Consider the following 144,179-nt stretch of genomic DNA (forward strand, 5'->3'; position numbering starts at 1 on the left):
TGAACAAAAACCTAACAAAATACTCATGTTCGACAATCATTTCCTTGAACACAAGTCTCTGACAATATATCCTTGTTTGACAATTATGCCCTTGAACATACTTGCCAAAATATCTTCGCTCGGCAAAAATGCCCTTGAACACAAACATGTGTTACATGCTGTTACTTAGATATAAAGAACAAATTAAAAACTTATATTACGCACAGTTAATCCGTCCATATTTATTTTAACAGCATATGTATCGATAGATAACTTACATTAATATACGCACATACATTAAAAACGACATACGTACACTACACAACGAATGTATATTTACAACGCATAATCTTAAACAAAACACATTGATATAGAGAAAAATACAAATAAAATAATAAGTTGAATTTCGTTTATCCGTTTGTTAAATTCCACTTAACAACGCCAGGAAGAGCCTAGTTTCTTCATTAAAAATGAACATAGCACCATACAATGTTTTCAATTGTTACTAAAATTGTAGCAGGTATAGCACTTACAGTACATTACAAAGTAATTGTGGCTATTACATCGTTTCAATCAAATAACCATTTCTTCACTTCACTTTATACAGGATGTTCATAAATCAGTTTTATTTTTTTCAATCTGCAAAGGAGGAAGCACTGAAATTCGTTTTATGTTTTTGACAAAACTGAAATATATATTAACATTAAAGCAACTAGAGCCCTGCACGATAATTATAAATTCTAGAATAAATTTTGTTAAGTTTGTAGATATGGACATTTGCATAGGTACAGAGTGTTAATAAAATAATATTCTCAAGAGTAATACTCAGGAAATTCTCCTATGCCTTTCATCGTTTCAATCAAATAACCATTTCTTCACTTCACTTTATACAGGCTGTTCATAGATCAGTTTTATTTTTTTCAATCTGCAAAGGAGGAAGCACTGAAATTAGTTTTATATTTTTGACAAAACTGAAATATATATTAACATTAAAGCAACTAAATCCATGCACGGTACATACACATATGATTGTACTTGGCTCAACCACCTTCTACCATCGTAGTTCCTAATCTTATTTGGAACCATATCAGCACCACTCATCCTCATCTTCGCGATTAGCCAAAAGTGACAGAAGAGCCAAGTAAAATAAACCAAGTTAATCAACCAGTAAGAATCACTATGTGCCTCCACTGAGTATCGAACCCATATCCTTTTATTATAAGGCGACGACGAAATGTACCTTACTAACATGCATTTTAAAATACAAATCAGACGTGGAATTACTCAGAGGAGGGCTCAATAATTTCGTGGGGGCGGGGGAGGTTGCGAGTGATATTGGGAAGAGGACACTTCCTTATCTCCCAAATGGAAACCTGTAACCCGCACAAAATCCGGCAGTAACGCCACCTACCCTCATAAAGTTAGAAGTAAATATGTTTTGATGAAAATGTACCACCCTATTATTAACTTGAGGAACTGGCGGATACCTATCCATTAGTTTCAAATGCTTCTCATAAAAAAGCAACAGCAACTTTTGTTCGTGATTGTACATCGTGATACTTAGCGTGCCGGTAGTAATTTACATTGCGAATGTCGTAACGTGAATACGCAAGAATACATCGATTTCCATTATCGCACAAGACTCTAGACACACTGTTGATGTATTACGTAATAGTCGTGACATTATCCACTCCACCATACTTTACTTGTCAATTATTGAATGTCATACTGTATACATGAAAATATCATACTCAAATTAAAATTATATGTTCACAAACTTGTTCTAAAAATAAGTTCATATTCGCATCAACAACATTAGCGAAACGAAAACAAATGTCAATTGTTTATCGAATCGTTCTCTCTTAGGTTTAATAGAGATAATAGATCAAAATAGAGATATATTGTAGGCTCATGCTTGAGAAGTAGATGATAAAATGTATAAACTGAAATAGTTCTGCAAAACAAATACATGTTACAGAGCTACATGATGCACTGTATTTGAAAACATTGTCCAAACGAAAAAAAAAGTTCATACAAAAATTGTTTTCAATTAAGAAACTTGATCAAGCAAAGCGTCACTCGAATCACACTAATTAAAACTTTTAGATGTGTATCCGTCCTAAGATGTCATCTGTCTACTCGAACCATGTATTTTTATGCGGATAAGTTGTTACGTAGCTAATTTTTTGTGAAATTTATAATCAATTTCGAAAATGTTACTAACTCTCTTACAGGGTGTCCAGTAAAATATCGACCAACTTGCACAGAGTGCGAGTCTTAACAGGATTTTTCTCGATTAGACATTTCAATATCTCAAAATATGTAATTTTGTATCCTGCTACACAGACTCAGGGTTGCCAGGGATATTACTATTTTCTGACTGTTGCTCCCTGCCCCCCTACAAAAATCAGGTTTCTTACTTTTGTCAACCTCATGGGGCCTAGGGAGCAAAGTAATAACGAGTAATATTTATATTTCTTAAGTAACAGTTACTTAGAAAATAACCCTGGATGCTATTTCTATGAGATGGAAAACTTTTCAAGTCTGTCTTCGCCAAAAATTAAGCCCCAAGTTACACCTACGAATATGGAAAGGAAAAATAAATATAATATACTAATAGCAGTGTACTGATGTGATATAAAACGGAAAACCAATGTATCAGTTTATGGTCCAAACTCTGCCAGGAAGAAAATGCTTCAAAGCAAGCAGATTTTTTCCTTCACAGTTAAATGTGCCATTCGACATTCCGTATATCAAGATACATACATCGCTGCCGACCTCGTGACCTTCCATTCACGTGATAACGTTCCTTCAAATATTCAAAGCGTCCTCTTTTGACCAGAACAGCTGATTGGAGGCTTCCGCTGTGACAAAGGGAATGCGGAATGGACAGCGGAACGAAATTGGAACTTGTGTCCGCGCGGGTAGAGTCCAGCGCAGATAATTCTGCCGTGCGATGCGCGAAACAACTAAAGAAGCAGTGTTGCTAATGGAGCAGATAGAAAAATCGCTGCAGTGCGCCGATGCACAGCTGTTACGTACAACAATAAAATTAGAGAATTCAGGTCTATCTAACGTTGAGTTTTAAACGTCATGCATTATACCAGGACTAGGATTAATATGTACTAACAAGTGGCTTTGTATGTAGCTACATACATATGGACTAAAAATTCGCAAAATATGAACTAACACATAAGTAAAATTACCAAAAATGCTGCAAAGAAGACATCTTCATACGATTCCTTATTTGAGTGATTTCAAACAAAATAAAAAAATATATATATTATTTTTCATTGCATTAATGCACTGGTGGCGTTCTAACTTTTCACTCCCAAAACCCGTATACAATGGTATGGAACTGCAACGGCAGATAATAACATGCCAACGTGTTAAAGCGCTACAATTGCACCATAACACTCCTCCTGAAGCAGTATTATTATTTCCTCTCTGAGATCGGCGACAGTCGGTTGCCTTTGTTGTACATTTACAAAGGATGCCGGCTTCCACAACAGTAACAAGTACATATACTGCCACTAGACGATAAGCTGCGCGGCTTTTTCTTTTGTTATGAACCAGGGCCGGCGCTAGTCATTTTGCCTCCCTGGGAGGTGGCGGCAGATGCCGCTCTATTTCGACCCCCCCCCCCCGGTCATTACGCAGCAACGGAAAATTGAAAATCAATATATTCCTAACTAAAACATCAAAATATAAAATAAATAATGAGACTTCTTATGCTTTTTCAATACTATTCAGCGCAAAAGAATATCTCGCTCGATCACAGTTTTGAATAGGCTTATTTTTTTCTTCTCTTCAAATTTTGCCGCTCTGGGCGATGGGACGGTTCGCCCTCCCCTTCCACCGGCCCTGCTATGAACTTGGTCACCCATCAAAGCATGGCAATTTTAACACAGAAAACAATATGTATCGCATTAAGCAGCAAAAATGACAGCCTCCTCTATGCAATTTCTACAAGAACACGTGCCGGAGCCAGAGTTGAAATGATGTTGGAGCCACATAATTTATTTATTTTGAATAATTCCAAAATTATCAAATATGAACAATTTGTTGCTGCTGTTCGCTGCTCTCTTGCCAAAATGCTTTATTGGTATGCTAACACCATGACTGGCTTCCTCCTTCATGAACTCGTGCACGTTGCTTAGAATTTCCCGAGCTTGGCTCTGCAAGGTTTTTGATTTCAACTTCGACAGAACTGGAGGCATTATGGAATTTAACGTTCATTAGCAAACACACACTTTTACATACACACACGCAATACACGCACACAACGTCAAACCGGTCAAATACTTAGTATAAAACAAAAATATGGTGCTTCCAATCCAACAAAACTCACCGCCACTTTACCTGCCTTTTCCCCTTCCGTGACAGAAATAGTGCTTCATTATTACAGTTGGCAACACTAGTTACTAGCTAGCCAATGAACATGCACTGCATAAAAGAAGCAAGCACTACGCCGTGCTATATTGCCACATTAGCGTCCCTACCGAACGGTGGGAACCGCGAGCTGGAGCGCTATTCAATTGTTTTCAATGATGTTTGCGCGAGTGTGTCCAGGAATGGAATGACAATGTGGCAACAATAGCGAAGGTTTTCGAGCAGGGTAGAACACATGATGCTAAGAGAGAGGGAGACGAAACGAAAATTCGTTTCTACGCAACGGCAAATTTACGTGTGTGGCACTCTAATGTTTCATTCACGATAATTCTGCAAGCGTTTGCCTACTCTCTGCATTCAATGCGAGTTGGCACCGCTTGGCAACACCGACAAGCACAGTTTGGGACAATTGTCGTGGGGTAGCTGTTTGGTTTGAAATTTCCTGTAGCAATCCCCGCTTGCTAGGAAAGTTCCTGTAGGAATTCCTGCTTGGCTGGAAAATTCCTGTAGCATTTCCTGCTGAGTAGGATAATTCCTGTAGCAATTCCCGATTGATTGATTGAGTTGGGGTTTTAAAGTCTACTTTATTCACAGTAAAGCTAAATGAAACTGGACCTACAGTTTGAAATTGGATCCGAACCACTATGTGTCTCCACCGGGTTACATAGGGTTGCCAGACGTCCCGTATATACGTGATTGTCCCCTTTTTTAAAGAAATGTCAAGGTATCCCGGAAAATGTTCTCTAGTTGTCCCGTATTTAGCTGAAGAAATAACGAATTCAAATTTCAAAATCATTTTATACAACAAGAAATTAATAACAATTTATAACTAACTGTTCAGTGGACCAAAGAACGAAATCAGCTGGACTTAACAACAGTGGAAAGCATATTGCAAGTTCTAGTGAATGAGAACAAGTCATGTTCTAAGTTTTATAGTAAGGCATTGAACAATAAGGTCTTCTTAAAGGACGCCAAGAGTTCACTCAAATATTAATATATTTTGTGAAAATGTAAAAATTAAGGATTAACAATGCTTTAAACAGCAATTGATTTTGTAATGTTTAAAAATGTTTTAAAAAATAAATTTAACTATATCCATGTCTTTATAATCTGTATGTCCCGTTTTTTATTTTAGAAATCTGGCAACTCTAACCGGATAGCAATTCCTTCTTGGCAGGAAAATTCCTGTAGCAATTTCTGCTGGATAGGAAAATTCGTGTAGAAATTTATGTAGTTTGTATTTCTGTTATTTAGTGTCGCTTTTCTGCCACTTTTGGCAAATCACTACGATGAGGATAAGTGACTACTAGATGAAATTGATTAACGGACACTCGCAAACCACCCAATTGACGTTCTCTCTCACCGAAAAAGCTGTAGCAATTCCCATTTCTCCGTTTCCCGGCCTGGTCATTGGTGTTCTTTGGTGGTATCCCTTCATCAACTTCATCATCTCATCACTCATCCTCATCTTCGCGATTAGCTGTACGTGGCAGAAAGGCGAAGTAAAGTAAAGCAAATCAATCAATCAATTCCCGTTTGCCACTATAGTCCCCAACCGTCGGTATCATAGAATCAATATATCGGTAAATTTGTTTCTGCACCCGTTATCTTCATAAATAACCGTGACCTAGTAACACAATTCTGAAATTTTGTTATTATCCCTATAAATATAGGACGAAAAATCATACACATTCATTTTTTTATACAGTGCACATGCTATTTGGACTTTCTCGTGGATAAATCTTTAGCCTGCTCGGAATGGTTGCGGGTTCAATTCGCAAGGTGTTCACCAAGCATCGTGATGGAACTCAGGAAGCTACTTTACTTTTAAGAAAGTTGCGGACTCCGGCCTCGAAAGCCAGAAAACAGCGGCAATGGGACTCGGAGCGCTGGCCACGCGACACCCAATGAAAAGCAGACAGACCTTGGCCCTTAAAGAGCTGTTGCGCCACGGAGTTAAGTCTTTATAATATTATGGATATGAATAACAAGTGTTTACAATTTTTTATCCAATCAGTACACTATTGACTTCGGTATTGGTACATTTCACTTCGTCAGCATTCATTCGTTTATAAATATTGCAAATAATATTTTTAGCAACTTTATAACATCAATTAGCATACACTATAAAATTAACTTCTAATCAGTACAAGTTTTGTAAACATATGTTTGTGTCATAGCGATGTGCAGTCGCGGACACTTCTGGGCTTTAACAACCATATTTACTATCAGGAAAGATTGTAATGCATACATCATTCAAAATTATAGATCTCTGTTATGTATGTAGGCAGAGGTTAATTTGTCCATAATGTAAACTCATATTGGTTCTTCAAGATCTTCAAACTTCCATTTTTCATATAAAAAAACTTTTTAAATGCATTTTGATACTCACTTATATTACAATTCACATTATCCACACTTACATTACAAAACAGAATTGACAAACACAACTGATCATATTTAAAATAAGTTATAAGAAGTGAAACCGAATTAATGCAAAACTAAATAGATAGACTGTGAGATTCAACGTCGTGATTTAAATAAAATATTCTGAATTCAAACATCTGTCAACTCGAAACTTAACACAAATTTCGTTTGATGAACATTATTCGATATGGTTCATGGATAATAAAGCAATGCTTGTGTGAGCATTATCTTTGAATATCCATTTCAATCCTGGCTATAGTATGTATGCGTGCAACATGATACATTTCCAGTCAGATCTGAACCTCAAACATTGATTTTGAAACAAAAAAATGTGACCGAAATTGTAGTTTGCAATACACCGATACTCTATTTAGATACCTTAAAGGAAAATATTCAAAGATATACTTTAAGAAAATTAGAGCACAACGCTGTGGATGAAGGGAAGAGATTGGAAATGCTATCGGAGATTTCTGAAGATAAAATGGACATGCAGAGCAACGAATGACCATGTCCTGACACGCTTGTGGATATCGATTGTCCCAAGAAGATGCAGATAAGATATGTCCTTATCCAGAAAATATTACTGAAATTAATGGCGTGCTCAAGAGGGATTTAGTAGGGCTCATAACAACCTCCTTTGGCCCAGTAAAAAAAAAAGTCAAAGGCAGGAAAACATTGCAAAATGAGAACTGACTACTTAAAAAGTATGTGAAAAGAAAGTCCAGGGTACGCCTTTGACTGAAAATAATAACTGAAGAAAGAATAAAACAAAATGTCATGGGCAGGCACAGGATGGATGTGAATTGCGAAAGCTACAGGGAAATGAAGACATGAGCGGAATACAGGAGAAGACATAAAAATGCAGCATAGTATAGGAGACTCCAAAATAAACCAGCGCTCGAAGTAGAAATTTCTAGCTCGGAGTGGGAAGGGAGCGATAGTCACGTAAATTATCCTGACTGGAATCCTATCTTAACTATGAGATGTGTCCCTCTCCCACGTCGCACACTTCTACCACTGACATGAACCAGTACTACAACTTGTAAATATCAATGCAAGGAAACGAAGACAGAAGACCAGAATAAGGAAAATATGAAGTGAGCAGTAAAACAATTGGCCAAAAAGCCTTTCGTCTTTTGGTAAAGACAATAAAAGAACTCGAAGAAACTTACATGATGGTTCAGTATTTTTTTAGAAATAAAAATGAGATTAATAGATAATAAGTAAGCGAATCACGACTTTCCAAAAGTAGTCCAACAGGATGAGGTATGTTTAAGTAGACCAAGAGGAAAGATTGACTGTCACAATGGTAATTCTTACATAGAATACATTTTCATAAAGGCTCTCGAGATTCGATTACAACTTGTTTCAATCATGCAAAATAAGAATTAGAAATATGTTTACGATTTTGTATGGATTCACTTTACTGGAATGAATTAAGAGTGCATATATTTTAGGATGTAATTCCCAGTTAATCTTCTTTGCGAATCTTCCATTCTGATAAAAGTAGAATAACTTTCCATAATTTTTGATAATATTAATCTAGAAATTTTCTAGAATTGATTCTAGACTAATATATAATAGAGACATCAAGACTTATCATGAAGAATTGGGAAATGACGGCTTAATTTGAAAGACATGCGGCTAGGATTCGACTGTTCTGGTATTTTTCCAGGAGGTCACTCCATCGACCCCCGACGACCTTCCAGAGGCTCCAGTTTTCGAGGAACCTTCTTCTGGTAGCCATAGTTGGAGGGATCTGGGAAGAACTTTAGTTTCTCGGGAGAGGTCACCATTTCGAGATGCCTCTGCCTGTCCATCAGCTTGGAGAGGACTTTCATCCCTGTGGATCTCTGGATGTCCTCGTACGTGAGGGATCTACTCACGCCGCTCCCGTTCGTATCCTCCGGAAGTCCTGGAAGCTCCAGCATCTGAGGGGTCAGAGTGTCCTCTTTGTCCAGGGACTCGATGCTTATTTGGCGCATGCGTCTTTGGATCCTAGCGGACCGAGGTCTCTGTTCGAAAGCTGGCGAGTCACAGTCGCTATTGTGACCTGCCATGACCCGCACATTTCGACGTCATGCACTTTCTTTTCACATCACCACACACACACACTCCGCGTTTAAAATATCTTGGCGAAATGTCTCACTTTTAAACGATAGCGTTTAGTTCATACAAAGTTTACACTCTTTTAATCCAAAATGAATTGTAGCCACTATTAGTTGTTCAGTATGAGCACTTAGAGGCACGTTCCTCTTGTGCAAATCACTCTCTTCTATCACCAGTTTTAGTGGCAAATCAGCCGGGCCGGACTGAGGTCTCTAAAAAAGGCAGCGGAGTTTCAGATCAAGAACATTACCATTAGTTGCACTGGGGAAAATTAGGCTGAGTTATAAATGCGGGCATCGCAGATTAAAGGAAAACTATTGAAGAGTCAATTTTATACAGTATTTTTTCCCAGCTACACGACACTTTTGAAACTAGCGGGGTAGGAAGCTGGCGAGCGAACCTGCTTCGTGGACCGTGCGACTTTTGAAACATCCTGTCGAAATTTACATCCTGCACAATAACACGTCAAAACTCGCCCTAAGTCTCCCACTTTTCTTGAAATCTTGTAGGTTGGCGAGAAATCTGCACACCGTCACAGTACAACAAAAGCACCATTGTAAACCCTTCTTCACACACACTGACCAGCCTTGCAGCCTAGTGGATCGTACACAACGAAGAAGCAACAGGATCTGTTTAAAAGTTTCGCAACAGAATTCCCGGGCGATAAGTGCTTCGCAGGTGCTGACGCGCTCCTGTTTTCCCGCGTCTTTCCATTGTGTTCGGCTCGTTTCGAAGTTAACTGCCAACTGGCGATGTTGCACGGTTGGCCGTTCGCTCTGCTTCTGCGCGTTCTCCCAATTTAACCCGGACTGGAGTTCGGGCGTGTGTTCGACGTCTCGTACAGTCACGCAAAGCCCATCAGCTGCATGGTTTCCTTTCGCACGGTCTCGTATCTTTCTCAATCCATCTTTATTTCTACTTTTAGTACCCTTTTATTCTATCTTTCTCAGTAAAGGAGAAATGGGAGTTGTAGGGAAGAATATTTGTAGCTCATGTGATGTCATATTTTCTAATCAAACGCCTGAAATTGTCTGCCAAGTCGAAAGGCTGAAGACCAAGAAATATACGGGAACTGATTGATTGATTTGGTGTTTTAAGTCCACTTTATGCGCAGTAAGGCTAATCGGGACTGGACCTACAGTTTAAAGTGGAATCCGAACCACTTGTGCCTCCACCGGGTATCGAACCCGGGACCCCTTGATTACAAGTCAATGAAGCTACCACTGCGCCATGGGGGAGGCCCTATACGGGAACTGGTATTTATCGAAAGATGCTGGAATCCCCCCCCTTTTTTTCTGGTTACATACTTCTTTTCTCCTTTAGGTTTAGGCAAGGCACCTACAAACTTGGCATCGGTGGACAAGAAAGCTATTTTTGTGTACGTAGCTAGTTACAGAATATGTTTCCTATCTCTGTTACAAAAAGTACAAGGAAGTAGCTATGTAGTTTCATTCGATTGCTCTATTTGTAGACCAGGCCCGTAGCCAGGAATTCTTTGTAGGGGGGGGCGAAGTCAATCCTAGAGGGGGCAATTTTTAAATATACGGTGTCGCATTGGCAGATATAGCAGGGTACACAGAGGCAGTTGCCCCCTCCCCCAAAAGAGATAAGTAACAGAAAAGGGATGATATCTTGAAACTCCAGAGAACAAAAAGAACTTCGAGCAACATCAAATAGCAATATTTCGATAATGACCTTTCCAGATTGCCAAAGAATATAAAGTTTAACATAAATAGGCTAATAGGGACTGTATCTACTTGATATTTACAGGTCGATAATCTTAATGGACGATTAATATGTACCAACAGCTTTGGGCCACTCTGCAGAACTGATTAAGGGAGCCCTTTATAAATCATGCTTCATAATGATTCCCTCTAGTTTACAGCATGCAAGATTTTTACGCACAAAGGAATCTAACGAGAATCCAACAACACCATTGTGTTGTGTTATGGAAGAAAAATTGAATTAATTAAATAATAATGGTTAGATATTATCTACACTTTGATGAATTGTGTAAAAATTTGTAATACACTTTTTTTGTACTTGCTAAAACATTAAAACATGGGTCCCTTGGACTCTATTTCCTTCAAAGGGGAGACTCTTGAATCACTACAGACAATGTTTGCCTACTGGTTATGTTAACCATTTTGCAAAATATTGTGTAAATTATAGGTGAAATTACACCTGACAAACAAATAGGAATCCCTTGATTGATCAATGACTTCATTGATTTCATATGAAGTTTCATAGAAATAAATTGTTTTAATAGGCCGCAAGTAATTTCACGGGGCGCCATGGCATTCTCTTTAACATTTTTCTTTCATATAGATCGTTTGGCTCCCATGGCCGACTCCCGCCGCCCCATATGGCTCTGAACTTGGACTATAAAAATAGAATGCATTGCGAGCGGAGCGAGCAAAAAAAATTTACGAAATGTACTTTTACTTGTATAAAATCTGTAATCGAGGAGGGTGGCAATTGCCCCTCTGTGTCCTTGCAAGTGCCCTTGGCCGTCTCGAAGAAAATGCAAAGAACACGTGAAAACTAATTCCATCACGAGTATCCAATTGTCCTGCTATTCTTAGATTCTCCTAGTCTTGTTTTTTACTTCAATGTTTGCTTCCCCTAGAATGGACTTCCATCCAAGTTCAGGGGAGACAATGCCCCCAGCCCCCCTGTGGTTGCGGCACTGTTTATGAGTGTGTCTTCATCAATTTCACGTCATCACTCATTGTTGCGATTAGCTAGAAGTGGCAGAACAGCAACGCTAAGTGACAAAAAAATCAAATATCCATTCTCTCTCTACCACATAAATCATTATTACCAATAGGTAGACTTGGGAAAGAAGACTACCGTACTCAAAATGTCACAACTGTTCTAGATACTGAAAATTTCTAAATCATTTCCCGAAGTCTGAATCTGGAAGGGAATCCCCCCCCCAATCCTGATACGACATTATACGGAATCCTATACACTCTAATAAATCACAAAATTAATAAATGTCTTTCTTATGATGCTAGAGTAACACATGATATAATTGTAAAGATTAGAGAGAATTCCAGGTAGGAATGTGTTCCGTATTTTTCACAGGGGGGGCAAAGCAGGCTCTCAGAGGGGGCAGTTGCCCCCCTGCCCCCCTCTAGCTACGGGCCTGTTGTAGACGCTTGTTTTTGCAATTTGTTTCGAAAGTTACAAAGAGCTCTCTTACATATTTACATATTCTACAATAATTTGCGATGTGAGAAGTAACTAATAGTTGACAAAATTGGTTTCTTAAATATGTATACGTTGTGTGCTTTTTTGAGTTTATAAATTTAAAACAAATTTTAATTTGAACAACTTATTCAACATTATTTTAAGGACATATGTTGAAACAAAATAAATATCTAGCAGAATTCTTAAAATTGGTTGGATACTCGATTATTATTAATATTACATATTCTTTGATACTACATATTTAGCTACATATCCTTTTTTTTGATAATGCATATTTAGGTACATATTTTATCAATTATTCTTGCATATTTATGTGCATATTTTGTGCTTTCATATTACATACAAGTCCTTGGTCTAGTGATCACGGAATCACTTCCTGTCTCTTTGCCATGATTACGAGTGCCACAGTGCACTTTTATTCACGAAGCAGACGACTATGCCTTCTGCCTCGCTCCTGCCCTCGCAGATCACTCTGCAGACTCATAAGCACTCTTTCGCAAATACAGCGGGTTCACCGGGAGTCAATGCACCCCAAGGTGCCGGACGAAGAACCAAACTTCCGCAACCTGCAACTTCTTAAATATAAACCAATTTAACTTAAATTTGTGTGTATATCATGATCATCATCCTTTGCCGTTTCCTGCCTCTGGCTGGGTCGGCATAGATGTCAAGCCTCTCCATTTGTCCTGGTCTTCCACCGCACCTCTTTCCAATGTTGTCCTCTTCTAACACTCTCCGCTGTCTGCTCTTTCCACCGACATCTTGGTCTCGTCCTTGGCCTTATTCCCACTCCTTGTGCATTGTAAGCTCTTACTGGTAGTCTTTCTGCATCCATCCTCTTCATGTGTCCGAACCATCTCATCTGTGCCTGATCTATCCTGGCCTGTCGGATCTCCTCGTTCCTTATTCTATCCCTTCTAGTCTTCCCCAATATAATCCTTAAAAATGTCATCTCCACTGGCTGCATCTTTCTTTTGTCTCTCTCTGTCATTGTCCAAGTCTCTGCTTCATACATAATTATTGGCACATACGCATAGGCGCCGACTCCATGGGGCTTGGGGGGGCTCGAGCCCCCCAATGTTAACGATGTGATGGCAGAGCCCCCAAATAATTTTGCTTAAGAGGATCTAATGTATTATTTTGCTTCTCTTGTAAAGTTTACTCTGAATTGTGCCACATGAACTTAACTTTAAATACACATTTGAAATGTTCTAGACCATCAACTTTATGGGCTGAGACCGCTAAACTAACTTTTGAGGGGCTATGACCGGAGACAGCAAAAATCATGACTTATTACTATGAGTATTGTTAACATGTTTACTAAAAAGAGTTTCAAAATAACGAGTTGATATGACAGTTATACCAGTAGTATGTTGTTTAGTGAATTCTGAACAATTTGCAGTCGTAAATACGGCTTTCAGGCAATGTTGATATGTACGATACCCGAGACCTACGGATCAAAGCGAGTTGAGTCGACCACCCAACACGCTCGGCTACCGAGGCCGGCAAAAACTCTTAGGTTGGCCTCTTAATTTAAATACATAGCCTAGTTTTCAATAAAATATTTAATTGTTATCTAAAAATTAAATGACCAGACAAAAAAGACATAAAAAGACTTTGAAACATTTTCTAAACGTTTTTCATGTTACATTTATTTTGCATGAGGAATATAATAGCTGCATAAAAACTGATATACGAAGACGAAATTTTCATTTTTAAAAAGGGGAGGGAGTGAGTCATTCATTCATTTATTTCAGTAATCAGAGCCCCCCCAATAATTTTGACAAGTCGGCGCTGCTGGCACATAGTATGTGTTATATATTACCTTCTTGCATTTCATAGGTACATCCCTGTTTCATATTAATCTTTGAAGGCTTTGATATAGTCCACCACCCATTTGTCCTCATCTATTCTTTGACACGCACCCACTGACTTATGTGTAACTAGTCTTAAGTTCGCTAAAATCTCTCAATCAGACTTCTCAGCATTTTTTGTAAGGCAAGGAACAAACACAACTTAAGTTACACAAACTCCCTTGCGTGCAGGAAAACAATTTATGTTACTTTCACAAAATAGCACACTTTCAACGCATTTCAACATTTGAGGACTTAAAGTGGTAAACGTTGTAAGTTCCAAAAGCGAAAGTGTTGGGAAATCGCATCGTTCCGCACATCAGCCCGTAAGAACGTTCACACTAGTGACCTCTTTACACGGCCTTTGAACTACTTAAGAGGGCTACCAGCCACATTTCACGTTTACCACATTATAAAGCATGGTACATTTCACAGTTTAACGTGGAAAACGTGTTTGAATTATTTTGGCACTTACAGCGTTTACCACTTTCAGTCTTCATTTCCTTCCTCTATTCAAAGAAAACCAATACTCTTGAACACAATATTAAGTTTAATCAATATTAATCACATTAAACAATGAAAAATTAATTAACTTGTAACTTACGAATTGTTACTTTCATTTCAATCTTTTCCCATAACATTCTCTCTTATTCCATTTTTTTCTATCTCCCATATAATTATAATTCCTTATTCCATCTTACTTAGAGGTTCACATTTCTTGCTCGCAGTTTTGTCGTTTTCTCTAATACATTGTAAATCAAAAGAGAGAGAAGTTATAACAACTAAGAACTTCAGACAGTTGCTGTTAACCAGTTTTGTCTTAAATGCATGAACAATTGTTTGGAGGAAAACGAGCACGGCGCATATATATATATATATATATATATACTAGGGGCGTTCAATATATAAGTTTCCCTGTGCTATAAAATATTGTATAAAGCAATGTCATTAAAAAGAAGCACATGGTTGACAAAGCGCCATCTTTCGTCTACAAGGAACAACAATCGATTCGTTATCAGACGTGAAGGCGCATGCGCTCAAGGGCGAAAAGTAAATGCTTGTTCGGAAAACGCGGGCTCGCGTCATAAGGAGTTCAGAAGCTAAGGGCGTTCTGCTTATGGACTTTTTGGAACGAGGAAGAACAATTAATGCTGACCGTTACTGTCAAACATTGGATAAACTGAAAAATGCAATTCGACATAAGCGACCAGGTCTCCTGCCAGTTGGTGTCAATCTTCTTGACGATAACGCTCGCCCCCACTCAGCAGTGCAAACACAACACAAAATTGAAGAATTGGGGTGGGAACGGCTGCCCCACCCTCCATACAGCCCCGATTTAGCGCCCAGTGATTTCCATCTTTTTCCGGTGTTATAGCCTGAATTGCAAGGTTTCCGCTTCGAAACAGATGAAGAAGTGAAGCGGAATGTGAGAATAGTGCTCAATAGCCAGAGCCCTCATTTTCTTGCAAAGGGTATGGACAAATTAGTGCAACGGTGGTACAAATGCCTGAATCTCTATGGGTATTATGTGGAGAAGTGAGGAAGGATCCTCCTACACATGTATGTATAGTTTTCTAATGTATCTTAGTACCAGTTTCATAGATCGGAGACACATTAAAATCGGATATTTTGTGTTTCGCATGGTTCGTACTTAGCAATTGTGTATTGCGGAATACAGTTCAAGGTGCCATTATTCATTTTTACACGAAAACAAACTCGATTTTTCACATTCTGAGTGCTTTTTTTTATTCCTTTCTTCGCTTCCGGAACACACAATATGGCAGGCACATCTTGACTCAAGTTGTGGGTATGCAGTGTTTCAACATTCTTCACCGAAAAATACCTACTATCGTGTTCGTCAACGGTGGAAATTATACATTATGCACGGGTAGCTGACGGATAGCCCCACGAACCATACACGGATAGCCCCACGAACTATTTCCGATAAGGTTAGGTTAGGTTTGGTTACGTTAGGCAAGCATAGTCAAAAAAAGGGGGGTTGAAACACTGACAGGGGCTTACGTCATCAAACGTACGCAGCATCCGGTTGTCGTAGAGCAAGCAAATTAAAGCAATGGCAATTGTGCGTTGGTGAGATATTTCTCTTGAATAATACACGATTTCCCCGGTCAAATAGATTCCACAATGAAAGAAAATACCGCGACGAACGTTGTAAACCTTGGAGAAACTCATTTTCGTAAGTAGTTTCTTGTGTAAAATTGAAGAAATGTGTCTCCGATGTGTGAAACTGCTACCATATATATATAATACATTTTTCTATCTCTCATATATACTCCCTTATTCCATTTTACTTAGAGGTTCACATAAAGGTTTGACGTTAACCACAATTTCAACAGAACTGCGTCATACTATTGAAATTGTTCGATCACAGGCAAGGCTGTTACATCTTCCACTTCTCTCAATTATGCTTCCTAGATATTTGAAGCTCTCCACTACCCTCAACTCTTCCGTGTCCATCTTTATTCTCGGTTCATTTCTGGCTCTGTTTCCTATTGTTATTAGCACATCGCTCTTTTCTGCACTAAATTTCTTCCCTGCTACCTTGGGGAATTGATCAAATGATGCATTTCAGCCAAATTGATCCAATTGTTTCAACATTGTGGTCTTTGTGAAATCACATTTTTGAAAAATAAATTGGAGAGAGGGATATTTTAAAAATGACCTATGCATTTTTACGAATATGACTGACACGTTCTTATTATTGTCATTATAAAAAAGAGTTTGTGATCATATCCGAAAATGATGGGTACACTTTTGTGGAATAAATGTCTAGCACGACAGAACATAACCACCTGTAACTATTAGCAGCCAAAACTCAAACTCTTGCAGACTTCAAGATTAGCGGTACAACTCCATAGTTCCTATTTTCACCGTCAGGCTCCGCCACTTTAAAAAATGACGTATCCCAAAGAGAGCGGCCATTTTGTGTGGTTGAATACACGGGCTGAATTCATTCAGCAGCGGCCACATTTCACTGGATATTGACGAAAAAGAACTGGAGAATTGCAGGAACTTCTGAGATATGTTTTAGAGCTAGACCGATATCACCTCGAACCGATAGCGATGCTGTTATCAATTCCCACCGATACAGATAGATGATATTTGAAAGTTTTATAATTAAAAGTTGTTCAAAATATTGGTTAATATTAGTTTGTAATATTTCCATTCCAATTATAGATGTCAATTTGCCAGACGTTTTGTTTCAAAACATACAAGGATTACTTCAGAATATTAAAAATAGTTATGTAATCACAAATTCACTTTCTTTACACAAAACTGGTACAAAATTAAAATAAACTTTGAATTTTGAAAAATTTCCAGGATAATTAAAATCCGCGAAAGTGTCGTGTGACATTTTTACGTACATCACGAAAGATCAAAACGCCGAAAAAGTATCCGCGGGTATCGGTAAATATATTCTAGATACCGATACCGCTGGTATCGGCTGATACCGATAAGTCGGCATCGGTATAGACTCAGGCCTAATTTTATAAGTTCATTCTATGCACAGATAGGCTAATCGTTACTGGACCTACAGCTTAAAATAAGATCGGAAACACCCTGTGCCTGCACCGGGTATGAAACTTGGGACCCCTTGATTACAAGGCATGTTAGAGAGACCCTGGAATTGGCTGCATTCCAGACTGCACTTTCTGGCTCGAGAGGCTCACACTTGGTACTAGTTACAACCGTATAGGCATAAAAAATTAAATACGTATAAATATTTACGGACACCCTGTATATTAGGTATACGTACTACTTAAGAAGACTAGAAATGAGCAAAACTTAAAGTTATGAAATGCCACTCACTCCTCTCTACAAATTCATAGAAATTAAGTGCACTTTCAAGTTACATGCTTTTGAAGCGGGACTATCCAATCGATAGGAAGACCACGTGGCTCTGTATACAGAGTCTGTCACGCAAAATGATACGTGTGAGTGTACACAGAAACACATACACGCCTCGCAAGATCGAATTAACCAGCTTTTTTCACTTCCTGCACATGAGTTCACGCCAGTTCATCAATGCGGAAGGGAAAATTTAGAATCGATTGTGAGCCACTTTTCAAAATCCAATAAAGTACAAGAGGCGGCCTCGATTTTCTCCTGTGACAACCAATTCATTTCGCCGCGGAGAGATTTTACACACACACACACACACACCCATACATACATACACACAATATATATATATATATATATATATATATATATATATATATATATATATATGTGTGTGTGTGTGTGTGTGTGTGTGTGTGTGTTTATTGTCCGTGAATACTAATTCGATATTAATAATATTTATTATGCATTATACCAACCTTATTTTTATTCGTTCTATCATTCTTAATATTTCTTTGAATTGGTGTTTGATTGATGATGATGTTGATAATAATAATTATTCACGTTGGAGTTTTTTTATCGTGACTTCATTATTTCAAAAATGAAATGAAAATTAGATGAAAACGGGAAAATTCGCACCTTGGAAAAGGAAAATATGCTCTCATGTTGTGGCAACATTGGTGGTGGTAGACGAGACGGAGACAGGTTGTCTCACTCACGAGACGAGATTGTGTACCAAGTCTCGTCTCGGCACTGCTCCACCATGAAGAGAAAACCCCCTGGCCCTGGCACAGATTTTACAATCCTAAGCGAACGTGGGTGATGTAATAAGCTGATTGCAATGCAATTCTGCCCCTGCGTTGCCAAAATGTGGGGCATTCTTTAACACCTTTATTCAGCACCAATTGTTTGTATCACCATGAATGAAGCCGACCTCCGTGACGTATTGGTTAGCACAGCGCGCTGCGACCCTAAGGGTCCAGGGTTCGAATCCCGATTTGGGTACATTCATCAATTTCATCTACTATTCCTCATCTTCGCGATTAGCGTGAAGGGATAAACTGTACATAGGGTAAGCAGACACATAATATTTAATGTTGGATTTTTGGACCAAGAAACAAGGGAGGAAAGTTATAAATATGTGACCACGAGGGCACTCTGACGCCAGCGACTTTTCGCTGACCGAGAGCAGTGGCGTACCCAGGATTTTCGAAAGAAGGGGGGTACGTATACTTTTTTGAGTACTCATCCCTCATCTTACCTGTCTTTGACGTACTTTTCTTTTAGAAATGCTGGACCAAAGGGGGGACTATATCCCCCACCCCTTGGGCACGCCACTGACCGAGAGAAGTAAACAAAAGTGACTGCAACTTTAGTACGCCAGTTGGCTTTTAATAAAACCTCATGTGCGGTACTTCACGACAAGTTGTAAATCTTTCTACTTAGCACCGTAAACAATCGTTTTCTGCGTGTGTAGCTAAACAGTTAACGGTTTACACACACTGAAACCTATCCAAGATCCCAAACGTTTTGTGTGAACACATCAAAGGTCACGTGCGGCATTTCCCTTTTCTGTGCCTCCAGATTACAACAATGATAAGAGCCTCGTATCTAGTTAAGCACGAAAAAGTATCAGGTTAAGTTGTTATGGCAACAAAGAACTGCAAACAAATTGCCACGTTGCCATGGTGATGTTCATTGACTCTAATCGTTACTGCATGTTCTTTACAGAGCGGAAGAAAAACAGCCCCTTACCATTTCTTAAAAAAACAGTCCTCGTCACTGTTGCCAATTTAGCTCTCTTGGAGCCAGAGCTGGGCCTAGTGCTTTTAGTATTAAATTGTCAATAAAAAGTGTTTTTCCAAGCCAAATTCCTTTTCCCTCCTCTGCACAACGATCGTGTTTTGTTTACGTCCGCAAATTTACACCAGTTTGTTTTCTGAATCCTTCGGTGAGCATGAGTCATCAGTAGGGGAAGGATTTTAAGGTGAAAAATTATGGTCGGGGAAGGGAAAAGAAGGTTTCACAAAGGTGAAAAAAAAAGTTGCCTTTATTCAATGCTATCTCTTTCCTGCGCCTTCTGTATACAGGGTGTCCCAGAAATAGGTGGCATAACTTCAGGAGCGTGTTCCTTACATGTAAACAATGAAAAAAGTTTATAAGAACATAGGTCCGGAAATATTTGGTTTCCGAGTTATAGGCTGTCATAACATGTGAGCACTGGAATTTGTCTATCTTCCACAGGTGGTTTCCTATAACACAACCAGCTATTTGATGAGTGGTACATGCTGAGCTAGTCCTTGTTGAGACCATGTACACCAATCAGGAACGAGCAGATATGCACTTCATGTATGGTTTGGCAGATGGCAATGCTGTAGAGGCCCGTCGTTTGTACGACGAAAAGTACCCACATCGAAGATGCCCAGGAAAGTTAGGAGTTGCAGCACATTGCTGCAAAAAACTATTGGCGGAACACGAAACGCGCAGGGTAATCTGCTGGTGATAATGCCTGTACACGTTGCAGATGGTAGGGATACAACTGTTGTTCTCGCAATACTCTCCAGATAGTGGAACGAGGAATATCCACTTGCATTGCTAACCTTCGTTTGCTGATTTCAGGAGTTGCAGTCACAATATCCAGAATCTCCTCTTCTTGCACAGGAGTCGTAAATCGAGGTCGTCCTCTTTCAACAACACGAGGTGCAAATTGCCAAATTCACACAAGCGGTGATGGATACTCACAAATGTTTATCTATCTGGGTATCTTCGTGGTACAAACGACGGGCCTCTACAGCATTGCCATCTGCCAAACCATACATGAAGTTCATATCTGCTCGATCCTGATTGGTGTACATGGTCTCCACAAGGCCCATTCAGCATGTACCACTCATCAAATAGCTGGTTGTGTTACAGGAAACCACCTGTGGAAGATAGTCAAATTCCAGTGAGGATATGTTATGATAGCCTATAGCTCGGAAACCAAACATTTCCGGACCTATGTTCATATCGTAACAATCCCTAACCGCGTAGAGAACTGTGGATCTGCCGAATAAGTTGTGTTTGTGTTTTCTCTCGCGGGTTTTGCTATTGGGGCGGGGCTGCAATGATTATATTACACTATTTTGTAGCTCTCGGTCTGCTCTACAAAATGAGACTATATGATTTTATGTAGCTGCTCAAGAACAGTGAAAATCATTTATTTTCCTGTCCAAAATTTTAATAAAACATGAAAGAAAGGGAAGGGAATGGTTACTGAAGCATCAGAGATGGGGTAAAAGGAGGGATAAATGTGCTAATCACACAAAAAAAGTGACAGTCCTCGTCAGTGTTGCCAATTTAGCTCTTTTGGAGCTAGATCTGGCCCTTTTTGCACACTCGTTTGGCTCCAAAATTCATTTTTACTTGATTTCATGTCTTAAAATGCATATCTCGCACGATCAGTATGAATACAGCTATATTTTTGGAAAGGTGTTGAACCTTAAAATCCGTTCTCTAGTCATCAGTGATGAATTCAGGAGGTGGCCCGGGGGAAAATCCCTCAGCAACCACATTTATTTTGGCTTTCATTTACGTGAACGTATCTTTTCTGTTTTTTTCGGTCCTCTTATTATTAAAAGTCAAAATAATGAAAAACTTTATATTATTGGTCCGTTTAGAAAACTGCTAAATTAAGAAATAGGATGAATCAGAATACGTTTTAGTTTTGTGAGAACGTATCAACTTCTGAGATGGACGAGGAACCCACAATAATTTCATCCACAGATGTGGTGTAGAAAGCGTAGTCGCCTAAGTTTACTGTAAATGTAAATTATGCTATATTATTATTATTTTAATGATTCTTATATCTCATCCTTAAAATAATAGTTAACAAACGTAATTCCATATCACAGGTATTGTTTTGTTGGTATTATAATTTGATGCCTATGACACCCCCCCCCCTTCGTAATAGTGGCGGCGATTGGGTTCAAGGTTCCAAAACGGGGGGGCAAGGACAGTTTAATTTCCATTGGTAGATAATCTTTAGCATAGTTCTGGGGCAAAAGTGGCAAAAAGTGGAGGGGGCAATTGCCCTCTCCTCACGATCGCCGCCACTGCCCCGTGATGTCCCCCCGGAGGAAAGTGGCTGGATTCAACAATGTGAGTCATTGTTGTAAAAACTGCAGTTGTTTACCATAACGTTAATGAAGCATGTGCGTCACACACACTTAATCATGTGTTATTTATTTAGTCTTCTTTTAACATGGAGCGACGTAAAAAATAAGAAAATGCATATGCAATGTGTTTACAATAAATTGTGTACATATTCAAATTTTCTTTAATACACATACATAACATATCATTTAAATGCATTACATAATCAATTCAAGCATCCCCTCCCGTCCCCCTGGCGCCGCCCCTGCCTTTGAAGCAGATGACGTAAATTATCATCCCTTTAAGGGCACGAAGGACGGTTTCCACGTCGTCACGAGAACCCTAAACTGCTCCTCCTCCACCGACCTTTTCCCGCTGCAAGCTGGGGAAAGAGAGATCTGTGCACTGGATGGTTGTAGGAGGGGTAGAAATCTTATCATTAGGCTTACGTGAGTATTGTTTTACTTGTTCTCTTGGGAATAACAAACTTCCGATGGTGTAGAAAAACACATCAGCGGAAACAGGACAGGTTGAAGATTTTGCTCGTTAGGAAAAGTCAAAACTTCCAGTTAATTAGCCGTAACTTCCAGTTGAAGTTGTTTGTCCATAAGAAATACATGGATAATTATTCATCATATTTTTAACAGATCGTATCTAGCTTAAGAATCAACTTAAAAAACCGCTTCCACTTGTAACATGGAAAGAAATGCATTATCTCTTGTGCCATTCCGGTGATATTGAAATACAGTAAAACCTCGTTAATCTGGACTAATGGGGGTGGTGGTAAGTTGACCGGTCCAGATTAACTGAAATAACCTAAAAGAACAGTAGAAAGTGCATTAAAGCTCCGTTTATGGCAACAGAACACGTTTATTTTGGTGTATTTAAAGGGCATATGCCTAAATACACTATACAGTACAGTACAAAGTCTGCGGGAAACAGAATTTCATCAGTGGTTGACTGCCTTTTCTTTGGGAAGTTATCTTGTTAACTTCTAGCCACATTTAACACCTTGCTTTCTGCTTTTTTTTCTTTTTGGCCTTTCGTTTGTCCGGATTAAGCGAAGTCCGGCTTATCGGGATCCGGATTAACGAGGTTTTACTGTAAATGCATACCTGGTGCGAAACTGTCACTCTTCACCTTAAAGTTTGATACCAAAAATCACCCTAAGGTTAATCACACCTCTAGATCCTTGAAGGTCAAGTTCTATTTCAGGTACAACTTAGCTCTTTTAAGCAGATCGGGTTTGGCAACACTAGTCTTCGTGAAGAATAGGAAAACCTATACGCAGTAGAGTTTGCTTTGTGTATGATTGTTCGTGGAAGCAAATGTAATGAACAGTGCTTTCACACGCCTATTATATGTATGTCAATATAATAAATCATACCTTTGTAAACAAGAGACTGAAACATTGGAAGTTTTTCTTTAGCTTCAAAGGCAATTACGATTAAGGTACTCAAAAAGCCGATGTCAGTAGCTACTTAAGGACCTATTAGTTGATGAACTTTGTAGCTTAGACCTCCATAATGATGACGTCGTCGCCTTGAAATTGAGGGATCCGGGGTGCATGTTTACAAACCCTCCAGTGCTGCAGAACCAGACGGATATAACGCTTTCTTATTGGCTGTGAGCACCGGAAGTGTTTATGTTCCGTGTCCATCACTCCTTGTGTGTTTGTTTACAGGATAAAGATGAAAATATCAGTCTCGAGATTATTTAGTAATAAAGTTTGTAATCAAATTGTCGAAATTGTGTGAAGAAATATATGGAGAAACAGTAAGAAAATATTATTCAATCGTTGTCGGGTGATAAAAATTAATACGAAACCATCCAAATATAATAATGTTGAATATCTCTGAAAGCGCTGTGAAGTGATTACTGCATTATAGAATAAAATTCATACCACTAAAATGTCATTTCTGCATAATCAACCATGGACATAACATATTAAATATACAATTGGGGCGAAATATATGAACCTGCGTTTAAAGGAGTTTCTTATCGTGTTGGGATGGATAACTGAAATCTACCATGTAAATCTGAACCCTGCCCTCTAGCGTTAAACGCATTAACTTTCGGAATGACAGCCAATCAGAAGCCAGGTATCGATGGAGGTCCAGCAGCACTATAGGGTTTGTAAATACGCATCCGGGGCAAGGTACCTTTATTAGGTATGCCATTCCCGAGGTTTCGAGATTTTTTCCCATGATTCTGTGCGCGCTATGACTTCATTAAGAGGTCAGAATGGAACTTACTTCGTTAGCGTATACGGAAGCTTGTGATAAATGGGTCGATTATTTACTTATACACACCTTTTCATGAATGCCGGTAGAATGAGAACAAATCACCCTGTTTGTGCTCTTGCCACGTGCAATAATAATAGAAGAAAATAGCCTGGAATAAAGTAATCATCGCTTTGCAAAAAATAAGTTGCTGCAGCAGGATTGATTCAATTTGTTCCTCCAAATTTCGGACTTACTCAGTGGTGCAACCACAGGGTGGGCAGGGGCATTGCCCCCCAACCTTCGACGGAAGTGAATTCTAGGAGGGGCAAACATTGATGGCCAAAGGCACCTGCATGGGGCACAGAGGAGCAATTGCCCCCTTCTAGTTCAAATTTTATTCAAATAAAAATACATTTCGTAAAATTTTCTTGCTCGCTTCGCTTGCAGTGCCTGCTTTTCTCAGTCTTGTCAAGTTCAGAGCCGTAGCTAGGGGGCGGCGGGAGTCGGCCATAGGCGCCAAATAATCTAATTTTTTTAAAAAAAAAAAGTTGTGAAAGAGAGAATGCCTTGGCGCCATGTGATATTATTTGTTCCCTATTAAATCAATATTGTTTTAAATTGCAAAAATTGGATCTAAAAATTTTCTTTCTCGCTTCGCTCGCAATATAATTGTTTTCTGTAATGTGATGTATTTAAATAATATGTTTTCTATATATGTAATGAATAAACTTTGAATACGTACATAATTTAGTGTTAGCATCTTGCATATGTATTTTCTTATTTTATGTCGCTCCATGTTGCATACGTGTAAAACATATGAAAGTTATACATGTTATATGACAAAAAAATATCTTCGGCATGCATTTATCATTCATTTTCTGCGATTCAAAAATACAGTTTGTGTGCTTGTTTTTAATTATTTGCTAATGTAAAATTTCTGGTGTTGAAAAAAAAATTAAATTGTTTGTTCCAAATAAATGCTTTAGCACAGACATCTACCTCCCTTTTGCGTAATTTATGAGGATAATAACGTCTTTGATACTACTACCACTAGTAATAATAATGTCTTTATTAATGTTATTATTATTACTATTATTATTATTGGTACGTTAATCCTGGTACTTGCCCCCTCCAGACAAAAATTCGTGGTTGCGCCTCTGGCCTTAATTCCACACTCGCCTTCCATATCATCACGTATGCAACTTTCAAAAACCTTTACACAATCCGAACTCAGTTTCTAAGTATTGCTTCATTGAAGATTGAGTGCAAGATAAGTTTTATTAGCTTTGAAGTTGAAACATCGCCCGCGAAAATAATACTTTGAACATCTCGTAGGTAGCCAACACTAATTAACAATTGCACTGTGTTACTTTATTTATGTGCGTTTCATGGGCGGAGTATGAGCTTTTGTTTTTGGGGGGCCAGACTCTGGGAGAAGCATATGATATTATAAACTAGGGGATATTCAATAACCCTCATGTATTGAATATCCCCTAGTTTATAAGGGGTCCGGAGGCCTTCCCCCGGAAATTAAAAAAAACAGCTTAAAATCACTGACTTTTAAGCCTTTTGGATTTCAAAATGTTAAATTTCATCGCTTAAGTAAACAAATATTAATTAGTATATTGGTTGTCAGTTTTAAAAGAAGCAAAACAATACGATTATTGCATTTCATTATTTTTTTATTGATACAATACTCGTATTACTTTAAAAAAGTTACGGTACAATAGTGAGGTTCAGAAATTTTAGAAAAATTAAATTGAAAAGTTGTTTTGATGCCTCAGCAGGAACTGTTGACTCAACACAAAGTCATTTTACGTTTTTCTTTCTTCAAACTGTACACATCAATAGGGCCAGATTAAGGTGGGTGCTATTGATGCTGCAGCATTAGGCCCATTCCTGAAATAGGCCCAGATGAAAACAGACGAGAAGTTTTCGAAAGCTGAACAGTTTTCTTTTGCTATATTAACCTGAAAATAAATCTTAGAATGAAATTTGGAGCCCCAATTTCGGACGCCTAGACACAGCGTTACTTACTATACAGTTACTATTATTATTTCGGCTGTGACGTAACTATAACGTCGTTGTGTTTATTGTTCACCGAATATTTCAAGTTAATGCTATCAATTGATGCAGCATCAGGCCCAATTTCGTCTTAATCCGGCTCTGCACATCAATCAAATCGTCTAAGACCCGCTATTGCGGCGCAATTACCGCACATGACATCATGCCAAACGTCAAGATTTGCGGTATGGCTTCATAACAAAAATGTAGTAACTGAACTTAATCATGTGTTATTTTATAGTCTTTTTTAAGTTGGGGGGGCCAGGGCTCCCCTGGCCCCTCCAGAACTCCGGCTATGGTGCGTTTGTTGAGAAATTGTGCTGAAAATATAATGTACGACTTACAGGACAAACGTTTCTCCCCTGCACATCCTTTCAATCTTCTCGTCAATCAATGAGAAGAGCTGTCATGTAAACAATGCCCAAAGAAACTATTCAATATAAAGCAAATTTATCAAAGCAAGGAAAAATTTATCAATGATTTTTGTATTATCAATATAATGTGTTGTATACACGTCTATTATATTATAATATAAAGATATCGTACAAATAAATACTATTTTGCTGGCTTTAATTTATTTTATATGTGCTTTAAAAAGCCTCGTTGGTTCAGTCGGTAAATAATCTGGCTGTCACGCTGAAGACGAGGATTCTGTTCCCAGGGTGGTTGGTCTCGAGGGGGATTTTCTCAGCAACGTCCTTGCATGAAAACTGTTTTGAGGTTCACCAGGGGTCTATAAAGATAGTATTTTGGGGGCCGGAACGTGATGCTAACACCACCTTAATAAATGGCCGAGATTGTGAATCATAATCCCAATTCATTCATGGCATGTTACAACGCGCAGAAGGTACTTTTGCTTTTAAAACTTTGTGCATATTTAGTCGCACACCGTGGCCGTTCGGTCTAAGACGTCATGCTTTGGGCTCTGGCTACGGAACGCGCAGGTTCGAGGGAAAGCGTAACAACTTCCCTTCTGAAGTTACGGACTGTGTATGGGACCGGTGACCACCCACCATTGTGAGGAAATTGGAGAGCTACGAATGAGTAGCGTAATCCGGTCATGGAAACTTACAAAAATGACTGGGGGATCGTCGTGCTGACCACACGCCACCTCGTAACAAGTTGGATGATCTCCCGCCTCGGCAGGTGGAAGTGAGGCCGGCATTCGGTAGGTAGGCCTTAGCCCTGTATTAGTACACATTTGAATACATGCCGCGAGAATACTGACACATTATGAAATTTGTTTGACTCAACTCAAACATACTGCAGAAACTCTTTCCATGTGAAGGGGCAAGGGGAAAAACGATGAATGTTCATTCGAGACGATTTGCCAGGAAATGAAAAACAAGTATTTATATTCATAAATACGCCATTATATGCCAAAATAATTATTTTTAAGTATCTTTTTACTCCCACAGATGTAGTTAACCATAGGAAAATGTTGCTGGAGAATCAGAGGAAACCAAAAAAGAGTAATAAGCAAAATTATACCGATTAATGTGGTTTAAATTCTACATTGCAGGTGTGCACTAATAAACAAAGACAAAATGAGAGTAACACTACAACATTAAAAGGAGTGTTGTTTGTTATTTATCAAACTATCATCAAAATGAAAAAAGTTGGATCAGTCTTGGGGGAACTCACAAACTATTCCTGATCATCAACTAAGTAGTCCACATAGAGATCCTCATCATTTTCTACCGTAGCGTTGGTGGTTAGCATGGTCTCGTAAAACTGTTGAGCCTCTGGGTTGGTGAAAAATCGCTTCAAATTCTGGTGATCCATGTACTTGGTCAAAGGAATGGGCAGCGGTCCATCGTACAGGTTTCTCAAAATGGTTCTAGGTGAAGTAGAGGTCCCTTTGTTCTTTCCTCGCTTCGGTGGTCGCCACATGACATCAGCGCGCAAGTAAGTGCCAAGATAGGTATTGCGGTAGAAAATTTTGGTAGGGTTTTCAGCTCGTATCTCCAAACAACGCACTGGCCTGGTAGGAAATGGACATTTTGGCAGAAAAATTGGCTTCAAGAACTCAGTCCACGTCTTGAAGAGCTCCTTCGTGCAGTTTACCACAGGAAATGGCGTTGGTTTGTGTCTGCTGTTCCTTATTACATCTCTTCATTCGTCCGGCAACTCAACATAGGACTGTTGATTATGTAGCTCATGTTTTTATCGCACTCTAAGTAGGAGTGGCCCCTGATTGGAAAACATGTTGATGGCATCGAAACGACGTTTTTCTGTCACGAGATGGTGGAGGTATCGAATGACAGTATAGTTCTTGTTCTGGCCGGCAGAAGAATCACAAAAGATGACTACGCGACGAACTTTTTCCGGCAAAAGGTTGTGCACAAAACTGTCGACCATAGAGCGCACATCATCTGGCCCTTTATGAGCAACGGTCTCGTCGTGCATGAAGAAAACTGAATCACCAGAGGAAAGGATGTGAATATTGAAGCTGTAGAAGTTCAACTGACGTTTATAATACACATCATTGGTGCTAATGTTGGGGGTCGGTAAATTTTTCTGAACATCCATGGTAACTGCAGCTATGGTGTCATCCTTTCTACTCTTCTCTTTGTATAACTTCTTGAGGGAATAAAACTTCTGAGCTTTCAGTAAATGAAGTTCGTGTTCTGCTTTCAGTCTTGAGAGTTCTGTTTCTCTTTTTGATTTTTCAGAGTCATTGATGCCAGCTTCAACCACAGCCTTTTGCGACTTGTACGAGTCACTTCCTCTGTTGAGATGGGAACGTGACGTCAATGCGAACAGATTATGACGTATTTCTAAACATATATACAAGTTCCAACCACAACTGTACCAATCTAATTAAAGTTGTCTGTGACATCTTGCATATAATTTGAAATAACAAACATTTAAAAATCTTAATCTCTCAACAAATATTAAGCAAGCATTCATGTTCGTCACAAATAGTACACAATAGAACTGATCACAACACTGCACGATTCAACACACGCACAACGAACGACTGGAATAACCTTCCCTTAGCGCTAACCCGTTTCAGTGAGGCACACATTATTTAACAGAAAACACTCATCGTTCTTCCCCCGACGTTCGGACTTTCATCGTTTTTCCCCCTTGCCCCGAATATTTGAATGCGTTTTTCAGGCACTTCTCACCGTTTTCCCAACCAAGGTCGTTCACATTCTTATAGTACAGCTTCTGAGCTATCAGATGGCGCTGCGATCTCAAAATGGACGAAAAATCGACATTCATCGTTTTTCCCCCTGGGCCTTCATGTAGATTTAATAGCCGGCATCCGTGGCAGAGTGTTAGCACATCGCGCTACGACGCCAAGGATCCCAGGTTCGAATTCCGGCCTGGGTATGGATGTTTGTGAGTGTCCATTCATCAATTTCATCATCATGACTCAACCCCATCTTCGCAATTAGCCAAAAGTGGCAGAAAAGTGATGTAAAATAAACCAAATAAAAAACTAGATTTAATATTTCATATTTGTGTTGCTTGATTAAATTGGCGTTTTAAGTCCGCTTTTTGCACAGAAAGGCTAATTGGGACTGGACCTACAGTTTAAAGTTGGATCCGAACCACTATGTGCCTACACCGGGTATCGAACACGGGACCCCTTCACTACAAGGCGACGGCGCTACCACTAGGCCATCGGGGAAGCAATATTTGTGCTGCTTCACAAGACTTATTTTCTAATTGCGCACTGTATTATTAGTAAAACACATTTTATGTGTGTATTGGATATGGTATGAGATTTAATTAGGAAAAGCGATGGATAATGTAATATTTATACAAAGTAAATTAATGTATTATGTTCTTACAACAAATGTAACTATTATAGAATAGGAAGCCAGTGCCGAAATTAGCGGTAAGTTTCTTTTTAATTCCTCGCAGTAGTAAATATTGTTACAAATAAAATTTAAAAATTTAGATCCTCAACTCAGGTGGATAAGAGATCAAATTATAATTCTCAGCTTGCATTTACCTCCCATTATTAGAAGTATCATTCGACCGAAAAGCAATCTCTGACTGTTGGCTGATAAATGCGACGTGCCTAAAATACAGGAAAACGTAACAGCATAATCGTTCCATTATTTTTGTTTTGTATTTGTATTGCTTTTGTTTTATTTCAAGTATAATTTTCCCTCTTGGCTAATCACAAAGATGAAAATGAATGGTGAGTAGATGAAATGGATGAAGGGATGATCACAAATCCATGTGGATCACAAACAGTACAGAGTAATACACAGATTCTTGGTTGTTGATTGTTGGATTGTTGTTGACCCCTTCGGCCCTCGACCCGAACTAGCACTACACTGAGGCTCCGGAAATTCCGCTGTCGTTAATGTCTTCAGCTTTGGACCCCAACTGAAACTAGTAGTAGACTTCGCTACTTTACGGTATTTAGTCCTTTTCATCTTCGAATCACTAGATCTTATAAAGCCACCAATGGACACTGACTGATCACTAATCGACAGTATGAATGAACTGTCACACTTACCTTTGAATTCTCATTAACAGATTCTGTTCTACAGATCAACTTGGAAATTGAAGCCGCGTATTTTAACCTCATTATATTCTAGAATGTTCCGCAGATAAAACGATTCGTTAATGTTGCCAGTAGTTCGACTCCTTCTCTTATACATGAACGTTCCCTTTCGCGCTTTCCACAGATTAAAAAAATACAATGAATCGTCCTACGTGTGGCGCTACGTTTGCAGCTTCCAAATGCTGACAAGTCTTTGCATAGTGCAGCGACAACACCGAAAGCTCAAAAAAAGTTTTAATGCAATATTATCAACAACAGGGTTATAGAACATTCTCCGTGTTGCCTTGGTAAGTATTTCTCTCCTTATATTATCGGCACACTATTGAAGAAAACAAAAACCTAATTTTATGTAGTGTAAACTGAAAAAAAAATAACGGGGGACTCCAGCCCCCTGATCCCACCTTGGAAACGCGCTATTAACAACAACAGGGTTATAGAACATTCTGTGTCTTGCCTCGATAATTATTTCTCTCAAATTATCATCACATTATTCAAGAAGCCATGAACCTAATTTTATGTAGCATAATTTCCTGAAGGGGTTGCTGGAGCCCCCTGATTCCCACCTTGGATATGCTTGACTCGATAATTATTTCTCTCCTTAAATTATCGTCACATTATTTTATTTTCGACCACAAGAAACCAAAAACCTCATTTTATCTATTGTAAACCGAAAACTTTCGGGAGGGCTCGAGCCCCTAAGCTCCCCCTTGGATACGTGCCTGCTGCGAGTGTACCTTCATCAATTTAAACTAATCATCACTCATCCAGTTCGTCGCGATTAGCCAAAAGTGAAAGAAGACGCTAAATAACAAAAACAAATTTATCCTCATCGTGGCGATCAACTGGAGAATCTTAAAAGTAGCGTAAAAATATTAAAGGGAAATTCCAGGACATTCAGTAAAAAGTCATATCAGAATATGCCCGGCCAAGAACTTTCCTTAGAATTAGACATTTAAAATAAATGCAATAGGTTAGCTGGAAAGAAAAGCCGGCAGGGACAAGATATCACGCAAAAAATAAACTATGCATTGTTTCGGAATAAATGTATTCTTCTATCGCGTATTTGATGTCTTGTTCTCAAATTAAATTAACAGCTTTGGTGTATAATATCAAAAGATGCATGAAAACAACACGTTTCGTGGGCCATCTGCTGCATTCTACGCATAGCTTTCTTCCGCTCGTGTCCTCTTGGTGACGTCACAAGCTCTAGCCAATAACGTGCAAGTCGCGGAGTGGCCCCCTCTGCATCCGGGGTTCGATGCCTGTTGAAGGCACATACTGGGTTCGGATCCAACTATAAGCTGTTAAGTTCATTAAATTATTTGTGCATATGGACTTAAGGCTCGGCTGAATCTTTGGCAGTCGTCCTGGCACTTATTCTCAAATTTTCCTCTCTTTTCTAAAAATCACTATGATATTCCAATATCTGAAAAATTACTTATGCAATTTCTTCTAGAGTATTCATCTGAATCTTCGTGTGGTTTGCTATCGCACAAGATTTAAATGACGTGACTTTTTTTAAAAAAAAATATCACTTTAAATAAATAATTCATAGAATAATGTGCAGAAGTATTTTGTAGATACCACAATCACTTTTTGTGAAAGTATATTAATCTCGTAATCATTTAATGGTGTTTATTAGGCTGTAAGAAAGGAAAAGAAAGGAAATAAAATACATGTACCGATGGAGTGAGCTCATACGAATGGGAATGTAAACACACATTTCTCTTGATTTAAAATTCATTAATTTATATAGGCAAATATAGCAAACGTTTTGTGTAGAAATGTATACAAAATCCTAATCATGTTAAACCTTAAATAGTGTCATTATCATTAAACTGTAAATGAACATGGCAGCTGATATTTTTGAAACTACCATTAAAAAATTCTCCAAAATTCAGCTACAAAGACTACAAAAATATTTAAGTTACACTTATAGAGCAGATCCAGAATGTTTATTTTCACTAGAAGAAAGTTACTGGAAATTAGCACTCAACAAACATTTCTATAGTAGGTTCAATGTTAGAAACAGGAAAATATATAGTTATATATTATTTTTATTTGCTTTAATCCAACTGTTCAAATATTTTACACGGCAGTTTACTATAAAAACCTATCTATAAAAAACATATATCTATATGTATAGTGCCAAAAGAAACATACAAGCAATTTTAAGCGTGTTTTTTTTAAAAAAAAAATCGGATTTAAAATTTTAAAATATCAACAAAAATTATTTCTAAAAATAAAAATTATGATTTTTATCCACCCTGCTTTCGCAGTTGTCTAGATATTATCAATAGACTTACTTACATAACCACGAAACTATTGAGAATATCTAGGCAGGACCAGATATCAACAGCCCTTGAGGGCCAAGGCATACCTACCGAGTACCGACCTCACTCCGACATGCCTCAGCACAGGTGTGCGAGATTCCAACTAGTTACGGGGTGACATGTGTTCAGCACAACGAAAACACATAGGTTTCCATGACCTTGTTATGCTACTCATTCGTAGCTCCCCAATTTCCTCACGATGGTGGGTGGGCGCCTGTTCTGTACACAGGCCGAAATCTCAGGAGAAACGTTGTTCCCCTTCCCACAGGAGACTCGAACCAGCGCGCGTCCTGTATCCCAAGCTGAAAGCCTAATAGACCGCACGTCCGCGGACTACATTATGAATACCACACGTAAAATGAATAATAATGGTAAATGTTTATGAATGACTAATTATGATTAATTATTGTGTGCCAATAAGAACAAAATCTTCTTACTGGATTCATAACTGTAGACAATTTACACCCACGCCAAGTTTACGACGGTGTTTAAAGATATAATATGACGGTTTTACTTTTCTCTTACTCCATGACTATCCGCGATCAAGTAAGTAAGTTCGACATTTCGGATGAGACCCACGTGACAAATTGCCCGGGCATCTCTGGTTGTTACAGTACGCTTCTGTTTATCATCGCAGACATGTCTTAGGAAATGGCCTCCCCGATGGTGAATTTTCTTTTTCCTGTCAACTTGTGAATGCGGTTTCATTTCTTGCTCTCTGATTGGCTGTTGGAAAGTTACGGTGCTGTGATTGTGAGAATGTCTTATATCTAGCGCAAATTTGCTGCTTTCTAATGCAATCTAACCTAACCTAACCTAACCTAACGTACAGCGCAAACAAGATATTCTCACAATCACAGCAACGTAACTTTCCAACAGCCAATCAGAGAGCAAGAAATGAAACCTCATTCACAAGATGACTGGAAAAAGAAAATGCGCTCCCCGATGGCGCAGTGGTAGCTTCGTTGCCTTGTAATCAAGGGGTCCCGGGTTCGATACTCGGTGGAGGCACAAGTGGTTCGGATCCCACTTTAAACTGTAGGTCCAGTCCCGATAAGCCTTACTGCGCATAAAGTGGACCTAAAACACCAAATCAACAAATATCTTAGGAAATTTTACTGGGAACCCACTCGACCACCACTCATTACTACTACTACTAAAACTAATAATAATAATAATAATGAGCCGCGGTAGCTCAGTCGTTGTCGGCCTCCGTGGCTGAGTGGTTTTCACAGTGCGCTGAGACGCCAGAGGTCCCGGTTTCGAAAGAATGTTTGTGTTTGTCCTAATGAGAAAAAAATGTAATGGAGAAAAACCAAGATATGTGAAAATTGACAAAAATGTAGAAAACGGGACATACTACCGAATAGGGGTATTCCTTTAAAAAAGTCGTTAAGGCGTCTAACTACCATGCGAGAGAACCGGGTTCGATCCCCGGTGGGTGAGAACCGGGATTTTTTCCACCTGTTCAAGCACCTCCGGCGCCCACCCAGCGTCGTATAAAGTGGGTACCTGGAGGAAATTCTGGGGAGTAAAGCCGGCCAGGGGCGTGGTGATGATCACATCAGCCCCATCTTCGGCCGTGATCAAGAAAGTGTTGGATTCTAACTTCACACCCCATATACGCCTTCATGGCGTGGTGCAATGCACAGGGGAGCACTTTACATTACTTTTTACTACTACTAATAATAATAATAAGATGAAAAAGAATTAGAATTAATACTGAGTCGTGAAGTTATTTGTGGTGCCCGAGAGAGCTAACTGATTGTTGATAGCATGATACATCTTCTAAGTTCACGGACACTAAACAACAAGAGCTAGGTCTTCAGTGCTTATCTCAAAGAATTTATAGTTCCAATTATGCAATGTTGCATTTTCAATTTTGTTATTTAGCGTCGCTTCTCTGCCAGTTTTGACTAATCGCAACGATGAATCTGAACCATCTTTCTCAACCTATGTGGCGCGACCCACTGCTGGGTCCCGAGGGGCGTTTGTTGGCCCGGGTCGCCAAGTCGGGCTCGAAAATGTATTCACTGTGTTTTAAAAACTTTACATTTAAATTAACTTACTAAGATATATTATTTTAATTGATTGAGTTGGTGTTTTAAGTCCACTTTATGCACAGTAAGGCTAATTGTGAATGGACCTACAGTTTAAAGTGGGATTCGAATCCCTATGTGCCTCTACCTGGCATCGAACTGTCACGTACCTAATCGGCCGAACACAATCACTAATGCAATATGGAATATTTCATGAAAGCGACGACAGATGGCAGTGCGCAAAAGATTGTGAAAGAAAGCTGATTGTTGAAATTGAAGTATAAGAAGGATGATTATATTATTAAAGCAAAAGGGAAATAAGTAAATGCAGATTATATAAATGTAAATAAGGAATAAATAACATAATGTAAATAGGAGATTATCATAATTAGGGACATACCCATATATGGAATATTCAGGGAAGTTAATAATTTGAGTGACGAATTCAGAACATTTCGAATCTGCTCCTTGTTTACATCTGATATAGTGCCTTCAATAATGTAGTGTGGAAAACGACCCAAGGAACTGGTTCCCGCGACTGATAAGAACATAGATGGCAGTGCGATCAGAATCGGTGCTAATTTTCTTATGAAAGTAATGCTGCTTTGTTAGTTTTTGGAATATATTATGTAGATTTGTTTGTCTTGAAAGGCGGTACGTGAATTGATGGAAACAGTTATATTTGTGGAGTGATTTGCAGTCACGAAATGGCATTAATTTGGAAAGAAAAGTAAAATAAAATGAATAAATAAATAGCATGCGTGCGTAACACAAGAAAAAACATCGCAATGTGATACCGGACGTCAGGTCTTGGACTGTGTATTACAGTTTATTTTTCTATGTTATTAGAATATAAATAGTATCCTGAGAGATATTTCATTCCGAGGCGACAAACCACAAGTGTCGCTTGAAAGCGAGCAGTCTGTAATCAATGCAGCCTTTCGAACGTAGGGACACAAGCTATGACTGCACCGTTTCCTCAAGGAGATTTTAGACCAAAGCGACACGCGACAAACGATACGAGGATTTCACACCAAAGCGACACGGGTCTTCGGTCCAAGGCAACTTTCATACCGAAGCGACACATGTTGCTTGGAAACGAGCCAATCAAGAGCAACATTTAACATCGTAGCGGCATGACGGGAAGCACAGGCCAGCGTTCGGTTGGTGAAATCCTCAAGCGATAAGTGTTGCGTGCCGCTTGTCACTTTGGTGCGCAATCTCACTAAAGCAAGACACTCATTGCATTGCGTATGCGCGAACAACAAACCACGGCTACATGTTGCAAGCTATTGAGGAAATGGCCCAGTTTGAGCGACGCACAAGCGACAAAGCGACACGTGTGACTTACCGTGTCACCTAGATCTGTTGTTGTAATGTGCGGTTTATAGTGTCGCCTATCTGTTGTTCGCAAGCAACGCTTGCTAATAGACTGAAGACACCATGTCTCTTGTCACTTAGTTGGGAACTCCCCCTGTAGCGCGTCGCTTCGGTCTCAGCACCCTTCCTTTAAGGAGCTTTCCGACCGAAGTAACAAGTAGTACGCGAATACGCCATATGAACGTGTCGTTTGCTGTTTGGACCCTCATGTGCAATGAATGCTATTTTACAGTCTGGAAGTGTGTGTCACTGGTGTGACAGTGTGAACATCCCGTGTCGCTTGTCCCATTGGTTTGAAAGTTTCCTTACACTCATGTCGATGGCACTAAGAAAGTTTTGTGGGGTTCCCCTTGTCGTTTCATGCTATCATCATTATCATCATCGCCGCGATTAGTTTAAAGCGGAAGAAAAGAGACAGTAAATATCAAAAATACAAATGCTTCAGTGTGAATATCTTTAAAAGAAATGATGATGATAATAATAATAATGAACCTAATTCATACACAAAAATTTAGTTGCCAAGAGCATTCCACGCGTATTTTTTCTCCCGTATTATTAACGAAAGTATGACGATAACAGGACGTGGTCGACTGTCTAGAATGTTCGTTAATATCTTCGCGACCACTGTACCAAATATCATAGCAATTATCACATTGATATAAATGCTTCATGTAAAACAATCAGACGTTGCAGCGAAAACTCCATTTACTTCCATTATAAGCAGACGAATACCAAGCACCGGGTCCAACACCAGCGCCTCTAGCGGTATCATTTTCGAGTGGAACCAGCCAGAGAGTGCAGAACCGTGCCGTTTTCCCCACTACGTTATTCTAGGCGCTGTACCTCTGGCGAGGAGAATATTGCCAGGTTTTGGTTGTTTGATCCCTGATGGCGCTACAGTCTAGTTATACGCCCCAATGCACTACGGTTGCGCTAGTTTCTTTAGACGCGCCGGGCCACAGGCAGCACTTCTTATTAGTAGTGTTGCCCACGAGACGAGACTTTGGCCTGTCTCGTCTCGTGGAAATGCTGTGAAATGCTGTCTCGTCTCGAAAATATTAGTTTGTCTCGGGACACATGATCAATCTCGTCTCGTCTCGAATTTTTAAAAGCCTGTCCCGTCTCGTCCCGTGGGCAACACTACTTATTAGCGATCATCTTGGGCTGCTCCCTTTTGATTTGGCGCATACGAGGTGGCGGCGGCGGGTATTGATGGAATCGGGCCAGATCTCGTGAAGGTGCTGAATTGTAACGAGCGATTGGCAGAAACGGGAAGGTCTCTGCTCAACAACATATTCAATAGCGGAACCTTCCCCAAATTATGGAGAACGAGCGTTATTTGTCCTCTATACAAAGGGAAAGGGGATGTAAATGACACTAACAATTACAGAGTATTTCTCTCCTGCCCGTATTAGGGAAAGTATATTGTAGTATTCTATACAGCAGATTAAGAAAATGGGCCGATATTTTTGATAAACTGACCCCCCTGCAGGCTGGTTTCAGGTCCAATTATAGCACTGTAGATAATGTTTTTGTCCTGAACACACTGATCCAAAGCAAGTTAAACGAGAAAAGGGGAAAATTATATTGCTGTTTTGTTGACTTTGAAAAGGCGTTTGACTCTATCGATAGGCAAATGCTGTGGGGGAAGTTATGGGACATGGGGGTTTCGGCTAGAATGATTAATACGCTAATGAATATGTACAGAGAGGTCAAATTTTGTGTCAAATGTGGGCAGGGGGTGGTGTCTGGGCAGCACGAGAGCACGGTAGGCGTCAAGCAGGGATGCATACTTTCACCTTTACTTTTCATTATTTTTATTAATGACGTTGCTAGCTTCGTGGGAGAAGAAGGAGCTGAAACACCGGAGATAGTCGGGACACCGATACCAATGCTTCTCTATGCGGATGATCTCGTTTTAATATCAAACGAAGTACAGGGGTTACAGCGGGGATTGAACAGACTTAAACAATATTGCACAACATGGAAGTTGAAGGTAAATACACGAAAAACTAAAATAATGGCGTTCAAGAAAGGTTATGTTTTCGCAGCAAAGGAGCGGTGGACCTATAGGGATTCCGAGCTTGAAAGGGTCAAACGTTTCACCTATCTAGGCATCACGCTGAGTATGGCAGGGGAGTGGACAAAGCACATCGAAGGCAGAAAGGGAAAAGCTTGTTATGGGCTGGGCAAGGTAGAGCGACTGCAACGGAAAGTCCCTACAGTCAGTGTGAGATTGCTGGACCAAATTTATGAAGCAACGGTGAAAGCAACCCTATTTTACGGCGCGGAACTATGGGGGAGGGAAGGGAGGGGCGAGTAGCAAATCAGATACAAGCGCGGTTTTTAAAACAAATACTGGGAACCAGCACGAGTGCAAGCACGTGTGGCGTCCTGAGGGATATGGGAAAACATAGGGAGGATGTCGAAGCGAGGATGAGATGCTTCAAGCACTGGATGAAGCTGGAACAATGGGCCGGAGACTCACTGAAACATCAGTGTCTGCGAGTTCAGATTGAGGAAGGGTTCGCACGCCACTGGGCAAGTGGGATTAAGGACGACTTGTACAGAATGGGTCTGTGGGAACTGTGGGAAGAGGTGAGGAGCGGGAGGTGCGAAACTGGGATGTTGCAAATCATAAGGGAAAGGTTGGTGGACAGTAGAAGGCAAGACATCATGGCAGAATGTAGGGAGAAGGTAACGCTCGTCGCCGCACAACCGCCAGGAGTGTGGGTGGAATGGGGGAGAAAACGATACATTGATACGTGTACGTACCAGCAAAAACCTTGGATTTGCCTGGTTCTTGCTAGGGGGGTGGAGGCAACACAAACTAAAGGGGCCGGACGGTCGTGCCATCTGCACGTTATGCGGCGAAGAGGAGACGAGGGCTCACATCCTACATGAGTGTGTTTGGTCGGCACCCTTCAGACAACGCAAATGGGGGGACAGTGCAAGAGACAGCATTGAGCAGACCATCCAGGCTATATGTAGGGAGGAGAGGAGTGGTGTAACGAATGTAAATATCAAAGCCCTGGGCTCCTATTTACATGCAGTTTGGATGGAGCGCAGGAAAATGCTGCAAGGAGTCAGTGAAAGTGAAGGGTACGGAACAGCAGTGGCTCAGGCATAGGTGGAGCGTGTAGTGCAGTGTTGTGACAATGAACAATCTCAAATGTAAGAAGTGGACCACATTGCTATTTATATATGTACATAGTATGTAATTATTTTCCAAATGTTTCTGTTTATAAATGTTTCTGAATGTATGATAAATGGGGTGCATGTTTAAGGTCGGGGTGTTTATGTAACAATATTGTAAGATACGCACAGCCAAAGGGCTCGTACCAATATCAATAAATATCAAATATCAAAATATATCAATATTTGAGGCCCCTGAATCCATTTGAGCTTTGGTTCAGATCTCGATGCCTAAGAAAACAAGGAAGTGGGCAGGAAAAGAAATATTCAATTGATGTAAATAGAAGATTGAACAAATAGATGATTTTGCCAAAGAAGAAATTGATGAAGAAGGCCAAGAACTATTTGTTGTAAATAGAAGATTGAAGAAATAGAAAGAAGAAGAAGAAGAAGAAGCCAATCATTTATTCATAAAGGAAATCGATATTCTAGAAGAAAAAAGAATCCTATTCTTTTAACCAATGAAGAAATTTACGTTAGTAGAAGAAAGAAGAAGAAGAAGCCTATTTCTTTTACTAAAGAAGACATTTACGCTAGTAGAAGAAATAAGAAGAAGCCTATTCTTTTACTAAAGAAGAAATTTACGTTAGTATAAGAAAGAAGAAGAAGCCTATTTCTTTTACCAAAGAAGAAATCTACGTTAGTAGAAGAAAGAAGAAGAAGTCTATTCTTTTAATGTAGAAGAAAGAAGAAGAAGGCAAATATAATCTCTTCCAAAGTAATATTCATGTACATATATCGTATATTCTCTGTAACTGAAAATTCTCAGAATATAGTCTCGCATTTTTATCATATACTTTGGCTATCACGCTTACTTATTTGCATTCTCAAACAAAGAACCCATCCCCCTGAAGATTTTGTAGCCGTTGTATTTTAGTTTAAGATATGCACACTAGGGAGGTAGCATAATCCGAGATCCCTTGATTACAAGGCGATGGCGCTACCACTGCGCCATCAGGGAGGAGGCCATATATTGTTTTATAAATTAAAATTCAACCCGTGTTGTACGTAGTCTATTTGAGATCCATTCTTGTATTTTGAAAGTTCAAACATGTTAACAGTAAAACTAAGAGAACAACTGTGTGGTATCAGCTGTGATTCTGGCATTAAAACTATAATTTTACATTCAGACTTGACGATGTGTTGAATATGTTTAAGAGGTGAGTATCCGTGGATGTTAGTGAAGACAAGTTGGTAGTTCGTTGTGCTGAAAGAGGAAAGCGAGAAGTATTTTTAGGTGTTTTCTATTTATTTTGACACTTAATTTTCTTAGAATTTCTTCACTGTAAATGTAGAGAATATCACGATGTTGATTCACAGAGATAGCTGTGTTAATGCCGAGTCCACCTGTGTATACGTTTTCATTGCATTGTGCAATGGCTCAACAGCATCACGTGATTTGTTACTGATTGCAGCGAGGTGCAGGACTGGGCAGTAAATTTCAGGTGAACAGATATTTTACAAATCTGCAGTAATTAATGGAATAGATATAAATTTTAACCATACCGTGTATTTAATATGGATGAATCTGGTGTCAGCACAGTTCCTTCGAATCCTCCAAAGGTGAAAAGTGTGAAAGGGGAAGGGTCGGTTAAGCAAATTGTTAGTGGAGAACGTGGACAAACCATCAATGCTGTATGTCGTATGAGCGCGTCAGGAAGTTCCATTCCTCTTGCAGTCATCTTTTCACGGAAGAGAACGATGATGAAATGGAACGTCCTTGCTGAAGAAGACGTATCAAGCTGGCAACGTCAAAAGAAACAGTATAGTTGTCCTGGTTGTGATGAGAAGTACAGCGAACTCCCAGTCCAGGATTGGATTCAATGTGCCACATGTGACGAATGGTGGCACGAAAACTGCACCTCGTATGAAACAGGAACCTTCATTTGTGATTTGCGTTAGCGATACCCCAGCCGAGAACTTGATTCACTGTGCTCCATTTTTTCAATGGCACGACAAATGCTTCTCATATGAAAGAGAAACTTTCTTTAGTGATTTGTTTTCCTTTTTATAGAACCTTCATACGAATGTGACTCTGTTTAGAAAGTGTTAGTACGATGCGCATTCTTACCTTGCGCTGCGGGTAAGATTGCGCGTTTGCGTGACCATACTTTTCGTTTGATTTCTGCTGAAATATTGTTTATTGAGCTTTCGGAAATTTACTGTATGTTGGCAAAGGATGGTGCATTCTGTGTTACTTTTTCCGTATGTTACTATCTAGATTCATAACTTTAATAAAACATAACGAACAAAAACTGCGCAGTCTTTCCCCTGTTTTTATGAGCAGCTGCAAAATTATCTACAAACTTGTTTGGTGACTCATGATTGACCAATTACTTAGTAAACAAATGATCCAGGCAGATCTGAACCTGCCCCCTCTCTCTGGCCCACTGATTTTTAGAATAAAGTAATCTTGCTAAAGTAGAAAATGTACTTGAACAATAATGGCCTTGCCCCAAGGCGGTTTTAAAATGGAAAATGTTACTGAATAAGAAAAGTTCAAGTTTTTCTTATTTGCGGTCCAAGTACATCTACCGTACTCTAAAAATCTAGTAGATAGGCTATTAAGGGGGAGGCTTCAGCACTCCCTAGCCCCCCTGTAGCGCCGTCCGTGTAAGGATCGTTGGTGATATGGTGAAAGATGGTGGTGGCGTTCATAGAACATATCCATGCCAAGGACGGTATTCGAACCCAGGACCTTGGTGTCGTAGCGTGCTGTGATAACCACTCTACCATGGAGGTCGGCTTGTGTCATTGTTGACCCACAAGTTGTTGTGGGCCGCAACACATGTTGTCTTAATTGGATTTTTGCACATGAGCGACAATGTCTGTTGAATTCGTGGGATCATTAACAATTTCAGGAGCACATAGAGAACATTGTCGGGTCCCTACATCTACACCACCCCTTTCTGGAATTGCCGTTGCGGTCCACCCAACTTCGACTTGTCCGCTGTTATCAACATGAAAACATTTGTAATAAATCGAATTTTAGGATTATAATTAATGTAACTGCTCCTGCTGCCACAGAGTTTTTTCATAGCGTTATTGGATAACGTGTAGTAAAGGAAGTGGCATTAACTGTTAACTCTGAGGTGACGACGTATTCTCACTCATTGTGGTATTTGAAAAGATCTAAGGGAGGGGATTATGGTAATTCTAATAATTTCTTTTTAAATATCTGAATAACATGTTAATTACGTACATAGTATCCACAGGTGCAAAAAATTAACAACCCTTCAAATACCTATCTGCCTTGGTGAAAGTATCTTTAAAAATGAACATTGGAGTCGTCGGCTGCGAGCTTCTGGGTTGCAACTAGTCTGTGGGTTGCAACGCTGCAACATAAATGTTATATGTACAGCGTAAAAGAACAAGTAATTGATGCGCTTTGCTTATATTAATTTTTTAGTAAAGACAAGTGAAAACTTCATGTTATGTAATGCCAGACAACATATTTAATTTTTAGAATTTATAAAACGTTAAATTCAACATTATTAAGTTGCATTGAAACATGAAAATTTAAACTGTTCAATCACATAGTATACAATGCATTAACTAATGCCGCGTTGGCTAGTGATGGTCTGCTAGAAGTAAACAAAATAGATGGATCTAGGAAGAAGCATCTGAAAATATGACAGAAACAAGTACGGATGTCTGGCAACGGCTACAGCAAGATGGTAAGTAGTTGTAAACAACCAAGTAATTTCACGCTAACACTAACAAGAAGAGGCTATGCATATTATGACAGAGACATGTTTTTTTTATGCATTGAATATTTGTAAGCGGCACTGTCATTAATGAAGTATTAATAAACGTATAATTGACAAACAAATTGTATTATAATGTGTGTACTTGATACTTCTTTCAGAATTCCTTAGACCTTTCCTTCATGGAGGATGTGGGGATAAGAAACAACCAGGGGATATGGAAGGAATGCCCCTGTCTCAACAATTATCAAAGCTAGCCGAAGGTATGTTAATTGAGATGGGTAGTATTGTTATACTTTTAATGTAGAAAATATACTGACAGCCAAGGCACCATAATATTTTTCTGAATGAATTATAACCTAATGATTTTATATTTGGAACATGCAAATCAATTGTGGAGGCATATAGTGGTTCGGATCCCACTTTAAACTTTAGGTCCAGTCCCGATTAGCCTTACTCTGCATAAAGTGGACTTAAAACACTAAATCAATGCAAATAAATTATGGCCTCGACTATTTTCACCAGGTGGTGACAATAGCATTATGGCTATTTTCGCTAGGTGCTGAAAATAGCATGTGAGGCTATTTTCACCAGGTGCTGAGAATAGCATATGTTGCTATTTTGGTAACAGTAGTATAAGCCGGAGACGGATTTCTTCAAATTTACAGGAGAAAAGACGAGAAAGTACTTACGGAATTGCGTTCTTGAGGACTTTCTGAAGCCGGAGAAATTGTTTTTTAGAATCGTGCAACGTATTTTGCCTGAAAATAAGGTATTTTTCGTCAATCATGCATCTCCGTTGTACGATAGCTCGTGCCGCCATTACCGTCGACTACGTGAATCAAATGTTCCGTGTGTTCCGTTATGTAACCCCCTCACAGTGTAGCAACCACGCGGAAGTTTGACAAGATGACGTGTGAGCGTTTTTTTTTTCCAATGTAAGGTAAGACTCTAGTTTACGTCCATTTCATAAGGAATACGTGTCATATATCGTTGGAAAAGCTTATTTTATAAGGAATTCAAGAACGTAAATCTAAAAGCGAGCAAAAATTTCCTGCAGGAGTAAATCGAGAAAAACCGATGTTGTCCGGATATGCGCAATTGAACGTACTGAGGAATTTTTTAGATGATGAAGCACATATTTAGGGGTGAAATGAGTGCTAATGGAACCTAACCTGACAGGCCTAACCTAACCTCGTAGGCATACCTCGACCCCGTGAGTGGATAGTGGGGCTATCGTGAACAGAAAGTGTAAAATGAAAAAGGTACTTACCCGAAGAGATGCCGGGTGCTGCACCACGATCGCGCACCGCGAACGCAAGGAAGCAATCACTATGCAGATAAGGACGTAAAGTAGAGTCTAGCCTCAATTTTCCCTTAAAAACCTTTTGTGAATAGTTTGTGCGGCATTTATCGGTTCATAAGTTTTGAAACACTGCACATCAGCTGACGATACTGCATATCAGCTGACGATAGACAACGTGAGTCAAAATTTGCCCGCCGAATTAGCAACAACCAATAAATGATTATAATGTTAAAAATAACGTTTTTTTCATGAAAAAAAAGTGATCCCCAGCTTGAAAAATCTTCCGCTATGCATATGAGGTAAGTAGCAATGATTTTTATTTGAAAACAAACGAGTTTAATGTGTCTCCGGCTTATACTACTGTTACCGAAGTTATTTTAAATTAAAAATGAGTGTGAGTACTACTGTCACCAGGTAGTGAGAATAGCAGAAAGTGCTGAAGTATTTACCAAAGTAATTTTAATGCTAGTAGCCTAAACCTGACCTGCCTAACTTAACAATGAAAGCATTTAGAAACGTAATACCCCTTCATACTCATGTGACATATTAGCAACACCAAGTCCATATCAGAAATCCATGGCATACAGAAAAAAAGTACCTTTCTCCTTCACAAAAATAAATGCACACCGAAGTAAGTTTTGTACACATCAACAACTAAGAATACACATATCCATGTAGCAGGCCAGGCCAGGTTGTAGGTCATGCACATGCAGTTTAAGATCTGGTGAAAATAGCTCCAAAGCTAGCTTCACCACGTGGTGAAAATAGTTACTCCGATATGTTATATTAAATATAGCATGTACTGTCCCAGTCCAAGTTGTTGAAGGAGGTTAAGAGAATGTAGATATGACTAGAACACACTTATCCAGCAAAATGAAAAATTTACCGATACCACATAAAATATCAGGACAGCAATAAACAATGTAGAAACGTTCTAATACAGAAGTTCAGACATTTAGATCAGAAACTAAATACTCACCTCTTTAATAAGTAAATATACTCTGATTGCTTTTATCTTAGAAATCTAAAAATCATCTATTTTCAAATATATAATGTTTAAATGAAATAACGTTGCGCAGAGTGGCTAACATAATACCTTACAGTGTGGTCCATACACAATATTTGTGTCCTTAATAAGATGAAGAAATATGATGTATTTTAATTGTACTAAATTCATTCTTATATCTATTTTTTTGTAACAAGGTATCACATTACTGGACAAAGAATTACAGCAACAGGTGTCAGATCACTATGAAGATCTACTATCACAAGGAACATGGATTGAAAAACTTGAAGGTGTTTTGGGTATGATGCAGACGCACGTTCAGGTAAGTCATGTCATCTTTCGAAATTGTAACTTTACTTGTGCATCCTAAGGGGTCCTGGGTTCGATACCCGCTGGAGGCACATACTGGTTCGGATCCCACTTTAAACTGTAGGTCTAGTCCCGATTAGCCTTACTGTGCATAAAGTGGACTTAAAAACACTAACTCAAACCAACAAACAAACTTGTGCATCCTATAATTCCCATCATCAGGGCTCGAAAATTCCCGGTCGCCATGGCCACTAAAAATTTCAGCCTGGCGACTGTGATCTTATGCTGTAATATGTACGAAATTTTGATGATTCTAAGTTCAAATTGCAGTACAGCGTAAGTACAGTGCCTTGAATAATGTAGTGTGGAAAACGACCCAAGAAACTACTTCCCCAGACGGATGACAAACATAGATGGCACTGCAATCAGTACGAATGCTAATTTTCTGATGAAAGTAATGTGGCTTAGTTAGTTTTTGGAATGTATTGTGTAGATTTGTTTGTCTTGAAATGCGATACACGAATTGATGGAAACAGTTATATTTGTGGAGTGGTTTGCAGTCACAAAAATGGCATTTATTTGGAAAGAAAAGTAAAATAAAATAAATAAATAAATAGCATGCGTAACAAGAAGAAACATCGCAAAGTGATTCCGGACATCAGGTGTTGGATTGTGGACTAGAGTTTTATTTTTCTATGTTATTAGAATATAAATAGAATCCTGAGAGATATTGCATACCGAGGTGACAAACCACAAGTATTGCTTGGAAGCGAGCAGTCCGTAATCAATGCAGCCTTTCGAACGTAGGGACACAAGCTCTGACTGCACCGTTTCCTCAAGGAGATTTTAGACCAAAGCGACACGCGACAAACGATACGAGGATTTCACACCAAAGCGACGGGTCGTTCGGTTCAAGGCAACTTTCATACCGAAGCGACACATGTTGCTTGGAAAGGAGCCAATCAAGAGCAACATTTCACATCGTAGCGGCATGATGGGAAGCACAGGCCAGCGTTCGGTTGGTGAAATCCTCAAGCGATAAGTGTTGCGTGCCGCTTGTCACTTTGGTGCGCTATCTCCCTAAAGCAATACACTCATTGCATCGCGCATGCGCGAACAACAAACCACAGCAACATGTTGCAAGCTATTGAGGAAATGGCCCAGTTTGAGCGACAAAGCGACACGTGTGGCTTATCGTGTCGCCTAGATCTGTTGTAATGTGCGGTTTATCGTGTTGCCTATCTGTTGTTCGCACAATTAGCAGCGAACGCTTGCTAATAAACTGAAGGCACCATGTCGCTTGTCACTTGGTTGGGAACTTCCCCTGTAGCGTGTCGCTTCGGTCTCAGCACCCTTTCTTTAAGGAGCTTTCCGACCGAAGTAACAAGTAGCACGCGAATACGCCATGTGAACGTGTCGTTTGCTGTTTGGACCCTCATGTGCAATGAATGCTATTTTACAGTCTGGAAGTGTGTGTCACTGGTGTGACAGTGTGAACATTCCGTGTCGCTTGTCCCATTGGTTTGAAAGTTTCCTTACACTCATGTCGATGGCACTAAGAAAGTTTTGTGGGGTTCCCCTTGTCGTTTCATGCAATCATCATTATCATCATTGCCATGATTAGTTTAAAGTGGAAGAAAAGAGATGGTAAATATTAAAAATACAAATGCTTCAGTGTGTATATCTTTAAAAGAAATGATGATAATAATAATAATGAACCTAATTCATACACAAAAATTTAGTTGCCAAGAATATTCCACGCGTATTTTTTCTCCCGTATTATTAAGGAAAGTATGATGATAACAGGACGTGGTCGACTGTCTAGAATGTTCGTTAATATCTTCGTGACCACTGTACCAAATATCATAGCAATTATCACATTGATAGAAATGCTTCATGTAATAGAATCAGACGTTGCAGCGAAAACGTTGCAATTATAAGCAGACGAATACCAAGCTGCGGGATCAACACCAGCGCCTCTACCGGTATCCTTTCTAAGTGGAACCTGCCAGAGAGGCCAAAACCGTCAGTTTTCCACACTACATTATTCAAGGCACTGTAGCGTAAGTTAGCAAATGATTTTTTTCTTTAAATCAACGTTGTGAACATTCCAGAGAGTGAGTAATAATTTCTTACTCTTTGTCCCCCAACACCCCATTTCCTGTTTTCTCGAATGATTTAGTGATGTTTTGAATTCCGTGATGCTCAGCTTCTTATACAGAGTGTTTCAAAAGTTGGACAACCCAAACTTTGAAAATGTATATCATGAAAACAGTAAGAGATATTTACACCGGGTTTTCTGCATTAGAAAGTTTCATCCATCGAGATATTTTTCAATGCTTAAAATTATCAGTTTTCTCCATACATAAAATTTAGATAAATTAATAACTTGTGAAAAGCAGCATTAAAATTTTTCAAGAAATGCACTTTTGAAAGAGAGAAATATGTAAGAAATTATCGAAGGGACATAATTAGATGTCTGATCACTGATGCCATATCAATCTGTCATTTGTGACCAATATTGGTAATGTGCAACATTTGATGGATTTTTTATGGGTTGAGTGAAAAAGTGTCATTTTTGGGGCATATATGGCAATGCTATCAGGTCGAAATATTGTCAACAGATGCATGCCACGTGTGCCTAAGATTTGGCTATAAATTTACGTGAAAAATCATAAACCAAGATTTTGTGCCGAAATTGGACTCTTGAGAGAATCCTCTCGTTACACTGAATTCTCTTCGCTCACTTTCGACGCTACTATGTCTGTTCTTTTAATTGATTCAGCATGGCGTATTCTTTGGAGCAGCGCGTGTGCATCGCTGAAGAGTATTTTACTACTCATTCTTACACTCATGTGCAAGAGGTTTTCCAAGAAAAATCCCCTGCTTCCGCTGTACGTCACAAAGCAACTGTTTTACGACTAGTCAAACACCAACAAATGATCCCACAAATTGTTAAGAGTTGGTATTTTTATTGAAGATTAGGCACACACAGGAGATGTGCTACGTAGAAATGTTCAGCAAAAAATGCAGGCTCGACCAGTACTCGAACCTGGGTCTCTGGCATACCATACAATTTCTCTATCCACTGAGCTACGGAGCCGGCCTGGCCTCACCTGATCTCTTGCTGTCGCTGTTTTACCTGTGTGGAATCGTCTCTGCCAGTGCTACCACAACGGGATCTGTTGCCTTTGAAACACATTAGACTTCAACATTGCCTGGTTTCTCCCAGCGTAGAGATGTTAATGCATTTTCTCTGAAAATTTCTACGTAGTACATTTCCTGTGTGTGCCTGATCTTCAATATATTAACTTCTCTATGCTGGGAAGAACCAGGCAACGTTGGAAGTCAAATGTATTTCAAAGCCAACAGATCCCGTTGCGGTAGCAGTGGCAGAGACGATTCCACGCAGGTAAAACAGCGATAGCGAAAAATCAAGCGAGGTCAGGCCGGCTCAGTAGCTCAGTGGCTAGAGCAATGACATGGTATATCAGAGACCCATGTTTCAAGTCCTGGTCAAACCTGCATTTTTCGCTGAAAATTTCTACGTTGGTATATATTGTTGAAAATCAATTCTCAGATGTTTTCAGCAAATTAACAATATTTTTTTAAAATAATGTAATTGATTTTATTTGGAAACATGCTAACATAAATGTATTAACCCAGTGATAGCGTACATGATTAGTTTAGTGCAGAAAACCTGGTGTAAATACCTCTTACGGTTTTCATGATATACATTTTAAAATGTTGGGTTGTGCGACTTTTGAAACATGCTGTAGTATGCACAATTGCTAGTAGGTAGTTTCCTGGCGCCTGATTTTCAGAGCTGGCACCTAGCTTTGAAGAAAATTTTTCAAGCACTGTTCATCATTACCATTACTCTTAGTGGTGCAATGGGATGTATTAATTTCGGGGCAAATTTACAATACCGGAAGTATCTTCAATTGCTTTCAAATTCGGCATACTCACTAATTTTGCCCTCGTAATCACGAATCTGCAGTTACAATTTGGCAGTCACGTCTAGAAATTGCAAAATAAGTCGAAAAAAAAGTGGGTCCGTGAACGGGGTAAACACCATTGATTTATGAAGAAATCAACTATTTTTTTTGCAATGATTAGCATTTCAAAACTATGTTTATGATGACCCTTAATTTTAACTATGCTTGCCTAACCTAACCTAAACTTACCGTAAATGGTTCGTGGGGCAAACATGTTTTTCACCTTTACGCAAGATGCCATTTTCACACATGAAAAATCAACACTCTCACTTATTGCACAATACTTGAGCAACGTTGGTATCAAGACCATTGTGCGGAAAGGAAGACGTCTTCATATCGTTTCCATGTTAGTGTATGGAGAATTGACAAGGTTATTTAGCAATTTCTAGACATGACCGCCGATTTTTAACTTCAGATTCGTGATTACGAGGCCAAAATTAGTGAGTATGCCGAATTTGAAAGCAATTGGAGATACTTCCGGTATTGTAAATGCATGCCTTAATTTCTATCACAATGTCATGAGATGGCAACAAATGGTTCAAGTGAACTGTATTACAACAAAACAGTAAACTGCAGTTTAACATGTAACCTGATCTAGTTATACTAAGAATGGGAAATGGACAGAGTGAATCTACAGAATGTGACAGTCATTTTTAGTAGAGAAATAACTTAAAAGGAAATGCTTGTGCACATTATGGGACAAATAAAGAAAAAGTAGACTTAATATTTAGTGCATGGGACCTTTTTATGCTGTATACCCTCCAAGGATGGGAGGGTTTCAAACACATGCTTAAAAAAAAAAAACAAGAAAAAACTACTTATTGTGGAGGAATAGATCCATTTGTTGAGTCAGCATGGTCCAACCAAATGTAATTGTATTTGCGAATGAAGGATGTCAAATTTTTTCTTCCTGTGGAACACAGAGAACAAATTAAGGTAATGGTTCTGATTGTTTTATGATTTTTTTTCAAATCCTCCTAGCAGAAACACTAATTATAGTGGAATTTTAGAAATTATTGTCACACGGAACTTGAACCTTCCTTAAAGTAATGATAACTGTTTTGATTCGAAAAAAGTTATTTATGTTGAAAAAGCAACTTAAAAGTTACCTTTCACAAGCATGCGCACTTTCCATGGACCAGGTATTATCTGTTGACAAGCGACAGTTAGTATTGTAGACTAGTGGGAATGAATGTAGAAGTAAATTGGAACCTTAGAATGCATTTAGGAACTTTATTTTAATGCTAGGAGAACCAAACCTGTCATGCCTAACCTAACCTAACCATGAAAGGATATATTGAACAAAATCTTAAGTAATTGCTAAAACTCCACAGTATGTGTTAACAGGTGTAAATTGAAATTGAAGCATGTAAAAATTGCATTCGTAGCATGATGAAATCACAATAAAACAAAAGGAACTTGAAATTAAAACAACCCTGTATAACCAACAGTTCTCATGTGGTGATGTTTTGTGTATATATCTTCACATTTGAAAAGCTTGCGCTTTTAAATAATAATTTTAAAATTGCTAACAACAAACCTACAATATTGCATTGCATTGAAATTCAAGTATGTCATACCTCCATATGTACATCATTAAATGAATCGGCAGGTTTAAGATGGGAATAAGTCCAAAAACTAAATTTTGGGGGAAATCAAAAAGAAGTGTATAAGTGGTAGGGATTAATTTCCTTCTTACAACTTACGTTGATTTCAGGGTTCTTTATATTCTTCTCGGGACTGCTTTTTATGTCTTTCTTCACACTCACGTGTAGAGCGACTCTTTCCGATGATGTTGAGTACAAAAGGTCATCTTGCCATTTTTTAGTCTTCATTCTCTTCTTAAACCTGCCGATTCAAATATCAAAGTTTGTTCCAGAGAAATGAGAAATTTAAGAGGCACACGCTGCTGTTCACAAAAGGGGCCAGTAGGCATACAATCTTTACAGACACTGGCATTTAAAGATTAAACCAGGTCATTTTAAGATTATTTTAAGTGGAACTGAAAGTTGTCATAATGTTGTAATCGATAAACCAAAAGTATTTTTGCTTTACATCTTATTCAAATCCTGTACCAATTTGGGTGGACACAATATGATGTGGAAGAAGGAGACTAGTATCTCCCACACTGGATGCAATTATGTTAACTTCTTAACCAATCAGATACACTTGAAGTTCTCAATTGTTATTGGTCTTTTGTACAAGGGGTGATTTTTTAGTAGTGGTAAATATTTATTTTCTAGACTCATATATGGTTCCATGTTTTACAGGCCTTCGATGTAGTCCCCAGCGTTGGATACAACATGTTGCCAGCGATGTGGAAGTCGTTGGCACTGCCTAATCTGTTGATAGTGTAAAGAGAGTGGTCTATTTCCAGAAAGATGTCTTGAACTGATCGGAAGTGGTTCCTTCATCTTACGGATTAGGTCGAAGACTTAAATCCGGAGAGTATGGGTGTGGAACAAATCAGCCAAAGCTCCTGCTGTATGTGCCCGAGCATTGTCATGTAGAATGATGGGTGGGTTATGCATAAAGTGTCCCCGGTTTCTTCTGAGCTGCTTGCAGGATGTTTTTCACTGTTTGTGACGCTCTCGTGCTGTGCGACCTCTAGCACGTTCAATTTTTAACCAGCTCACTTGCTCCTGCTTCGTAAACATCGTGACTGCATTCCGTGACCGTTCGCTCACAACTGCTCTGTTCTTGTCACTGCGCACGGGCATGGAGTGGGAAGAGTGAGTTCATTTGCTCTGAGGGAGGGTACTCATGTAACTAACCTTTGGCATAAACAGCATTGCACGGCGTTGATATAGCATAGTTGCCACTACTAAAAAATCAGCCCTTGTACTTATTAGGTTCCACTCTAACACTTATTTCACCATAAATTTTCTATTTACTGGAAAGGAAATTTTGAAATATTCATGCCATTTACATAATTTTGCATACTAAATTTAATGATATAGGTTTATTCAAAACTTTTGTTTGGTAACATTTTCATTTTTTTTTGTAAGAATGTGTGTAAAATACATTTTTATAAATGTGCAATTATGAAGGATTATTTTGCATCATTTTTCAATTAAAACTTATGACTTTTTCAGTGCCTGTTGTCGTCTGTGGAACGACTTCGAACTAAGATTGTGGAGCCATACAACAAAATCCAGACACAGACGATGGTGCTTTCACGACTTCATGCAACTTGTGATATGTTACGTCGCATTATACGCATTCTGCAACTGTCCAAAAGACTGCAAGTCCAGATGAAAGGAGGGATTCCTGAGATTACAAAAGCTGCACAAAGTCTTAATGAGCTAGGTATGGGATTTTTTACAGTGATAATAACAGTTTCAGATACATCTGCATGTTTGGTAGTGTATTTAGCTTTCTTTGTTTATATTTATTATGTAACTCTTAATATGGCTGAAATGAATAAAGTTAGAAATAAATAAAATTGGATTCATGGTAGGGTTCAGTAATCATGGCTAAAGTATTGTTCATTTGTTTTGTTTTGTTTTACTTCGCTTTTTGTCCAATTTTTGCTAATTTGCGAAGATGAGGATGCGTGATGATATGATGAAATTGATGAATTGACTCTCATCATGCCGAGGTTGGGATTTGAACCCGGGACCCGTGGCATCATAGTACGATGTGCTAACCACCCAGCCACGGGGGCCAGCTGGTTAAAGTATTGTGCAGATAGAGCTTCATGTTTCTGCATCAATAGTTGTAGCGTATCAATCCATAGGATTGTATATTTATTTTATTAAGTCTCTCTGAACGCTTCATGTTGACCAGGGCATTCACTTGTTTTTCTCTCAGCTGTCTCAAGCCTCTTAGGCATGTTTACAATGCATTGTGTTGTGCCATGCAAACCTCCTGAGCATTCAGGAAACAGGTAACACTTCTGGGTTTGGTGTCAGCGGTTTGCATGGTAGCAATTATGATAATAAACACGATTCGGCGATTCGGCATCGAGGAAGAGCTCGATGGCCAGGGAATATAGAGGTGAGACAAGCTGGGAAGTGACTGGACTTTGGGAATTGAGAGCATAGAGAGAGGAGGTCAGCAAGGCAGGAGGTGAAGAGTAGTACAACGCTCTGGTCAACAAATAGGAGAGAAGCTCACAGAGGACTTCGCTATTTTCATTCAGCTAAGAGACTTCAGTTAGACAGGTAATTATCCTACACCCAGCCATGATACAGGTTCAACGGTTCACAAAATCCAACGAGTTGCCATTGTCTTTTCAGTAGTTTAATTCCTTTGTGTAATTTGTACCTTTCGCATGCCAAGCAATAACTCGTCATGTCAATGACGAGTGGTCTCATCAAGAGGATGAATGATGAGTAGTTTACATCACCCCATCAATTAACTGGTTAACATTCTAGGTGCTCTTAAGATCCCACGAACTTTAAGGTTCGTTACGTGGTGGAGATGCTGGGCACCTAGAATGTTAACCAGTTAATTGATGGGGTGATGTAAACTACTCATCATTCATCCTCTTTAAGGTTCGTTACGGTAGTGACATGGTACTTGAAAATACAAAACTTCTGCACAATACTTTAACCATGTTTACCATGGTAAGTTCCCGTGCATGTTGCACCATCCTATGAAGACACATGTAGGGGGATGTGGAGGTAGGGTTCCACCCCAGAACCGCTTTGTGCGGGGACAAGGTCGGAAAAATTTCGACCTTAGTTCAACCACCCCAGGAATCGAACCTGGGTCTCCCGTGTAGCAGTCAGATGCCGTACCAACTAGACCACAATGGCTTCTATGTATACCATGCCCAACCGTGAGTTATACAGAAGGAAGTGTGGAAATATGGGCAATCGTGTCAAGTGGACATTACAATCCTCAATGCAAACAAAAACAATGAATGACCCCAAAATTATTCAAGTGGAAAAACACTCCATCATTAGCTTTAGCATCAAGCAACATGGAAATATGAAACTTTACCTGTACATGTAACGTAGAGTTATCCAGGAGAAAAATATTTCAGATGTTACAAATATGAGGGTTGTTCAAGGAAAAAGTTTCCCTATGTTTGCAAAAAATTGATTTCTTAAGTTACAAACAAAAATCAAGTTGCACCAAGTAGCATGGCCCTTTCTCACTTTTCAACATAATTTCTAAGGCGGCACAAGCATTTGTCCCATCGTTGCACAAGTTTTTGAAACCCATCTGCAAAAAATTCGGGGTCCAGGGAACGAAGAATACTTTTCACGGCTGTTTTCATTCCATCGACGTCCGTTTGAATTCTGTAGTGTAGTGACGAACGAAGCGCTCATCCTGAGTCACAATATGGCAGAGAAAGTTGTTTCGTTCATTGTGGTAGGAGGTCAGAGAATCCAGGCAACATGTCTTACACGTCGTGAGATGTTCTGCAGTGAGTTGTCGTGGGACCCAACGCGATGAAACCTGACTGACACTGACATTACAGAGTCTCCATAAACAACAACCAGCTTCCTGTGGATGTCGATAGGAGCAAGATTATTTGCCCACTCATACCGGATAACAGAACGAATCTCTTCTTTACTCCACACCGCCAAAACACGTTGTTCCGCCATGACTCACTACTCCTTATGGCCAGGGCACGTTTCTCACTGCATGACTCACGCTAATCACGTGTCATGCATGCGCGGTAGTCCACACGAACATTGCATTGTGTGTAAACGAAAGAACACGTTGCTAGTTTCATTTCATTTATCGGGCTTGTACTTTCTCCAAAAAAAAAAAAAAAAAGGGAAACTTTTTCCTTGAACGACCCTCTACAAACTTTCATCACTGTACACATTTCACTATGAAAATTGCTCACTGGACACCTGACAGTATAATGGCCCATCCATTTTTGTTTTTGACCCAACAATATTTTGCTTTGTGCTTGAAAATATGTTTTAGTTACTACATATTTAAAATCAAGACAGCACATTACTTCTTATTTTAAGTGGCAACGTTTCACAAACTTCTCATTCGTATCATCAGGCACAGTAGAGTTGGAAGAAGGAACTAGTACATAATGCATTATGCAATAGGAATATGCACTTACGATTTTTAAAATAATAAATAATAATACTAATTTATCAGAATATAAATTATGATAATTTTTCTTGTCTGTACTTATTGCTTGCATTGTAGAATTATTTATCTTGTAGTCTATGGTCTACAGAAAGAAAAATATAAATAAAATAGACTGATTGTTTCACAGTTAAGTTGCTATATTACAACAATGTAACATTGACAACATCTGTGTTTTTGTGCTTGTAATAACCGTAGACTAGGGATGGCCAGATCCGGATCCTGGCAGATCCGGAATTTTCAGACCCGGATCCGGATCCGGTACTTTTGGATTCGGATCCGGATCCAGAACTTTCGGATCCGGATCCGGATCCCTTTTGCCATCCCACATGCGCTTCTTTGGAAAGTAAGAATGTGTTTTTAACATATTGTTACCTGCTAAAATATATATATATATATATATATATGTATATATATATATATATATATATATATATATATATATATATATATATATATATATATATATATATATATATATATACATATATATATATATATATATATATTATATATATACACACACATATATATACAGTGGCGTACGCAAGGGGGGGGTTACCGGGTTTAACCCCCCCTTTGAGCTTTTGAAATATTATGGAAAATGCTGTAGAAAAAAATAAAAATGGCAAATTTATCACAGTCAAAGATCTGCGACAGTAATAATAATAATAATAATAATAATAATAATTTGAATTATTATTCCCATGCAGCATGAAGAAAAACACAACATTCCAAACACAATCTAAGCGGCCGCAAAGTTCAAATTTGCAATTTTTTTTTGCAAAAAGTCGCGCAGTGACTCTCGCGAGAATTGTGAAAATTCCTTGCTTCGTCACAGTGTGCCGACCTTATTGCAAACGTTCTTCCCGGTACTGATTTCACATCCCCTTGTGAACTCTCAAGTGATGCTGAGTCTACATCCACATCATTAAATAATGTTGAAGAAGTGCTTTGTGAATCACCTAGAAGTGATAAATGTGTTGGAATGTCTATAAACTTACTTTTCAACGAAAACATAGACTCAGTGGAATTTAGCAACATATATTCTCGCGCTTCATCATCATCCTGGGTGAGTTCCATAGGTAAAGGTAATGTAAATTCCCCCGTGCATATAGCACCGTGCCATGAAGGCACACGTAGTGGTGTGGTGGGCCCCAAAGATTCTCGATCTCGAACTATTTTGCAGGTGATGTAATCAGCACCATGCTCTGGCAGCCTTCATCCCCCAGGGTTGCTCTCAGGTACCCATTGCTATGAGGCTGGGTGCGGAGACAAGGCTGGATAAATTCCAACCAATTCCGGGAATCGAACCCGGATCTCCCACGAGGTTGTCAGAGTAGACGAGCGCGGCTCCTTGAATGACTTTCATATTTCAATAAATTTATTATATTTGCTTGTTTATATGGATTTTCTTCACACTTAAAATGTCTGACTTATCATATACAAATAACCGTTGACTAGACAATTATTTTGTTACAAAGAAACAAAAGAAATGTAATTATGTTCTATTTTTTTCATAAATAGCAGCTGCATTAGTAGTAATTATTAGTAGTAATTAAACTAATTAATTAATTAATTATAAGAATTATTAATTATTATTATTATTAATAATTAATTAAAGTATAATAAAACAATGGTAATGTGAATTTGTAGAAAGTTTTCGAAATAACACCCCCCTTGATGAAATCCTGCGTACGCTACTGTATATATATACACATATATATATAGTGTGTGTGTGCACGTGCGCGATTTGCAATTAATTAATACACTTACAAGGGAGGTCTAAGTCTCCGCCTCCGATTTCCATGAAACTTGGCAGGTGTATAGAGGGGCCCAAAAGAAGAAATACGTGTTTTTGTGTTTCAGCTAAAAAACTGTTTTAGGGGGCAACCCCCCCTCAAATGTCAAGATGAGGAGAAATTGAAGTGGGGATCTGACCGCGAAACTACGTAAATATCGCATAGGAAGAAACAGGGGGCATAGAGCCTCTCTATACACCTGCCAAATTTCATGGAAATCGGAGGGGGACACAGGGGTCAGATCCCCACTTCAATTTGTCCTCATCTTGACATTTGAGGGGGTTGCCCCCTAAAACAGTTTTTAGCCGAAACAAAAAAAAAACACGTATTTCTTCATTTGGGTCCGTTTATACACACACCTGCCAAGTTTCATGGAAATCGGAGGGGAACACAGGGGTCAAATGCCCACTTAAATTTGTCCTCATCTTGATATTTGAGTGGGTTTTGCCCCCTAAAACCGTTTTTAAGCTGAAACAAAAAAAAAACACTATTCCTTCCTTTGGGCCCCACTATAGACCTGCCAAGTTTCATGGAAATCGGAGGGGGACACGGAGGTCAAATGCCTACTTAAATTTGTCCTCATATTGACATTTGAGGGGGGTTGCCCCCTAAAACAGTTTTTAGCCGGAAAAAAAACACGTATTTCTTCCTTTGGGCCCGTTTATTCACACACCTGCCAAGTATGATGGAAATCGGAGGGGGACACAGGGGTCAGATCCTCACTTCAATTTGTCTTCATCTTGACATTTGAGGGGGTTTTGCCCCTAAGACAGTATTTTAGCTGAAACAAAAAATACGTATTTCTTCCATTGGGCTCCACTATGAACCTGCCAATTTTCATGGAAATCGGAGGGGGACACTTAGAACACCTCCCTTGTTAGTCTTATACTTTGTAATTATATAACACTGCATATATCAATTTGTAAAACTGTAACTGTAGAAAAATTGTATAATTTTTGGGTAAATTTCTCGTATCGCACAAACGGATTTCTTCAAATTTACAGGAGAAATTACTTACCAAATGCAGTTTCTTTAAACTTCTGGAAGTTCGGGGAAGTGTTTTCTCGCATCATTAATTGAATTTGGCCAGTAAATCATCTATTTTTCGATATAAATGTGTGATCGATGCACGAAAGCTCTTGCATCCATTTACTTCCAGGTGGATGTAGTCTGTGTGTGATGACGTAATCCCGGTCAATGTTTCCAATCACGTGTTTTTGTAACTGAGGAAGGTAAGTTTCTGCAAATGATTTGTGGGGCTACGTGTCAATGGTCCATGGGGCTATGCGAGAATGGTGTGTGGGGCTACGCATATTTTTTTTAAACCAATTTTTCACTATTGTAACCTATACGTGACCCTACTTAACCTAACCTTACCGGAAATGGTTCGTGGGGCTATGCGTCAATGATTTGTGGGGCTACGTAGGTATTTTTGGGTGCAGTGGGGTGGAAACACTGCATGCCGAGTAGGATAGAGAAACTGTGACCGCCATTTTGCGTGTTACCGAAGACAAAAAGAAACGAAGAAAACTTACTCGATATGTCGCAAATAGAGCTTATTTCCATGAAATAATCTGAATGCCACCTTCAGCGATGTTTCTCAATGCAGAATACGTAAGTACAAATATTCAAATTAAATGAACTAGCAAATTTCAGCTGTTTGTCCGATACGAGAAATTTACCAATTTTTGTATAACATTTCTATCTTGTTATATGCGTTAAAGGTTTCATCCTGGAATGGAATGTCTCACATTTATGTTTGTTTCCATTTCCAATACATTCGAATGAATACATATTCGTTTCAATGGCATTTACAAAATCACCTCTGACATTTTATGTTAAACAAGTAAGATTATTTTTGTGCACGTGTGTGTTAGCTGATGCGTAGCAAAGTATTTTAGGAACAACACTTGAAAAAAATTATTGTAGGACTAACTAATGAAAAATTTCTTTGTAATCGAAGATCATAATACCTTTTAAGGTGTGGTAATATTATAATGGGATTGAGATATGAAACTCTCAGATCCGGATCCAGATCCGAAACTTTCGGACCCGGATCCAGAACTTTCGAATCCAGATCTGGAACTATTGGATCCGGAACTTTCGGATCCGGATCCAGATCCGGTATTTTCGGATCCAGATCCAGATCCGTAACTTTTGGATCCGGATCCGAACGGATCTGGATTTTTCGGATCCGGATCCGTTTGGCCATCCCTACCGTAGACTACAATAGAAATAATAAATTATGATGATGGACATTTTGTTCAACAATAAAAACTACATGATAAAACTAAAATTGTATGGCATTCTTTTTAGGTAAAACTTAAAGAAATTACAGCTTTAGTTACTGCATAATTGAGATATGCTGCATGAACTATGAACATGTCCAAAATATATATGTACCGTATTTATACATTGGGCTGAGTGTAATTGTTGTTTTAAATCCACTTTATGCATAGAAAGGCTAATCGGGGCTGGACATACTGTTTAAAGTGGGATCTGAGCCACTGTGCCTCCACCAGGTATTGAACCTGGGACCCCTTGTTTACAAGGACATGTAGTTACTACCGTCCCATCTAGGAGGCTCGTTATACATTGGCACTGGTATTGAATTTTAGCAACATTCAGTGATATAGTTTTTCTTTTTCATAGGGCTAGTGTAGCACAAATATAAGTTAGGGTTTTATTGTAACGGTTTTAAATAGAGTTATGCTATTAGAAGTTTCTGAACAGAAATATGTTGCTTTACAGATCAACTGTCACAAGATGTTGATCTCTCGGGACTTGAGGTGATAGAAGAGGACCAAAGGACAGCGAGAGTACTTCGCTTGGAAGTGGAACGGCAGGCAAAGTTGATGATGGCCCAAGGTTTGGAGAGCCAGAATCAGTCCCAGGTACTTGAGTTGAAGACCTTACATTTATGGATATTTTAGACAGAAGTGACACATCATGTCACCATGGTGCTATGGTGTGAAACATTGCTGTCGATTGGTGCATTCACAGCAACGTTTCGCATTTCACTTTGGTCCGAAATCTCCCTTATTGAAAAATGAACAGACAACCCATTACCCCTCCCTCCATCCTTATGATAAATTCTATTAGTGACTAAGGTTCTTTTTAATAGGGCTGAGCCGATGCCGATGAATCAGTATTGGCCGATATCAGTGGTGTCGATATCGGAAAGTATCGGTTGGAATTCATCTACCAATACCAGCCGATACTTTCCTGACATATTGGTCTCTCACGGGGTCCAGGAAAATGCTGCGCGACACTTTCACTGAGTCTAATTATCCTCGAAATTATGCAAAATTCAAACTTTCTTTTTAGTTTGCACCAATTTTGCACAAAAAACTATATTTTGTGATTACATAATGTCTATTTTAATATTCTGATGCAATTCTTGAATATTTTATAGCAAATTTCTTTATAAATTGATAGACATAATTGTAGAAGTATATTTACACACAAATATTGATCAACATTTTTGAAAAGAAAAAAATATTATTGCAATTTTCGGTATCGGTAAGAGTATCGGCATCGATATCGGTTCGAGGTGATATCGGCTCAGCCCTAGTTTTTTACTATGATAATGTAGAGAATCACAAATCATTGTAGGGGTGCAGGGTTTGATTGGACATGAGTGTTCTTTGTGAGTGACTCTTCATCAATTCCCTCATATCACCACTAATACTCGTAATCACGATTAGCCAAAAGTGCCGTAAAAGCTACACTAAATAACAAAAATGAATTATCAATGGGCTGTATTACTCCTTAGAAGCTGGGCTGTTTTCCATGAAGCCACGTCTCAACACTTGAGGGTGTTTTCAGTGGTAAATTCAATTAAATGATATTTTGTTCTATTAAATATAGATAGATGCACATATTTTTGGTAAATAAAGAAGCAAAATTTTGGTACAAAAAGCAGAATCAATTTCGGGTTCAAAAGCAGTAAATAAAATAAAATTTTGGTGTTATAGCAGTGAAAAATTGGATCAAAAGCGGTATATAAAATTACATTTTGGTTTTAAAATTGTGAACATAATCTAAAATTTAATTTAAAAACTGCACTTATTACAAAATAAACATATTCCTCCTAATAGCACATTTATGTAGTTACCAGAGTATTAAGTTTATTCCTGTACAAAGGGGTCCATTTTTGCTTCTCAAATATTTACAGCAGAATTAATCAATTTTCCGTGAATTGCATACACTTCAGAAAGTCAGTAAATAAACTCTAAATTTCGTGTTTAAGAGTCTATTTCGCATTTTGTAGTTCATTTCTTGACAAAACAGGGTAGGATAATGCACCTCACACCTTTCAGAAACATGAAAATTAACATTACAATGTGTTGTTTCACATTTCGTGTTTACGTCAAAAACCAAATATGCATGCCCCTAAATATAGATAATGCCATGCTAATAAAATAAGGAAATGTAATAATAATTGTAAGAAGAAGAAGGAAAAAAATATAAATATGCTGACCAAGGCAGTAATTTATTTTATTAAAAACATAAACTAAATGTAACATTTCAACCTTCTAGCAAGGTCTTCATCAGACTCTGTATCAAGTACAAAAGTAACAAGATACCAAAAACAGGGCATTATATGTACACAAAACATTACTCCCTCCAGACTATTAGAAACTTGTTTAGGAACTTTCTAGCAGGTGGCTTTCACTTGTGAACTGAACTTTCACCTAAAAGGCTAAAAATATATGCTTCCATATAGAATGTGGTTGGGCTTTATATCTCACGATCTTTTTCCTTCATTTTCTTCCTTCTCCTCTCCTCTTTCTCTCTTGTCCTTTCCACTCTTTCTAACACTTTCTTCCATTCTTTGTTTAACTTCAGTCCCCCATTCCAGTTCATTGTGTCTTCTTCACCTTTCTTCTCTATTTCCTTGGCTTCCTTCCATTTTCTCATTAGCATTCTCTTCTCCCTTCCTATCTGCTTAGCCTCATCCCACTCTATGTCATGTCCTGTTTCTCTCGTGTGTTTAAATATCGCATTTCTCTCTCTCTTAAGTCGTACATCATCCCTATGTTGTTTCAACCTATCTTTCAACACACTCTGACATTCTTTACATTTGACTTCGTAGATAATCCCTTCCTCTTCCTCTTCTCTGTTTTCCTGTTTCTTGTTTGCATTATTCGCTATTCCTAAGATGCTTCTCCCTCCCTTCCTGTAAGTTTTAATGCCCGCTTTCCTAAGCACTTTGCACTTTGGAAGAAAGTGTTAGAAAGAGTGGAAAGGACAAGAGAGAAAGAGGAGATGAGAAGGAAAAAAATGAAGGAAAAAGAGCGTGATATATAAAGCCCAACCACATTCTATATGGAAGCATATATTTTTAGCCTTTTAGGTGAAAGTTCAGTTCACAAGTGAAAGCCACCTGCTAGAAAGTTCCAAAACAACTTTCTAATACTCTGGAGGGAGTAATGTTTTGTGTATATATAATGCCCTGTTTTTGGTATCTTGTTACTTTTGTACTTGATACAGAGTCTGATGAAGACCTTGCTAGAAGGTTGAAACGTTACGTTTAGTTTATGATTTTAATAAAATAAATTACTGCCTTGGTCAGCATATTGATATTTTTTCATAATCATGGAAACAAGGCTTAGCTTAATGGTGTTATAAGAAGAAGGAAACAGTGTAAACAACTTTTAGAGTAAAGAAATATACAAATGTGATAATAATTAAAGGAAGAAAACAAACTTAAAAAACCTATTCAGTAAAAAGGAGGGATCCCCCTTCCCCATTCAGAGGCACTGCAAGTTCTTTTATGGTTGGAAATGGTACCAGTACATCGGCGGTTGTTTGAGCCGCTCTTGTACAAAGAATAGTACTTCGTTCAAAGCCCAACCTAGGGCCTTCTCATCAATGTATGCCCTGGTGACATACATGGGCATGTGCTTGCCTCACGTGTATGTGTGTTCATAAAAATCTGCTCAGTTCGCTGAGAATGTCCTTTTCATTAATTTGCTCACTACTGGAATTGGAGGTAACAGAAGGTATGCTGTAGAATAGGAATGGAATTTCTTGGTATCAACAGATGTGGGTATATATCGTAGTATCAGTTTAACTGGTAAAATTTCACATAATTTTACCGATCTCACATATCAATAAATAGCTTGTAATTTAGTGCAAATTTCTGTCATTTTTTAAAATATTGATGTCATTGCTGATACTCATATTGATTCCCAACACAATTTGTAACGATTCCAAGTAGTTCAGACTATTACTTTAAATAAATATAAATATTATATATACAATAAAACCTCATTAATCCAGACTAATGGGGGGGGGTAAGTTGACTGGTTTAACGAAAGTCCGGATTAACTGAAATTACCTAAAAGAACAGTACGAAGTGCATTAAAACTCCGTTTATAGCAACAAAACCTGTTTATTATGGTGTATTTAAAGGTCATAGGCCTAAGTACATTATACAGTACATTAAAATGTAAAGCAATACTGTATATACAATGCAGTACGTACATACGTGATACCCATATTATGATGATGTGCCCAACAGACGTGGCTCTGCATCACTCGAAACTCTTGCTGTGGAAGTTGTTGACTTCTAGCCACATTTAAAACCTTGCATTCTGCTTTTATTCTTCTTTTTTTTGGGGGGGGAGGGGTCTTTTGCCTGTCCGGATTAAGCGAAATCCGGCATATTTGAGCCTGGATTAAAGAGGTTTTACTGTATATAAATTACTTATACTATAAGTATAAGTATATAATTTATAGTATAATTAATTTATACATTTTAATATGTAAATTTTCACCAATAAATTTGCTTGTAAATATTAAGTTTCACATGAGAATAATTTAATGTTGAAGAAAATAATGAAAAAATATGTATTTTGCATAATTTGCAGGATATTTAGATTCTGTGGACGTTTTGTATGGCATTTTTACAGCATCAGCAAGATACCCGGACTTTGTTAAAGTATCGGCTGAACAGCTGATTAAATTTCAACCAACCGATACTGCTGGTACTAGCCAATACCAATATGTCAATATTGGTGTCAACGCAGCTCTAATATAAACATTTAATTTATACAAACCAGTTTTGTACAGCATATTTGTACAAGTATGCAGTTTTTTTGTAAGAATATCTGTTATCGGTAAATTTTATGTAGGTACTGATCAAATTTTAATATTGATCATCCCCCACTGTATAACAAATTATAATCCACCAATGCTGCCAAGTGTTGAAGAAATTAGGTGTCAAATTGTATATGAGCCATTCCACATGAAAGTGGACAAACAGGGTGAATTTATTTTTATTGAAAGTATCACTTAAAATATGAGAAATTAAAGGGGGAAACTATGAAGAATTTAGAATTATTAATACAAACATTAGTTTTGTTTCTTTTAAATAAAGTTGTTTCAAACATAGTACTCTTTGTAGTAGAAATAGGATTTTATGTGTGGGATTTTCACTTAATTTAGTTTCATTATGATATAGTACTATACCATAAGAAAAACTAAATTAATTCTAATTTAGTTCTAATCGTCTCATTTCTTGTTTCTGTATCTTAAGCTTTGATAATTTTCATAGCCTTTGCATTGTTCCATAATGCTACATGTGCATGATGTCACACCCATCACAAAAGTTGTCACACCCTTCACAGCCAAAAATGTTTATAAAAGAAGTATGTAGTAATACAGTGTTATTCAAAAAGAATGGTACAAAAGTAAAGTTAATTTATTTTTAAGTGAAAAGAGATACAAAAGCAATTCTGGTGGGAAAGAAGGAAGGAAGGTTGTAAATTTATAGCCTGTGGTTGTAGTTGACGTGAAATCCCCTAGAGGCGTTACTTTGTGTTGATAGCTAAAATGGCAACTACGAAGGTAGAGCAAGCATAATGGAATTTGCACAAGCAAGGGCAGTTGTTACAGTTCAGAGACACTTTCGTGTGAAATTCAAAAAACTACCACTACATAGACACTGCGTGCAGAAGTTTGAATCAACTGGATGTCTGTGGAGTAGAAAAATTCCAGGAACGTCGAGGGAGACAAAGGATATCTGTCTGACATCTGCCGTGTTACCTAGGGTGCTCGTATCCAACATTTGTAATTGCCCAGGTAAATTTACAACCTTACTTTCTTCTTTCCCACCAGAATTGCTTTTGTATCTCTTTTCACTTAAAAATAAATTAACTTTACTTTTGTACCATTCTTTTTTAATAACCCTGTGTTTTTATAAACTAAAAGCATATAAATATCTAGTAAAGTTTGCTTTGTGAAAATAAGATAAGATTGTTTCAGTAAACCCATATATTTCACAGTTTTCTGAAAGCCTAAAGAAGGTCCTGAAGTCAAATCTCAGAAGTATCACACCCGTCACAAGTACAAAAAATGTATTTTCTGTAGCTGAAAATTAAAATGGGGGAGGAATATTCTGAAATTAAATAATTTTCAACGAAAATGAAATTACATTAATTGATTGAGTTACATATTTGAAGGTGCTAAGAAAATAATCAAAATATGAATGTAACATCCGTCACAATGGAATTGCCCATGTAACAAAACATATTTTAAGATCTGGTTTCTTGTAAGCTTTGAGTAAGGCCCTGACTTAATTCTTTCCCATTATTTTTATCTGTAATGCATGATATCAACAAAAGGTTCATACTGGTATATCCATGGTATTAAGCAAATTGATTTATTTTTTCAGGTAGGAACAGCTTTGCAAGTATTCTACAATTTAGGTTCGTTGCAGAGTATTGTTAGAGAAGTTCTTGAATCAGCGAAGCTAAATATATTGGAGCAAGTGAAACAGGCATTGGATAATCAGAACCTGACCAAAAGCTCATCGGTGACACTAAAGAGTAAAGGTAAGTGATAGATTAGTTATTATTATTATTAGTTTTAGGGCAATGTAGCATTCATGTTCAATATTTTCAAAAAGTATCCATTTGAATGTAATTATTGCTCCCAGCCAATGCTTTCCTGAAGTTTGAATATCCTGTCATATACAAAGTAGAAGCACTTTCCAGGAGTCCAGATATAATGAGAATTATAAAATGGTGTATATTAGTGGTAAAAGTTTATTTTGTGATGCAATGACAAATTAATTTTAATACTTTTATTTTTAAGCACAATTCGGGAAGATTGGTATATCAGGTGTCTACTAAAATAACAAATCCAAAATTCTTGATTTTTTCATGGCCTTTCTTTCCTTTTCCTTGACCCCCTTTTTCTTAACATTCATTTAATTGCCCCCTAATTGAAAATATAAGAAAATATATATTTTTATTCAATGGTGCTTTAACAAGAGTTGCATGTAAAAATTAATGCTTCAGAAGTCATGCTGGATGGGAATTCCCACATTACTTTATTTAATATTTTTTTTTTACAAAACTTCACTCACACAAGAATGTAATTCTCAGGAAACAAAGTGAAAAATCTCAACCATAACTCAACAAAATTTTAGATTTCCAAATATTCAATTTTATCAAATCCCAGTACAGGTATATAACAATGTAAATTCACTACACTGTAAAAAATAGCGAAAATTCTTGACCACAAGCATAATTTCTGGACATTTTCTTGACCTACCTGTTGATTCCTGACATACTCGACTGGTAGACACCCTGTATATGTACTTGTAACATAAATTATTACAATTTCAAGATATCAGTCACAGTATCCACTCAGATCTGATTTTATAAAGTTTACAGTTAATGTAAATTCCTGACATGCCATTTTTCTATGCTTGATAGGCCTGACCTTATTTTTTTAAGTTCTAAAGCAGAATACAGTAGAACACCAATTTTACATTTTCCCCCATTATATAGGGTGGGGCAAAAGTCAGTTTACCCAAAAAGCACATTGATAATAGTATTACAATCTACTGTGGCCGCGGTGGCTCAATCGGTAACGCATCTGACTACCATGCTAAAGGTCCCGGGTTCGATCCCCGGCTGGTTCAAATCCGGGAACTTTTCTAACGATGGAAGCGGCCCCGGCGCCCAACCAGCGTCGAATAACATGGGTACCTGGGGGAAACCCTGGGGGGTAAAGGCGGTCAGGGGCGTGATGCTGATCACATCACCCCCACTCACGACCGGATCAAGAAAGTGTGGGGCGTTCCCCCCACACCTTCTATATGCCTTCATGGCATGGTGCTATGCACAGGGGAGCACTTTACCTTTTTACCTTTATTACGATCTACTTGTATTTTGTATGTATACTTGAATTCTGTGTATAAACTTGAATTCTGTGTATAAACTTGAATTTGTGTATGGGTAAACTGAGTTTTGCACCACCCTGTACATTTAATGTTGATAGTCCAAACAGCAAAATTTTCTTCGATTTAAAATTTTACCACATTTTAAGTTTTTGTAGCTACGTCCCTTAAAAAAGCGTAGAATTAATAATGAAATTAATACCTGTTTTATTGTTTCTGTTAAAACTGGTCAGTGCAAATTTACAGTGCAGCAATGGTCTTAAGAACCAATGCTGCATCATACTGATACTAAAGCCAGGTACCGTGGCAGAGTGGTTAGCACATTGCGCTATGACACCAGGCCTGGGCATGGATGTTTGCGAGAGTCCATTCCACAATTTCATCATGTCATCAATCATCCCCATCTTCGCAAATTAGCCAAAAGTGGCACAAAAAACGAAATAAAATAAAGCAAACCAATCAATACTGGTACTAAAACAAAATTAATTAAATATTAAATTAGCTTTTCTGTGCTGAACTACAAGGATCGATTAGTTAATTTAATCAAATTAGCAGGCTAAATTAAGTTCACGAAAACTGTTTTATTTATTTAATTTATTTATGCTAGTATTATCCTGCTGAAAAACAGCTGGCTGGCCTTAGTACAGCAGTATGTATACATGTAAATACAAAAAAGTCATAAATTTATAATACATACAAGATTGAATGATAAAGATGTGACTGTACAATAAGATGTACAATAAAATATGAATGATATATACATTGAAGTATACATGATAAGGCCTGATGAATGATTAAAATACAATTGATCTTTAGGCTCGTTGAAAACCATTATAACTACTGACTATGGAGTTTAGAAACTCATTATATTTATAATCTGTAGATGTTGTCAATAACGACCCTTTAGTGCGTACTCGATACGGCGTAGCTCGTATAGATATTCTCGATAAAGGCGTAGGGACAGAGCAGTAACCTTCTAAAATTTTCTCAACGAATTTTATATAATTTCTGCATCTTCTAGCTGAAAGAGATTCAACTTTTAACTTGTTCAATAGGTTGTCCTAACTATAAAATAATTTAAACAGTTTAAATCTAAAATATAAATAGGAAAGAAATTTCTTTTGTATATTCTCAATGATGTCACATTTTCCAACACCTAACTAACTAACTAACTAACTAACTAACTAACTCTCTAGCCTTCTTAAACCCGAAGGTTCATGGCTGCAGCAACACAGGCCTTCCATGTTTCCCTATTTTGAGCAAGTTCTATATACTCTTTTCCATCCCTACCGATTTCCCTTAGGTCCATCTCAACGTTGTCCCTCCATCTTCGTCTTGGCCTTCCTACAGGTCTCTTACCATCAGGTTTCCCAACAAGAATCCTGTAAACTCCTCTTTCCTCTCCCATTCGTGCCACATGGCCTGCCCACCTAAGTCTTCTTGATTTAATTATTCTAATAATATCTGGACATGAATAAAAATTATGTAGTTCTAAATTATGTAACCTTCTCCACTCACCTGTCTCCTCATCCCTTTTAGGTCCAAAGATTTTCCTAAGGATCTTATTTTCAAATACTCTCAATTTATGTTCCTCTTTCAATGTAAGGGACCAAGTTTCACATCCATATAATACTACAGGCAAAATTACTGTTTTGTATATTTTAACTTTTAGTTTCTTAGATATTAAACGAGAAGACAAAAGTTTATGAAGAGAGAAGTAACATGCATTTCCTGAATTAAGCCTACTTTTTATTTCCTCTTTAATATAATTTTCATTTGTTAATATTACTCCTAAGTATTTGAATTTGGAAACTTGTTCAAACGAGTTGTTATCAATAATTAGATTTTGATTATTACCTAACACTTGGTTTCGGCCTGTAAGCATATATTTAGTTTTCTCTTTGTTAACTTCCAAACCTATCTCTTTAGCAGTTTTGAAAAATATTTTAGCATTATTCTTAATTGTATTCACATCATCCCCCAGTAAGTCTACATCATCTGCATATGCTAACAACTGAGTCACACCATTTAATTTTAGTCCTTCTTTAGTTTCTTTTGCCTTCCTAACAGCATATTCTAAGGCAAAATTAAAGAGCAATGGAGATAATGCATCTCCTTGTTTTAACCCATCATGAATTGTAAATTTGTCAGACATATTAATACCAACACGAATTTTACTTTCTGTTTCACTGGTGCATACTTTTATCATACTAACAATCTTCTTAGGTATTCCAAACTCAACTAATATATTATATAGTTTATCTCTTTTGACTGAATCATATGCTTTTTTGAAATCAATGAATAGCTGATGGACATTTTGATTATATTCCCACTTTTTTTCAAGTGTCTGTCTGATGTGAAAAATTTGATCTGTAGTTGATCTGTTACGTTTAAATCCACATTGATAATCACCTATAATTTCATTAGCATATGGGGTTAGTCTTGTTAAAAGAATGTTAGATAATATTTTATATGTTGTTGAGAGTAGAGAAATTCCACGGTAATTATTGCAGTTCATTTTATCACCTTTTTTAAACACAGGAACAATTATGGATTCTTTCCACTGTTGAGGGATTTCTTCTTTATTCCATATTAAACAGATTAATTTATGAATTTGAGACATTAATGAATTTCCACCATATTTAATTAACTCAGCTGGTATTAAATCAATGCCAGGTGCTTTGTTATTCTTTAGCCTTTTAATAGCATCTTTAACTTCAGTCAAGTTGGGTTCTGGAACTAAAGGTTCTGCTGTGTGTACTTCATTCACTTCTGATTTATCTCCTACATGGACATTTAAAAGGTCATTAAAGTAGTTCTTCCATCTATTTAGAATATCACTTGGGTCAGCTAGAAAATCACCGTCTTTATCTTTTATCAAGTTTACTTTAGGTTGCCACCCCTTTCTAAATTCATTTACACCTTTATATAAATCTCTGATATTTTTATTTTTGCTGTTTGTTTCAATTTCGTTAATTTTGGTTTTCAAGTAATCTCTTTTTTTACTTCTAAACGTGCGGTTAACTTCTCGCTTTATTCTATTATAATTGTTTAGATTTGTATCATCCGAGTTATTTAACCACCTAAGTCTAGCCTGATTTCTTATTTCTATTAGATTATGACATTCATTATCAAACCATGGCTTACTTTTTCTCGGTTTATGGTATCCTATACTTTCTTTAGCTGCTGATTCTATTGCATTACGTATGTGCTCCCAATTCTTATTTACGTCTGTTTCATTTATATTTTCATCATCATTTAAATCCTGCAAAACATCAAATCTATTTGACAGTTTAATTTGGTAATCTTTCTTAATTCTTTCATCAGTAAACTTTCCTGTATCAAATTTTAGAACTTTTAGAAACACCACAGAAAAAAATCCATGTCACAGAACTGAATTCCAGAATGGGTCTGACAAATGCCATATACATAACAAGAGAAGGTGGAGATTGTTCAGACCTTGCCATTTGTTTATAACCCAATCTGCCATTTCAGATTTGGCCATGACACTGTATTTTTCAACTTGGTCATGATATCATGTTCCTTCAAGGCAACACAAATTAGTAAACTATAAACAATAGTCCAAATATACCTCCCTTGGCTGCTCCATGATGTAAGATTATTTTATTAGTTGCAAAATATGGCATGAGGAATTTGGAAGCCCAAGACTAAATTTGCAACTAAAAAAAGATTGTCCACAAATAACAAGAAAGAAAAAAATTCTATTCTTACCTCAACAAAGACAGATTTTCCTAATTCTAGCCCGAATGTTCACATCACTTCTCTTATCTGTATGAATTGTAGCTTTCCAGTGAAGTTATTTGAAAAAGTGTTCTTGGGTTGCCAGCTACGTTAAATCAGCGATAGCGTTCTAAGGCCGATTTAACCTGGCTGGTAACCCGACAAAACTTGTTGCAATGCTCTTATCTGGTTTGCTAGTCCACGACACAGGGTCAGCATCAAAATTTTGGAATAGAGGCACATTTTTTTTGGTAAATAAAAAAAAAATTGGTACAAAAACAATTTCAATTTCGAGTTCAAAAGTAGTAAATGAAATAAAATTTTGTTGATATATTGGTAAATGGACCTAAGGGAAATCGGTAGGGATGGAAAAGAGTATATAGATCTTGCTCAAGATAGGGAAAGATGGAAGGCCTATGTTGCTGCAGCCATGAACCTTCGGGTTTAAGAAGGCTAGAGAGTTAGTTAGTTGATATATTGGTAAAAAATCACATCAAAATCGGTATATAAAATGACATTTTGGTTTAAAAATGATGAAAATAATCCTAAATTGATTTAAAAACTGCACTTATTACACAAAATGATATCACATTTATGTTGTTACCAGAGTATTAAGTGTATTTCTGTGTAAAGGGGTGCATTTTGTTTCTCAGATATTTACAGCAGAATAAATCAATTTTTTGGGAATTGAATAACTCGCAAGATAATTCTAACTTCAGAAAGTGTCGTGTTGGTAAATAAACTGTAAATTTAATGTTTAAAAGTCAATTTCACATTTTGCAGTTCATTTCACATTATTTCGTGACAAAACACGATAGGAAACTGCACCTCACCCCTTTCAGAAACATGCAAAATTAACATTGCAATGGGTTATTTCAAATTTCGTGTTTTCGTCAGAAACTAAATGTGCATGCCTCTAGTAATTGGAGATCACAGCCAACAGCAATCACTCCTGGGAAGGAACAAGTGCTAACAATTTGCTTTCATGGGAAAGGCTTGATTGTAATTTGGTGTAATGATATTGAGTACAATTCTTTTCTCCACAAGGAGCTCCAGGAAGAGCAGTGATGCCAAGCCCAGGAAACACAGCTGCGTTCCGCAACACACTGTGGTCCTCTGTAGAGAAACTAATGGATGGCATCCATGCCGAGTGTTGCCAGGTGGCCCTGTTGCAGCGGGTGTTGGCAAAGAAGCGGGACCCTGGCTCGCACATCTGCTTCATGGAGCTGCTGAAGAGTGAATGCAAGGATGAGACGTTTCAGCTGGAGAGAAGCTTCTGGGATACTGTGACCAACGTCTTATCGCAGGAGTTACTGCAGGCAGCGCAAGGTAATATTGACAGAGGAAGTAATTCGTACCAAACTAGATATATAAAAGTATAAAAGGAAGTTTTCAGACCAAAGTGACACAATATATGCTATTAAAGAAATGTCAGTGGTGTATTCTGAAAATTTGACCTGGTTTACCACAACAATTCTTACTTATTGTATATATTAACCATACACCCCCATCAAATTAAAACAGAACAGTGGATGTATAGGGTTATATTTATGTATGTGTGTGGGGAAAACCCTGTGTAAGGGTAGAGTGGGAAGTAAGGAAGGACACCCCTACTGCATAATGGACTCGCCCTAGATAGTCGTGCGTGAGCACGTGATATGCGTAGGCTGTTGGGCAGCAGTATCGTCCGAGCAGCAATCAAGGCCAAATGGCCCAGCCTGTTGTCCTCTGAAGTGGTTTTGTTGCATGACAACGTGCAGCCACATACGTCAACTGTTCCAAAGGTTGGCGACGTTTGGGTGGACAGTGTTGGACACCGTATAGCCCTGATCTATCACCATGCGACTTCCATATCTTTGGTCCATTGAAAAAGGCATTGAAGGGTCGGCGCTTCCACTCGGACAATGAAGTCATGGACAATGTTTGAAACTGGTTCCGATCTCAGCCAAAGGAGTTTTACGAGCAGGGTATTCACCGCTTGGTGAAACAGTGGGACAAGTGCTTCTGTAACTTTGGAGATTACGTTTGAAATAAATCTTCTTGATTTCATTCTGTGGCCCCTATTCCATTTTCACTTGATCCACCCTAATACATTAATTAGTTACAATAGAAATAAAACAACAATGCATGCATGTAAGTAATACAACAACAGAAATCCAACGACTTTAAATTTTCCAAAATTTCTATATTTTTATAAAATTTCCCTATTTACCTAAAATTGGACCTGAATTCTCCTTCACAAAGGAAAATTTCCCTTCATGGAGAAACACTGCTTCTGCTGAGCACGGCATGGAAAGCAGGAAGGAACAAGCAGTTTTCCCCACCAACTGACCACGCAGGCTACGTTTTTAAATAGCCACTCGCCCACTCGCTCCCTCGTCCTCCCCCATACAATTATGAATGAAACCTGGTCATCAGCAGGGTGCAAGACTGAAGAAACATGAGTGTGACGAGTATGCAATGGTCATAATCGTCGCACTCAATGTTTTGTAATTCGAGTATGGCATACTAACCACCTGCCCATAATGCTATGGTATGGAATCTGCGTAAAATACCAACGGCATTTCATGGACCCCATTTAACCCATCCGCATACCATTCAAATGCCAAATTTTTTACCATGAAATACCATTTAAATTTGTCCACCTCCCGTGATGGTTGCACAGCAAGACAATATGTCAAACATTGTAAAAACTATCCAAGCAAATTATGTGAAAATTTTATATATTGAAGTGAAAATACAGTAATAAGTATGAACATATGCAGTTTACTTAAAAAATAAATAGAAACTCACCTAATAGTTTTGATCTCACACATCTGTCCATTTCCATTCCACAACCTTTCGTTTTTTTCCTGCCACAGCCACCTCTTCCTCACTTTCAATACTTTCACTACATTCTTCACTTTCACTAACATGAATTGCTGTGTTCATCTCCACTTCCAAAATCCACATTTTCTTCTTCATCGCTATCAAAAAGCAACTTTTCAATTGCAGAATCTTCTACAACATTCTTACGTGACATGTTTGCAAGACGTAACAAATGAAGGTTTGTTTACATGAGAAATTACTGAACAAAACACGCTTGAAATGGAATGAAAAACTTAGCAGCACAAACATGTACGTCATAGATTCGAAAGGTCATACAACCTCTGCCATCTATTGGCAGAAAAAGAAACTACGTGATGAAAATCGGGAACCTGTCGATTTGACGACTAGCTATGGCAAGCGATCGTCCAGACAGGCCGTTGATTCGACGACTAGGTTTGTTGAAGGGTTAATATAATAATAATTTAGTGTGGTAGTTTATTGAATTTTAAATATTATTAATTATGATACAAACAATAGTAAAGATAATCTAGACCTCTGCTGCCATTAATAGATACCAGTTCAATTAAAAAAATAAAAACATTGTTTTGTAGTGCTGATTTATGAGCAATTGCATTTTTCATAGTCTTAGGGACACTGAAAGCAAACTTTAAACTCAACAAATAACTCAACAGTTGAATTTAATATGAACAATTTCTGATTAATCCTTCTTGTCACTACATTAAAGTGTTGGCGGCTTTAGATTTGAATATGGAATTTAGTGTACAATATGTATTGAAGGAGCCGAAAACTATTCTTTCCAGACTTTTAACACCACTTATTTTTCATCTAGCTTCAGGATTCATCAAGCAGGCATTTGAAGGTGAATACCCAAAGCTGCTTCGTCTGTATTTGGATTTGTGGAAACGGCTTCAGCAGTTCAGTTCTAACTTCACACCAGGTTCGGGAGTAGAGATATGCTCATCTCAGGTTGATGAGGTTTACAAAGAAGGGGACACACTTGGAAGCTTGGAATTCAAGTAAGCAGAAAACATTTCCTAAAGAAAGATTTTCATGTCTTAGAAATGTATGCATTTTGACCGCAAGACTCGTTACTTTAGCCATTTTAACCTACCTATGGACAACTAAACGCACGGCCATGAAAATAGCTGGCTGGGAAATGCAAAGTGAGAGTGGGACAAAAGTTGCTGGTTCCTGCGCACTGTGTAGCAACGTCAACCGGGTTGCATTGCCTAGTTTAAACATCAGACCGATCTCTCTCAGGGGCACTTTTGTGTCATCCCTGACCTTTCGAGCAAATACTGTCAGTTTGTATCTCACGGACTACAAAGAGCAACTCTACAACGAGATCTTTCATTCTCTTAAACCTCGGAACACACGGGGTTGTGCTCAGGTGTGACAACAGCACGAACTTCTGCCACCTGTCTAATATCATGGCCATATATATATTATTAACTTACGTTTTGCAAGTATCTAGGTAACTCCTGCGACGTTTCGGGATGCAACTGCTCCCTTCCTCAGGCTGCTCAGGTTTAGGCTATGTATAAATCATAACCACGTCCAACTCTCCATAGGTACAGGATATAGGATTGGTAAAAGGTGTTTTTCCCAAATTTTATATTTTGACGTGCACCTGTACTGGGTTTTAGATTTTTATCGTTTTTTAACCACACACCTTTTACCAATCCTATATCCTGTACCTATGGAGAGTTCGACGTGGTTATGATTTATACATAACCTAAACGTGAGCAGCCTGAGGAAGGGAGCAGTTGCATCCCGAAACGTCGCAGGAGTTACCTCGATACTCGCAAAACATAAGCGTATATATATTAAACTTGTGAGTAATTCGCACAACTTTCATCATGAATTCATGGCCATGTGTTTAGTATTATATTTTTAATTCTGCAGAATCCAATATGTAAGTGTTCATTATTCATAATCTATCCCTGAAGAAACCAAGTGAAGTATAGAATTACAACTTTACAATAGGCTGGGGCAAGTGAACACAAAGTTTTTCCCAGATTAAGAAAAATCATATCTTAAGAACTATGACACACAGAAAGATGAATGTTGTTACATTACATAGCCTAACTCATAGAGTTTAATTGCATCGTTTCAAGTAATGCTGCTGCGATGATCTGTTTCAACATGGACCAATGAAGGCGAAAGCACAGTGTATACTGTGGTACCACAAAAGTAAATCACTGGTGTCAGTGCAAGGACAGTTCAGGAGTAGTATAAACAAAACCCTCCAGATGTTAAAAGCATCAAAGCATGGTATGCAAAGTTTAAGGAATCTAGGAGTCTTGGTCACATTACCAAAGCAGGTAGGCCTGCTGTGACTGAAGGGACTGTAGGTGCAGTGCACACTGTCTTTCAACACAGTCCTCAGAAATCAACTCCTCGTGCCTCAAGATAACTTGGAATCCCTCAAAGCACAGTTGTTAAAATTTTACGGTGACCGAGGAGATGTTGTGAGTTTGAAATAGCACCGAGTGCACCTTGTGCGAAATGTGTAGCTTCGCTCTTTATCTGTTTTGCGTTGGTACTAGTGCGAATTTACATAGTGAAAAAGTGTTGTCCGCCTTGTGATACTGCAGTTAATGATGGGAATATGTTTGCTGATCAGTTCTATGACAGATACTTGAAAACTCTGAGTGCTTTTCCAACGCTTTGTGCTCTTTGAGGGGCGAGCACGTGCAAAGATGCTTCGAGGAAAGCCTCGCCCGGGACCTCCGCCAGGAAGTGCGTGCTCCAGCACCATTTTCTCCTGCTGTTGCTGCACGGAGACGTCGAACTTCAGCCTGGACCACGGACGTCTACGGAGATAACAACAGGTGGTACTGCCTTTCAACGTGCAGAGTCTAAAGAATAAGTTTTTGGACTGTGAATTAATGACGACTGAGTTCTCCGAATATGACTGTGTGTGCTTTAGTGAGTCTTGGCTCAATTCTAATGTCTCGTGTGTTGAAATTCCCCTCTATGAGCAATTCGATGTTTATCGTAGACATCGTGAAATGTGTGGTGGTGGTGGAGTTATGGTGTGTGTAAACAAGAAGTGGCACAGCAAGATACGCTTGGATTTACAACGAGACTGTGAATTACTCTGGATAGAAGTAAGTACAAACCATCGTAGAAAAATACTTATAGGTTGTTTCTATCGGCCTGATAGGCGGAGTCCCAAAGAACTCTTGGAGTGTTGCTAGGATTCCACTTTGGCAGCTCTGTCCAGCCACGAAGTTATTTTGTGTGGGGATTTTAATATGCACATAAAATGGAATAATCCTGTAAATGGCATACCAACCACTGGAGACGAAGACTGGTTCATAGACAATTTTAATCATGGACTGGGTCTTCTTCAACACAACATGTACAATACGAGAAAAGATAAAAACCTTGACTTCATGTTGTCCTCGTTTGAAACCTGTGACGTCTTCAGTCGGACCACGAGTCACTGTGCGCTACCTTCAAAATCACGACGAAAGTGAGAGGCTCCCCTTCTGCACCCCCCAGGCATAAGATTCCCCTGTGGAAGAAAACGCCATGGGACGCTGTCCGTCGAGCCATTGACCTTTTCAACTGGAACCTGCTTTCCAAAGGGATCGTGACCGAGGCTGTCGAACTGTTTACGGACGTTATTAATGCCCTAATTCAGGACTATGTGCCACATAAAACAATGAAAAGTAAAAAGTTTCCCCCGTGGTTCAATAAGGAGTTGCAGCATCTGTTGCACAACAAAAAGAGAGCGTGGCAGCTGTGGAAAAGTTTTCCCAATCCGCACACACACAACACTTTCAAAGCACTTTGTAAGCATAGTAAAGACCTTACCAAACAGAAATACACAGAATATGTAAACACAGTCACCAATGAACTCCTTACTAATCCGAACAGATTCTGGACATTGATAAATTCACGGAGACAAACCAAACGCATCCCTTTGGAAGTAACACACAATGGCATTTCAGCTGTTGGTAATGATAGAGCTGAACTATTCAATCAAACATTTCAAAATAATTTTGTTTCAAATGACGTTTTAGATCACCCACCTATTAAATCTATCTGCTCTCACTCTCTTTCTACAGTCTTTACAGAACCAGGTGAAGGCTTGCACTTCCTTACCTCCCTTTCTTCTCACCGCGCATCTGGACCAGACAATATTCCTATTATTTTCCTTCAAAAAACAGCTCACTCACTAGCTACTCCTCTTGCAATATTATACAATAGGTGCTTCTCAGAAGGCTGCTTTCCCACTCAATGGAAGAAAGCAAATATCATTCCTATTTTTAAATCTGGCAATTCAAACGATACTACATGCTACAGGCCCATTTCTCTCCTCTCCACACTTGCTACTGTCTGTGAAAATTTTTTCTCAAAAATAGACTTCTGAAATTCACATCCCCTTACGTTAACCCAGCACAACACGGCTTTCTTCCAAATTCTTCATGCCTTACCAATCTGTCTTCTATGCAATCCTATGCCACAAACGCAATTACTAATCGTAATCAGTTGGATGTTGTGTACTTTGATCTGTCCAAAGCTTTTGATTCAGTGGATCACCATTATTTACTGCATAAATTAACTGACAGATTTAATATAACTGGAAACATGTTAAAATTAGTGAAAGACTATCAAAGAAATAGACAACATGTTATACTTCCTGGAACTCCAAGGCAGTAATTTATTTTATTAAAAAACATAAACTAACGTAACGTTTCAACCTTCTAGCAAGGTCTTCTTCAGACTCTGTATCAAGTACAAAAGTAACCAGATACAGCAAGAAGGGTAATATATATACACAAACATTACTCCCTCCAGACTATTTAGAAAGTTGTTTGGAACTTTCTAGCCGATGACTTTCACTTTCCAACTTTACTTTCACCTAAAAGGCTAAACACTTCCATATAGAATGTGGTTGGACTTTTTAATCTCACGCTCTTTTCCCTTATTTTTCTTCCTTCTCCTCTCCTCTTTTTCTCTTGTCCTTTCCACTCTTTCCAACATCTTCTTCCATTCTTTGTTTAACTTCAGTCCCCCATTCCAGTTCATTGTGTCTTCTTCGCCTTTCTTCTCTATTTCCTTGGCTTCCTTCCATTTTCTCACTAGCATTCTCTTCTCCCTTCCTATCTGCTTAGCCTCATCCCACTCTATTGGAACTTGAAATAGAAGAAGAAGACAAGTTAAGCTATCTAGATATATTGATGAAAAGGAAAAGAGGACAAGAAATTGAAACCGCTTGGCATCAGAAGAAGTGTGCAGCAGGGGTATTCTGCCACAAAAGAAGTGATGTAAGTGAGGTGACAAAAATAAATTTTATAAAGAATATGGAGGACAGAATCAAGAAAATATGCATGAAAGAATGTGAAAAAGAAGGCAAAATAAATAGCCTATGGAAACAGCTGGAAAAGAATGGCTATGAGAAGCAGGATAGACTGGACATAAACAGAAGAAGTAAGAAAACGGGCAGGGGAGAATTGGAAGAGAAAGAAAAAGAGGAGAGAAGGTTTGGAATAAGGAGTATGGGGAAGACCACAGAAAAGATATGCAAAGTGCTTAGGAAATGCAGGAATTAAAACTTACAGGAAGGGAGGAAGAAGCATCTTAGGAATAGCGAGGAATGCTAACAAGAAAAAGGAAAACAGAGAAGAGGAAGAAGAAGGGATTATCTACGAAGTAAAATGTAAAGAATGTCAGAGTGTGTACATAGGAGAAACGAAAAAAAGGCTGAAAGACAGGTTGAAACAACATAGGGATGATGTACGACTTAAAAGAGAGAGAAATGCAATATTTAAACACACGAGAGAAACAGGACATGACATAGAGTGGGATGAGGCTAAGCAGATAGGAAGGGAGAAGAGAATGCTAGTGAGAAAATGGAAGGAAGCCAAGGAAATAGAGAAGAAAGGTGAAGAAGACACAATGAACTGGAATGGGGGACTGAAGTTAAACAAAGAATGGAAGAAGATGTTGGAAAGAGTGGAAAGGACAAGAGAAAAAGAGGAGAGGAGAAGGAAGAAAAATAAGGGAAAAGAGCGTGAGATTAAAAAGTCCAACCACATTCTATATGGAAGTGTTTAGCCTTTTAGGTGAAAGTAAAGTTGGAAAGTGAAAGTCATCGGCTAGAAAGTTCCAAACAACTTTCTAAATAGTCTGGAGGGAGTAATGTTTGTGTATATATATTACCCTTCTTGCTGTATCTGGTTACTTTTGTACTTGATACAGAGTCTGAAGAAGACCTTGCTAGAAGGTTGAAACGTTACGTTAGTTTATGTTTTTTAATAAAATAAATTACTGCCTTGGTCAGCATATTTAGTTTTTCATAATCATGGAAACAAGGCTTAATGGAGTTATTCCTGGAACTCATTCTAACTGACTTCCTGTTATATCTGGTGTGCCACAAGCAAGCGTTCTTGGCCCTCTGTTATTTGTATTATATCTGGATGATCTCGCAGACCTCTTTAATTCCCCCATCTCAAGCACAATTCTAATGTTGGCCGATGATTGCAAGATTATGAGAGAAATAGAACAGCCATCAGACATGCGACTTCTCCAAAATGACATAAACAAATTTTCTGAATGGTGTAAGCGATGGAAACTGTCCATAAACTCTTCGAAATGATCTTACATAACAATTTCATTGAAGCAAAACATTTGAAGGTAATTATACACTCGCAGACATCCCTCTAGTAAAAGAAGCACAACACCGAGATCTAGGTATCCTCATAGATTCTAAACTAACTTTCGATAATCACATATCAACCATCACAAAGAAGGCAATGCGTATGCTAGGCTTACTTTACAGATTCACCGAAATCCATAACCCTAAAGCACTTTCCGTTTACTTCAAAACTTTTGTGTCCCCCATTCTACAGGGTGGCACACGAAATGATACCCAATTTGTTTTTAGTGTAAAAACTTTAGTAAGCAACATTTTTCAAAAAAACATACATTGCAGTAGGGATGTGACGAAGCTGAAAATTTACCGATGCCGATGTACTCACCGATAATTTTTGGAACCGATACCGATGCCGATATTTAACCGATTCCGATACATAAGATTATTAAACAGAAATGGGATGTTATTTTCCGCATGACAAAAATAAATTTGCTATGTACATTTCTATTGCATATCATATGTATATACATATATATTCTCAAGAGATGCGAATGTACATTTGCATCTACAAAATGTTATATGAACCTTTAAGAAGAACATGGATTCTCAAGAGATTAAACATTAGTACACAAGCAGTTCTTTGAAATGCAAAATGAATTCCTATTCTGCCAGATTCAACTTCAGAAACACGAGATTTGGAAGCACTTCAGGAAGTAACCTACTTCTTCTCTTATCGCAAATCTGTTCAGCGACACTGAACACTCAATCACTGAATACTGATGCAGCAGGTATGCCCAAGTATTTTCTCAGCACTTGCTTCAGGTTTGAATACTCATTTTTGAATTTCCAATACAACAGCAGATCCTGGTTCAGCAATGTACTGTTTTATTTCCGATTTATAGTTAGGTTGATCCTCTGAATGAGAGTTTGCAATAATTTTATTACAAAAACCCTACAATAATGACAAATCATAACCAAATTTTCAATAAATCTTACAAAACTAGAATATAAAACTTATTAGAAGGTAAAACTCTAGTATAATCTGTACCGGTTTAAATATCGGATTTTTGCCGATTCCGATACCGATGCCGATGTGTCAATTTCGGCCGATTTTCATACATCTGTAATCGGCTTCGGCACATCCCTACATTGCAGTGAACATAGCAATGGGGAAAAATGTTTCAATGCAAAACATGCTCAATATGACCACCATTGCACTGCACAACTGTAGTCAAACGAACAGTTAGGTTATTGATCACCCTCCGACACATGTCTTCTGTAATTTCAGTGAAAGCTTGCGTAATTAATGTTCTCAAATCCATGATATCTTCTGGATGTTTTGGAAAAATCCTTTCCTTCAGGAATCCCCACAGGAAATAGTCACAGGGATTAAGGTCTGGACTATTGGGAGGCCAATACTGACCACCATTAAAGCGTTCTCGAAACCTGTTTGAAATGACGCGGAAGTTGAAGATCTCGTGCAAGAAATCCAAGACCACATTGGCAGTATGCGGTCTTGCACCATCCTGCATAAACCATTGTGTGTTAAATGGCAAATCTTTCACAAGAAGCTGAGGAATAAATTGATTACGAAGCATGTCCAGGTAACGCTCACTGTTAACATTTTCATCAAAAAAGAATGGTCCAATGAGTCCATGCGTTGAAATAGCGACCCACACTGTAATCCTGGGAGAATGGCTTTCCTTTTGATGGAGCACTTGCGGATTGTTGGTAGCCCAAAATCCCATATTTTGCCTATTCACCACTCCGTCCAAGTGAAAGTGAGCCTCATCTGAAAACCACGTATTGTTGATAACATCCATATGTCCCTCAGCACATCAGCGAATACCAGTCTCCGCTGAATCTTTTCTGGTGTCAGTTTCTGCACAACTGCTATTTTATAGGGGTACAGGTGAAGATCACTTTTGAGAATACTTTGCAGAGAGCGTCTCGATATACCCAGTTGGGTAGCTGCTTTTCTACAGGACTTACTGGGGCTTCTTTGCATAGCGACCCGTACACTTTCGATGTTTTCCGTCGTACGGACACTATTCACTTGCGGCCATTTCGGTTCCAGTAATGTCCCTTGAACCTGCAATTGTTCATGGAGTTTGTGAATTGTTCTCTTGCTTGGAGCCCAACGTGTGTTGAATTGGGCGCGGAAACGTCTCTGTGCACCAACAATGCTTTTGGTTTCCGCGAACACCAACACTATTGCTGCACGATGTTCTGGCGTGAGCCTTCCTTTGTCAGCCATGCCGCTACACAGGACTGCTAGCGCCACGGTGAAGATTCAGTGAACTACAGCCTCTGGCAGTAAATCTCCATGTATTAAGGTTTCCTAGGAAAAAATATTTTAAAATTAATACATAAATATTAATTTCATTCAAGAAGTAAATTGGATATCATTTCGTGCAGCACCCTGTAGAATACTGTTCATCTGGAACATGGCTGCCCCTTCTCATACCTCCAAGATCAAGCATGTTCTCAGCTTTTTCCTCTCCATCGTTCGATATAGAGTGCCGACCTTGAGACACCTACCTAAGAGAGATTGCTTGTAAACTTAAACATAAATACTTCAGATTCACGTAGATACGTTGCAGATATGAAATTACTACATAGGGCCTATTCCAAATGCAGACAGGCAGGGGGTGTCATAGTGATGTCACAGATATCCATGAAACTGAAATATATAATTCTAGATACAAAATTATGAGACACATATTTTTTTGTTTCGCAAAAAAAAAAAAAATTGTCCGACTTAGGCTGCTTCAAAGTTTGGGGCCAAATTTTCACAAGTTTTGGTGCCAAAAATTGTAAACAGCTGTTTCTCAGGAACTATTAAAGATATTTCGATTGTTTTTTTTTATATGAAAGTTTATTGAAAGCCTTTTCAAATGCATATACAACAAACTTTATATGCAGCTTTTGGGGTGTGCTATGAATGAAATTTTAAAAAATTAGCCCCCTTTTGCAGGTCCACGTGGCAGCATGAAATTTACATGCACTTCCTGCATCTCAAAGTACACTTTATTTGCTTCTGCAACCCACCAGCAGTCATCATACATAACAGCCAAAAACATTCCCCTTTGATGTCGTGAATTCTACAATACTGCACAACATGTGAGCTGTTTCCAATAGTAACATTCACTTCTTGTTTCTCATGCTGGGCAGTTCTTGCAATGGAAACTACAATATCATTTCCAGTTCCCTCTGCATGCCACACATGGCTTTATTGAATCATTCACACTGCCTGCATATGTTCCCACTCTTTGTGTTTCTCATCACGGAATGTTTTAATCTCTGCAGATGGAATGTAAATCAGTGTAACACCTAATACATGTGTCTGAACAACAGTCTGAAATTCTTCTGCAGTCTGTATGCACTTAATATGCCCTGCTGATAAATTGTGCCATGTAGCAAGGTGCTTAACTGTGTAATGAACCTGTGTGGTCGCCTTTTCCTAATAGACCCTGCATGGTCATCATTAGACCCTGTGTGGTCATCTTTAACATATTATTAGGCCCTGTGTGGTCATCACTAATACTTTATTAGACCCTATTTGGTCACAATATTCCATTTAAATTAACCTGTCAATTGAAAGGGTTGAGCGGGATGTCCCCGTGAGGCTTACACCTTTAGTTTAACTTATTCTGTAACGTATTTAATTAATGTGATTTACACTGTTTAGTAATGCAGAGTCCTGCATGACTCGTTAGTAATTGTACCGTCTGAATGCACACAGTTTTAGTTAAGGTAGGACGTGCATCTAGTGATTTTTCCACTAGTGTTTTCTGTGTCAAATATGATACTTCTCAGTATGGAGGTTGCAACCTGTAAACAAAAAGTGAGTTGGCAATGCGTACTTGTAGTTAGAATTTTTGCTGCCCATGCTCCACCACGTCTTTAAAATCCAGCGCAGCGAGGCCCGGAGTTCAGTTGGTTCCCTGATGTCAAATGGGGAACATCCAGGGAAAAACCGGCCATCCAGCCAGAAGCCTAGAAGCCATCCCAGAAGGAAGGAGGGAGGAAGAAAGAAGAAGAGCCTAACAGCAACCTAACTACCTGGTCCAATCGCTTCGGCTGATAGGTGCCTGGATTCTACCTGCCTGGCTTGTCTGGGAGCACCAGAACCTCCTTCCCAACCTGCCGCCCTTTCACAGGAGACACCGGTTGGCTTGCCGATTCCCAACTAGCACCAGGGGTGTCGCGGCAGCCTTTAATCCTTTACCCAGCGTCTGATTGTCGGATCTGCCAGCTGGCTAGGGCCAGTTTCCAGCTGTGGTTGGGGGTACCACGCACCTGCTACCTTCTCTTACAGTGGAGCCCATGACATCGGCCACGATCAGCGCCCTAATAAAATTAGGTCCCTTTACTCCCCCTGGCACCTCACTGCGAGGAATAAATTGAATGGTCCCTGCCCCCCTTTGAGTCCAGAAGTGGTGAATGCACGTAAGTGATAAAGGTTAAAGACTAGTATGCTAAGAGACTTTATTATGATAAGTTTATAATAAACATAACATATATATATAAAGCTGTTGTTCACATTTTACCCAACAAGCCCTGAGATATCTAGAGTCTGTGTCCTCAGATTGATCTAAGGAAGCTAGCACTTATGGGTAGACTTTTGCTGTCCTCCTGATTGAAGTGTTTAGAGTGTGGTGATTGTGTGTTGGGGGTACGGACATTGCAACTGAACCTGCAACACCGTCACATGCTGATTTTCCATGCCCAGTGGCTGTGAAAATCTATTCCTTGCTTGGAAATTGGAGTGCTCCAAGTTCATGCAGTCGATAACAATTTTTGAAGTGACTTGCAGCCCCATCTGATATAACTGTTAGTGATGAAATTGCACTGCCATTCTCACTAATACAGGTAATGATTTTCTTAACAGCTAGAAGAGCATGCGCTGAGTCATGGGTGGTTTCATCGCTTACAATGGCAAAACTTCTTGAGCAATCTCCCTTATTCGCTACTGCACTGAATATAGACACCTGGTCGCTCATCCAGTGGTAGCTTTCTATCTCATCCCGTAGAAGAACTGTCCAGTTTTCAGTGAAACCAACATGAAGCACTAATTGTCGACTTTCTACTTGTGCTCTTATCTTTTCATCTGACACTGCTTTTCTTTGAATGTCTTTCACATGCAAAAGTGAGACAGCTGTGACTGTCCATTTAGCAATTTCACTAATGAACAGATCTACTGGAACTGTCTTTTAAATAAGGGCCCCATTCTCCCAGAGTGCAAGAGCTATTTCCTCACTGCCTTCTTCTTCATCAGTTAATCCCAGAGACTCTGAACTGATTCCATCACTCTTGAGGCATTCACCGCATTTGCCAAGAAGACAGGAATCTGTTGGTGGAGAACACACTACAAGCCTTTGTAGGTGTTGCATTAATTCACTCATATTGGTGGGTAAAGAGCTGCTGCTGTTTTTCACTGCTATAGAACAAAGATCGAAATTGGCAGAGTATATGCAGACACACACTTCCCGTGCAGGATGAGGAATAATCCATCTGGGTCGTAGAGAATAAAACTTGGAACGACCTATTGTAACATCAGGGTAGTCTTCGGTAAATTTGCGGTAAACCTCTTGAACAGTCCTAGATAGATAACATTTTGGTTTTAGAAGTTTCACACCATTTCCTCGTATTGCAATCACATAATCACGTACGTATTTTGCATTTGGACTTTGAACAGAACAGTCGACATAATCACTCAGAAAGTAGCTTCTTGCTAAATCAGTAATTGCAAATTGGAGTGGCTGTCCTTGGTAGGGATCTGGTGTGTGATACACTCCTTTCATTCTCCTAATTTGCCATGATTTGTCGATCATGTGTTTTGTTGTCTGTGGTATTGTGCTTAGTAGTTGCTTTTTTGATATTCCTGTTGGCATAATTGTCAGTAGCCGCACTTTTTCATGATACGAATTGCATGAAGCAAAAGAATCACTGATCTTGTGGCACCATTGTGCACATTGACCACATTCTTCTGATTCAGACTCATCAGCTTTAGTTGACACAATATTGATATCATAGATTTTCGATAATTTGGAACGTGTACTAATCTCAAATTCTGTTGCCAGCTGCTGACGTTTCCTGCTTAGGTAGGCTTTTCTTCTGTCTGGTCTCACAAGACGAGGTGTTTTCAAGGGACTCACATTCATTTCAAGGTTAGATATGGTTCCATTCAATGTGTCTGACTCTTCCTGTTTTGCACTGTACAGTTTATCATCACGAAACACTCGAAATTCTCTTCCGAAAGTAACTCTTTCTTCTTCAAACACTGAACCTTCAGAAGATTCTACACATACTCGAGCTTCCTGAACAATGGCATTAGTCCACACAGAATAAATGTCAGAGTATCAAAGTAACAGTTAAAACAAACTAAAGTTTCATCATTACTGTCCTCACACGTTTAAAATCAGTTCTCAACAACACTGACATATGTTCAAGTTGTCTGAACTTCCAACTCTTGCTTTAATATACACATTTTTTATGCCTGTTCTCAAATCAGGTCACTTTATTCTTTTCTCAGAAAACACTGCTTTTCCACTTGTAGACATCTTCCTAATGACTCAAAACTCAAGCTCAGAAGGAATTAACAGCAATTTGTCTCAAATGAAAAGAAACAAATGAACATGTGAATATGTAAAACAAATGACTTCTAGTATGATCTACAAATAAGAAATGTTGAATATGATCAGCAATATGATGATATATACGAATTACATGAATTATTTGGTTATGGACTCTTATGATTTGTATATTGTTTACCAATAATAGCGTGATGAAATACGGTTTGTCTCCTTCAATATTACGATTGCGTTTAAGTTTTCAGTTTGTCAATGTGCTTATTAAAATATTGTGTAAAACTACAACCAGGCATATACACCCGATGAAATTTATATATGTTCGACTCGATATATATATATGCTATAACTGCCCTGAAATATTGAAAAATTTTTAGGGTGGCTTTTTCGAGATTTTGGGGGTCCAAAAGGGGGCTATTTTTTTTAAAATTTCATTCATAGCACACCCCAAAAGCTGCATATAAAGTTCGTTTTATATGCATTTGAAAAGTCTTTCAATAAACTTTCAGATAAAAAAAAAACAGAATTCAAATATCTTTAATAGTTCCTGAGAAACAGCCGTTTACAATTTTTGGCACCAAAACTTGTGAAAATTTGGCCCCAAACTTTGAAGCAGCATAAGACGGCCAAAAAAAAAAAAAAAAAATTACGAAACAAAAAATATGTGTCTCATAATTTTGTATCTAGAATAATATATTTCAGTTTCATGGATATCTGTGACATCACCCTGACAGATTTTCTCAAATCTGCCTGAATTGAAATGGATTTGCCCATAAGATCATTAATGGAAACCTAAGATGTAGCATCCCACTCCACGAACTCTCATTCAGAGTGCCCAGACATAAAACACGGAGCAAGGAGACTTTCCACACTGCAACTCCCAGACTCTCACTCATACAATGTTCATTATGCCATAGGCTACTGAACCAATTCAGTATCATCTCAAACCAAGTAGATATTTTCAGTTCGTATTCGTCTTTTATCAGCAACTTAGAAAAAATTGTACATAAGTAATGTATTGTGAAAGTAATCTGTTTACCTTGGTACTGTATTGGCTTGTTTATGTTTATATTTATATTTTGTTTATTTTATTTTATCTTGTTTCGTGTGTTCTTTTTAACATTAGGGTACTGTTTTACTGTTGTATCTTTCCGGTTTAAAATGGCTTCTGCTGTACTGGAAATTGCAATAAATAAATAAATAAATAGGTGGAGGCAGATTGCATTCTACATGGAAAAAATGGCACACTTGTTGAAGTTTATGAATATGTGTTTTTGGGGGACATTTTGAAAACTTTTTTTTTGTGCCATTTCTAGAAAACCACATGTTTCTACCTATTATACTTTCTTTGTAACAAATGTTTGAAATCAGGGAGAAACTCTATACTCACCCTGTATTATCTATACATTTGCATCTTTCATGAAAGAAGTGTGTGCATGTTTTATTAGTGCCATTTATTCTGATTTGGATACCTTGTGCTTCCTTATTTGTATTTGTCATTTGACATGCATGCCAAACAGGCAAAACATTACGTATGTGATAGATATACATGTATGTTTTTTTCAGTCGGGAAGTGGTCCTTCCATTTGAAAATGCGTATCTGTCATGTTCAATGTCTCGTCTGTTTGACCCACTCAACCTCATGTTCTCCAGTGGAGATGCAGTGCCCTCTCAGGAAGAAGTTGATGGTGTGGTTCGTATAATTGCAAGGTTAGTTTATTTTCTAAACATGTGTGGTAAGTTATTGAAAAGGTATGTGAATATTGTGGCCTATCCAGGGTCGAACCTGAGTCTTAGACATTCCATGCACACACTGTGCCAGTTAGCTACCAAGATGGGTATGAACATACCAAAGTACACACAGGCATCTGAGTGTGGTGGAGCCACGTAATTATGATGAATAAAGATCAAGATTTTGATACAAAAACGGCATATTTCGTGATCAAAAGCCGTACATAAAATGGCATTTCAGTGTTAAAACGGTTCACTTATTACACAAACTAAAAATTTCCCTTCTAATAGCACATTTAAGTAGCTATCAGAGTATTAAGTTTATTCCTGTGTAAAGGAGCCCATTTTTGCTTCTCAGATATTTATAGCAGAATTAATCAATTTTTCATGATTTGTATAACTCTCAGGATAATTCAGACTGCAGAGAGTGTTGCAATGATAAATGAACTCTAAATTTCGTGTTTAAGAGCCTATGTTGCATTTTGCAGTTCGTTTCATGTCAAAACATAGTAGGAAAATGCACCTCACACCTTTCAAAAACATAAAAAAATGAACATTACAGTATGTGATTTTGTGTTTTCGTCAAAAATGAAATATACATGCCTCTAGAGTGTGGAAATTATGTGGAAGTCAGAAGTTGATATGGTAGCTCAGTGGTAAAGCATTGGCATGGAATGCCTAAGATCCTGGTTATTAGGGATGTGCCGAAGCCGATTACAGATGTATGAAAATTGGCAGAAATTGACATATCGGCATCGGTATCGGAATCTGCAAAAATTCGATATTTAAACCGGTACAGATTATACTAGAGTTTTTACCTTCTAATAAGTTTTATATTCTAGTTTTGTAATATTTATTAAAAATTTGGTTATGATTCCTCATTATTGTAAAGTTTTTGTAATAAAATTATTGCAAACTCTCATTCGGAGGATCAACCTAACTATAAATCGGAAATAAAAACAGTACATTGCTGAACCAGCATCTGCTGTTGTATTTGAAATTCAAAAATGAGTATTCAAACCTGAAGCAAGTGCTGAGAAAATATTTGAGCATACCTGCTGCATCAGTGTTCAGTGATTGAGTGTTCAGTGTTGCTGAACAGATTTGCGATAAGAGAAGAAGTAGGTTGCTTCCTCAAGTGCTTCCAAATCTCGTATTTCTGAAGTTGAATCTGGCAGAACAGGAATTCATTTTGCATTTCAAAGAACTGCTTGTGTACTAATGTTAAATCTCTAGGTTCACATAACCTTTTGTAGATGCAAATGTACATTCGCATCTCTTGAGAATATATATGTATATACATATGATATGCAATAGAAATGTACATAGCAAATTTATTTTTGTCATGCTGAAAATAACATCCCATTTCTGTTTAATAATCTTATGTATCGGAATCGGTTAAATATCGGTTCCAAAAATTATCGGTGAGTACATTGGCATCGGTAAATTTTCAGCTTCGTCACATCCCTACTGGTTATCATATTTTTTATATTTATATTTTTATATTATTTTGCATCTACAAAAAGTGGTTACGTGAACCTTCAAGAAGAACATTGTAAAGTGCAATGTGTTGCCTTTGTGTGTTGGTTTCACTTTCACAGTAAATGCTTTTCTGTAGAGTAGAGGAGTAATTTCCTATTCTTGTTTGTGCAGTTTGTGGTTTGTCACTCGGCCCTCAAGCTTGTTAAAAGCTAGTTGAATAACATACATTCAGACACAATCAATTTCCTGTTAATAATCTAGACACATGACTTTTCGGAATTTTTAATTCATTTTTGCTTAGCAAAATATAACACTTCTACAATGTTCATAATATTTACTTTAAATTTAAATTTACAAATTATTTGTATTCTAATTGATGTGATGTATTTTCAGTGAACTCAGCATCTCATTGGTAGATGTTGCCTTGAGCAAGACGATAGCCAAGAATGTGAGCAAGACAGTGAAGCTGTTCTGTGTGAAATGTGAGCAAATGGTGGTCACAGATGGGGAAGCAACACAGGTTATAGGTAAACTATCACACTGAAAATGTGTGATTCCTATTCATATGTTTTCTTGGAGTACTTGAAAGTAAAGTTGTACATTTGCATTCGTGGAACAATTATGGTTGAAAATTCAGAGCATTGCGTAAAGTAATTAAAACGTCATGTTACTTGCAAACAAATGTTGATTTGGTATCAGTGCCACTCAGTGGCGTAGCAGCCGCCCCCTAAACCCCCACAATGCGGGGGCCCCCGAGCTGCAGGGGCCCCGCTATGTTCTCTCTCTGTGATCCTGAAATTTTATATAATTCCAAAAATTCAGTAGTTACTGTCGCTTATTTAAAAAATGAATTTATGAAACAGAAATTGGTTCCCAGTAACATATCATATGACGACATCTGCGATAATAAGCAGTGGTGTGTTGTCTCAGCCAGAGGGGCCCGAGCAACTTGACATTATTGGTCTCCTCCGAAATTCAGAATGAAGTTACTTACTCATAGATGGCAATCGATAAGAACTTCTCTCATTTCATACCTTTAAAGCTACATAGCTTTCGTAAACTTAGTATAGTATAGTGTAGTGTAGTACAGTTGTGAATCGAGTAGAAAGATTCAGTTGCTCAACCGGTTGACGCCTTATTGTTACACAATACCTAAACAAGCAAACTTGATAATTTATGACCTTTTTTATTACCATTAATTTTACGTGATATTTAAACTGTAACTTCCCACCAAATATGTTCATGGGGGCCCCCGAACCTCAGTATGAGATTGAAATAAGACCTGAGATAAATTTCCCACATTGTCCACACCTATTACATTTTACTTCAAAGGGGCCCAAAAACTCAGGATGTTGAGCCCAGGGGCAATTTTCCCTTTGCCCTTAGGTCCAGTAGCCCCAATTCTGCCACGCAGGGTATACAACGTATAGAATGCTCAAAGTGCTCCAACCCCTCCAATTTGCATTTCACTGAGTGACAAATTTTGAGTGAATAAAGTCCAGTAGCTGCTTAATTTTCTATCTCTCAAGACTTGAGTCCGCCTCTATATCTTAGCAACAGATTGCAATTGTGAATTGACCCTTTGATATTAGGTCACCGTTGACAATGTAGAAGTCCAGTTCAACCCCCGTAACTGAAATGATAAGTTTTCTTAAGTGTGTAATTCACTATTAGTATTAGAATCGTAATGTGAGCATCTCTTACGTTGAATCTTGGCCTGGCATAGCCAGAGGATGGCTTTGTGGGCTGAAGGTGCATCCACCTCCAAGTCCAAAAAAAGGAGTGTTTACTATTATTTTATGTGTATTATATGTAACCTACATAAGAAAAACGTTTCGAATAAAAAAATACAAAGGATCACAAACAAAATAGTTGGCTGTGTGAAGCCTCCACCCTCCTTAATAAAGAATCCTGGCTGTGCCACCACGTTTCGTCATCCAGTTATTTATAAGAGATTCAGACAACCCTGATTTAGTGTCGACAAATTACTAATCTGATATATAGCCTAAGTCGATGACAAAAAATGGGAAGGAAGGGTTAGTTACTTCATTTTACAACTAACTATTGTGTTTCCGTTCCACTCTGGCTTCATCTTGATGTTTCTTCTTTCCACTGAGGGGGGCCCCAATATTTTACTTGCAGGGGGGCCCCAGAGAACTGCGCTACGCCACTGGTGCCACTGTTCACAGTATTATTGTTAACCCATAAACCCTTCCCTGTGTAATTTTCTGACAAAATGCTTTCCCGCTCTGTGTATTTTTTTCTGAGTTTGCGTAGTAATATTTTTAAGTAGCTACTGCTTCAGCACAATTCATCTGAGTATCATGGTTAATACGCCTTTCTCTTCAGAATAGAACAGGCTTTGAAATGGTACCATGCACATGTGTGCATCAAGTATGAGGAAAGGAAAATTGGGGATAATTCGGGAAATTTCCCATTGAGAAATCCCTTCAGTAACTTTGGGACCCTCTGGACCGGCCCTGGATATAGGTACCTGATTATAATCTAACTTGGAAAATACTATGGTCTATACGTAATGTGTCCACCAAGTTTCATTGCAATATCTTCAATAGGTATGAGGGAAAAAATATTTCGCAATCCTGTTTGACAATACTATTAGATACCAGTGGTGGTGATTGGGTTCCAATCACCCAAAACTGGGGAGGGGACAAAGACAGTATATTTCCCTTTGTAGAAAAAAAATTGCATAGTGTGGGGGGAAAGTGACAAAAAGTAGGGGGCAACTGCCCGCAGCCCCTAATCGCCGCCACTGTTAGATATTAGAAACTCGAACTTAGGAAAAACAATCTGAACTTGAACACTTTTCTTGGCACTTGGCATGTTTCCTCTTTGCCATTTTACACACCAAAACCAACAATATATCACCAACAGTTCAAATAACGCAACACAAAAAAAAGTACATAAAGCAACTTACTAAATGCAACACAAACAAACTCACGTTTGCACTTTGTCAGCATAAAACAAAAACAGTTTACTTTCCTCTGAACTTCTTCTTCTTTTTCTTCTTCTTTTTTTGCCTGCACTGAAAATCGTGACTAAATAAAAGATCGTTGTTTCTTCAGTAGCAAAACGTGTGTTTCAAGAACAAAAAACGTATTATTCCGTTCAACACAGGTTACTTCAGTCAAAGATGTTCGCGGGCATAATATTACACCTAACACAGAATAAGCTATAGTGACCAAGGGCGTAATATTACGCCGAACACAGGGAAAGGGTTAAACCCAAGGTTCATTTTATGTAAGAAGGCCTGAATGCTGAGGGCATTTTCAACAGGAAGTTTAAAATTGTGTAAGTTTTTAATTCGAATTTTTATCTTGGTAACTGTGAATGCTAGTGTTACAAATTATAGCTCCTTATTTTTTTTCAGTGCAGTCTAAGCCAGTGTTTCTCAACTCCCGGGCTGTGGCTCGGTACTGGGCCCTGGCATCAGCTCTACCGGGCCACGAGAAGCTCTCCTGGGATTTGTCATTTTAGTTTTCTAATCTCTTTTCTTGAATAAATATGAGGATATTTATTTGTGATTGTATTGAAAACCTTGGACCCTGAATACTTATTACGTAACATCTGTGTAGCAAATGTCAGTGACCAAGCCACATATTATTAATCAAAGATGATTCATGAATGATAGGTAGAAGCACATATTTTTGGTAAATAAAGAAGCAAGATTCGGTTGAAAAGAGGTAAATAAATTAAGTTTTGGTGTTATAGTGGTGAAAAATGTGATCAAAAACAGTATGTAAAATGACATTTTGGTTGTAAAATTGTGACTATAATCCTAAATTTCATTTATACTTATTACACAAAATAAACAAATTCATTTTAATAGAACATTTATGTAGTTACCAGAGGATTAAGTTTATTCCTGCATAAAGGGGTCCATTTTTTCTTCTCAAATATTTACAGACGAATTAATTTTCCGTGGATATCATAACTTGCAGGATGATTCAAACTTCAGAAAGTGTTGCGTTGGTAACACATTTTGCAGTTCATTTTGCATTATTTCATGACAAAACACAGTAGAAAAATACACCTCACACCTTTCAGAAACATGAAAAATTAACATTACAATGTGTTATTTCACTCTTCGTGTTTTCGTCAAAAACGAAGCATGCATGCCTCTAATAATAGCGAATTTTCAGAATCAAAAGATAGTGTCATTCAAAAAGAAAGTCAGACTCTGGCTTCATATGACTGCAGAGGGAAACAATGATATGTTATGTCAACAGATGATTTTTGTTCACAGTATTCACTCTGTTTTTGTTGTAGCTCATTTGAAGATGCTCATTTATCCTGAACATGAGGTTTTCCGGAGATAAAATATGTCAGGTGTCTACTAGTCATGAATAAAATATGTCAGGTGTCTACTAGTCATGAATAAAATATGTCAGGTGTCTACTAGTCATGAAAGTCAAGGAAAAGTAAAGAAACCAACAAGCAGGTCAAGAAGTCAATGAAAAGCAAAAAAATTATACTTGTGGTCAAGAAGTTTTGCTATCGCAATGATTGATTTAGTTTATTTTACTTCACTTTTCTGCTCCTTTGGCTAATCGCAAAGATGAGTATGAATGGTGGTAAGATAAGATGGATGAAGGGACAATCACAATACAAAAAACCTGATTTTACGTTCCTTGGTTTTTACATTTTCCCGCATTATACATTCAATATTCACGGTCCCAATAGAGCAAAATGCTATTTAATTTTCCTCGATTTCACATTTTCCCGCATTTTAAGTTTTTTCAGCTTGGTCCCCTGAAAAACGTAAAATCGAGGTTCCACTGTATGTAAGGACCCACATAAGATTATACTTTTGGTGAGTCGGGTTGCCAGAGCCTTGCCAGTCTGCCAGGATGCATTAATAGATGAAGCAAGGCTAATTCTCTTGTTAAATCTAGCTTCATTTTCGTCTTATTTAAATATTTAGTTTTCTTAATTGTTAATTTCCAACTTTACCTACGTACGGGTGAATAAGTAAAGGTATATATTAAAAAAAAAAGTCAAGAATTTTGGATGTTATTTTGAACTGTAGTTGTTTAGGACAAGGAAGCAGCTCTTTTCCCATGAAGAAACCCTTCAATTATTGAATTCACCAGACAAAGAACTGGAAAGTAGCTATGTCCTTTTAATTCTGTTAGTAATTCTAAATTCTGGATAAGAATTAAACATGAATATCCAAATCTACACAAAACAGAAATCAAATTTCTTGTTTGTTTTTTGATCTTAGAAAGGTTGAAAACACTGGTGTAGGCTACAAGCCTATACTGATGTGATATTTCTATAAATAGCCTCGAACGTATTGGATTGGTGAAATTATCAGTAATTTTCCAACTAAACAGGTATACAAATATGTCAATATCATTCGATAGAGTACAGATCAATCCACCATGCCTCCATAATACAGACTGGAGTACTGCATTGGACCACTTTCGCTTGAAAATACTCGATTGAATCTCCCACGCTCGAGTATGATACGCTTGAATATATAGAATATCAAATATCATATCAAGGTGACAATAATCGTACAAATATATGTGTAAAAATTCGTCCTGATAGTTTCAGCCCATAATTGTCTATTCATTTTCATGTATTGGTAAGATAGACTAAATTGCATTTTAACATGGAGATTATGACTATGTTCACTTCGCTCGAGTGAAAAACTGTCCATTCCATAAGCCATCTAGCGTCATCCATGCAAACTATTAGACGATCGAGCAAAAAGGCCTCGATGTAGCACTCTTAATACAGACAGTACATGCATAAAAGACGAATTGAGGAAATTTTTAATAATACACTGCCTAATTACATATATATTCTACAAAATATGTTTCTCTCTTACAGACTCCCCTACGAGCGGACAGGCCTTAAATGCAGCAATTGTTAACCTGCTGTTTTACTTCGAGAAGCACGTTAAACGTGTTGTAAATAATATAAGTGCACTTCCGCAGGATGCCGTGTCTATAATACTGGATTCATTAAACCACATTGAAGTTTTGATGGTATCCATTATAAAACCACTGGTTATGTCAATTTCAGATGCCATTGAAGCTATCATTCTTACCATGCACAAAGAAGATTTTTCACAGTATGTTAAAATATTTATTGCTTTTTTGTATGACTACAAATCTTTAGGTGTTTTTGTGGTACGTTTTCAGTTTTTGTTCCAATTTGACTGTAATAGCTATCAGGTTCCAGTGTTGTGCTACTCAATTATAGAACTTTTTGTTACTTCTTATTCATTTTCAACCAAAAAAATTCTAATTTAGAATGAGACAATGGACAGAAGCCAATGTTATAGATCCTCAACATACTTATTCTATTTTGTATATTGCCATTATATAGACCCGGAAACTCCTACAAAGTCTTTCACCTTCCTACATCCTTTAACCTTTTAAGTCCCGATCAGTCATGTGCTGACCGATGGCACTTTTGGCCACAGTCCCTGTTGGTCATACATTGACCGATGGAACAGAATCTTTTTTCGTCGCCTTTCAACCCTGTTCATTTTCTATGCTCATGACTCTAAGTGCGTGGAAATTGAAATCAAGAGTTGATATGCATCGACAGCAACGCTGGTGCTCTTCAACTCCCTAATGACGTCAGCAGGAGCTGCTAAATTTACACCTCCTATTTGTCGACGCAGTAAAAGAGGCATCGAATGACAAAGCTCACAGAAGTGAGTTGGTGCCATTGTAAATCCTTGTTTACATTTTTAAAAAAATTCAGGCTGGTGTATGAACAGTAAAAGTGAGTTTTAGAAACTCGTTTGGAAATAAAATGCTGTGAAGTTAACTGACGCCGGTAAAAGGGAATGGAGGAAATTAATTTGCAGAAAATATGGTTGTTTACAATCTCATGCCTTGCAGGAAAGCGACGTATGAGGAAATCGTTTGTCTATTGTTTTTTTCTTCTCAACATGCTGAAGCAGGTCATGGTTGGAGGGGTAGGGGACATTGTTGTCAAAAGTGTTTGTGGCGGTAACTTTTCAGTGGGTGAAATGGACTTTGCACAATGCTTGCTTCAGAAGACAACCACTCCTTTTTCGGAAGGAAAATGAGGGGGGGGGGTAAGAGGTAGGATCGGGGCTAAAAATAACTCGTGTAATTTTTTCACCTGACTGTCCCTTTTATTTTGAAAAGGATGCTTCATTTGAGTTCACAGAGGTGTTGCAGTAATGTCGTGTGCATAGTTTTTGCGTGTTTGCGAGTGGAGTGAGATATTTTTTCGTGTTTTGATCGTCGTGGAAGTGTAGTGAGAGGTATTTTTTTCTTTCTTTTGTGTGTGTGTGTGTGTTTTTAAAAAAACAATATTGTGCGTGTTGCCAACTCTTGTTGAAAATAACTCGTGCATTTCATTGTGCGTGTTGCCAATCCTGATCACATCATCTCAAAAATACCTAAGATCAAGAATGTGTGGGCCCCTACCCCCACATCCCAGAAATGTGCCTTCACGGCACCTTGCTATAAGCATGGGGAACTTTTATCTTTTTTATTTTTACATTGTCTTCTTCTGTTCATACCCACAATCATTCACACCCTCCTCCACACAATGTTGAATATCATCCTAGGAGAGTATGTGCCAGGAACTACTTGGAACAACTTCGTGAGCCATTGTGCCAAATGAGAAAATGCAAAGTGCAAGTGCTACAAGGACTGGTAAATAAATATCAAAGAAACAGCACTTGTGCTGCCCTCAAGCAGGCAAGTTATGAAATGAAATATCATACTTTTGCAGCAAAAATATTATACGAAAGACAGAAATATGTACACGTTTCCGTAAGCACTTGAAGATAAAGAATATATCTGCGTTATCCACGATTTGTGCACCTTAGAGGAAAATGCACGTATACGTTCTCCATGCTGAAAGGGTTAATTGTAGTGTAAATCTCACTCGCTGACATCAATATTTTGAACAAGTTTTAATTGTTACAATTTTGAAGTCCGTAAGAATCGATGAGAGTATTGGTAGAGGTAAAGTATTTTGGTAAATAAGAAAGCAAAATTTCGGTACAAAAACAGTCAATTTCGAGTTCAAAACCTGTAAATAAAATAAAATTTCAGTGTTATGGTGGTGGAAAATCGGGTCAAAAGCAGTATATAAAATGACATGTGGATTTTAAAATTGTTAAGAACTGCACTTATTACACAAAATAAACATTTCATTTCCAACAGCACATTTATGTTGTTTTCAGAGAATTAAGTTTATTCATGTGCAAAGGAGTTCATTTTAGTTTCTCAAATTATTACTGCATAAATTTTCTGTTATTTTGCATAACTCACAGGATAATTCAGACTTCAGAAAGCATTGCGTCATTAAAAAAAACTAAATTTTGTGATTAATACTTTATTTTGCAGTTCATTCCTCATCATTTCATAACAAAACATGGCAGGAAAGTGTACCTTTCAAAAGCATGAAATATTAGCATTATAACGTGGTGTGTCACATTTTGTGTCTTCATCAAAAAGAAATATGCACATCTCTACTTACACTCACTAATGATGGCTTAATTACTTATGTTAAGTATGGATTGGCTCTCTCAGACCTAGCCTCTTGATGTGAAATGGAATGACCTACAAACCTTTTTCTCTTACCAGAGGACTGCCAGAAGGAAGCAATTCTACAGCCGCACCATGCTCACTGTATATGAAGGAGCTCCAAGCATTTATATCCAGGGCGGCATCTAATTATCTTTCCCAGTTCCAGTGTCAAGAGGTTATGGCTAAATGGTAAGCAGCATACAAAATATACTTACTCTATTAACAGCTGTGTAGTGTGTCCATATCACCCCAGATATTTCCCTGTAATATTCTTGAACAGTGTGGAATGTTAAATTACCGATTTCCGTAATGAGTATCAATAACTTGCATAGCTGAATGCTGAATTGTTGTTTTAAGTCCATTTTATGCACAGACATGTTATTCGAGAGTGGAATTTGAACTACTGTGCAATGTGCCTCCACAGGGCATTGAACCTGGGACCCCTTGCTTACAAGTTGACAATGTTACTACTGTGCTATAGGGGAGGCCCAAGAACTTGCATAGACCATCAGAGAATTTCAGTAAGCTGTCAGAAACACCTTGCATGATCAATAATATAAATATAGTGTTGTTGAAGAATTTGCTTTTCCTGTGAAACATTTTTCTATTACTGACAATGGACACTTTTGAGGAATATGAATGAAATGATGTTTCTTGCCGATTTCTTTTCTGTTGACTACGTGGAGCCAATCGGTATGAAGACTATGAAAAATATACAGTGTGTTCTCTTCAAACCTCCCACATTTCAATTCATCATTGCTAAAAGGTTATATGAAACATTATGGAATGCGAGTGGTACTAAACGAAAGAGAAACTCAAGGAAATGTATTGCTTGACCTCGAAGTTCACCGTTCTCTCACTATCGCATAAAGCACAAAGGCGACTCCGCAGCAGTATGCACAATCTGTATTCTGGTATCTAGAGACCAAATCAATCATTACAGTGCAAAGAAATTACCGGAGAGAATATGAGGTGAAGCACCTGATGGGAAAACCATTAAGGCATGGTGTGCGTAGTTTTTGGCAACTGGAAGTGTTAATAAACAATCTGGAGGTTCTCGGATTGGATATTATTCGTGCTACAAACGGTGCACACATAGAGGTGTATTGGTGTATTCGTGTTTAGTACCTCATGCAATAAAATTATTTGAGTTTCTCTTTCATCTAGTACCACTCATATTCCATTATGTTTCATAATATTTTAGCAATCATGAATTGAAATGTGGGAGGTTTGGATGGAACACCCTGTATATGAAAAGCTCTTTATAAAAAGATATATCAAGCAAAAAGTAGAAAGCCTAATTTGAAGAATACTGTCAAAACATATTTATTTGAGTGAAATCAAACTAGTTTAACAAAATTTCATCTTAAAGACAAACATATGTGTTTTTTATTTCAATATGTACCTACCTTAATTTTGAGTGCCTCTCTTATGGTGTATGGTGTACGCTTTGTAATCAAGGTATCCTGGGTTCAATACCTGGCAAAGGCACATTGCACAGTTCTTCGAATCCCACTTTAAACTATACATCCATTCCTGATTAGTGTTTCTGATAATAAAGTGGGCTTAAAACAAACTTTGACATTAATTATGAATATATATTTTTTTGTAATAACTTTTATTAGCAATTTCAATTATATTTGTTAATTGAAAATTAAAGTGAAATTTATCCAAATGCACATATAATGCAGAAAAGCCCTTCCTACTGAACTGTCAAGAACACGTCATGCAATTGTTTATGGTAACATTCACCGTGTGACTGGTAAATTATTAAATGACATTATATTGCAATAATATTATCTGTACTTGTTTAAATTGCACGAACTGTTGCCAGGGACCAATGGAATATTAAATTCTTACAGTGTTCATCCAGTTGCATGCCGCTGTCTGGATTTGTTTGTCCGCCATGCTTGCCTTGTCCGTCCTCTTGGTGAAGGAGGGAAGATGAGACTGGCTGCAGATTTTGCAGAGGTGAGTTAGTGTACCTTCTCTGTTACATAATACATGTTATTTATTCATACTATGGGAATGAGAGACGCAGTAATAGATAATTAAGGTACTCACGTTTTCCGCGAACCTGTTTTACATTATTTTCTATTAATTTCGGTAGCCACTGTCACCATCCTCGTTGGAATTCGTTGTGTCGTTGCTTGGTGCGTTTCTGTTGTTTTTCCTAAATCGCTGCTAGGTGTGCTGCTGTCGCCTGTATGTCTGCTGTTCACCGTTGTTAATTGCTGCAGTAACGGAAGCCAGGCATGGTGTGCCTGACCACTATCTATGTTCAGTTCATGGTTGTTATGCATGATGGCATGTGTTTCTTTGATTTTTGTGTCTATGAGAGTGTGTGCTTTGTATTTGACATGTACTTTCTCAATTTTATGGTTGTAGAATTTGATATGCTTGGCAAGTTCGGTGGTGGGTTGTGCAATTTTTGGATTTGATAGGTGCTGCTGAATTCTCTCACTGATGGATCTGCCAATGTAATGAGCCTTGCACTCGTATTCAGCATCATAGATGCCTGGATTGTTGAGGGGGGAGACAAAGTACTGTTTATGTTTGTTTAGTTGGTCAGCTATTTGGATGTTGTAGGGGCGCAGGGCTTTAGTAAGGCTGTGGTTGTGAATTTGTTGCCCCCGCAGCTGATGGTGAGGTCCAAGAAATTGATTTTGCCCTGCTTTTCATGTTCTATGGTGAATTTTAGTCTGGGGTGGATGCTATCTAGTTTTTCCAACAACAGGTTAATCTCTTCGGGTTCTTTGTATATGACTATGGTGTCATCAGAGTATCGTCCATATTTGATGAATTTGAGTTCCGGATTTTGGACTATGTTTTTTTTTTTCAGCCAAATTCATTACTATGTTTGCTATGGGAGCCGATAGTGGGTTTCCCATGGCAAGGCCTTCAGATTGCTCATAGAATTTATTTTCAAATTGAAAATAAGTGTGTCTTGAGCACACTTCTAGCAAATTGGCAGTTTCGGCTACTTTCAGTACGGTGTCTTTGTTTATTGTCAGCCACCTCTCATGTTAGGGCTAGGTTTATGGGTATTGAATTATACATGTCCACTATGTCGATGCTTGCGATTTTAGCACTATCTGCTTGTACTATGGATGTTATCAGGTTTTTGGCATCGGCACTGTTGCGAAATACATATGAGAGCTTGTGGTTGAATTGAGATATTTTGTTTTTGAGCCAGTTGGTAAGATGTATGGTAGGGTGGTTGAAGCCAGCTATTATGATGCACATGGAAATTCCTGGTTTATGTGTTTTGGGGATGCCATAAGCAATGGCAGGTGAGGGGTGGGGGTTGAGGAGATATTTGTGGTCTTCCTGTCTAAGCATAGTACTGCTTTTCACTGCACATTTCACTATTTTGCTGTATCTGTCTGTGGGGTCCTTTGCAATGGTACTGTAGGAGTCACTGTTTAGTTTTTCCATCACTTTTTTTGTGTACTTGCCCTTTTGCATTATTACAAATTGGTTTGTTTTGTCTGATTTTAGACACCAGCAATCATTAGCGTTAAGCCACTTGCTAAAATCGGATAGAACAGACTTAATTTTCTGATCCACTGGGTTGTTTTTTTTTCTTTTGCTATTGGTGGTCACTTGTTGCAAGATACCAGCTGTTGTTGTTCGAATGCTGTCAGAATCCTGAGGTTTGGGAGGGAAACAGGCTGCTTTTTCAGCTGCACATATAAGGCCAATTTGGTTACAAATGTTCTATGTGGGAACCATGGGTAACCCGACAAATGTCTACACGGTAATCAAACTCCTGCCAAATATGGCTCAATATGTCCTTTGTAACTGTGGCTGTTGCTTGCTCAATTCTCCCCCTAAGTTCCACAACACCACGTGGAAGAGGAGGGACATAAACAAGGTTCTTCACATATCCCCATAAAAAAATTGCAGTGGGTGATATCGGCGGACCTAGGGGGCCACTTCATCACACACTGGTCATCGTTTCCTGCACAACCAGTCCAGCGGTTGGGAAGCTCTGCGTTAAGAAATACCCAAACAGCACGGTGAAAATGCGGAGGAGCTCCGTCTAACTGTAGCACATAGTTTTCCAAATCGTTGTTCAACAGCGGTATTAACCAATTCTGTAACATTTCAAGAAACGACTGCCCAGTTACAGTTATTTTCCTGTAGGAAAATAATTCTACAATGCAAGCAATGCGTACATACAAGAAAAACCAGTTACAGTTGGTTCTGGAAAAAAGAAAGGCCCATACAATTTTGGAGAATCTTGCTCGTGTTCCACAACGGCATATGGGTTTTCCAGTCCCCAAATTCTACAATTGTGTGTATTCACCTTCCCACTTGGATGAAATGTAGCCTCGTTACTAAAAATTAGCATATTCACAAAATCACCATCTTTTTGTTGCAATGCACAGCAAAAATGAAATTGCCTGTCTTTATCTTGGGGATATAACTTTTGCATTAACTGAACTCTATACGGTTTCATGCTCAACTTTCGATGTAAAATCTTCCATACAGTCATTGTTGGCATACCCAGCTCAGATGACTCTCTGCGTGAAGATTTTGTTGAACTTCTCGTAAATGCTTCTTTCACTCGTTTAATGTCACCTTCACTCACGCCTGGCCTACCACCTTCTTTCTTCGCACACAAGCACCCAGTGTTAACAAATTTTCGATACCAATTGAGGATCAAGGCCTCCCCCATGGCGCAGTGGTAGCGTCATTGCCTTGTAATCAAGGGGTCCCGGGTTCGATACCCGGTGGAGGCACAAGTGGTTCGGATTCCACTTTAAACTGTAGGTCCAGTCCCGATTAGCCTTACTGCGCATAAAGTGGACTTAAAACACCAAATCAAACCAATCAACCAATTGAGGATCGCCTTTCTGGTAGGAGGTTCTTTCCCATACTTGGTACTATATTTCCGTTGGACATCTGTAGCACTTTTTGATTTCTCAAATTGTACCACACAAAAGGCCTTCTCAGGTTGAGAAAGTGCCATGATGAATGTGGCACTCTCTAGCAGAAGAAAATGAAACTACTAGAAACACCTACAATACAAAAAAAAAAATCAACTTTACTCTTTAAAATAATCTACTTTGTTACTCGATAGTGCTAACATTTTGTCTACAATAAATTTTTCAAAGTGGGTCAGGAGTTTTATGTACACACTGTATTACATCCAACAGTTGGTGCTGAATAAATTGAAGTAATTTAATTACTCTCTCTGTGCGTGTGCATGTGTGGTACATTTTTTTAGCTACTTGGTATGTTACACCCTTTCGGTATTGTATTATTAGGGTTGAGATGTTGATGTTGATATACAGGGTGATTCAAAAGTTCCTTAACACCCCCTGTAAAATGTAAAGGAGTTAGACAGAGTACAAACTAGCAATGATATAAACAGGTTAGGCCTTTGGGGGAACCATATTGATGTGTTCCAAGCAGACGTCTGCCATATTTGTGGCCACCATATTGAATTGAACTCAAAATTTTTAAATGGGAAGGGGTCATGTGATATATCAAATAAGGCTAGAATTTCATGAGTAATGCAATGTTGAAGTTGTTTCTGATTCCCCCATATACCAATACTTGAACAAAACAATTTAAAGTACATACTTCAGAGCATTTATGAGTTTTACTCTACGAGTATTCGGTTGCAATTATATTATTCTCCCAATCAAGGGGTTCTGGGTTCGATCACTGGTGGAGGCACATTGCATACCAGTTCTGATCCCACTTCAAACTGTGGGGCCAGCTCCAATAGACTTATGGACGTCAATAAACTTTTTCACATATTAATATTTTAAAGCAGAACTGGTATATTGTTAAGTTCACTTACGAGATAATCAAAATAATAAAACAGCTCCCATTTAGTCACAGAATCCACTTTGTCTTTACACAATACTAGACCAAAATTAATAATTATGCATAATTTCAAGGATATTTAGGCTGCAATACTGTGTGTGGCATTTTGCAGATTCTATGAGTTATTTCAACCCCAGAAAAGTTATGAGACAGTATTGATGTTAAAATTCTGGCTGATGACACTGGTACTACAGATCATCATCATCCTGCCTCTGGCTGGGTAGGTGTTGAAGTGAACCCTCTCCATTTTTTTCTGGTCTTCCACCACTCCTCTCTTTCCATGGTGTTCCAATCTTGTCCTCTTCTCCTAACACTCTCTGCTATCTGATCTTTCCACCGACATCTTGGTCTCCCCCTTGGCCTTATTCCCACTCCTTGTGCATTGTAAGCTCTTACTGGTAGTCTTTCTGCATCCATCCTCTTCATGTGTCTGAACCATCTCATCTGGGCCTGATCTATTCTGTCCTGAAGCTTCACCACACCCACTGTCTGTTGGATCTCCTCATTCCTTATTCTATCCCTTCTAGTCTTCCTCAGTTTTTCCTTAAAAATTTCATCTAAACTGCCTGCACCTTTCTTTGGTCTCTCTTTGTCATTGTCCAAGTCTCTGCTCCATACGTAAATATTGGCATATGTGTTTTTCTTGTATGTACGCATTGCTTGCATTGTAGAATTATTTTCCTGTAGTTTACGGTTATTATAAGCATAAGAAAGCAGTTTTTCATTTTGACTAAAGATACAGTTATAACAATGGTTAGTAATTTTTTAAACAAAAAGAATCCGTTTTATATTATGGATGTTGTCAATGTTGTAATATAGCAACTTAACTGTGAAAAGAAGCAGTCTGTTTTATTTTTATTTCAGATTTTTTAAATTATGAATACCACATATCATCAGGTAATTCAAATTCATCATTGTTTTCACAAAGCCTCTTGATGTTTTCTGTTACATTAAATTTTAAAGATGGTGGCTTACTCCATTTGTGAAAAAGAAAACTCCATACTGGATCTATGTTACCATTTTCATTATTTAATTTATTCCAGTGTTCTTCTGCAATGAACGAAGCTTCCCAGACATTCAACTCTGTGTTCCCCGTTAATCTTTTTAAAAACCCTTCTCTTTTTAATCAAATGCTTCTCTTCGATGATATGAGTTGACAAACCTGTTCTTGGGTTTAGATTTATAATGTCCAAATCGTGTTCGTGCCATCTTATTGCCAATTTCCTTGCTGTTTGTCCCACATAATCCTTTGAACATGAACAACTTATATTGTATATTCCTGTGGTTTCCGCATCTGGTAGAGAGTTTCTCATTTTGAATTCATTAAATGTACATTCCAAACTTCTTGGTGATTTAAAAACAATTTTGAAAATAAATGTCTGATGAAAGGAGCGTGTGTTCTCCTGAAACGTCACAAAGAAAAACTGTTTTCTTATGCTTGTAATAACCGTAAACTACAGGAAAATAATCATAGTATGTGTTATATATTATCTTCTTGCATTTCATAGGTTACATTCCTGTTCCATATTAATCTTTGAACTCTTTGATATAGTTCACCACCCATTTGTCCTCTTCTGTTTATCTCCTCATCTATTCTTCCACTTCTCTCAATTATGCTTCCTAGACATCTACAGATATGAACAGATATATCAGTATCGATATTGGCTCAGCCCTAGGTATTGTTGTTATTGTACATTCTCTAGGTGTATTCTGTATTGGTAAAGTTCCCTGTGCACATTGCACCATGCCATGAAAGCACGAGGCTGATGTTGAGGTAGGACCCCATACATTCTCGATCTTGCCCATTTTTAAAGTTAATGTGATCAACTCTGGTCACCTTTATTCCTCAGGAACCTGTTTGTTTGAGGTCGGTGAATCCCAGACCTGTTTCTGCCAGCCTCTGTGGCAGAATGGTTAGCACACAGCATGCTATGGTGCCCGGGGGTCCCAGGTTCGAATCCCACCCTGAGCTTGGGTGTATGCGAGTGTCCAAGACAGGAAAGATTCTGAGATCGTAGAACTCCCACCCCAAGAATCGAACCCAGGTCTCCTACGTAGCAGTCTGACACCAAGCATAACACCACAGCTCCTTCTATTCTGTATAATCTATTATATAATCAAAATGACAATGATTGGGAAGCCTAGTACAGAGTGATTAATGCAATGTGTCGTGAAGTCAGGTGTCCTGAGTTTGAATCCTGTGTAACAGATGTTTGTGACACTGTGTTTGATGTCTCATCTATTATCCTCACTGGGTTGGAAATCAATGTAAAGTAATGTAAAATAACCAAAGCAAGAGAAGAAAGAATGAGTGCAATTGAACTGATGGTAGCATATGTAACCTGTGAATTGAGGAAGAAAAGTAGAATTGTCCTTAATTTTGTGACAAGGAATGGATTCTTTAATCAAAGACACCTATTATAATTTCTAAAGTCAATGATTGTGAGCCTTGTGCCAAGTGTTGAGAATGAAATATATTCACAGTTCACACTGATCTGTATCTGGAAATCCTTGAAAACCTAGGAAAAGTCAGGGAAATCCATTTATGGCTAAAATGATCAGGCGAAAATCTGGGTAATCCTCCTATGGTTGAGAATGTCAGGGAAATCCACAAAAATGTTCAAAAGCCTTGAAATGTAGGCTAGATTCTTAATTTTGTATGCAACTTTTCAGTTTGTTATTATTTTCTATTGTTTCTTTTTTTTTAATGTTTTCCTTTATGTAATGATTTAAATGAGGCCTTGGTCTTCCAGATGGCATAGTGGTAACGTCTTTTTCTTGTAATCAGATTGGAGGTAAATTGCACAGTGGTTCCGATCCCACTTTAAACTGAAGGTCCAGTCCCGATTAGCGAGTGTGTATAAAGTGTACTTAAAACAACAATTCAATTAAATGCAGTCTTCTAAATCTTGTGTACAAAAGTGGAAGAAAAGATTTACAGCCTTAACTTTGTCATGAAAATGAAGACAAAATAAATAAATGTAAGTAAATATTGAATGTGAAGAACTTGCAGGTAATAAGGATTTTTTGAATATTTAATTATTTATTCCCAATTAGGTACCACATGTGTTCATAAATAACAAAACATATGTAAAAGTATGGTGTTTCTTGCAACTGAAACCATTCATTTCATTATCCCATGCAAAAATGTAGTGTAAACAGAGTTGAGTTAAGTTAAAACATTATGGAATGAGTTAAGTTAAAACATTATGGAATGAACACAAACTCAATATGCTGACCAAGGCAGAATTTATTTTATTTTAAAAAATATGAACAAAACTTTACATTTCAACCTTCTAGCAAGGTCTTCTTCAGTACTTGGTACAGAGTCTGAAGAAGACCCTGCTAGAAGGTTGAAATGTAACTTTTAGTTTATATTTTTTAAAATAAAATAAAATCTGCCTTGGTCAGCATATTGAGTTTGTGTTTATCGTGGAAAAAAGGCTTAATTGTGCTATAATTACAGAATGATCTGGAATGATTTGAAAATGCCTGGAAAAGTGCGGGGTATTTTATTATGCAAAAGAGTCTGAATCCAGATTTTTGTGCAATGTTGAATGTATTGTTCATATATACATATTTAATTAATTTTCATATTTCAGATGGAGCTTGCTGTTACTCCCTTATGCCAAAGGGCAGGTGAACTTGGCAAACCGTATCGTGTCCTGCGCTCATTTCGACCATTATTGTTCCAGACGTACGAGGACATTGTGAAGTGCTCAGCACTGGGAGATGTCATTCCGTACAGCCTTGTTCTGCATTTCCTTTTCGCAAGGGCTCCTCAGGAAATGCAATCACCGCATCAGGTAATATGCATTACGGTAACAGGAAAGACACCATTGCAAGTTTAGTGAGTTTTGTAGCAGAAATTAAAACTTAGGTTTGCATTTTGTTTTGTGCTTGTATGCTTATTGTGATGGTATTTTTTCTGATACATAGCAAACGGAACAAGTGTTAACCAGAGAATTATGAGAATATCGTGCAACATGATATCACAATTTTCTTGTAAAACTTTCCTTTGCATTTGATTATAATTCTGTACATGTTTGTACAACTTTTCTGAAGCATATGCACATTGGTAGATTTAGCTGAAGAGGCCCATCCCAAAGAAGGAATGAAGATTTATTGTAGAAAGTATTGGTAGTGTTATATTACAACTACAGCGCCTTGAATAACGTAGTGTGGAAAACGACCCAAGAAACTGGTTCCCTAGACGACAACATAGATGGCAGTGCGATCTGTACAGGTGCTAAGTTTGTTATGAAAGTAATGCGGCTTAGTTAGTTTTTGGAATATGTTGTGCAGATTTGTTTGTCTTGAAAGGCAGTAGGTGAATTGATGGAAACAGTTATATTTGTGGAGTGATTTGCAGTCATGAAATGGCATTCATTTACACAGAAAAGTAACGTGAATATGTTTTATGTGCAACACAAACACAAGCAACAACATTGCAATGTGAGGCTGGACATCGAACATTGGATTGTGTACACAAGTTTATTTTTGTATGCTAATAAAATTTATCTTTTTGTTTGGGAACACTAAATATACAAATACCCTTTTCTTTACTTGAACGATGTCCACTAGAACAACCAGGCACAAAACAGTGGCGATCATATCTTCGAGACATGGTGAAAATATAACTCAACCAATGCGTTGTTTACATTTTTTCAGTAAGCAAGAAACGAAAAGTGGCATATTTCACGCTTGCGAGTTTTTGGGCGGCAAGTTAGACAACACGCGAATGGATGTAAAACAGATTTTTGAAAAATAAACGAGTATTGTCTGTGTGAATTTCCATAAAAATAATGTTTGTGACAATGACAATATTAATGAACCTTTCAGGATAATGCATATGCAATATTAATTCTCGCGGCAATTGTCATATTACGAGTTAAGAGTAACAATCCATACCTATGTTTTCTTCTGTATTGTTAATAAAAAAACTGAAGGACAGGTAAGGATTGACGGTTCAGAATGTTCTTTAATATTTTCGCGACTACTGTACCAAATATCATAACAATTTTCTGATACAAAGAAATGTTACAAGGAAAAGAATCAGACGTTGCAGCAAAAACTCCATTTACTTCCATTATAAGCAGACGAATGCCATGCACCTGTACCGACACCAGCGCCTCTAGCGGTATCATTTCTGAGTGGAACCTGCCAGAGAGGCCAGATCCGTCCGTTTTTCACACTACATTATTCAAGGCACTGTAATTACAACTAACATTAAATTTTTCAGCAACCAATCCTTTCCCAGATAATAAAATTATAAAACTAAGTTTAACACAGATACATTAATTGGAACTAGATTTATTAGATACTTAATTAAATCGATGCCAGAAATGAAATTGGACCTTGTTGGTTACAAGAAAATAACATTAACTGATTGAAACAAAGCAAGAGCAGCATTCTAGGTCAAATATTTCCCATGTTTGTGACTGTTTGCCCTGATGAAAATAATTCTCGAGCTCAATACTTTCTGTCATCATTGCTCATACAATTAACATTGAACTACATACTACTATTTCTACTAATGCCATCACCTTGAAACCAAAGGGTTTGTTCCTTGTGATTGACATATTTTAGGCTTTTTTAATATGTCACATTATATCTGCACATTATATTAATTTCAGTCTTATATGCTTATATCATATTCTGTGCACCTCTCATAAAAAAGTTATAGATCCGCCTATGCATGAATTTGTCTGAAAATAATATTCTAACAAGCAGATAGGATTATTTTCTAAAATAGAATACATTTAAAAATAATTAGACTTAAGCGAGTTACTAACTTTTTTGCATCTAGTTATTATCAACTTGTGTGTTTTATTCCCCAAACATGAATAGAAAATAAATGTTTTGAAGTTCATGTATATTAATAAAGAGGAGGTTAATGAATCAACCATTCATGTTCTGCAAGAAACATACGCAATTTTATATTGGATCAGTTGAATATTGGTCATTGTTATTGGTAAATTTCATATTAGTACACTATCACTATTGGTAAAAATTTCATATCAGTCCTTCCCTATAATGATTATATATTGCTTGCAGTATGCTCTTGTAACCCTGCCACATATTACTTACGTGAAATTTAGAAAATTTTGCACTTCCGCATTGCAAACTTTAATGGTTAATTTCGAAGATCCACTGTCTTCATTCACAAAAGGATACGGCGTTTGAAGCGAAGATGGTACCGCATCAAAGCAGTGAATGAAGACAGTGGATCTTTCGAAATTAATGGGATTTAACCATTAAATTTTGCAATGCGGAAGTGCGAAATTTTCTAAATTTCATGTAAGTAATTTTAAACCGCGTTTACCGCATCCATCATGGACTGCCACATATTGTTTATGTACATGGTATTTAATGTGCATAAGTCATCATTATGCAAGAATAAACAATATTTTGTTATGAATGAGTTAGTGCAAGGCATGTCATGTTTTTTAAAAAAATCTGTTAGACATATGTAAAAAAGAACCATGAGATGTACTTGAAAATGTTGTTTATAATACAGTGCCTTCATTGGTTGATTGTGCCGCTGTAACACTGCCCTTGTACTGGCTGGAAGCAAGCTGCTTGCCGCAAATTTGGATATACACATTCTCTGAACTCAAGCACATAGCATATTTGGTAGCTTTCCAAGCTGAAGTTTTGTCAAGTTTCCCTTTGCTATGCACACTGGGGAACACTGCAATAGAGCTGACTAATCAATGTGATGTTATAGAGAACAGAATTGTAATGTGCCGATTTGTGGCACTTCTCTGTCTACTGTGAATGTCAGTACAGTGGAACCTCGATTTTATGCTTTTCAGGGGACCAGGGTGAAAGAACATAAAATGCGGGAAAATGTAAAATCTGGGAAAATTTTATAGCATTTTGCTCAATTTGGACCATGAACATTGAATGTATAATGAAATTTTATTGCATTTTACTCAATTTGGACCATGAACATTGAATGTATAATGAAATTTTATAGCATTTTACTCAATTTGGACCATGAACATTGAATATATAATGACATTTTATAGCATTTTACTCAAATTGGACCATGAACATTGAATATATAATGAAATTTTATAGCATTTTACTCAATTTGGACCATGAACATTGAATGTATAATGCGAGAAAATGTAAAACCAAGGAATGTAGATGCAGGGGTTGCAGAAGGGGATTCTTATGCAACAACAAACTCGTCCAGAAGAACTAATGAGTGTGAATGCAAACTTCTCGGAGTTGTGCAAGATATTTGGCAGTCAGGGACAAAATTCCCAACATCTTCAGTGACAAAAATACATGATTACTTTACTTGTAATTGTGAAATATTTTTATTAAAATAAATCTATGGGCTTGAATTGAGGGGTTATGTACATCCAATCGTGCCAGCAAGCGATGTGCTTCCAACGCTATGTTGTAGTGGCACAATAACCTTTTTAAGGAACTGTGTTATAAATGCATATATGTATACCAGTCCTTTCTTTTAGCAGGTCCTGTACATTGTTCATTTGTCACAAATGTTTATTCTTCACTGTAAAGATATACCAAATGCATGATAATCCTTGACATCATGTTTACAATTTTGAAATTTTACTTTAAATTTTTTTGCAGAGTGCAAGCTGGTCAGTGAGTCGATACTCACAGTGGCTGGATGATCATTCCGACGAAAGGGAGCGATTGGAATTGGTCGGTGGAGCTCTGCAGAGGTATCAGCAGATAGTTAGGATGCGGAGGGAGCAACACTTTCACCCTCTTTATCCAATCATGGTGGAGCTTTTGGAGAAGGGAATGGCAGCTTTGAAATAGGTGCAGAAAAATGCAGACAGTGTATGTGCGTTATAATCTTGTGTGTATTCCGATACCTATTGAATCAGTATGGGACAGAATACCATCAGTATTACGAACACAGGTGTGTTGGAAAATTACTGAATTTTAACTATCCATTATTTCTAAAGGTAGCATGTAATTGAGTGTACAGTTCTGCCATTTGCTATTGTTTATGTATATAAAAATATTAGCAATGTACTTCATTTTTGTAAAATACATTTCTAAGTACATAGTTTTTTTTTATTTCAATGAAGATCCTTTAATTAATAATGAAACCTTAAAATGTGACTTTTGACACTGCCAAGGTTGACAAAGGCCATCTCGTAGAGTTGGTGCCAGTTGAGAATTTACGTGATAGCAGTGCCTAGAGTGCTGCTTTTTACAAGAAATAAAATGGAGGATTTAAAATTGTTGCCCGATCATTCTCTTCTGATGCGTTGAAATGGTCCTAACTTAGGTCCTATTAAAATGTTTTGCAGAGAATATTTTTTTCATTTAACAATTTGCAGATGGAGCCTCGCGCACATCAATAGCCTCTCTGTACAGGTACTTTTCGAACACACTATCGTTACATATCCCTCATTTTCATATTCGAGTTATGTTTAGCTAGGTAGCCTGGCAGGAAATATAAGGAATGTGTTAACTTCAGCGCCAGCTCAGTGAAAAGCATTCGCCAGTATTTGCAGAGGAAAATGGGATGAGAGAGAAGAAGGGGAGGAGTTTGGATCAGGGTGGATGCAAGTTGCATCTTGCTCGAGACAGTTGGTCCTGGGGTTAGGAAAGGAAGAGAACAGGAAAGTTGTTCGGGAGTAAGAAAAGAGGGTTCTTGAGTTTTGGAGAGTGAATTTGGGAGTAAAGTGCTGCAAAGCTGAGAGACAATTTAAGAGGCAAACTTCAGCAAGCAAGTGAGAGTTAATTTAGAAACTCTTCGATCCACGCTTCAAGAGAGAGACAGGTAATATGCTTTTCTAATGCCATCCTTGCCTTTGCAGACTTAAGGTCGTTGTAACCCAAATACAAGAGAGTTGCTATTCTTGAAAGGGTTCTGTAAATTTAAGTTTATTTAGGTACCTCCTGCAGTTAGCACATGCAGCCAAGAGAGAGCGTCCGGGCCCACTAACCCCCAATGGTAAGAATTACTTTCATCTAAAGGGCTCCAGGTTTGATCCTCGAACCTTTCAAGGTTCACACGCTCAGTAAAAGTGTGTCTCAATACGTTATTTTCAAACTTGCTGCAATGTACAAAACAAATCGTAGCTTTAAAACAAATTGTCATGGAGAACTTTCAGTGGAGGTCAAATGTATGCATATGCGTTGTACCTCCCAATAATTATAGTTAATGGAAAAATAAAATAGAATTTTTAAAAAAGAAAATGACATTCAGGGGTCAGGGGTATTGGGTTTGAATCCAAACCAGGGCATGGGTGGATACTTTATTTGTTTTTCCACTGTTTTTTGATTTGTTGGTTTACTTCTCAGTGGCTTACTAGACACGTCTTCCTATATTTTACAACACTTGATGTGGCTGATAAAGTTTATCACACAATATGCGTTCTTTCCAACACTGGCACATTGCATTTCACTACAGGAAGAATGGTCACAGATGTGATCAAATGTCATGTTGGATTGTCAACATACAAGGGAAAAATGTCTTTTTTGAAATTTCGTAATGTCAAAACGACGCACCAATGACAAAAATAGTAGTGGTAAAGTCCTTTGTTTTGATGTCCTCTCTACATTTCTTTGGTCTGAGGACATCATTTTAATTAGGATGTGTTAAGATATAAATCCCTATTATTTATAATTTACATTAAATGAAACATAAAATTATGCCATTCTCCTCGGGCAGAATTCTACCTCTATTAATTACTATTCCAAGTCTAATTAAAGAATTTTAAATCAGAAAAGAACTACAATTGAAAAGACAGGTACAACTTTTTAACCTTATCACCTCATACTAAATTAGATTGTAATTAGAAACTGTTAGGGTACATATTGCAACATGCCAGAAAGTTGTAAGGAGGGATGTGGCGGTATCCGTGGCACTTGTATAGATGATATGATCAACACCAAGCTTCAGCTGCCTTTCCTCTCCCCAGGTACCAATGTATTAGAAGCTGAGTGAACCCCAAGCGGTTATATTGTTGAAAAAAAATTGACCTGATGTCGCCCACTATGAGAATCGAACCACTACTGATTTTTTTTTAAAGGAAACCCTCTAAGCGGTAGTTTCTCCCTTCACTATCTTTCTCAATTTTTCACATGTATAATTTTTTTTCATTTTTAGGACAAACACAAACATCCTAACTGGGATTCGAACCTGGAACCCCTTGTATCATAGCATGATGTGCTAACAACTCCGCCATGGAGGTCGTCACTGACTGAACCACCGCCGTGTGTGTGTGTGTGTATGTATGAGAGACAGAGAGAACAAGGATGTATTTAGGGAAAAGGTCCAGGGGGGCCGGACTCCCCCGAAAGACTTTGCAAATACATAAATTAAGTAATAAAATACACTTGTTTTAGCATTTATAATCGATGCTTATTAATTTCCTCTGAACTTATTGGAAGGCAAGGATTATGGGATCATATGGCTTTGAATGACAGTACTAAATATTTATTCTTGCACACTACTATTTATGATAATATGCGTACAATATTAATCAGGAACTTTACTTTTTCAACTATTTGATAGGGATGTTGTTTTTATAAAAATTTTGGCGATCTTAACTACACGTAAACTAGATAATGAATACGCGCTGTTATATCTCTATTCTTATGCCATCTATTTACCTATTGCTGCAATTATAACAATACAATATTAATTAATTTACATATTTATATTTTAATTTAATATAATTATAATTTTATTATTATTATTTCTGAGACATTGGTTCAGACCCCTCTGAAATATATTTCTAGATACATACCTAAGAGAGGGAATCATTCTATATCGACATATACGCGTATATTTATTTATTATTTATATCGTATTTAAATATGGTTTAAAGGGGTGAATGTAGGAGGCAGGTAAACTTCTATCCTAACAACCTATTTTCCTCGACATCCTACGTAAGTTATTTCAGAAACAAAACTCATGCGATGCAGATATTTCAAGTTCATAGTCTACTCTTATCCCGTAACAACAGTTCTGTCACAACCTACGTGCTCTTTAATTGCATATAAAGCAGATTGATGCACATATTCCTGTCGCTGTTATTTTTAACTCATTTAAACACTTGTGGCTGTCTTCAACAATGCCACTCTTTCATTTCTGTCAAGAGACTAAAACCGATTTAAGATACTGGCTCAGATTGAGGAGTGGAAATGTTATTACTAATTTTCCCAGGAACAAAACCACAATCTCGGGCAAAAAGCATCTAGTAATAAGAGGCATACAGTTTTACAAGTTTTAAAATATAACTTGAGTTTCTACTAATTTTACTTGCTACGGTTAATGAAATTTAACGATTATGCATGATGGAATATTAGTTATCTCATATTCAGTTTTAGAGGTGTTTCCAGGTTAGAACGATTCATGCGGTGGTGGATAATTTGCAACACCCACTAGGATATCAATGTGGGAGCGCCACCATATTCTATAATATCTGCTCATTGAGTGCAGGAAGATTTGGCATTGGTAGCAAATTGTAGTAAGCGACTTTTGCAAGAACGTTAAGGTGATCTATCTCACTTGATGGTATGTGGTAAAGCTTTAGATGAAACTGTTGCAATGTTTTTGTTTTAAAGACGGGAATTTTACGTTATGCTGGTGCAGAAGTTTATTAGTGGCTTGTTTGTGTTTTGTTCCAATTTCTGAAGCTCCCATTGCATGAAAAAGAAAGTGGTGGACAATTTACTTTGTAATACTTATGCATCGCACTCTCCATATGAAGATGTGTGTCTCACAAATTGAAATTCTGCCTTTATAATGGTGGAAGAAAAGCATCTTCAAGCATAGTTGAATTACAGATTTTCTTGCTAGAATTGATTGATTTGGTGTTTTAAGTCCACTTTATGTACAGTAAGGCTAATCGGGACTGGACCTACAGTTTAAAGTGGGATCCGAACCACTATGTGCCTCCCTTGATTACAAGTCAATGACGCTACCACTGTGCCATTGGGGAGGCCCTCTTGCTAGAATGAAAGTAGGAGGAGGTTAATGCAGAAATCCAGAGTTTCAATGTGTAAGCTCACCAAGATCCTTCTCTAGAGATAAGAAAACCATACGTTAGTATTTTTACATGTTCATCTGTCTGTGTGATTGATTGATTTGCTTACTTTACTTCGCTTCTGCCACTTTTGGCCAATCACGGAGATGGTGATAAATGATAAGTTGAGATGAATGAACAAACACATATGGCAGGACACAATACAATTCAACAGAGGACAACAGAGCCTCGTCAGTATGCAGGTTGTATTATGTGAAAGTGAGGTTGACACTTAAGTGCCTTTTTCTAAGCGCCACTCCTTACTCCCCTATCTGTCCGCGAGTGTTTTGAAAATGTCGGCACACTTGGAGACATAGTTTAACACTGGGCAAGTGTTCTTTGGCACTTCATTGTAGTCAATACTGGTTTTACTGTTTTTATCTAAACTACGTAAATATCAACCTTTCCATGCAAGCTCCTACAGGACTACAAACAGGCTGTACCAAGTATCATTGTCTTATTTGCGAGTGGGATAGCTATGCCAGAGTCACCCGCTACATTGGGAAAAAGTTGGCTCCCAAAATAATCATTACCAACCATACCTGGAAAACCTATCCTAAGCATTTCCCAACTCCTGAGAGCACTATAAAAGGGGTGAACAACCTGCCTCAGGAGGAGAAGCCAACGAGCACAACAAGGGATCGAGATCGGGTCCCGGAGAATCGACTACAGGGCCGCCAGAAGCTGTGGGGCACACGTCAGGGTCTGTCCTAAGGCGAGACACCTCAGGCCAGCCAACGGGACCAGCGCCCAGCCGACTGTTCCAGCATCCAGGCGATCTAGAGATAAGTACATGCCCCTTTATGGTGCTAATCCTTCCGCCCCTAACTTCTCCCTTTTATGATTCTATTAGAGTGCTATAGCTTACTAAATAAAACTCAGTCAATTAGCTATTCAATTAGTGTTACATTAATTACCTGCTCTACATCTGACTTGTTGCCCTTTGGTCAACGGGTCCTACCCTCAAATTCATAGGGTGAAATCCGGTATGGCTAAGATTTTAAGGACCCCAGTTGTGTGTCCACCCCACCTAGTGGTTGCAGGACCTTGGAGTTGGTGGCGGGGCTTGCGTGCTCTGATGATTCCCTAGGCTATACCGGCGGTAGCATAGCTACTGGCAGGGGCTCCCATGCTGGGCAGGATAGTGGGTAAAGAGCCAGACTAAGAAGCAACTTAACAGTCAACGGCTCCAAACACAGAAGAAGATGGATACAAACATGTGACAGTTGATATATCTACAAAGCAGAAAATAATAAATGTACGATTATCACTGGCACGGATATTGGGTTTTGAACCAACCGATGATTTGTCAGAAGTAAAAATTGGAAGCTCGCCTCCAAATGTTGCAAGAGAAATTCCTACCTAGATGTTTATTTACACAGATATTGTGGAACCACATATGGTGGGAGATGCTATCGCCCCTCTATTATGTATTATAAACATGAATCATATGGAACATACTTTTGGAAGTGATGGTGTGCAAATTTTCGATTCACCACATTACATCCCTGTGCAGAAACATAAATTCCATTCTCCTTCGGACTAGTGTGTTTGAAGCTTCATTTTAGACGTTGTGATGAAAAACTCTGATTATGAATGATCCATATTTTCAATACTACCATCAACAAGCTGGATCTGCTGTGAGTAATATATATTACGGTGCTGCCTATCAAAAAGGACATGGCATTGGAAGTTTTCTTGGGGGTCTTTTTCGGTCAGCTATGCCTTTTATCAAAAAAAGGAGTGCCAGCTGTAGGGAAAGAATTGTTAAAAACAGGGGTAAATGTGTTAGATTATGTTGTAGACAAAAAACCCTTAAAACAGTCACTACATTCCAGACTTTCGGATGCCAGATCAAATCTGAAAAGAAAAGCTGAAACAAAGCTAAAAGATATGCTTGGTTCAGGTTATCAGGACATAAACATTCCAAACAGAATCACTCTGCTTCGGGACAGCGAACTGGAAGGACTACTCCGAGAAAGATGAAATCCGGTGCCAACACAAAGACCAACAAAAGAACCGCACGCAACCGTAAAAAATTAAAAGAACAACAGATATATGTTTGATTAGATATGGCGCTAATCAGGGAGAAATCGTGTGAGTGTTTTAAAAGTGAATTGGATATTTTTTCGGTAAAACCTACTCAGACAAGTATATTAGAACACCAGACATCGGATACAAACCTGTTAGTTCTCTGGCAGATAATGCCCCCGTCGAGTTTATAATACCTGGCCATGGTGACGATTACGTGGATTTGGCACACACAATGTTGAATATAGAAGCGAGAATTGTAAAACTGAATGTTCCGTTATTGCTACCCACAGATAAAACAATTGGCCCTGTCAATGCTTTTCTCAATGCAATGTTCAGCGAAGTACAAATTTATTTAAATAACAAACTCATCTCGTTTCCATCTCACATGCATCCATACAGGTTTTATTTTGATAAAGCACTGAACTATGACATATCTGCAAAATCATCTGATCTCCAAAGTGCATTGTGGTACAAGGACACAGCAGGCGCTTTTGATAGCGTTTCGGAAGACAATAAAGGCTTTACCAAACGTAACCAACTAACCAAAGAGAGTAAAACATTCGATATATTTGGTTACTTGCATTCTGATATTTTCAATCAAGAGAAATTTTTGATCAATGGAGTGGAAATGTTATTAAAACTGATACCTTCGAGAAAAAAAAAACACTTTCTGCTTGATGGGGTCAGATGGCAGTGAAGGTAAAGTGGAAATTCTGGATGCTGCATTATATGTGAGAAAAGTATCTGTTAGCTCGCCCATCAAACTTAGTCACAGTCGAATATTGCAAAAACATATAGCAAAATACCCTTTAACAAGAGTACAACTAAAAGCTGTAACTATTCTGAAAGATATTGTTTCAAAAACAATTGATGATCTGATACGTGGACGTCTCCCGAAACAAATAGTTGTAGGATTTGTTACCAATGACGCATTCAACGGTAACTTGTCTTCTAACCCATTCAATTTCCAACATTTCAATTACAACTTCTTTACTTTATATGTTGTTGCCAAATTCCTGGCAAACCACTTCAACCAGACTTTGAAAACAACAAGTACATAACAGCATATCACACATTATTCTCCGGAACTGGGATACACTGTATGGATGAAGGAAACAATATATCGCGTGAGGAATACTCCCAGGGATAGGCATTACTTGTTTTCGATATAACACCAGACGCAGCTACAAGTGCCATATCCCATTGCAGTCTTCAACAACAAGGGGCTGTTAGCCTGGAGGTCCATTTTAAATCGGCTCTGGAATCTACTGTGACTTGTGTTATCTATGCTGAATTTGACGCTCTCATGTAAATTAATAATCAAAGAGATATTCATCTGGATTAATAGCATAACAAGGTGAGTTACACAATATTACAATTTTGTTTCCTTGTGTATACTATGGACATTACTGTTTTCTGTATTTATTCCATAGTCTCTCTGGCAAAACCATGCGTCAATTTCAAACTTTATTCCCAAAGCCGGTAAGGAACGACAATATTATAACAACGTATTTGCTGACTCGTAAATTAAAATTATGATATTCGGTACGTATACTAGAAAATATTGACAGTAAATACTGTTTGAAATTTAATACAATTTACATATATTGTGCTTCTGAGAGTATTTTAAAAATTTTGTAGTTCCACAGTTTACACCAGCTTACTTATATATTTATCTTGTTTTGTGTATTTACAGGACCATGACGGAATATCCAGAGATGGGCTCTTTCAATGCTAGATTGTCCTCTTTCAGAAACTGACACTCAAGAGATTTCCATTTGTAGAAGCTTTGTCCGAGGCAGGATTATTTTATATTCAAAAAGAGAATAAAACAGTATGCTTCAAATGCGGTGGAGGATTATGCCGATGGAAATACGAGAACAACCCCGTACTAGAACCATCGTCGATATTTTCCACTATGCCCTTTATCTATAAACCCAACCTTAGATCGACAATCCGATCCAATACTTGTGCATCTGTTGTAACTTTCCAATTTTCCATTATTGTTATTTCAATTTCTAAAATTATTCTCGTGGATAACATATTTCCTCAATATGACGTTCATCATTTTCTGCTGATTTTTCTCTGACCATTGCACTTTGTAACGCGCCGCCCACCACCTTTTTGTCCAGCACATGTTTGGTTTTCTACGCGGGCATGCGTCTCAAAAACACGCCCACGCATTTTTCAATTCTATACCTTGTAGTTCGTAGTCATGGAATCCTCTATTTCGATGCCGCTGAAGAAAAGATTTCAACCGTACACTAATTTCAAAGGGGTTCTTCAGAAAGAAAGCGATCAGCAACTGCCTGAGGAACAAAAACCAGTAACCAGTTTTATACGCCAGGTGTTATTATTGGATCATGTCTACTATTTGAATGCTTCGAAAACAAAAGTTATCTCAATCGGACTGTCGTCTCAGCTGGATTTCCAACCTGTTGTTAGGCTACACAGAAGCGGAGCGGCCGGTGTTGAGCTGGAGTTGCAGGAGTGGCACGCTCTCCAGGATTTGTTTCCAGTAATCGACAATTACATCGCTATTCCAGGTGAGCAGCCTCGTGTTTCCTACCACCCAAGTGAGCAACATGAATTGCTGATAACCTCGCTGTACAACCGTCAGATCATTATAAGGAAGAAACCAGCTTACGGTTCCTTGGAGATTGTGTTCATCGCAGAAAGTTCGTGGCGGAACTTTATGAACGTATTCATGTGCATCGAGCATGCGGAGCTTATGTGTGAAACAGTGTCGCCGTATCTAAAAGCGTATTTTGGAAAATGTGTGGAATCTTGCATTATCGAACTTCGAGAACAGTGTTTCGGATGGACGGATATTTCCCCTGTCCGTGCATGTATTAAGGAGAAGTTTGTGCTTTCCCATCTACGCGGATGTACAAAACCTGAGCTTTTGTCTATACAAAACATCGACGGGAAAAGACTTTCCAAAGAAATATTGTATTTTGCGAAAACTTGCTTGTGGAAAAAATAGTGAAACATTTTAATTCAGTGGTTGTAGCAGATAGTGGCTATAACAGTGACACAATTCCTTATGTTGGTGACTGAACAAACTTGAACAAATAAGACTTGCTAAAGTAACACGCTGATGAACTGGTGGCACAAATAAACATTTGTGTGTGTGTGTGTGTGTGTGTGGTTTTTTGAATTTGTAAATATTGGTAATAAACTGGGGTAAAATATATGTGTGATTGCTTTTTCTTTAACTTATTAACCTTTAAAACTCCATATTGTTTATGTTTTGGCTGGTAATAATAACATTACTCATTAACTATATAAAAGGTGTGTATTGAGAAATTGGCAGAGTAAAGCATGGGAGCTTTTCTGCAATCAATAATTACCTATATAATAAAAAAATGTGTATTGCGGAATTGGCGGAGTAAAGCATGAGAGCTTTTCTGGACAGCGCTGGATATGCAAAGGCAAGTATTTTTATTTTTATTCTATAACTAGCAGTGATTCTATATTTTTCTTGTCACTATAAAAAAAACACTCATAGAAACTAGTTCCATTTTCTTTTACCACATCTGCCACCATCTTGCTTGATTTTCTCGTTTAATTCCCTCCCTTTATGCATTAAGGCTAATCGAGACATAACTTTTAGAAACTTACATGGAATTGAAACATTGTGGTAAAGTTTTTGCATTGTAATAAAACGGTTCCAGGTTAGATATCCGATGAAACAACAACTCAAACTTTATGCATTACAGTTAATCGGGACTATGTTTAAAATGGCCAACAAAAGCCCCCAGCGGGGGAATTGAACCCTCAACCCCTTGGTTACAAAACTTCGAAGGTTTGTGCACAAAAGCTAATCGGGACTTTTAAACAAATAGAATTGAATATCCAATTTTGTCAACATTGGGAAATCGAACCCGGAACAATTTGGTTAAAACATCAGCTTTAATCATTTCATATTTAAACATCAGGTTTAAATACGTATCTCATATTTACACTATTATTCTATATCGCGGAATAAAAAACAACATCCGCGTCCTCCCCGCCCCGCGCCTCGCACAAAAAGCGGTAGCCATATTGTTTCTATTCAAAAACTATTTATGCATAGATGGGCAAATCGGGCACCTATAATGGCGGACAAAAACAATTCACTCCATTTAACTACATACTGAATCGAACCTGGGACCTCTTCATTAACAGGCGACAACATTAACCACTCGCTTTTAACCGCCATCTTCCCCCTTGTGTTTAGTTCACACAGGCTAATTGCAACAGAAATCGAACACTCGACACCCTCCACAAATTGCCACCCCGATGACGCAGTGGTAGCATCGTTGCCTTGTATTCAATAGGTCGCGGGTTCGATTCCCGGTGGAGGCACATAGTGCTTCCAATCCCCCCTTTAAACTGTAGGTTCAGCCCCCGATTAGTCTTAATGTGCATAAAGTGGACTTAAAAACATCAACTTAATAAATCAATCGACACCCTTCATTCCAAAGCAATAACCTTAACCACTAGGCTTTCGGGGTATAGCAACGGCGCCGCCATTTTTAAATCAGGTTTCGTCATGTCTTTACGTTTTCATGCATTCATGCTAAATGCGCGCGCATATACTCCACACACACACACACACACACACACACACATGTTAGGTTAGTAAACACTCAGAAACGACATCATCGGGGGTCAATTACCCCCTCCCATTTCCACCTCAGCACCGGGCTCTGAGAACGGATGTCTTCAAGGTCAGCAGAGGATCAAATTTCTGCTGCGTCAGTGATCCCTGCTCTCAAGCACGGCCACAGGATGTAACATGACACCGGATGTAGTGATCCAAAGCGCTAGGACTACTACTGAGACAATTTGGGAAATGTTGCAAGATGGCTCGAGCGCCCTTTAGAACACTTTGGGTAGCGCAATGATCCGCTCACCCCACCCTTCCATTCCTGCTTTTATTTTCTGCTAATAATTCGGACATATCTCGTAAGGTCGTATTATTCATTTTATTTAAGTGCATAAAAATGTTCCACAAGGATAAATACCATTGTTCAGTTAATGCAGGGGTCCTGGGTTCGAATCCCGGTTAGTTCTTTTCGTTGTGTCATCAATTTTTCATAGCATCGTGGCGATTAGCCTAAAAGTGGAAAAATGCGCTAAATAACAAACAATGACGAGGGAGGGGGGAAAACGCATTGATCTATGAACAAAGTAATCGCTGTAGAGTTTACACAAGATACAATCGCGATTTGCCCAAAATGTCAGAAAAGCAACGCATAATAGGGAGAATACGAAATAAAAATACTTATTACCACAGATAATACACGGACCATTTTTCATGCACAACGGAATGATTTACGTGCTGGAATTTCAGGAACTTGTAATTATTTTCCTCTGTTGTGCTTCTGGGCTACTAATTCTGTATATCTCGTAACTTAGATGTAGAAATCATTCAAACATAACATACATTGACTGAACAACGGTATTTATCCTTGCAGAACATTTTTATGCACTTAAATAAAATAAATAATAAGACCTTACGAGATATGTCCGAATTGTTAGCATAAAATAAAAACAGGAAGGGTGGGGTGAGCGGATCATTGCGCTGAGACGCATTCAACTGTCACTGCCAAGAGAAAGACGTGATTGGCAGAGAGATTGCTATGACTACGCTTTAAGTTTCGAAGGCGCCGTAGGGTGGCTCCACATGTCCTTTTTGGTATAAGCGCAGATTACAAAGGAGAGATAGGAAGTAAGCGATCTGTGATTTTACTTCTATGAGTTTGCAATGCTTTCTGCATGCACGTGGTTTTGTTTACAGAAGGTCTCAGGGTTGGTGATTTAAACTTTAGTGTCAGAGGGGGCCACTCCGCGACTTGCACGTTATTGGCTAGAGCTTGTGACGTCACCAAGCGGACACGAGCGGAAGAAAGCTATGCGTAGAATGTAGCAGATGGCCCACGAAACGTGTTGTTTTCATGCATCTTTTGATATTATACACCAAAGCTGTTAATTTAATTTGACAACAAGAGATCAAATACGCGATAGAAGAATACACTTATTCCGAAACAATGCATAGTTTATTTTTTGCGTGATATCTTGTCCCTGTAGGCTGTAGTCCACTGCCGGCTTTTCTTTCCAGCTAACCTATTCGCGATTAAAATTAACCGATATGCCATCTGCCGGGATTTTCAGGAAGTACTCTAAGTAGGATACGTTGTGTTGAAGTCGTTTAAAGCATGGTGAATATGCGAGAAAGTAAGGTCTACTGTTCAGGTTCTTTTTTGGTTTTTTTTTGCTCTAAATAGTTTTATGGGTCAGAACAAATTAAAAGTTTTCATGTGTTTCCACCCCGTGGAATCAACAAAATGAAATTTGTTAATAAATCAGGGAAAACGTAATTGACAGAAGATTGGTATGGGGGATATAACACTGTAATTCGGCAAGGAAATTACGAAGAATGCACGAGTCTGCTTACTTTATTTATCGAGAGATAAATATATATTTCCATGAAAGTAAAGTTTTAAATTGTACTTTATAAATAAAGCTTTTTTTTTCGAAAAATTATGAAGCGTCTTAACCAATGCGTCCATGTATTACCGGTGTTACGTATGTGTGAAATTTGGAACAGGTGCAAGTCGATTAAGAGGGAAGATGAAAATAGTTTGAGAATGAATTAATGTCAAATGTAACCAGAAAAAAAGTGGATATGCTAATGTTACTGTTTCATTCAGTACGATGTCCTTTTTCAGTGAGTATAGCCTGGTCATGAAATCGTGAATATTATTATTAAACCAGCCTTTCTCTTTCGAGAAAGAACTGCAACGATATGTTCGCAATTTTCTCCTGTCCCAGCTTTTCAAGTACAGGTCAATTTCAATTCCTTTATTTTCAAATAATTTCCGAGAACCCCAGTTACATGACGTGCAGATGATACATTACTGCTTTCGACAACCAGTGCGTATACATAGTTTCGTCTGCATTTTCCGTGTTATTTTTGCCTATCATAATTAAATGCTTCGTTCTCAGTACAGCTTCACGTTTGTTAGAGTACCTGGAATTCACATCGCATTCGTAATATTTAAAAATAATGCGTAATTTAAACGTTTTCTACCATACCAGTCATGACAACACGCTGCTCTTTTGTACTACTGCTGAATGTAAACAAAGATCTATCCTACTTAGAGCGGCCATATTGGAAGCGACACTAGCGCTCAGGTGGTAATTTTAATTCTAAGGAAAGTTCTTGTCCGGACATATTCTGATATGAATTTTTACTGAATGTCCTGAAATTTCGCTTTAATAATTTTACGCTACTTTTAAGATTCTCCAGTTGATCGCCACGATGAGGATAAATTTGTTTTTGTTATTTAGCGTCTTCTTCCACTTTTGGCTAATAGCGACGAACAGGATGGTTAGTTTAAATTGATGAAGGGACACTCGCAACAGGCACATATCCAAGGGGGAGCTTAGGGGGCTCGAGCTCCCCAAAAAGTTTTCTGTTTACAATAGATAAAATGAGGTATTTGGTTTCTTGTGGTGTGAAATAAAATAATGTGACGATAATTTAAGGAGAGAAATAATTATCGAGTCAAGCACGTATCCAAGGTGGGAATCAGGGGGCTCCAGCACCCCCTTCAGGAAATATCGCTACATAAAATTAGGTTCATGGCTTATTGAATAATGTGATGATAATTTGAGAGAAATAATTATCGAGGTAAGACACAGAATGTTCTATAACCCTGTTATTGTTAATAGCGCGTATCTAAGGTGGGATCAGGGGGCTGGAGTCCCCCTTAATTTTTTTCAGTTTACACTACACAAAATTAGATGTTTGTTTTCTTGAATAGTGTGGCGATAATATAAGGAGAGAAATACTTACCAAGGCAATACGGAGAATGTTCTATAACCCTGTTGTTGATAATATTGCATTAGAACTTTTTTTGAGCTTTCGGTGTTGTCGCAGCAATATGTAAAGACTTGTCAGCATTTGGAAGCTGCAAACGTAGCGCCACACGTAGGGCGATTCATTGTAATTTTTTTAATCTCTGGAAAGCGCGATAGGGAACGTTCTTGAATAGGAGAAGAAGTCGAACTACTGGCAACATTAACGAATCGTTTTATCTGCGGAACGTTCTAGAATATAATGAGGTTAAAATACGCGGCTTCAATTTCCAAGTTGATCTGTACAACAGAATCGGTTAATGAGAATTCAAAGGTAAGTGTGACAGTTCATACGTCGATTAGTGATCAGTCAGTGTCCATTGGTGGCTTTATAAGATCTAGTGATTCGAAGATGAAAAGGACTAAATACCGTAAAGTAACGAAGTCTACTACTAGTTTCAGTTGGAGTCCAAAGCTGAAGACATTAACGACAGCAGAATTTCCGGAGCCTCAGTGTAGTGCTAGTTCGGGTCGAGGGCCGAAGGGATCAACAACAATCCAACAATCAACAAGCAACAATCTGTGTATTACTCTGTACTGTTTGTGATCCACATGGATTTGTGATCATCCCTTCATCCATTTCATCTACTCACCATTCATTGTCATCTTTGCGATTAGCCAAGGGGTAAATTATACTTGAAATAAAACAAAAGCAATACAAATACAAAACAAAAATAATGGAACGATTATGCTGTTACGTTTTCCTGTATTTTAGACACGTCCCATTTATCAGTCAACAGTCAGAGATTGCTTTTCGGTCGAATGATATTTCTAATAATCAGAGGTAAATGCAAGCTGAGAATTATAATTTGATCTCTTATCCACCTGAGTTGAGGATCTAAATTTTTAGATTTTATTTGTAACAATATTTACTACTGCGAGGAATTTAAAAGAAACTTCGGCACTGGCTTCCTATTCTGTAATAGTTACATTTGTTGTAAGAACATAATACATTAATTTACTTTGTATAAATATTACATTATCCATCGCTTTTCCTAATTAAATCTCATACCATATCCAACACACACATAAAATGTGTTTTACTAATAATACAGTGTGCAATTAGAAAATAAGTCTTGTGAAGCAACACAAATATGGCTTCCCCGATGACTTAGTGGTAGCGCCGTCGCCTTGTAGTCAAGAGATCCCGGCTTCGATACCCGGTGTAGGCACATAGTGGATATGATCCAACTTTAAACTGTAGGTCCAGTCCCAATTAGCCTTTCTGTCTAAAAACCGGACTTAAAACGCCAATTCAATCAAGCAACACAAATATTAAATCTAGTTTTTTTTATTTGGTTTATTTTACTTCACTTTTCTGCCACTTTTGGCTAATTGCGAAGATGAGGATGAGTCATGATGATGAAATTGATGAATGGACACTCACAAACATCCATACCCAGGCCGGAATTCGAACCTGGGATCCTTGGCGTCGTAGCGCGATGTGCTAACCACTCTGCCACGGATACCGGCTAATAAATCAACATGGAAATAGTTTCTGCAGTATGTTTGAGTTGAGTCAAACAAATTTCATAATGTGTATTCTCGCGGCATGTATTCAAATGTGTACTAATACAGGGCTAAGGCCTACCCACCGACTGCCGGCCTCACTTCTACCTGCCGAGGCGGGAGATCATCCAACCTGTTACGAGGTGGCGTGTGGTCAGCACGACGACCCCCAGTCATTTTTGTAAGTTTCCATGACCGCATTACGCTACTCACGTTGCTGAGAAAATCCCCCTCGAGACCAATCACCCTGGAACAGAATCCTCGTCTTCAGCGTGACAGTCAGATTATTTACCGACTGAACCAACGAGGCTTTTTAAAGCACATAAAAAATAAATTAAAGCCAGCAAAATAGTATTATATTTGTACGATATCTTTAAATTATAATATAATAGACGTGTATACAACACATTATATTGATAATACAAAAATCATTGATAAATTTTTCCTTGCTTTGATAAGTATGCTTTATATTGAATAGCTTCTTTGGGCATTATTTACATGACAGCTCTTCTCCTTGATTGACGAGAAGATTGAAAGGATGTGCAGGGGAGAAACATCTGTCCTGTAAGTCGTACATTATATTTTCAGCACAATTTCTCAACAAACGCACATAAAGTAAAGTAACACAGTGCAATTGTTAATTAGTGTTGGCTACCTACGAGATGTTCAAAGTATTATTCTCGCGGGCGATGTTTCAATTTCAAAGCTAATAAATCTTATCTTGCACTCAATATTCAATGAAGCAATACTTAGAAACTGAGTTAGGATTGTGTAAAGGTTTTTGAAAGTTGCATACGTGATGATATGGAAGGCGAGTGTGGAAGTAAGGCCAGAGGCGCAACCAAGATTTTTTGTCTGGAGGGGGCAATTGCCAGGATAAACGTACCAATAATAATAATAGTAATAATAATAACATTAATAATGGCATTATTATTACTAGTGGTAGTAGTAGTAGTATAAAAGACATTATTATCCTCATATATTACGCAAAGGGAGGTAGATGTCTGTGCTAGAGCATTTATTTGGAACAAACTATTTGAAATATTTTTTTCAACACCAGAAATTTTACATTAGCTAATAATTGAAAACAAGCACACAAACTGTATTTTTGAATGGCAGAAAATGAATGTTAAATGCATGCTGAAGATATTTTTTTGTACATATAACATGTATAACTTTCATATGTTTTACACATATGCAACATGGAGCGACATAAAATAAGAAAATACATATGCAAGATGCTAACACTAAATTATGTACGTATTCAAAGTTTATTCATTACATATATACAAAACATATTATTTAAATACACCACATTACAGAAAACAATTATATTGCGAGCGAAGCGAGAAAGAAAATTTTTAGATCCAATTTTTGCAATTTAAAACAATATTGATTTAATAGGGAACAAATAATATCACATGGCGCCAAGGCATTCTCTCTTCACAACTTTTTTTTTTTAAATTTAGATTATTTTGTGCCCATGGCCGACTCCCGCCGCCCCCTAGCTACGGCTCTGAACTTGACGAGACTGAGAAAAGCAGGCACTGCAAGCGAAGCGAGGAAGAAAATTTTACGAAATGTATTTTTATTTGTATAAAATTTGAAATAGAAGGGGGCTATTGCTCCTTTGTGCCCCCTGCAGGTGCCTTTGGCCATCAATGTTTGCCCCTCCTAGAATTGACTTCCGTCGAAGGTTGGGTTCAATGCCCCCCCCCCCCCCTGTGGTTGCACCAATGAGTAAGTCCGAAATTTGGAGGAACAAATTGAATCAATCCTGCTGCAGCAACTTGTTTTTTTGGGAAGCGATGATTACTTTATTCCAGGCGATTTTCTTCTATTATTATTGCACGTGCCAAGAGCACAAACAGGGTGATTTGTTCTCACTCTACCGGCATTCAAGAAAAGGTGTGCATAAGTAAATAATCGACCCATTTATCTCAAGCTTCCGTATACACTAACGAAGTAAGTTCCATTCTGTCCTCTTAATGACGTCATAGCGCGCACAGAATCATGGGAGAAAATCTCGGAACCTCGGGAATGGCATACCTTATAAAGGTACCTTGCTTTAGTGTAACGTTTGTAAGGAACCTGAGCGTTTAAGGTTTTATATTTGTAAGAAGTTAAGATTTTTAAAATGTTTGTTTTACTTCAAATAAAGTGTGGGGCGTTACCCCCACACCCCCTATACGCCTTCATGGCGTGGTGCTATGCACAGGGGAACACTTTATTTATTTTTTTTATTTTTTTTTTAATGTGCAAGCTGTCACAGACAACTATGGTTAGATTGATACAGTTTTGTTTGGAACTTGTATACAGGGTGTATATAAACATGTGTCAGAAACTTTAGGGATTTATTCGTGACATCAAAACATAACAAAAAGTTCATGTGAACATGGGTCCGCAAATCCTTCGTTAGGGAGGTATGAAAGGAATTCCCTGTACTGACTCCTGGTTGTGTAATGTACCTCAAATGTGCATTTGTACTCACTTTCTTGTGTACGGTTGGGCATGGCATTTTTTTTTTTTGTCTGATTGCCGTTTGTTCTGTTTTACATCCATCACACCACATCACAATGATGTATTCAGTGTCTGAAATGACGGATATGCACTACATGTACGACCTAGCAGATGGGAATTCGGTCAAAGCACGTCAACGTTATGTTTATAAATACGTCATAATCTGTTCGTGTTGACGTCACTTTCTCATCTCAGCAGAGGAAGTGAACCCGCCTGAATGTTGGTAGATCTTGTCCTTGGTGGCCCTGGCTTCGACGAGGTCCTAACATGTAATAAAACGCAATTAGGGAGCGTGACTCGGTTTCTCACAAAACTGCCCTAACGTAATCCCGATTTCTGAACGATCACTTTCGCTCGTAATTCTCCCCTCTCCTTTTCACTTCTACTATTTAGGAGCTCAGTTACTAAGACTTAAGCCCGCATCACACGGAACTGGATATCCAGTAGGTATGCCCTAGTTGGCGCTGGACTGGCTACCCATTTGCTAGTTTTCGCCTCACACTATACTTATCAGCGTACTTGTCGACAGACTTTTGTTCCCATCTAGAGGTCACGAGTGAAGTTGTAATGGCGGCCGCGTGAGATGTAAACAATGTATCACTTCACATTTTTAAAAGCCGATAACTATTCAACCGATAGGAATAACGTTTCGTATAAAACGTCATTAGGTACAAAACAATGGCGCTGCTTAAATACATACTTTAAAATGTTTAATGTACACGTATGGAAGGATATTTTAGTTGTTTCAAATGTAAACACCGTGCACTCAGCATAGATGGTGTAACTCGACGTGCCTTTCATGCTGTATACGTTATACATTGCTGGAGTAACACTCGGAAACCACAGACAAAAACGCTTCTTTGCACACTCACAGATTATCTTTACATGGCGAAACTTCGCTCTGATTGGCTGTTCCACAGCCGAGAAAAGCAAGTAGCAATTACAGGGTGACAAGAAATAACCCGTACAAAGTTTGGCGTATCCTGCCAAGAATGTAGTGTACCGTAGCCAAATAATTGTTGTGTTATTGGATTCTCCATAGTCTTTTGTAACTGTACCTGTTGTTTCGGCTTCGTAACGATTACTTTCTTTGTGTATCAGAATGTCAACCAAACGCAGTGCAATTTTGGAACTGTGGCATCAAGGAAAGCGTCAATGTGAAATTGTTCGTTTGCTGGGTGTTCCAAAAATGACAGTCTCAGACGCAGTTCGGCGATTCAAGGAGCTCGGCCATGAAGGCGACCGTCCCGGAAGAGGAAGAAAGCCTACCGTCAACACGTCCCAGAACCGCAAGATCATCAAAAAGCGAGTTCAGCGAAATCCGAGGGTCTCCATGAGAAAAGTCGCCCGTGAGATCGGGATCAACCGCGAATCGGTGCTTCAAATGGTGAGAAAGAACCTCAACCTCAAGGCGTACAAGCCCCAAAAAGTTCAGCTTCTCACGAACGAAAACAAGCGCCTGCGACTCAAAAGATGCCGTCCTCTGAAGTGCCGGGCCGCAGGTCAGCAATGGGAGCGCATTCTCTTCACAGACGAGAAGCTGTTCGCCGTGGAGCAGGCGCAGAACCACCAAAACCACAGGACCTGCTCTGCAGAGGCTCCCGGTACCTCAGCCATCGTCGAACACCGCCATTATCCGCAGTCGGTCATGGTGTGGGGTGGAATATGCGCAAGCGGCAAGACACCCCTGGTATTATTGGATCAAGGGGTCAAAATTAACCAAGAAGTGTACCGCCGCGACATTCTCGAGAACGTCGTCCTTCCGTGGGCCCAGCAGCACTTCGGCGATACGCAATGGACATTCCAGCAAGACTCCGCTCCGGCTCACAGGGCGAAAATGACGCAAGCGTGGTGCAGAATCCATTTTCCGGACTTCATCGCATCGACGGAATGGCCGCCCTACTCGCCGGATCTCAACCCAATGGACTAGTGTCTGGTCGATTTTGGAGGCCAGGGTATGTGCTAAACGCCACCACAGTTAGGGGTCGCTGAAGCAATCGCTGCGTCATGAGTGGAACCGATTGTCGCGCGAGGACCTGCGGCCCATCGCCCAAAATTTCAAAGCCCGTTTGGACCTCTGTATTGCCGCCCAGGGAGGCCACTTCGAAACCGGCTGAACATCTTGTTCCTAAGGTCCCATGTCATTGTTCTTCAGTGTTGTTTTGCTCAATTGTTTCGGTTTAATAACTTTATGATCACAAACTTTAGTACGGGTTATTTCTTGTCACCCTAGAACATGTCCTATTCCTCCAAACCAGTCAAGCAGTCAGCCAGGCGGCCATGATTTCTACTTAGAAAGTCAGTTCAGCGCCAACTAGGGCATTCCCACTAGAAATCCAGTTCCGTGTGATAGGGGCTTTAATTCGACAAAATTAATTACAAAATTCACAAATAATAATTTAAATATAGGCTATCATTTAGTTTATGCATTTAGTTTTGTGTATAGAACGTAGGGTTGGCGGGGGACATATCCAGTCTTGCCCAGTATTCCTAGAAAAAGAACGCCAAAGACGAGAAAAAATGGTAAAATGAGGGTTGACTACAAACAAAAAGTTTACGTAACCCCTTTCGAAAATTCGATAATTACAAATCACGAAAATGATATTTGAAACGTACCTTAATTTAGGCACTTAATTTTGAGCATTCAGTTTAGGTTAACAAAACACAAAAGAAAATGCTTCATCGTGGTGAATGTGATGTGATGTTAATGTAATGTAATGTACATACATGTCATCTAAAGTAACCTTCATGATTGTATTAAATTTGAGTTTATGTGTAATTAATTATTTCAATTAAAGGTGGAATATGTATATATTAAATATTTTTTGTCTTCGAAAATTCTATTGAGACGTAAATTGGAAGCTGTTAAATAAGAACGAAATTCTTTCCAATCTAAGGATTTGCAAGTAAAATTCAACGCTAGTTAACATCTGCGAGGAAGAAGTGCTACAAGTGTAAATTAGCATTACAATAAATATGTGTTTAAAAATAACATACGATTTTCTTACTTCTAAACATTTGTTATAAATGCCGAACAGTGGCGGCGATTAGGGGAGCGAGGGGGCAGCTGCCCCCACTTTTTGCCACTTTTGCTCCCACACTATGCTAAACCTTATGAATCAAGAGAAAGTAAACTGTTCTTGTTCCCCCCCTCGTTTTGGAACCCAATCGCCTCCACTGGCTATCAAATATGTCAACGAACATAGATACCGAACCTAAATTCCAGATTCTCTTCTTTAACCATTTTCATTTTACCGTCTCTAAGAAAGAAACAAATATAAAATTCCTTCACCCTTTCAAACCCGTTTGTACGGCCTTAACTCCGCCATTTAAAACAAGACGTTAATAAATAAATAAATCATAAACAAATTCATTTTTTTAATGTAGACAATCAAATTTTCGTAGATGGCATGGATTTAGGTAACAATTCTTTCCCTTTCATATTCCAGCTTGAAGGTAACGTCCACACACTCTTCAAACATATGTAACACGGCCTTGTTATTGGATAATTTTAATACAAAAAGTCTCATAATAATTTTGCAACAAAATGGATTAATTAAAGATTGATCTAGAGAATGCTTTTATCCTTGGACCATAAGAATACTGCAATATTCAACAATAATTAGGCATTGTTGAAAAACTCCATCTGTAACTGTGAAACTACAAAAATAATCATATTTTTTAATGTGATGTACATGATATGGCAAGATAAGTATTAGGCTTAAAGTATTGATGATAGTACCGTAATACTTTAACGATTACTTGGTAAAGCAATATGCATGTTAAGCTATCATGAGGGCAAAGTATTGTACACTTTCATGACCTGCATGTGTTCATGTTGTTGGGCTTTTATCATCTGTACGTATCGTTTTGTCTTTTATTTGTTTCTGCTTCTTCTGAAGTATTTGAAAACTATCCGTACGCGTTTTCCTCACCGATGGAGTAGTGTAAGTGTCGGCTTGTAATCAAATGGTCCTGGTTCTATACAGGTGGAAGCACACAGTAGTGATCCCACTTTCTACTGTAGGTCCTGTCTCGATTAGGCTTTCTGTGCCTAATGTGGAATTAAAAACAAACCCAAAGGAACAAATACGTGTAGGCTGTTAGTTCGCGGTTCATTGGATTCCAAGTTAGGAGCAGAAGATTTCAACAATTAATGAAAGGCGAAGATAACTTGTTAAATAGGTTATTTTTTCTTCCTTATTATTGTAACGTAAGGAGTGCTTGGCTATAAACACAACCTCGACAACAATACATAAGTTGAATTTTTCTTTAAAGATATATTAAAACCTTACGGCACATTCTTAAATGCTAAAGTACAATAACTACTATCGAAACCTACGAGTTTATAATAACATTTTCCATTTAACTGACATAACGAGAAATATTTCGGATTTCGTTTCATCTGCCGTATATCTTTCAACAAAGTTTTATTGGACTTACAGCTTTACAGGTGGCTGTTTATGCCCAGCATACATTATACCAAGGTTATTAGAAGTATCATTATACATTCATAGGAAAGGCGTAAAGAAATGGCATCAAAACAAGATGGGTAGATAAAGGTAAACAAATCAAGAATATTAAATATTTACTGGCTGTTAAGAAACGTTGCTATCTGAAGTTTGGCACAGGTAGTCACACAGTTAATCTTTCGGAAATTGTGTAGAATAACCTCACGATATTTTCATACACTTATAAACTTAGTTCTAAGTTAAGAAGAAAATATATAAATTACTTGAAAGATATAAAACTGACGTAACACAAAATGCACTTTACAGATCTTATGGTTCTAAGGCAAAGCTTGTTCTAAGTTCACTAAATCACTAATCGGTACTGGACCCACAGGCTAAAGGGAGTTCTCTACTGGGGGATCGAACAAGAAACCCATTGATTGAAGGCCACGTGGCTTCTGTTTACAAGAAAATTTCCCCATGTTACAAACATGAGTTTTGGCAAAAATATACACTGATGTGGCAGTTATTACTAAACGGCAGTAGCGGCTCGTGCCTAAAATAACAGGTGAAGAAGTACATTTATAGGCAATGAAAAACAAATAGTAAGTGTCAGTGCACCCCCCCCAACAATTTAAAACGTCTTATTTGTCTTCATCCGTCCATCTGGAAAATGGTGTCTGCAACAAATTACACACTAAGTCATTTACTAGGTTCATTGTACAAACCACAGCTCAACAATGAACACAACACACGATAGGAAACGCGAAACACACACGCGGAACAAAATCTCGCGAGAACAGAACGATTTTGCCACAACCACTGGATGCAATGTTTTCTGTCGACGAGAGAAGTGCTGCACCTACATGGCGACACCCGTTCAATTCCAACGCTAGGTGACGTCACCGTTGCCATGAAAACCGGCTAAAGTCTTCCACAACCTGGCGGCGTCTGCTCTTGGTTTGTTTATGTTACGACGAACTCTTCACGTGCGTAGCGCAGAGCGGCGTATTATTTGAGTATTATCGTGTGCGCTCTGCTGGGAAATAGTTTAATTTAACAAGCAAATGAAAAATGTCAATATTAATTTGAAAATTAGGTGAAAACATCTGCACTTGTTGCACTTGGCCAGCCGGCACTGCTAAACGGTGTGAAGTACAGTGACCGACAATAAAAGTGGTACATTTAGATCCTGAAACACTCTCTTCCCTGCAAAGTGTGTATGTGTGTTGCCTAAGTATACGGCGGTGGTTAAAGTTGTCGAAAATTTGCTAACATCCACTTGAGTTGAATTAAGCAACACACATAACGTCTTGCAGGATTTAGGTGTTCCATTTTTATGTCGGTCACTCTGCATAAAAAACTGATAAAATATTATTATTATCATTATTAAACAGAAGGATTCTTCATTCTGAACCTGCAAAGTAATTTGTTAGGTTAGGTTGCATGATGTGGTGCTTGGATTTGGTAATCGCAGGTTCAAAATTCAGAATATACCATGATCGTTACGTTGCACAGTGGGATCCACAAGTATTGCTCGGCAAATTGTCCATGGCTATTTTCATGAAATTTTCTCTTACATCCTGTGTGTTTTTAAGCGATGGATTTTTATGCTGGTGTAGAATTTGTCAACAGCTTGTTTTGAGTTTTCTTTTAAATCTTGAAGCTCTTATTGGGTCAAATAAAGTGCACGAACATGCTGATGGACAATTTGCACGGTAATACTCATGGCAACTGTACATTTTGTTAACGGGTTCAATCTACATAGTTGCCAGGTCTGGCGTACAGTGGCGCCAATTAGCCATTGCGGCGTTCCTGGCAGTTGGTTCTCCGGCGCAAGGCTGTAAGGTACAAATAGGCTTGCGTCCCTCTTCCAATTGAAATAAAGAGGCCCTCGCAGTTGGTAGAGACGTTGACGTTCGTTGTGAGGCTTTGAACTGACATCTATCTGTACCAATACAAATACAAAATCTCATCATTTGGAGTTTTAGGGCCAAGGGAGAGGTTTCTTTCTTTCTTTCGAAAGAGAGAGAAAGAAAAATAGAAGAACTCTCTTATAACTTTTCCTGCCTTTTCTTCTTTTTTACCTTCTTTTCTTCTTTGGGGTGTGGGGTAACTGGGAGGGGGGATACGTCTCTTTCTCAATCTAACTCTCTTTCGTCTTTCTTTCTCTCTCTCTATCTCTCTCTCCCAAGAGAGAGAGATGCAGAAAGTGGGGAGGGGGCTTCCTTCCTTCTTTCTTTCAGGAGAGAGAGAGATAGATGAGAGGTTGGGTGGAGGGGGTTAGCCACTCTGTCCGGGATTTGTTTCCTCTCTTTTCCTTTCTTCTCTCTGTCTTTCTCTCTCGAAAAAAAAGATATATGAGAGAGAGAACTCGGAGAAGAGGAGAGGAGGCCAAAGGAGAAGGTAAAGGGAGGAGAAGAAGAGATATTGCCCCCTTCGGCCCCCCCCCTCTCTCTCTCTCTCTCTTTGCACTTTCTCTCTCTCTCTTTCTTTCTGAAGGAAAGAAAGAAAGAAGAGAGAGAGAGATAGAGAGAGAGAAAGAAAGAAAGAAAGAAAGAAAATATATCTTTCTTCCATCTATTCTCTCTCTCGGGTGAAAGGGAGGGAAGGTCTGTATAACTTGACAAGTTTAAAAACAAAACACTGCAAATAGCTGTTGCGCATCTCACACCACATTTCCCCACTCCATTCTTCGCAGCGACGTTGGTTCGCAGTGTTGCAACCTGGAGGGATCGGAATGGTCTGAGGATTTTCTACGAAATTTGTATTCGCTTTTTCCTGGGCTGTTTTCTACCTGTCGATGTACAGAACTTCAGCTCACCTTTCGCCAACTACTCTTTTCCTTTTAAAACTAGAACTCCACCATGGCGCAGTGGTAGCGTCGTCGCCTTGTAATCAAGGGATCCCGTGTTCGATTCCCGGTGGAGGAACATAGTGGTTCGGATCCCACTTTATACTGTAGGTCCAGTCCCGATTAGCCTTACTGTGAATAAAGTGGAGTTAAAACAACAAATCAATCCAATCCAATTCTTTTAAAACTTGAGAAACCATCCATTTAGATACTCCTTCTGATTTCGCAAATATGTTGCAACATTGTAAACAATTTCTCTGTCCTGTCCTCTAAGGGGCTTTCCAGAGCAGAGTGTGGATTTCGTTGGACCCGGCATGATTTGATTTTTGCATTTCAAAAATATGCAGCCAAGAGTAAAGTGCAAGAACATTTCAGTGTTTTAAACAAGAACACAGGCAAGACTGTTATCAGATTGCTTTCTCGTAGTGATTGTTGTACGATAAACAAAATAACACCCACCCTACTCAGCTTTTTTAAAAAAACAGGCCACTGCTCTATGTCGCATTCAGAAAATGAAGTCATTCGCCCAGTAGTTTCTCTTCGTTATAAACGTTAACGCACGTGCGTAATACTACAGTTTACGATCCGCGCACCGCACGCATTTTCAAAGACCAGATTAAATTAAATGAACCACTGATAAACTGATATGAGCCGACACCGACAATCTACACAGTAAAAATAGTTTGTCATATTTGTTTTAGCTTAATTTTGCTGAGTTGGCACCACTCGTAGTCTCAAGGCCAGACCAGTACGTAGAAGAGTGGTGGGGAGGATGACGTAATAGGAAGTGCTCCGCAGCGATCTGCGCATATCGGGACTTAACTTGTCAGGCTATAGTCCAAGTGATACGCCGAATTTATTTGTTTGTGTGAATTATTATTATACATATAGTATATGCACAACACTATAAATGGGCATTTGCCTGCAGTGTGAAGTTTTATAAATAAATAAATACTCATTTGTAGGGATGCAATAGAGGAGAAGAAATATAAACCTCAAAAATGAAGAAAAATTCAATAGAAACGACAGAAAACTGAAAAATGACCTAAAAGTCAAAAAAGGCCGAAAAATGGAAAAATACAAAATGATTGTTTGATTGATTGATTTGCTATATATTACTACGTCTTTTGTTCCACTTTTGGTTAATTTGTTCTCATTACTATCTTCTACGGAGGCACGCGCCCTTCCTAAAAGGAAATACTAAATAAGCAACTGTAAGTATTGACGTAGTTATTTCCCAAGAAACAAAAAATTGTTCGAACAACATACTATGATAGAATCCTTCAATCCTTCGGTCATAACGTTTTCCAGTCAGTCAAAGAGTAAGGCGAAGTTTAACAGGATTTGGGACGTTGAGGGACGAGGTCCACCAACCTCCTCTCGCCTCTCTCACAACCTCACCTTCTCTCTCAGTTTTTTTCTTCGTTGTTTGCATATCGAGCTTAGTTTTTTTTTTTCTGAGAGCGGTTTCGTCCCAATTATGGATTATGGAAATCAGAAAGAGGTTATTCATTATGCAGGTAAAGAGATTTACAGCTTGGTAAATAGGTGAGGACAGGGAAAGGAGAGTGGGTTCTATACCTTGATACCTATGTTATAAACCAAGGTGTATGTACTAATTAGTTATGACTCAGAAAGAGAATATATGAATGAAAAGAAAATAAGCAGTAAGTTAAGATGTTCAAAATGTAATAAGTATTTACTAAATTAGTCCTTAGACTAAGTGTTAAGTCTTCTAAATTTATTTGACTGTGTAATCTAATATATATTAGATACACTTTAATAGAGAAAATATTATAATATAATAATATGATAGATTATGTAAAATATAAGATATAAATATATACAAGAAAATAACAGTGTACAGATAAATAGATAATATATATGCATTACAGGTCCTTGGACCTAAAGCTTCCCGAAAACAAGGGAATTACCCAAGGAAGGACTTTCCCGAAGTATGGGAAGTTCCAGTCTTGTAGTCATCCTGGCTTCTGGTGGCTTCTTGGCTTCTGGTAACTTCCTTCTAACCTGGGTGGCACACAGGGAGCCCTAAGGCACCATTGGCATTGGAGCTCTGGATGGATCATTCGGCTGTGGATTCAATCTGGCTTCTTAGTGTAACCTTAACTCTTGAGGGTTCCATAATTTCTTCTTCATTTTCAATCTACTCCCTACTCTTCAAGGCAGTGGAAGATGTTTGGAAGTCGGACTTCTTGAATAGATGATATGATAAAATTCCTTATCCTTTCACCTTCGGCTTCCCTGAGGGAAAGGCGAAGTTTAACACAATTATGCTAATCGAAACTAGAAATCGAATCTGGGATGTCTCGAATACACAAAAATCATGTTAATACTGCACCACTTTAAAAGCCCACAGAGAATAAAGCATGGAGATAGATTTAAATAAATTGACACCAGTGGCTGATAATAGAGGGGCATGGGCTCCCCGATGGCGCAGTGGTATCGTCGTCGCCTTGTAATCAAGGGGTACCGAATTCGATACCCGGTGGAGGCTCATAGTGGTTCGGATCCCACTTTAAACTGTAGGTCCAGTCTCGATTAGCCATCCTGTGCATAAAGTGGACATAAAACACCAAATCAATCAATCAATCAATAGGGAACAGTTGCCCCGCCCACTTTTGTCACTTTTGCCCCCGCACTATACTAAACCTTATCTAAGAAGGGAAAGAAAACTTTCCTGCCCCCCACCCTAGTTTTGGCATCTTGCCCCCTAAGTTTTGGAACCCAATCGCCGCCACTGATGCTGAAGGAAGAAGTGTCCTAAAATTATGCAGTTGTTTTTCGAAAGTCATGTGCTCTTTACACTGATCACAGGCCCAACTAGCGGTTAACCTACATTAGGCAACGTAGCTTCATCTGTCCACCAGTCATCTACGGTGGATGTGTGCCTCCACCTCAGCTGCGATGTAAAAACTGTAGGGGTAACATCGCTTTCCCGTTACAATATTGCAAAGCGTCCACTGCTTTCGTCAGTAGCTTTTATTGGCTTCTTTGAACAGCGTTTGGGTGTTTTGTGTACTATTTTTCAGTGTTTTGTGTACTATTGTTATCGTACAACTTTTATCCAGTAAAGGCGGCGATCAACTCTCTCTCTCTCTCTCAAGTTTTACAGTACGTTTGGCAACATGCTGCGTACCCAATGTTAATTTATTTCCTCCCGCCAGGGACTTTCGGTCCTTTGTGACTCGAATATGCCCGATGTCAGTCGAAGATAATTCAACGATCGCTGATTCGTTGTTTCGTTGCGAGCGTTATAGTTGGTAATAAATATGTATCTTGGCTTTGACACATTTTGTTGCTCTTTACTTTGAGCAGTAAAATTTCAGCATTCTTTAATTTTTTCTCACCATAGTCTAACTACTTTAAAAATAAATTTTAAATGACTGAGAATTAGTTAATAGGATAGTTCCTGAATAGAGATCACTTGGCCGACCAAGTGTTGTTCGCCAGTGAGTCAGAATCTGGAGGGACCATCGACAGAGGCGAAGGAAAGCACGCCGGGACCAAACCCGAGAATCCGTCCAGCCAGCCGTCGTCGTCCTACTCCAGACTCCTTCTGAAAATCCACCTTCCTGTCGACGACCGTATAGTCAACGCGCTAGCTTCGTTAACGACCTGCTGGCTTTGGAGTCCACGGAGCGCGCTCACCAGCTGCAACAATCACATTCAACGCACAGTGTTGCCACATCTACTCTCCAGCGGCGAAAGGAGAAAGGAGAAAAATGCCCTGGTTGCCCTGAAGAAAGAGTTCACGTTCAGTGATTTAATGTTTTAAGTCCACTTTATGCACAGTAAGGCTAATCGGGACTAGACCTACAGTTTAAAGTGGGATCCGAACCACTTGGACCTCCACCGGGTATCGAACCCGGGACCCCTTGATTACAAGGCAATGACACTACCACTGCGAAATCGGGGAGGCCCCCTTAAAAGGAAAGAAATTGTTTGATGGCATTACGAGGTTACTATTAGTATTCCCGCCGCCTATGAGTGGCCAGAATTAAAGTTACCCAACTCAGAGTCCTCTGTAGCCTGTTTGAGGCACCGTAGAACTTTGAAATTTGGTGAATCCACTATGCAGACCATGGGGTAGAGGGTGGCGATAAAGAAATACTTCAATTTTCCGCCACCAGGTTGAAATATGGCGCTGTAATATTGAATATTGAAAAACGTAAGTGATTTAGCTGAGTTATTAATTAGAAAGTCAATTGTTAGTGGCTGGAAGCTGCGAGAAAATAATCTCTCGTTTATTGCAAGATTGAAAGGTAAAGGCAAATCCATAACCAATTGGAGCAGTTTACGTCATTATTACAACCCATCACGGAAGTACAGCGCCACATTTCAACCTGGTGGCGGAAAATTGAACTATTTTTTTCTTAAGGGGAAAAACTTACTTACTTTAAGGGAAGTTATCATCTATTTTGCTACTCTCGTCACTGAAGCTACTGTCATCATTGCTCACAGTAATTATTACCCTGTCGTCATCATTGTCTCGAGTGGCATATTCCAACTCCTTCTTTTCCACATGACCGATGCACGTTTGCCAATAGTCGCTTGTAATAGCACCGGCACACTCACGAAGGGTCGCACACACGCATGCGTTCAACGATGGACTTGTGTTTTTTTCTTCTGGTATCAGATTTTAAACAATTCGTGGAGACTCCATTATTATCCTCCTTTTACTGAGAAGCCGAAATCTGAAACTGAGTTTCCGAATGAGCTCTCGAAGCGTTGTTGTGTTGTAAGGGAAGTCACATTGTCTTTTGCAATGCTCAAGTTGTTCCTTCACAGTTGAGGATGTTCCTCTAGAGTAAAGTTTATAAATTTTCCTACATATTACATCACATGTACGAGTAAAATTATCTACTTTGAGAACTTTTTCCTGTTTGTTTGCGTCTTCTGTGAAGTTTTTAGACCGCGTTTAACTATTTTGCTGACAGTCTGTCTTGACAGATTTAAAATTTTGGCAGTTTCTGTTATTTGGCCTTTTCGAATTTGTTTTCAACCGGATAGTTGTATGCACTGCATACAAGTTTTTGACTCTGTTTACTTAATGTTCCTGTTTGCCCACGAGTGGACTGAAGAGAAGCAGGGGCCTCAACACGCCCGCTGTTTAACCCCACCCACGTTCGTGGAGGCGGCTTCCTTCAGTTCTTGAACGTTAACGGACTAAACGCGCGGACTATACAGTGCCTCTCCAACCGACCAATCACGACCCGTCGTGACGGGTCATTACTTCCGCAGAGGGTTTTGCTGGCTCCAGAGATACCAGGAACAGAATTAGTTGTTCAAATTCTACAACCAGAGAGCACTCACCGGCACACCG

The 144,179-nt window shown here is 38.3% G+C and overlaps 1 protein-coding gene across 1 annotated transcript; it reads left to right on the forward strand.

The window, feature by feature from the left end:
- Positions 1-43,191: 43,191 nt before the first annotated feature.
- On the forward strand, positions 43,192-113,575 carry fws (Conserved oligomeric Golgi complex subunit 5 four way stop). The gene is made up of 15 exons (XM_083112451.1): positions 43,192-43,418; positions 43,610-43,711; positions 45,958-46,082; positions 53,163-53,376; positions 60,690-60,832; positions 66,622-66,781; positions 72,925-73,206; positions 75,536-75,722; positions 89,476-89,619; positions 91,516-91,649; positions 96,979-97,222; positions 99,732-99,863; positions 101,537-101,645; positions 109,121-109,324; positions 113,130-113,575. The coding sequence occupies exons 1-15, from the start codon at positions 43,373-43,375 to the stop codon at positions 113,322-113,324; spliced, it is 2,421 nt and encodes an 806-aa protein (XP_082968577.1). The 5' UTR covers positions 43,192-43,372; the 3' UTR covers positions 113,325-113,575.
- Positions 113,576-144,179: the final 30,604 nt, after the last annotated feature.

This window comes from Lepisma saccharinum, chromosome 26, assembly GCF_977018435.1.
Source record: "Lepisma saccharinum chromosome 26, izLepSacc3.1, whole genome shotgun sequence".
NCBI classification, from domain to species: Eukaryota; Metazoa; Arthropoda; class Insecta; order Zygentoma; family Lepismatidae; genus Lepisma; species Lepisma saccharinum.

What these genes read in the sequence shown, in the direction of transcription:
- fws (XM_083112451.1), top strand. Translation starts at nt 43,373, where the DNA reads ATGACAGAAACAAGTACGGATGTCTGGCAACGGCTACAGCAAGATG. An exon ending in GCAACGGCTACAGCAAGATG is followed by an intron (nt 43,419 to 43,609) that starts GTAAGTAGTTGT and finishes TACTTCTTTCAG; the next exon opens with AATTCCTTAGACCTTTCCTT. An exon ending in TGGCTGCAGATTTTGCAGAG is followed by an intron (nt 101,646 to 109,120) that starts GTGAGTTAGTGT and finishes TTCATATTTCAG; the next exon opens with ATGGAGCTTGCTGTTACTCC.